The following is a 144,179-nucleotide window of genomic DNA, read 5'->3' on the forward strand; positions in this document are numbered from 1 at the left end:
TTATACTTATCAATTTTTATGTATTATGGCTATACTATTCCTTTGTTAGTTTTTTACTGCAAGTAACTTATCTCAGTTTTAGTCTGTATTTTTACTTACTGTCTTTAGATTAACAGGAATTCTTAATTCTAATGTAACCTTATTAATCAAACTACTTTGTCAGCATTTTTTTCTTGTATCTAATTTATGCAATCTTTCCTACTCAATGTTGTGAGTAGTTTATGGTTTCTTAAAGTTTTCCTTTCACATTTGTCTTTAATCTATTGGAAATTAATTTTTATAAATAGTATAAGGCAGAAGTTAAATTTTAGTTTTTCCATATGGTCTTATCATCACTGGTCTCAGAATTATCTTTTTTAAGGGCTCAACCTTTTCTCAGGGAGTTATAATCTATTCTGGTCATTAGTCTCATTTTTCATATGTATGGATTTGTTTCTGACCTTTCTCATTAGTCAGTGTGTCTATCTTATGCCAATAGCACATTGTCTTAAATATTACAGCTTTACAGTAAACATTACTATTTTGTGGTGGCATCGTGCCATCTTTTTATCCTTCTTCATCAAGCTTTGACTATCCTTTGTTCTTCTACTTAAACTTAGAATCAACTTATAAAACACTATTTCAACTTAGATTTAAATTAAATAAACCCAAAAGTCAATTGAATTAGTGACATTTTTGAAACATTAAGCATTTCTACTCAAAAAAGTGGTTGTCACATAGCATTACTGGTGTCAATTGTGCTGGTTTTTCATAAAATTGTTGACTTTAGATTATGTTTAGTGAAGTGGAATTGATTTCGATATTTAAAAAATTATACCAAACATTCAAAAAAGAAATATCAGTTCTACACAAACTCTTCCACACAAAAGATACACTTCTTGATTCATTTTAGGAAGTCAGAGTTACCCTTTTAACAAAATGAGACAAAGACATTATAAGAAAACATAACCATAGGCTAATATTTTTCATGAACATAGATACAAAAATCCCTAACAAAAATTAAAATCAACAATTAAAAAAATATGACACCAAGATTGAGTGGGATTTATCTAGATATGGTAAGGCTGGTTTAATATTCAAAGCCAATGCAATCAGTATCTCAGTCTAAAGAAAATCCACATGATATGTTTATTTAGAAGAAGATTTGACAAAATTCAACATCAATTCATGATAAAACTCTTCATAAACTAGAAAAAATGGTTACTTTTTCTCAACCCAATAAGGGGATATAAAAAAATAATACTTAATTGTGAAAGACTGAATTCTTCCCCTTAAGATTGGGAAATAGGAATGTATACACACTCTAAACATCACTAGTAGTCCAACATCATCATAATGGTCCTAACGACTCAGTAAGACAAGTAAGTAAGTAAAAGTAAGTGATTAAAAGTGTGTAAAGTTAGTATAAAAAAGCCAAAAAAGTAAATAAGCAAATAAATAAATACCATACAAAATGGAGTGAAAGAGAGAAAACCCTCTATTCAGAGAAGATATGATTGTCTATGAAAACTCTACAAAGTTTACAAAAAAAATATTACAACTAAAAAGTGAGTTTAGCAAGGTCACAGAATACAAGGTCAGCATACAAAAATCAGATGTATTGGTATGTAATGAATAATTTGATATTGAACTGAAACCTAGAAAAAAGTTTAATGATTGGTCCCTCATTAATTTAGTAAACTTAATTTATTTTTTCCCATTCAGTATGTCATTAAAACATCTGGACAGGATTTGACTTGGATTTTTGAAGCCCTTCAAAGGAAATAATATTTTCATTGGGTTGGATTCACTCATGGCTCAACATCTTTCACATCTCTGATAATGGGATAAAAACTCAGCACTTACTGACAAGAACTGTTATTTGCAACAATAGATCTGCATCACGGTGTGTCATCACCCCAAAATATAAACTTAATAAATTATAAAGAAGAGATAGAAATTGAAAGATTGCCTGTGAAAGGTGTCAGTTGAAAAGACCTTTAGATCTTTTGGAACCCAACATGTCACTATGCATTTCATTAAAAATGTCTTTATGAATTGCTTACAGGATGAACCTATTACTAGAAAATAACTTGCAAGTAAGGCATGGATGTGGTCTGGATATGGTCAGTTTTGTTTACTTTTAATTTAAATGATAATTTTTTCAAACCACTGACTTTAAACGTGGTGGGTTCCTATCTCTTTAATACAGATTTTTCAGCCTATGTCTTACAAGGTGCATTGTACAGTATGGCATTGCTATGTTCATAAGCTGCCAAGGTGTTTACCCCAAGGTGCCTTGATGATAGATACACCATTATATGTGTCTCCACTAGAGCTAGAAGGCATTCAAAATTTTTTCTTGACCACATGTCCTCAAGGGCCTCAAAAGAGGAAATAATTATTTTCAGGCCACCACAATGACCTAAGTAAAAACATCTGGTATTTCTACACCCTCTATTCTAGTAGAAAGTTAGCCACACTAAAAGCTACCCTCTTGCTGGTTAAATAATTATTTTAGGGGGCCTTTATATATTCCATAATGCTATGATTTTATTTCTTCAAATATGTCCCTCTATATTATTTTATTAATTTGTTCATTCATTCTTCAAATATGTGAGAACTTAGTATGTGTCAGATACTGAACCAAGATACATAAGTAATTGTTCAGGGAGCAAAGTGAAACAAGATTCCATAGAATTAGTTCTAAGAACTGGTCAAACCCCCCAAAATGAACTCTTCAAATCAGGGCAATGAATATAGTTCCCTATAATTACAAATACGGTTACCTTTGTATTCTGCTGTCTGGGAGAGAATCTATCTAAAAGATAGCTGTCACATGGCCAAAGACTATAGCTGTTCTGTGACTTTGAATTCCATGGCCAATTTTATTTCCTACTACTTTGTTTCAGAGAAGAATGACAAATTAAATATATAAAACATTTAAACTATGAAATGCTGCCCGAAAGATGAAAGGATATGTAACCTCCTGCTGCTCTGTCAAAATAACTTTAAAATGCACTGGAGTTGCCCTAACTGGTTTGGCTCGGTGGATGGAGTGTCGGCCTGCGGACTCAAGGGTCCCAGGTTTGATTCGGGTCAAGGGCATGTACCTTGGTTGCGGGCGCATCCCCAGTGGGGGGTGTGCAGGAGGCAGCTGATCCGTGTTTCTCTCTCATCGATGTTTCTAACTCTCTGTCCCTCTCCCTTCCTCTCTGTAAAAAATCAATAAAATATATTAAAAAAAATGCACTGGAACTGGAAGAAAGTAAGAATGACCTTGAAGCTTTGCTGTCAGATTATTTTCACACTGTGGAAGGGTAGCAGCAGCTCAGTAACAGGGCCAGGATGAATTCAGTAAGTGAAGTCTAAGAGCTTTATGTCAGCAATGGTTAGTATTCACGTCCTTGAATTCTGTGTACCCAAAGAAAAACAAGGTCAAAAAGCCCAGAACCATTCTGTGGGAAGCTTGGATAGTTCAAAACCAGTTTATTGCTTTGGTGGCTAATTCTTTGTAAGCAAAATCTCATGTTTTTCCAGCCACAGTAGACACATCATTCTTCAGAGGAGTACCCTTTCTGTATTATAATATTAATAATGAGGAGTGAATAGTTACCACAAATGTGGAGAGGACAAAACTCAAAACAAACATATTCCTTTTATATGAAGGATGCTGTTGGAAAAGGAATCTTTATGAAATCGGAGACAAGACTTAGTGCACATAAGAGGCATCTATTACTTTTTACAAGGTTGTTTTTAACTCACAATTTAAGTTTGGGGGTCTAGTTAGCAGAGCGCATTATTAAAACCTACAAGTTGGTAGTCTCAATTCAGACAAAATCAATATAAAGATATGTAAGTCTTGATAGGATTTTTCAGATTAAGTATTTGAATGATCTAGCAGATTTAAGGGGAAAAATATCACCTTGATATTATTTCTTTGGTGAAGGCTCTTATGTGGCTGCCAGGGATGTATTTAAACAACCAGAAGTCTTGTAATAGCTATGGGAACACATTCCTGTTGAGTTAATTGCATCTTCAGTAAAAAACCTATTTGAATCAGCTTGAGTTATGCCATAGCTCTCCCTTAACACAAGAGCAATTCTGAATTTCTTAAAACATAGAATACGAGGTCACTATATTAAATTGTAAGGTTTCATTGATCATGGGAAGAAACTTTAGAATGTAAAAGGTATCTTACTAAAGAGTATCTAAGCCTGGCCAGTGTGGCTCAGTGGTTGAACGTGGACCTATGACCCAAGAGATCATGGTTTGATTCCCCATCAGGGCAGATGCCTGTGTTGTGGGCTTGATCCCCAGTAGGGGATGTGCAGGAGGCAGCCTATCAATGATTCTCTCTCATCATTGATGTTTCTCTCTCTCCCTCCCTCTTCCTCTCTGAAATTAATAAAAAAATATATTTTTAAAAAAGAGTATCTAAGCTCTAAGTAATTTTGGATTTCTTTTACCTCATGCCAGAGAGTATGCCAGGGAAGTTTTATTTGCATGTAAAGGGTGATATGATCATGCCTGAATAAATAAAACTATTAGACTTAGTGTCAGCATGATTCCATTGACTTGGTTCTTTTTTTTTTGTTTTTCAATGTGGCAATTATATCTCAAGCATCCTGGATTGTGAGATCCTTGAGGAATGAACCATGTCTCATTCATATTTATACTCTCAGCACCTTATCACATACCTGGTGATAATGGAATTCAAATATATTAAATAGAAGTAAGAAATAATTGTGCATAGGAAAACCAGGAATGAAAATATTTCCAAAATAAGCATGTTAAAAGCTAAGCATTAGTGGTAGCATTACAGTAGCATTAGTGTTGGTAGGAAGAGAATCAAAAATAGTTTTCAAATGTGATAAAGGATTTAGAAGCCAGAGGAGTACAGCTGAGGAGAGTTGTTTATCAATCACTAAAAATGTTCACGAGTTCTCAGTTAACAGCTCTGTGACATTCTAGAATGTGTTTGGCTGTTTGGACTTTAGGTCAAATGAACTTTCTGTCACTCAAATGCTGTCACATTCACAAGCAAGGTCATAGTCAGGACAGTCCACACCTCAGTTTATTGCTACTGTGTACCAGGCACTGTCCTAGGCCCTGAGGATCGAGCTCACTAAGACAGCGAAGGTCCCTGTGGTCATGTCATGTTCTAGTTGCTAACGTTAGACTGAGACCTGATTCATGTTTAGTTTTGTTTCACCTGCATCAGTCTCATCGCCATTCCTTCTCTTTCCAGCCAGACCAATAATGCCACGAAAATAGAAGATTGTCATATACTCTTTCCACGGCATTAACCCTTGCTAGGAACAAATGTCTAAAGAGCAAAACAAAACAGTTCTCAATTTGCTGTTCCAAGTCTTGTGACTCCTCTTTTGTGTCACTTGGATAGATCATTTTCATGAAATTGAAATGGATTACTTAGGCATATTCCTAAGTAGGAATGGTTAGAGAAACTCGTAAGAGAGGAGTGGTTAATAATCAGACAAATGTACTTTGTGTCAAGTCTGCTGTAGGTGCTCAATTGACACCTGCCCCTAAATAGTGGGTTGTCTTTCTTATTGGTCATAGGTAGGCTGGACTGTATTAACCTCTTATCACTTTTCACTAGTGAATAGAATTGATCCAGTGAAATTACAAAATCTTCCATCTAATTATTCTACAAGCTATTGAGATGCAGCTAAATTCTTTCTTTTCCTGGAGTTTATAGGTCCAAGTTTTGATGCAATATCTTGTAGTTGAGAGATTTTAAAATTCATTTTACAGGTTACTTCTCAATGGTAAGAGAATTATTCACTACAAACATAAGAACGAAAACACAAAATTATTTGATAACCACCAAAGCTATTTGGTAACTTGAAACAAAATAGTCATAAAATTCCTTCACAGGGTTGAAAAACACCAGCATAATAAAATAATGAAAAATCCAAGTAATTAAATTACTCTGATGGAAATTATAATAATATGTAACATGCAGAGAATTAGGTTTTGCCCAGCCAATAGGATTTCTTTCTTATGCGAGTGTGTGTGTGTATAAGTTGTGTATAAACTACTGTAATTTACAGACACACATACCAGTATAAAGGATGATCAAACCATGAAGTAACAAAATGCTTTTTCTAAAAAGATGTATTGACATAATTAATATAAAAAAGCACATAGAATATTGTTTCTTCATCAACATCTATATCCATATTACCAAATAGTAAATAAAATAATTAACTAATTCTGTATCTAGCTTTAATTGATAGTATTCAATAATTTGGGGTGAAATACAACACATTAAACACTTTAAAGACCTGAGTTCTGTTTCAGGATGCTGGAATCAGACTAAAAAGATTACTTCACTAGATTAAACATAAGGGAGATATCAAGTGGACTAGTATTTTGAAAAGAGAGTATGAGGGTGGTCAATTTGAAGAAGTCATCAATGCCCCACATCAGCACCTCACATTAGGTACTTGGAGCAAAGGAGAGCTTTGCCCCTCATCTCTGTTTCTTTTTCCCCCTTTACTCATGGGGTAATCCACTGTGTTTTCAAAATATCTATGTTATTCCCCCTGGAAGAAGCTCTTGGCAGTGAGGGTGAATCTTGGCGTTCCTGGAACAGAATTAAAACCCTACTTACAACTCATTTCATGGAATGACTAGTGTCTTAGAGAGGGCAACACCAATAATTACTCAGAGTAATAGAATGGCAATGAAGTACCAAGAGGTTTTGCAGCCTCCCTTATACCCTAGGGGAAGCATTTGAATGTCAGGAATAGGAGGATGGAAATGAAACACATTTCTGCCTCTGGTGTGCAGCACTGATTTTTCTTTTATGCTCAGGAAAATGCTTAGAGGATAAAGTTGAAAAAAAATATATACACACAACACTTTCAAAATGGAATATTTTCTAATATTAAACTCTATGGGTGCAGATGCATAATAATGTCTAAAATGTGGAAATGATATACTATTTCAAGGGGAAGCAAATGAAAACCAAACCAATACGTAAAGGGCTAAGAATCACTCACACTCTGCGTTTTATGGAGGGAAGGGCTAGCCCAGAAAAAGCACTGTGGCCTCAGAGGGGAAGTTTTGTTTGCCTGTAGAGGGTGATATGATCATGCCTGAATAAATAAAACTATTAGACTTAGTGTCAGCATGATTCCATTGACTTGGTTCTTTTATTTATTTTTCTAGAAGTTGCTATTTTTTACTACTTTCATTAAAATGGTTAATTAAACACATTTCCTTCTTTATTTAAAGTGCATATATTAAGTACGGCAGAAAAACACAAATGGGATTAATTCAAATAGTAAACATATATTTATGAAAATAGTATTCCTAAAATATATATATAAAATTTGTAGTGGAAAGAGCATAACTGTTCCCAAATGTTACAAGTGTAAAGAACAAACAGGAGATTCTAATGACTGAACCATTAAGTTTATTTAAAAATACGTCTTTAATTAAAAAAAAAAGGTATGGGTTATTTTGACTCTGTGGATAGTGTTAAACATATGAAGATTATTTGAAAAATGTAAATTCAAAATAATGGCTTTTTACATGCTTTTTATGTGTCCAGAGTAATGAGGAAAAGTGATGAGGTAGAATATGATTGTGTAAAAATAGGAAGGAGGAAGTAATTGCAAGGGTCTACCACAGTAGTTTAGTGTCAGTATTGGAAAAATAAGTTTTGATTTCTAGAATCTAAGGAAATCATGAACCCATAACCTGGTCAGCAGGCCAACGGTCTAACCACTGAGAAAACCGGCCAGGGCTAGTTTTCAAAATTCTTGGTACTCTAAGAAAAATAGTAGGCTTTTGCTGTAACACTGCAAGTTAATAGAATTCACATAATGCTGTTTGAGTATTCGTTTATTTATTAATTTAAGAAACAGTATTGAGGACAGACCTTAAGCCAAAAATTACCTATACACTTATGAAATGCTCATCTTTATTAATAATTAAGAAAGTGAAGATTAAAAATAACTACCACTTAATCCATCAAGCTGCTAAAAATATTTAAATTCTGAAAAGACAGAATATTGGTGAGGGTTGTAATGGGCTCACCATGGGAGGGGAATTATTACCATCACTGTGGAAACCATTTCACACCACCTTGTAAAGTAGTACATGCACACAATCTAGAAATCCTATTCCTAAGTGTGTGTGCATACTGGAAGATGTATTTATAGCAGCAGATACCAGAAAAAAAAAAATAAAGAAACAAGACTTGTAGATCCCTTAACACTAGGATAAATAAATAAGCAGGGATAGTTTTATGAAACTACTAGAGGCCCAGTGCACAAAATTTGTGCACTCAGCAGGGGATCCCTCAGCCTGGCCAGCCTGCACCCTCTCACAGTCCAGGAGTCCTCAGGGATGTCTGACTGCTGGCTTAGGCCCACTCCCCACAACTTGCTGGCTGGCCTGAGCAGGGAGCAGGCCTAAGCCATCAGTTGGACATCCTTAGCGCTGCTGCAGAGATGGGAGAGGCTCGCACCACCGCTGCTGTGCTCACCAGCCATGAGCCCAGCTTTTGGCTGAGTGGCACTCCTTCTGTGGGAGCGCACTGACCACCAGGGGGCAGCTCCTGCGTTGAGTGTCTGCCCTCTGGTGGTCAGTGCGCATCATAGCTACTAGTTGTTCTGCTGTTTGGTCAATTTGCATATTAGCCTTTTATTATATAGCATATGACAATGAATATAAATGAACTGCAACTGATTTATCAACATGGATGAGTCTCAAACTCAAACTTGGGGAAAAAGTAAGAGGAAGTACATAGAATTTGAGTTAATTTATATAAGTAAGCTAAATTAAACAGATTGTTAGGAATACATTCCTAGATGATATAACTGCTGTGGGAAATGAGGTACTGCCTGTCTCCACATTCTTTTCCTGAGACTCCTGCTCCTCCTTTTTTTTTTTTTTTTAAATGTCTTTTTTGTTGTTGTTAATCCTCACCAGAGGAAAATTTTCCATTGATTTTTAGAGAAAGTAGAAGGGAAGGGGAGAGACAGAGGGAGAGAAACATCGATGTGAGAGAGACACAATGATTGGTTGCCTCTCACATTTGCCCTGGGGCAGGGGATTGAGCCTTTAATCCAGGTACATGCCCTTGACCGGTATTGAACCCAGGACCCTTCAGTCCAAGGGCTGACGCTCTATCCACTGAGCCAAACCAGCTAGGGCCTGCTCCTCCTTTTTTGATAGTACTGTTCGTTCTGCTCTTTGCCTTCTTTCTCCTCATCTAATAATTACCTTTTAGATCTTATCCTGTTTTTCATAGCCAAATTAAAGTACCTTTTGTCCATGATCGTCTTCCAGAATTTATGCAGCCTTTTCTGTAAGATGACTTATGTTTTATATCACATTATACTTTTGTACAAGATTATCTACTTGTCTATGATTCCTTTTATATTGCTACCATCTCTAAGATGGAGATCACCAGGTCTTAATTTTAAGTAATAAATGTATATAATTTTCAACACAGAATTGTGCAACAATAGAAATATTTCAAAACCCATGTTTTCAAATTGCTCTCACCACAAAATGAATATATATTTTTTAAAAGCTTTATTTTCAAGCTCATTGATTGAACATTACTTTGAAGAAATATAGTGTTTATTTTTCAAAAAAGAACTACATGTAGCTTACCATGTCAGTTGGATTGTACAATTACCATTTTTGAACCTTGTAATGCAGCTTTAGCTTGCTCCAGGAGTACAAGTGCCAGTTCTACTATTTCCTCGCTGTTTGCTTATGTTTCTATTAGTAATGTTACTGTTATTCTGAATATTTATAGAAACCCTTTCAAACCACTTGTCCTTCTTGTTAGGGTTAGTTTAATTAAAACTAGATAATATAACCTGTAAATCCACTTGGTTGGCCACATGTGAATTACACTCAATTCATGAAAGCAACTAGCTCTTGTGGGCCTCACTGTAGACCCTACTCTTCCCTCAGGTTCTCAGCTACATGCATGCTCATCAGCCTTGGACAAAAGGACTAGGAGAGGTCAGCAGTGTCTGTGTTTGTTTAGATATTAGGAATGCTTCACATATATAACAAAGTTTCTCATGCAGAACACAGAGAATTTTGTGGTTTGCCCATTCCACCTTTGATTTTTATGAATTAATCTAGTGATTGTCCACAAGGAGGGGGAGAATCACAAAACAAACAAACAAAAAAACACCCCAAAACTTCTTCACAATCAATAGAAACATGTCCCTTCCTCTCCACTACCCCTGGTTGAGGACGACCACAGCACTAGATCCCAGTGGTCTTTTACTTTGATGGAAAGAAAAAAGAAGATTCCAACTGAATGAGTATAAATGTGAGGACAATTGTCCAGAATTTAGTCTATAAACAACAGTCATTTCCCAACAGGATATTCTTTTTCTTCAACTCAATTTCTCCTTCCCCGACTTTGTACATCATAGATTTTAAATAAAACTGTAAAATTATATTTAGGCTATAATTTGAACACAGGGGAAGAAATATTCACATGAAAAGAGAGTGAGGGTAGAACAACAGAAAAATGAAAGCAATAGGCTGTGGAATTATGAATTTCATTTTTTCTGAACTTTTCTTGTTACTACTTTGAAGCGAGGCTGCCTGAGGTCTCATCCCTTCTATTATTTAATTTCTCAGGGCCTCTGTTTTATCATCTCCAAAATGAGTGGGTTGACCTAGTTGATATCTAAGGTCCCTCTCAATGTGAACACTGGATAAGGTCTACGTGTCTGAAAAATTTAGGGGGCAAATCAGCTTTTCATTATAAAGAAATATTAGGTTTTCTTCTCAGAGTTCAGTTGATTTTTCATTTATTGAACTTTCCCCATAAACCAAGAGCTTTGCTGGAAGCCTTACTGGTATTGTTCAAATCTTTATAACAATCTTTAAGAAAAGAATTTTAGTCCCTATGTTATCATAAGTAAACTACCATTAAATTCAGCTAATAAATGGCAGAGCCAGGGTTTGAATGCAGGTATGAGGGACCTCCAAGTCCACATCCTCTCCAATATACTGAGATTGTGAGGCTAGTGCTTTAATAGGCCTGTGAAATAGAGTATGAAAAAAGTGTATTGTGTTGCTTTACCTTGGGTTTTGGTGGGGAATGGGGCAAAACTGAGGCTAGAAATTATAATGATTTTCTTCATTGTCGAGTATGCTTTTATATTACTGGAAGGAATGGAAAATTTTTCTTTCTCAAACTTGTCTGGTAAATTTGGGGTTAGGCTCCCCTGCATAACAAGTAACGTAAAATCTTTTCTACAGGTGTGACTTTTTTATTTTCCTAAATCTTAAAAAAAACCCTATTGTATATGTGTGTGTACATGAACACATATATTTATTCTTGAATATGTGATTCTACATAGGTGGCAACAAATCTGTTGTATATTTCATGCTCAATTAAAAAGAAATTTTATAAGATTTCCATGTATTATGGAAAGATCAGCATCTGTCCCCCATTTAATTAGGTCCATCCTGATTATGTTAAATGTGTTCTGGCTGCTGTTAAGAAAATTCTCTAAATATACATGAAGGGAAACCTGGTTAAAAATGATTTGTCAGCACGAAACAGGAGAGTTATAAACAAAGACACTCTGAGAGTCGCTTAAACCTGAATGCTTAGACTGGTTAAACAGTTCTCCTTCCCCTTCTTCTCTCATGACTAATTCACACTAAAATGCAAATGCAACTTGGAACCAATCTTTGTGGAGGCTTCAGGAGTTGGGTTAATTTTTCCTTCCTATTACTTTCACTTTGGAACACCTTTGGGCTTCTGGGATCTGGCTGAAGCCAGGAAGGGAAATGCCAAAATACTACGGAGAAAGCATATTCTTGGGGTAATGTAGGCCTGACTCGAGGAAGCCAACCCTTGCTATCAATTTTATGTTAAAAAAAACTCAGTCTGTAAGATTTCCAGTGGGTTGAACAGATATAAGAGTTGCAGATAATAAAAAACCAAAACAGGAGGGCATTGTCGGAGGCTTCATGGGGAAGAGGGAGAGAGTTTAAGCTTTGGATCCTGAAATTGGGGTTCTATCCTTTGTTTTGCTATTAATTTTGTGATTTTTTTTAAGCTTTTTCTCGGAATTTTCCTGTTTAAAAATGCACCGCAGTAAGATCTCCACAAGCCCAATGAGTAGGGTTATCCAGGCATTCGAAGGCTGTGCAAATTCTTTTTTTCATTCAAGTATTTATTCACTCAACAAATATTGGCTGCCAACTACATGTCAGGAGCTAGTCTACTAAGTTCTGGGGATGTAACAGTGTAGAAAAAATATCTATTCTTATGGACCTTAAATTTCAGTGGTGATAAATCAATATATAATGTTAGATATTATTATGTCAAGCCAAATAGTAAGGAAAGACCTTTCTGAAAAGTGACTTTTAAGCAGAGGACTTCTGGAAGTGGGTGGGTGATGCTCTGGGGAAAGAGTCCCACATAGTAGAACCAGTCAGGACAGAAGTGCCGAGGGGCCCTCACGCTTGTGTGTTGGATAAGCAGTGAAAGCCAAGAGCTGGAGGAGACTGAGCATGGAAGGCAATAGTAAGAGATGTTCTCACAGTATTAGCAAGAAAGAGATTCAGTGTCCAAGTCTGGGGTGCATGCTTATACTACAATATGGATGAAATAGTAACCAGCACATTCATTGAAATGGCTGCTGGTCTGTCATGATTTAGAAGTACAACTAAGCTCTGCTCTTTAAGTTTAGGGTTCCAGAGTCTTTCCCTCACCAAATTTGTCAGGACAGTTGGCAGGGATGTAATTAAAAAGGAGGGAACCTGAATATACCAGCAGAGGCAGAGAGCTTGTTTAAACAAGAGAAGGCGACAGTTGGAAAAAATGATTTCCCCTGATGAGGCTATGCACATTGAACAGTCCAATCAAAGCCCCCAAATGATGCTCCCAACGCCCCTCCCCTTCTCTTGCCTTCCTTTCCCTCTCCTCTTCCTTCCAAAGGTTACATGTGCTATCATTTCATTACATAACATTTTGGAAAATAGCAAAAATATGGAAATAGAGAACAGATTAGTTGTTGGTGATAAGCAGGGGATGGGGATGGGGATAGGACGGAAGTGGTTGTGGCTATGAAAGGACAATACATAGATGCTTGTGACAAGGCCAGTGTTCCCTATGTTGACTCTATTAATCCCAATACCCTGGTTCGGATATTGTACTATAGTTTTGCAAGATGTTACCATCGGAGGAAATTAGGGGAAGATATACAGGATCTCACTGTTTATTTATTTTCACAACTGCATGTGGATCATGAGCATCTCAAAATAAAAGTTTAATTTACAAGTTTAGAAAGGAATAACCATGGTGGTGCTAGAGGACAACTTGAGACAACTGAGCTTCCTCACTCACACTGCACTTCCCCTGGGTCTTTCTGTTAAGGCAACCTTGGCAATGAATATTCCATGGCATCTGTATCCCTTCGTGGAGTAAAGCACATTTATTCCACGGTGCAATAAAGTGACATGATTAATAGTTTAAATTCATTGGTATTCTAGACAAGCAAGCTCTGATGTAGCCAGTTGAGAGCAGAAAAACCACCCAAATAAGCCAAAATGATTTTTATAGGAACAAGACGAAGTGATCGGAAAACTCATATACAATTAGAATGGGGCCAGGAAGAGTCTTGGAACATTTTTTGGTGGAAGAAGGAATTACGTAGATTGTTCTCTTTTTTCTCTCTCTCTGCCAAGAGACAGCAGTACACGAGATTTTCCATTTTAACAAATCTTCTCTAATACTTAGTGCCACCAGGATTTCCGACTTTTCTTATTTTGATGGTCTCTTATTGGTTTATTTCCTTAGAGACTGGCAGGAGTTCTGTGTACTAATCTTTCTTAGTGATGTGTGCTGCAAATATCATTTCCCAATCTGAACTTTACATGAAATAGCTTCTGCACGTAAGATTTTGGCTTTCTGAAAATTTTGTTAAAAGTTGGTCCAAAGTATCTGGCATTCTAAACCTTTCATCATTAAAACTGTGTTGTGGCTTTAAGAATAGGTAAAAGTTTCAACAGAGGAAGTTAAGTAATCAAGTAATAGACCCACACACATATTTGGATTTGAGTTATGAGTACAACGTCTGTAGGTGTCAGTTTGCCTGGGACTATTCCTGCTCATGCCTATTGTCTGAGTGTGATTATTAGTAACTAGAGGCCCGATGCATGAAATCCGTGCAAGAGTAGGCCCCCCCCCCCCGCTGCTGGCACCGGCTTCCCTCTGGCACTGGCTTCCCTCCGGCACCGGCTTCCCTACGGCACCCGGGACCTGAGCTTCGCTTGCAGCCCCAGCTTTGTCTGGAAGGACATCTGATCTAATTAGCATATTATGCTTTTATTATTATAGATGCCCCTTTCAATTTCAAATGCTTATTGATTTGGATGAAAAAATAAATACAATCGTTCTATATACATGATAGAGGGGGACCTAGAAGTAAAGAGGGATGCCATTGGCTACCCTAGAAGTAAAAAGAATCCAATTTTATCCATGTCCTACACTGTAACAAAAATCAATTTCACAGGAGTTGAACATGTAAATATGAAAGAAATCTTTAGGACTTTTAGAAATAATTATAAGAGAAAATCTTTACATTATGATGGGGAACAATGTATTTAAAATTACAAGAAAACACAAACCATATTAATTTTTTTTCGTTTGGAGACTCTTTGAAGAGCATTTGACAATATTTGGGAAAGTTCAAAGATGCTCATCTCTAGTTACACCATGAAGAGGCCTTTGACCTTGTACACAAAGGGATTATACAAGACATTCATTGCATCTGTAGTTATGTAAATTTAGAAACAGCCTCTATGTGCATCCGTGTGAGGATGGATAAATAAATTGTGCCATTTTCATAAAAGAGAATGCCACACCCTCTTATTCCCACTGCTAAGTATGGAGATGAAAGTTGACCAGTGAAGAAGGCTGATGGAAATTTTGATTCTTTGGGAATATGGTGTTGGAGGAGAGCTTTACAGGTACTCTGAACCACTGGAAAAATGAACAGGTAGGCCCTATAGCAAATTAAGCCTGCATCATTGCTGGAGGCAAATATGACAAAACTGAAGCTGTCTTACTTGGTCACTTCATGAGAAGTCAGGATTCTTCAGAAAAGACAATACTTCTGGGAAAAATAGACGGCAGCAGGAAAATACCAAATATGAGATGGACCTACTCCATTTAAAAAAAGCCGAGCAGGACTGTGAGAACACAATGGTATGGACTTCACTCATTTAGAGGGTCGCCAGGAGTCAAAGCTGACTCAATGGCACATAGCACACACACCAAATAAAACTTGCACAAAACCATGGAGGCAGATCTTGGCCTTTTTCTCTCTCCAAATTGACTAGGTGACCTGTTTTCCTGCATTTTATCAGTGAGGCTGCTGAAGACAAATGCACTTTTCAACGTGATTATTTTTGTGAAAGTGAAAAAAGAGGAACACTACACACTTTCATATTTTAAGATTCACTAGCATACTCAGAATTTAAAAAAAACTATCTGCTTATCGTATATTGTATTTTAGCTACCTTGTGATATCTTAAATACAATGAAGAATGAGGTCTTTGAAAAAAAATCTAGGATACATTTTAGAACTTATAACATTCCCCAAATGTTATCCTAGGTTAAACTCCTGCATAGTAATAAAAAAAAAAAAAACTATACTAGTTCATAGAATATAGAGCCTCCATTAAAAAAATTGTGCATATAGTGTGAATTAAATATGTATACTTTTAAGTTGTCTTGTGTGAAACTATTAGTTGTACATGTTGATTACACTAAGACTTAGGTTTTTAAAAGATATATTTTTATTGATTTCAGAGAGGGAGAGAGAGATAGAAACATCAATGATGAGAGAATCCTTGGTTGGCTGCCTCCTGCATGCCCCACACAGGGAATTGAATCCACAACCTGGACATGTGCCCTGAATGGGAATTGAACTGTGACCTCCTGGTTCTTAGGTCAATGCTCAACCACTGAGCCACACCAGCCAGACCTAAGACTTGTTTTACCTAAGTTTATTTTTACATCAAAGCTTTATAATCCCTATCTCTATTTCTGACTGGGTTATTGAAATATTTCCTCTGATCTATTTCACTAACATTTACCCTTGCCTCATGGATGTCTGGGCACCTATCTCCATGGCCTTGAAGAGTGTTTCTGTTTTTCATCTTTGGTTTCAGTACTGGCTACACTGTCACAGTGTTAAAAGTGGATATCAAGAGGGTAAAGGGACATCTGCCCTGAAACAAATCATTTTCTTCCTTAAATTGGCAATTTTATGTTGATGTGGAGGAACCATCCAAAGTCTAAGATTCCGGGATCTGGTCAGGACCAGTATCTAAGGGGAAGGGGAGTGGTATTATTGTGCTTTGGTCTTTCCCAATGTTGCCTTTTTTATTCAGAGCTGAACATGTGTCCCATAAGTCCCATTTCTTTTCTTTTTGTCTCTTCTCATGTGTCACAGTTGGCAAAGTAGTTCATGGGAGGGTGTTAGGCAGAGATGGTGGTGATGAGGTTTTTAGGAAACCAATTAAGGACCTATTTCCCCTCTATTCCTATTTTAATGAGAACTTGGATTTTATTGTTGATACTATGAGTTGTCCCCTTGAGACTTATTTGAATAATTTCCTAAAAACTGTGTTTCCTGGAATAATCATGCTGTATTTCTGTGCTCATCAGAATATAAACTGGCAAATACCACATGCCAAATTACTATACGGGTGCCCTTTGACTTGTGAGAAGTGCTGTACCTCATTTTGTGACTGGCTGTTGCTATGTGGTAATTGTTAGGGAAACATCTGCTTACTGTCACATACTTTAGTATCCCATCTCATTGCGTGACATTTTGTTCTGTGACATTTAGTTCCCACTTGGGACTTGGAATTGGAAACCTAAAATTAAGTTCCATTTCCAACATAATAATAGGGAATTGTCCTGGATATTGATGCTTGAAGTTCCCAGTAATGGAATTTCAACAGAGCACTTTGGGGGAAAAAAATAACAGCAAATTATTATCAGTGATTTTCTTTATAAAATAAAAATACTTAGGTCCCAGAAACTGTTTGGAGGAACTACTTTGGGAGTTTCTTAGTTTTGAGAATATTATTCTTTAGTTTTTGGACTCATGGGAAATTGAAATGAACTCTCTTCCAGCAAAGTTTGCATACCTACCCATCTCTCATTTACCATTCAGACTGACTTTTTTTTTTCCTCCTTAAGGAAACATTTAGGAATGTTCCTTTTGAAATGTCTGAGTATACTCTTCTAACTTTTAGGTGATCCACAACCGAACTGTCTGCACAGGTTCTCTCTGTTCATTCCTTCATAAAATAAAAAGAGAATGATTTTAGACAATTGTTATGGTGCCTCTGCCTCGTTTTGGCACTTGGCTTAGTGCCCGTTGCCTTTGGTTCATATCCTGGAACTAGACTGGTGAACCCATTCTCACTCTCCCGTGCTGTTGGCACTCTCCAAGCTGGTCCTAAGCATTTCCCTCATCAGTCTGTTCCAGGAAGTATTGTGTGTCCTAAGCTTCTCCATGGACTTATTAAACTCACATGCTGTTTAAGCAAAAACTGGGGCAACCATCATTCAGAAGAAGGGGTAGCTGGTTTGCTATGGTTCTGCCAAATTGTCTCCACCCTGAAAACAAGCAAACAGCACATACGAAGTGTCTTAGATCTAGTTCCAGAGGAAACAGGCCGTGATAGAGAATTGCGTTGGGGAAGTTTACGGGAGCGAGCTCCTGGGACACCTGTGAGGGGTGGCAGAAGCAGGGTTAAGCAGGGGGAGAAAAGTGGATCTGAGATGAAGTCACAACAAATATCTCAGCTGATCCCACAGGGGATGACCCCACTGGATTATCCCATTTGTGCAAAGGGGCAAGGCTTTTATACCTGACACTGAGCTGTCATTGGATGTGGATTCCATAGCAGGAGAGAATGGGGCGGGCAACTTGCCTTCAACACCTGGGGAATGAGTGCCTGGGTTCTGAGAAAGTGATCCGGGCCATGGTCCACCCATTTCTAGGCAGTATTCTAAAAGCTGAATTGCTTTCTTGGAAGCAAAGATGTAGACACATTTCCCCCCATTTTTCAATATGTTTGTAAAAGGATTAAGGACTCAATAGAAGAGGGCCACACAGTGCAGAATGTGCAAGCTATCTTTGCCCATTTGTCATGCCCTCTATTTCCTGTGGGTTGGACAGTTACCACATCCACGTTTTATGAAAAATGAGGCTTTGTATTAGTTGGTAAAAAAAAAAAAAGCTGAATAAATGGACAAACCACTGCTATACTGAGACATACACAACTTTGCCAGGAATGCTCATGCTCATAGTGTGTGTCCCTCACTTTCAAGGAGCTATTGTACACACCAGCCCACAGACACTGCCGCCTCCATATCTGCAGCAAGAAAGCAGTGTCCATGCTGCGGTGCTTTTCACATGATCTCTGCCTCCCTTGCCTGATGCCTCAGAAAGCTCTCCCATCTCCCGGAAGAAGGGGGACACGGGGGGAGGAGGAGGTTCAGAAACCAACTCCCTCCTCTTGAGTTGACCCAAAGCCCAGAACCCACAGTGCTGAGCAGTATGAATTTATATGCAGTGATGCTCTAGTCAATGGTCAGAGAAAGTTTTTTGGAGAAGAAAGAAATAATACATAAATTAAACCTGAAATCTGTATAATAAAGTCATCTTGAGTAAATGTAGGGATATTGAAGGTGACTCAGTCATTATTTTATCACATTAAGACCTTTTAAATATTCACAATTGATCAAAAAGAGGGAAGAAATGAGTTATTATACAAAACAGTTAAAAAACTTGATAGCATTCAATCTTTACTTCTGCCCAAGTGTTAGGCATATTCAAAGTTTTTGGTCATTCATTTTAATTTTAAATGAGGTAACTTTTCCAAAAGTTTATACTGCTAGACATGGCAGAGCCAGCATTAAAAATGATCTCTCTGGTAGAAAAATATATTCATCTAGAGGCCCGGTGCACGAAATCCATGAATGGGTAGGGTCCCTAGGCCTGGTCGGTGATCAGGGCTGATTGGGGCCTTCTGGCTGTCAGCCGGGGCCTTCCTTCCAGCTGCCAGCCAGGGCCTCCCTTCCCTGGCTGCTGGTTGCTGGCTGGGGCCTTCCTTCATTCTGCACCACCCCCTGGTGGTTAGTGCACATCATAGCGAGTGATCGGTCTCCTGGTCGAATTCTTGTGGGGACAATTTGCATATTAGGCTTATATATATATATAGATTCTTTCAAGAAAAGTATCCATAAAGAGAAATGTGTCATTAAAATAAAATACTGTTGTTATCTGTAGAGTTACATTTCTGAAAAATTGAAAAATATTGGGCTATGCATGCTGTAGTTCTATTTTTTTTGGTAGAGTGCGAAGAGTGATTCTGGGATTAGGAGACCTGCATTCATTACCTGGCAAAGAGCTCTGGGAAAGAAAATGGACCTCAATTTTATCATTCATAAAATTAGGATATAAAATTAGAATGATAGAGATCAACATTTTAGATAATTTAATGCATTTGACATGAGACAAATCTTAAACAAGGTTTCTGGTGACAGAACTATGTTATGTCCCAGAACCAACCTGAGATATGTTGAAGGCTGAATGCTTCTGTGGTTACATACAGCATTGATTTAGCAGGGGGTTCCCCCAGAGGAATGTTGTTTTGTTGAAGTCCTGCTGACTCCTTGCTTATTTTATTTTTTATTGATTTCAGAGAGGAAGAGAGAGGGAGAGTTAGAAATATCAATGATGAGAGACTCATTGATCAGCTGCCTCCTGCATGCCCCCTACTGGGGATTCAGCCCACAATCCGATCATTTGGCTGGATCTAGAATTGAACTGTGACTTCCTGGTTCATGGGAGGAAGCTCAACCATTGAGCCATCCCAGCTTGGCAACTCCTTGATTGTTTAACTATCTGGTGTAGAAAAGAAGATGGAAGCTGATATGGTAACAAATGGGGAATCCTGGATCTTATTTGCTTTACTGGTAAATGACCAGAGAAGGAATAAACAAAGTAAGACAGAATGTTTGGCAAATATGTCTGTTTACAAAAGAATTGTATAATAAAAAAAATGGATTTACTAAAGTTTTGGGAGAAGGGGATCCTTATTCACCTGTCTTGTGGTTTTACACGGTAGGATCATAGGAATTCAGTAATGTATTTGGGTTCAAAAGTTGATTCTGCAATTATACTGGGAAATGAAGACTAAAAGATGGGAGTTATATTATAAATCCACGTGAGTCCAGTTACCTCTCTCTCGTGTAAACTGCCATGAATGTGGGGACTGCAACCCACAACAGGCCCTATGTTTGAATATTGTATTTAATTTTTTTCCCAATAGTAGGAATGAATAACTTAAATGATCAGAAACCATGAATTTTATCACTATGGAATATTTATATATATGGAGAGAAACATGATAAAAAAAACATAGCCAGAAGACTGTAACAATAATTCTAGGTATCCAATATTAATTAATTGCCTCCAACAGTCTCTGCCTACATTACTGTGGAGTCTTTTATTCATTTGAAGTAGCTTAATTAGGTATTGGTCTAAATAAAATCTATCTTTTCCTTGTGCGTTTAACGAGGAAATAACTTTCACATAGCTAGTTAATATCACCTGGAGTTAAAAGTGAGGCGAAAGAGAAACTGTTGCAGTTGAAATATGCTGATTTGACTATTTCTTAGGAGATATTGGAGGATGGAATGCAGAATTCTCCTGGGGAAGATAAGGAGGATTGGTTGCCAATACTGACTTAAAAATACTATTTAAAAAAACACACATACTAGTTTCTTTTTTCCTTCTTGAAACTAAAAAGTACACTATTTAGCTTCTTTTTAGCTTCTAGTGTTGTAAAACCACACTTTATATCCAATATTCAATTTATCAGGAAAACAAATAAGATATTGTTTCCTTGTATGTGATGCCATTTTTCAGTGTGTTTCTCTTTTGTTTTTTTCTTAGTAGGAAAGATCCTCCCAGACATATTTTCTTGTATCATTTATTTTTACATGGCTTAAATACCATTGATGTCAGAGCATATTGATCACTTCACTGAAAAAAATAGGCTATTGAAAAGTCTAGTGTTTAAACGCCAGATGTTAAAATATTTTTAATGTTGAATTGAATTGATAAATGACCCCTAACCCGAATGCTTCCTCTAACCGTAAGAAGCAGTCTTTTTTGATTGCTAGCACCTCATAAAACATGGATTTTCATTTACTCTCCTTGGAAGGCCTCTGAGAATATTTGCATTGTCAGCAGCTAAAATTGACCACAGAAATGATAACGAACTAATTTAGAAAATTGTGCGATCATTTAGGCACTGAAGACGTGTGCAAGGTAATTAAAACCAAACTTCAGGACGGTGAGTTTGACTGCAGTTGGCGATTCTGCAGCTGGGGTCACCGCTGGAGTTGTACGAAGGCATATGTTCAATTACAGTTGTAATGAGGAACATGGGATGGATTGATTCTTCATTTGCTGTGCTCATCTCCAGAGGATGCAATGGCCTATATTAAAACAGGAACATAGAATCTTTTGTGGAGGATAATAAAATATGCAAGATAATCCACACCACGTGAATAGATGGTTGGCATATGGCTTTTCTCTTTGGGTCTAGAACTGTTGTCCTTAGCTGCTGTCAAGGAAAAGACAAATGGAAATGTTCACTATTAGCCACTTAGGAATGAGATCAATGCCTCTGATCTCCTTAGTTTGCTCATGATTATTCCATGTTAACAAATACATATTGTTCACAAAGGTGTTCTTAGTGGATATGCACTTATAAGGGCATCTTTGTGTTTTGTTATTTTCTAAATCAGCAAAGGAAAAGAAAAATGCACATTATGAAGTTTTTTGTTGTCTCATCCATTGTACACAAGACATATAGTAAGAGATATAAAGGAGGCTTTTTCACTTTATTTCTTTTTTATTTTACAATGAAAAAAGCAAACGGCATTTCATTTTTAGATTTTATTCTACATGTTGATATACTTGAAAATACTAGTACATACTCTTGGATAAACTTAAAGAAAGACTTATTACGTCATGTTGTGATATAGGCTAATATTTGGTAGGAGGACCACCTTTTGATTTCATGAAAACTTGCGTTCATCTCAATGATCATTCTCTAAAGTTTGCAGAATTACACTGAGCCTGGCTATAGTCAGGGCTCTACTCTTGACTTTAAAACAAAACAAAATAAGATAAGACAAATACAATCGTTCCCTTTTAAAAAATGCAATATAGAATAAGATCTTGAAATCTCTGATTTGAATAAATAGGTGAAGGCTAATTAGAATTAGTGAAAAAATGCGCGATTAGAAGATGCATGTTTAAGTCAGTAGTCTCATTTAAATAGATGTAGCTAAGAACCATTTTTGCTTTTGCCCTGCCCATCACTGCCCTTTGGTGCACTGCTTTTCCTTAGTTCCTGTCGTGTGGGGTGCAAAATCCATACCTCGGCAACTCTGGTCATGTGACTGAAACTTGGTCCATCACAATGCCCACATCCCTTGTCATACAGATGACTCTAGAGCAGTTGTTCTCAACCTGTGGGTTGCGACCCCTTTGGCAGTCGAATGACCCTTTCACAGTGGTCGCCTAAGATCATCCTGCATATCAGATATTTACATTACAATTCATAACAGTAGCAACTTTACAGTTATGAAGTAGCAACAAAAATAATTTTATGGTTGGGTCACAACATGAGGAACTGTATTTAAAAAGCTAGAAGGTTGAGAACCACTGCTCTAGAGGTTGGTTATGTTATTTAGACTTGGCCGATACAAGTTATACCTAGGCTGTTTCCATTGTAATATCTTGAGAAGAAGGTCTTGGGTTTTGGAGTTGGAAGTAAATTGGATGCAAGGAATAGCTGAGAACATAAAGCCAGTCAGAGATCAGAGGACATGAGAGCCACAGGGAGCCGATCGTAGCTGCTTCCTGTCCAGTGCTGGTGGGACACAGAGCTTCCCTTTCTTTCCAGTATTCCTCCCAAACATCCCTCTTTTTTCTTACTGCTTAGTTTAAGTTGCAAAAGTCCTATCTAGTGAAACAGACAGGAATTCTTAATGAATGTGATATTTGCATGTAATTAGGCTACTTCTACTGGGTATCTTCCCTTAAATATGTCATGGCTTCCTACAGGCATCTTTATTTACAAAACATTTGGACTTCATTGACAAAGAAAAGATGAAATTTACTTTTGTGAATAGACCTAAACCCTGAATTAACAACATCAAAATTATTAGATCTGTGCAGCATGAATGTTTATCCATTCAAATAGTGTCTGTAACCTTGCTTGGGCCCGGGATCCAAGTCATTATGTTGAATTCTTTTCTCTCTCTACTTTTCAAATCAAGTTCATGGGCCTATTCTATGCCCTTGAAATCAAATTTTGCAGCCTCTTGGCTTTTCTCCAAAAGTCTCATTGTTTCACAAGCCATCCTTATTTTCAATTCATCCTTCCCGGTCCACTGTGTAAATAGGTGGACCTGCGTACTCAGGAGAAGTCGAACGCATTTGGTTGTTATTAGAGGAAGGATAGCTGACTCACACATGTAAAACATTAAAGAAATCTTACAAATGTTTGAGTGATGTTTTTTCTGTTGTTGTTGTTGTTGGAGGCTGTGGGGCATTTAACCGCTTCCTGCCAGGCACACTCAGGCTTCTCTCTGCATTACCAGGTATCGTTTTAGGCTAATAAAATAAACAAGGACACTATTTTAATTTTCTTTTCCCAGCATTTTTATTAGTTTACTTAAATGAAACATGCTATACACTGTGCAGCCTTTCGGAAGGTGGGAGGAGGGGGGATTCTATATTGTCACAAGGAGTCTCCCCAGGGCCAGCACTCCGATGGACACGCATTTGTGGCTGATGTACCTTGACATTGTGGTGAGGTGTGAAGGGGAGCACGATTCCCATAGAGGCAGAGCTCCTGAAATAATGATGCTTTTTAAAATATATACAATATTCAGGGCTGGAACTGCTTTTCCTTCAGTAGCACAATCCAGCTGCAAAGGGGGCCAGTATTCTGTCTCCATATCGAGCAAACATGCCATTTTTAAATGCAGGAGAGTCTCATTTCTCCTTATCTGACTTTCTGTGCTCGTGTGTGTGTGTGTGTGTGTGTGTGTGTGTGTGTGTGTATTTTGGGGGGAGAGGTAAGGGAGATGTTTTCTATTTTTGGCTTCTGCCAGCTTTGATACATTTTGCTGGAAGCTGTTTTAGTGTTTTGAGTACTATAATGATGACTGCTTACACGGTCTCCTTGGTAATCTAAACGGCTGTGTGAAACACGAATCCAGTTTGTGCCCTATTTGCTCTGACCGTGGTCATCTAATACTGTATTTGTCTCATCAAACGTTTAATTTGGGTTGTGGGTGGTCCATCTTCATATGTCAGGTGCAATTATTATTTTAAAATAAAAGAACCAAGATAATCTAGTTCTGATAGGAATGCATTACACTGCAGCTTGCAGACTCAGTTACCAATTGAATGTTAACATATAGATTCCAACCACAAAGATTAAACATTTTTTTAGTATCTCATTTGTTAAAAAGCAAGTTGGAAGGCAGGTACCATGAAAGTCAATGTTAGCCATAAGCCTATTCACTGTCTCAAATGCATTTCTTTTGAAATACCAACTTTTTTAAAAAAAATGAGAAAAAATGAGATCTTTTATAGGATTACTTTATGGGAAAGTTTCTTAATAAAGCTAATTGTTAAATAACAGATTAACTGGAAGTGCTGGTTAAACATTGACACAATTAAGGTATAAGAAAAAGTCACAAAACACCAGCCTTTCTAGAAGTTAAACTTTAGTAAAGAGACACATTTAGTGAGTCTTTTTCTTGTACCAAAATACCGTGTCCAAACAATAAAGTAAACAGGCCTTTTTAAAACAAGAACTATGAAGGTAAAATTGCAGCATCAATATACTTTTATATATATATCACTTGAAATAGTTAGAACAAATAGTCTTTTTCTACATTTTTAAAATCACTACAGACACTGCAAATAAGGCTTAAGTATTTATTTAGTGGAGTACAATGTGTGTTGACCGGTACACTCTTACATCCTGTTTTCTATACCTGCTCTAACAGAATGAATTTCGATATGGTTACATTATGGAACCTTCCAAAGCTCTTTGAATTTACAGAAAAGATGTTTTATTTGGTTTTGTAGAGACTAGATCATACAGCTTGAACAGGTTGTTCAGCATATGGTTACACATATACCAGGATATCTTTGCTCAGATTAAGGCCCTGGGAGAGTTGCACTTCGTACCAAATTCCTCGAGAGTTCCTTTGAGGGAGATGCACAAGGGGGACTTATAAAGGGTACTTACATACGAAGACAGCCTCGTCATCACCTACCACTGCTACAGGTGGCAGACAATCGTTAGTAAAAAATGAGGCTAGGCTACTAAGATGTATTTAACAACCAATTTTCCTTCTTTTATATATTCCTGGAGACCCATGGATGTATTGGAAGGGAAACATTTTAGCCTTCTGGTCTGTTTCTTAGGAAAGAAAGCCTTAGCAGTGATACATGTTTTTAAATGATGGCAGACATCTGTCACTCAAGCCATGCCCCCAGCACTGTCGTGTGGGAGGTTGACAGTTCTCATTGCAGAAGTGCAGACTAAGTCAACGGGTCGCCCCTGGGCACTCACAATGTCATCTCCTACTCTTGAAGTGTTTGCCAAGTTCTGAAATCACTTTGTCGTGAACATGCCTGTGGTGTGCTGAAGAAAAAGCAAAGGCCAGTCAGAGGGCAGCTGCTGAGGACACTCTTTAAAACCCCAAAAGATATTTAACATCCTATTAAATAAATAACTTAGAAGGAAATAGAAAGGGATGAAGGCAGAATGCACAAGCATACCATGCTATTTGCTTTGTTAGAACAGTTTTACACTAACATGTGTACATCTTTTAATCCTATCCAATGCTCCACGATGCCACGCCCAAAGCTCCTTTGGTTGTGCACAGAACATGACCCAAGTGCTTTCCAGTAAATGCTTGCGTGTCTTACTGCTCATTGAATCACTCGGCTGGAATGAGCAACGAAAGTCTTTGACATGAGTTCATATTCCATAAATAACTTTTCTGAAGATCATTCGACAGATTGTTCCATGTCCTTTAAGTTCTATCTCAGAGGTTAAAAAAACAAATAAAAACAAACATAAACAAAAACTTAACCAAGAAACCCAGCCACAATGTTGTTCATATAGGAGTAACTTCTATTCCGTTTGCTCCACCTCTATCTGGATTATAAGGCATGACACAGAACTAATGAAAGGAACATCATACATCAGCAGTGTGTACAAAAGTCTTTAAAGACTTTCTTTCTTTCAAGCAAGCAGATGCCTGCCATGCGTCTTTGCCTTTTGAGCTACTGTTTTCGTGAAGAATACCCACTATTCCTGGCCAAAGAGCCTTTGGTTCCACTGCACCCACAAGCCCTGGCTGCTTCTATGAGTGCACCACCATTGGGAGGAAATGAGCGGAGGTGTTTTTCCTTCGAGTTTTCTGTCCTCTCCTGGGAGCTCCTTTTCCATTCAAGGCCACGTACATCTGTCTCCCATTGTGCTGCCAGTTGAAGGATGCATAGGTGTTGTATCCATTTTCCTCTATCCTCTCCTTCAGCTTACAGTCATTGTTAAATTCTTTCTGCAAAGTAAAAACCAAAATCTTTTATTCTTATGTTAATGATACTTGGTTCCATTGGGCTGGAGCCAGCTGTAGAATTCTAGTTCTAGGGTTTGTGTGCTGTTGACATTTGTATGCAAGGTGTGCACTTAATAACACAAATTCAACAGCAGAGGGTAAAACTAATAACTCATAACTAAAAGCAGATTCTATGTGTGAAGACAGGTTATTTACTTTAATTGATCATCATAGACTCATACTGAGGCCCTTTTACAAAGCTGGCATGCCTTGAATATGATGTGGTTTAAGTACCTAGAATGATGATCATGAAATAAACATTCCACTAACAATATTTGTGATGAGTCAATGATCAAAAATAGTGTTATCCCCTCCACCCCCCAGAGTAATGACTAGGGTGCCTCATGGGTAAAATTGAATTATAAGAAAAAGGTAGGTTTTTCAAGTGTTTAAACTTTACCTATAAATCCACGATAAACACACCGACATTGATGAGAAAGCAGATTAATATTTCTAGATAACCATGCGGCTGGGAGAGAAATGAGTGTTTTTCTCTCTTCTAAACACCAGATTTCTCACTTCTGTAAAATTATTTACAATTGTCCATAATTTGGAATTTTGATAGGTTTTATTCTGAGATCTAGGAATGATGGAAAAGTAGGAGGGGGAAGGCCTTTCTTTGTGAATTACCATATCAGAGAAATTATAAATATGGTGACTAGCACTGGCAATGTTGTATAACCCTGAAGACTTTGATCTTGGGAAATTCCACTCTATAGCTATAGTGCTTTGGCTTTGTTTCAAGTGACCATGTGTTTTTAGGGGGATCTTTTGGGACAAGGATTGATGTCTTATTCATTCCATAAATCCAGGATCTCACTCTGGAGTTAATAATGAAGGGGAGGTGCCTCACTAATTTCTAGACTCTGGCTTCAAAAATGTCCTTCTTTCCTTATACCCAAACTAACACAGTCAAGAAGTTAAAACTTGGGACTTTTGCTCTTCTAGTTCTAACATTCTCCATCCAAACCAATGGCATTGTAGGCATCTCTCAGTTGACGGGTCTACTGGTCAGTTCAGATAGTTTCTCTCACCTCAGTACTTTTTGAAATTTCTACTTAATTTATAATTCTTGAACATGCGTATATTTAAATATCCAGGTTTATGTGGGCTAGATTGTAATTGTGAACATTAGCAGAATCAACATAAACAGGTATAGTTTATGTTGATGTGATTAGTTTAAGCTTTGTTACCTGGAATTAATTTATCCTATGTGAGTCTCTTCTATAAAGTAATATTTAAATGTGGTTTTCAAAGCAGATACGACCTTTTACATGAATAATTACATTCATTTCATTAAATAGGGTTCAGTTTAGACACTGGGAGGATAGAGAAAATTTTAGATAATTTTATATTTGAAACAGAGTTGTATAGAAAAGTGGTTATTCCCCCCCCCCCCGAAAAAATTTATACAACAATGCTTCTTAAAGTGAGGTACACCTGTTGCAGACCCCTCATCTCAGGCTTTTTAAAAATATTTAGACCATAGCTCACATGCTGTATCAGAGTCTCCACAGGAGGCCCTAGGAATCTATTGTTTATAGCATTTAGGTAAATCGTAAGTGTTAACGTGTTTTGTTTTGTTTTTTAATCTAGGCTAGAGCAAGATCTCAAAGTAGAGTCTTAGTTTAGAAAAAGGTTTTGAATTTCTTTAGGATACCAGGTACATTTCTTTGGTCCTTACATCAGGCCCTTTGAAGGCTTCTTCTGTTTAAATTCAGTTTTATAATTTATTTTCTTAATTCTGTCAATCAAGAGAAAACTAATAACACAATAGATGCATTGTTCAAAAAATGAATAATGAAAACATAAGAGGTATACATTTTCCCACAAGGAAATGGAGGAAACGATGCAAAAGAATAGAATATGGAGCTGTATTAATCAATGATTCTGGATGCCTAACTGATATTTTTAAGAAAGCTTATAAAATAAAATAAAATTGAAGACCGGAAATTATAAGGGTTGTCTCCTGACATACAGAATTATATTAGGTGTGTGCTCACGAATTTTGATGGCATACCCTTTAGATGCAAAGTTCCCAGACCTGTCCATCCTGAACAGGACATCCAATTTGAGGAGATTTTTTCATTTAATTTAAACAAATCATCATTTTTCACTCTTCCTAATGATAATGCCAAATCACAAGATGATGCACTATGGTTAGAGAATGGGTTTCTCTTTGAAACTGGCTGGAAGTGGAGAGCCTAGATTGTAATGAGCTGAGCTCACTGGAGAGGTAGTTAGGTTTACGCATTACACAGCTCAGTGGACGGCATGGTTCTAAGTGCTGAGGAAATAGTGGAGAACAAAGCAGATTCTGACCTCTTAAAGTTCACAATCTACTAGGAGAAGACAGTCAACAAAAAAACACATTAATGTGCCTGGCTGGTGTGGCTCAGTGGTTGAGCATTGACCTATGAACCAAGAGGTCATGGCTCAATTCCCAGTCAGGCCACATGCCTGGGTTGCGGGCTCAATCCCAGTGTGGGGCATGTAGGAGGCAGCCAATCAATGATTCTCTCTCATCAACTGGTATTTCTCTCTTTCTCTCCCTCTCCCTTTCTCTCTGAAATCAATAAAAATATATTAAAAGTACATTAATGAGAGAAATATATGATAAGAGCCATTGCAGGTCACTAAAAAGGGTGCTGTGATAGAAAGCACGGGACACCTATTTCAGATAGAGATAGAATGAATGAATTCATAGACCTCAGAGCTCAGAAAGAAACATAGGCACAGCACATGAGCTGTGTCGGGATAGAAAAAAATGTGGGGCAATGAGAGACAAAGTATTTAATACTTCTATGACATAGTTAATTTGAGAGTTACTCACTTCTCCTTGATGTCACCTTTTTAAAGAAGTATACTTTATCAATTAAAAATTATTTCAATCTTTTATTGCAATTACAGTATTTTACATTTTCTCCCTCAATCTAAACTCGTATTAGCTGGCTTTACTTTAAAGCATTGGTTTTGTCTGAGTGTGTATATCAGTAGCTCTTTAAAGAATATACATACACTTGGTCCTCTCACCCAGTAAACCTGGTAATAGATTTAGGAGAGACCTGGGCATATTCATTGAAAAGAAAAAGAAAAAATGCCTCAAAGATGAGTATGTTGTGAACCTCTAAATAGAGTCACTTTCTAAAATACTCTATTACTCTTCTAGGCTCATTAGTAGAGCAACATATATTGGAAATTTTCAACTAAAATTTCTCTGACTCCCCCCACCCCAGCCAAAGGTACCGACCCAATGTATGTCTGACTCTCCAGTTATAAGTGGACCTGATAGGAATGAAATACAAGGCTGTTCTATACCCAGACCAGTTATGGAATCAAGTTCCAATGATTCTCAAATTGTGGTTCCCAAACCAGTAGCAGCAGGAACACCCAGGACCTTGTTAGAAGGGCAAATTCTTAGATCCTACCTAGATGGACTAAATCAGAAAATCTGGGAGTGTGTTTTCATAAGCCCAGTGATTTGAACACATGCTCAAGTTTGAGAGCTACTGGCACTCCCATCCTGATGTTCATCAACAAAAGAAGTTTATGTACACATTTTAAAGTGATATTTCCTGATTCTGGCTATGGAACACGGGGATGTATGTAACCAAAGCACCGGCTGGATACCAGCTCCTTAATGGAGTTAATCACTATTGTCTGGGTAGATAAAATTCTGGAGTTGACTGCATGGCACACAAAACGATACATTTTTTGATATGTCTCCCAATTTCAGATTTTAACAGAATACAAAACACCCAAGTCTCTGTTTCATCTTCAGCTCTAACACAGACACATTATATGGTTTTCTACTCAAGATTTTTGTTTTCAGTGATCCTTTCTAAGTTGTCTGCAGTGCCCATGCCAGTTTGACCAGATGCTTCCGTGAGAGTCTGACTGGTGAGCAATCCAGAACATTGACTGACGGACGCCAGCATCAGCCTGTGTGGTAGGCTAATGGGTGAACAACAGAGATTATAGAGTTGGAAGAGCTACCCTGCCAGCCCTTGAAACTGTGCTGAGCAGCCCACTGTGGCTCTATTTACTAGCAATGGAACGATAACAAAGCTATTCAATGTCTTCGGGAAACAGTCCAAAACTGTGGTAGTAATTTACTGCAGTGAATTTTGAAAATGAAAGCAGAATACTTACTGAGCCATAGAGTTTCCCCCTCTTGTTCATGGCTAAATAATAGTTGCTGTTAATGGCTTTGACTGCAACAACTCCGATTTCAACTGAAGTTATCTTCAGGATACCTGAAACATACAATTACAAAAGGCTACACTTAAAGGAGTCACATACATTCAGTTGAGAGGAAGAAAAATGAGAAGAAATGACTGAGTTTATTTTTGATGGTTCTAAAACAAAAATATTTTTTTTAAAACTTGGAAATAAAATGCCAGCTTCTTTCAATGTGCCTGAAAACCCAGAAGCTGTATAAAAACAGGTAGTAGTTCTTTAAAAGAATTCCCCTGTATTTTACTCTGAGAATATGGGGAAATATTGTTTCAATTAAAATGCTTCCTTTGCTAACTCTGCATTTTCAACCCCATAAATATTGAAACAACTCTACTCATCTTAGCCTAGATTTCACAGAAACTTATCAGAGCGCACATCTGTATTATGGTATTAAATTAAATCTGTAGCATATGTCAGTAATATGTCAGATTGGCCTCAATCTGTAAAAACAGTGGTAAACTATTTCTTCTTTGTAGGACACGTAGATAAACTAAATCTTTTGCCTACATTTAACTGATAAATTGATTTTCGGCAAATGTGTTGACATTTTGAGGTACAGAGTGACTAATCCCACACCCACATTATCTTTAACATAGCAGGATTACTACTCTGGTTTGGGAGGAAATCCATCAGCACTTTTAAAAGTTTTCTTTATTTTTCTGGAAAGAATGGAAAATTTAAGTTTTCAGTTGTTGTTTTTTTGTTGTTTGTTTTTGTTTTGTCTTGTTTTGTTTTCTGGAAAGAATGAAAAACTAAGGGAATTAGTAACTGATAGACAAGAGACCTTATCCCCTAATACACAAGTTTTGATTGGTGCATCTAGAGATACTTTTCTCTGAAAAGTTTCTAAGTAATGAGAGAAAAGGCATTTGATATTCTACTCAAAATGCCCACCTATTTTAGGTTAAGTAGGCCTTGGGTACTCACTACTTACTTCTTATTTTATGACTCTTGGGAAAGCTTTCTCAGGGTAGGAAGCTGCACTGTGATGATCAAACGCCTCTGGACCCAGAGTGACTGGGTCTGAATCCCAGCTTCACATTTACTGGTCAATGACTGTAGCAGACGTCACTGAACTGCCTGGCATCTCAATTTCATTTGTAAAATGGGCAACATAAGAGCAACTCCCTCATATTCTTGTTGTGAGGATTAAATCAGAGATACATATTAAATAATTAAAACTTGCTTAGAGCTTAGTGACTTCTTAATTATTATTAGAGTGAAGTTTTCCTCTAAGAGTTCCAGATTTTGGAATTTCTTCCTGAACAGAATCCACAAATTCCTACGGGCTTAGCCCATACAATCTGGACGTTGATCATATGTTATTATTCATCACATATTACCTGGCGTAAGAAACACCATCCTGAATGTCATTGACAAACTGTATTTATACTCTTCCCAATGGGAAAGAGAGTGGCTTGTTTTCAAGACATGGATGGCTCCCTTTCTTTCACACGTTGATGAGCCATGTGGAGGTCAATAGACAACACTTGCATTCCCCCAGGCAAAGTTGGCATAACCAGAAAGACTTGTGCCAGAACTACATGCCAGGGACCATTCTGTCCACGTATCCTGAAGGAAGCCTCCGGCCTGACACAGCATTCTCTCATTAATAGAGTAAGATCAATTTTTATTGACAAACTCAAACTAAGGAAAGATGATGAAAGGTGAAGGAGACTTTTAACATCTATTTTCTTTACACTGGTAGTTGCCTTCAAGGTATGAACTCCCACACACACATTCATTTACATATTGTAAGACATACTTTTCTGCAGTTTATTTCTTTAGTTCTCATAACAATCCTATAAGGAGGTATTGCTATTTTGAGTTGCAGATGAAAAAAATGGAGGATACTGAGGTTATATAACTCACATGTAAGGTCATTCAACAACACAGGCCAGGAATGATGTATCCAACATTTGAACCTTGGCTTTTAGAATATCTTGCTCAGAATCTCTGACTATTTTGCCTCTACATCATATCTCCCCACTCTTTCCTGTTTCAGGAATCCTGTTGGAAAACCATCTGACAAAATGACTCATCAAGATAATAGTGTTTAACAGGAATACCACAGAGGACAATGTCTGATTTTAAGAAAAAGAAATCTAATGGACTTTATGTCATAAGCAGAAGATATGGAGCAAGGCAGATGCTAGGAATCTTGGGCAAAATATTTAGACTGCTATTTACTTTGCCTGTTCAAGAGGCAAGTAAACACTGCCAGTAAATTGCAAGGTGTTCCCTATGTTTGTATGATTTTTTAACTGGAAACTGTTAGAATGAAAAAGAATGAAGGATGATTTTAGCAAAAACTTTTTAAGGTGAATGAGAAGTAGTGGGATTAAACTGTAGTAACAGACTAAGTTGGGAAGAGGAAACGTGCTGTGATATAAATATTACTAAATCCTTGACTGATTATTTCTGAGAGTGTATTGCACATGGTAGAGCATATTTAGCTTGGAAATCTGTGGGTTTCATTCTGCTTTGCACAAAATAGGAACTCAATATTCAAGAAATTCATCAATCAATTCACCTCTTATCCCACTCTATGACTAGTTAAAGCTCGCCTGGAAAGGTCTATATACTTCAAAATAGAAAGAGGGAAGACGTAGGTGATGTAAGATTCATTCAAATTCTGAAAATAATTTTTTGGATACATCATATGTTAGTAAGTCATAATTTGATAATCTTGTGGGTGATGGACAATGACTGCTTTTGTTACAAATATCTTTGAATGTGAGAGTGATTTTCTGAGAAACTCCTCAAGTCCAGAAGACTTCTCTATTTTTCATAAAGAATCTCTCCAGTGTTCTCCGTTCTTTGGTGAGCATGATCAAGTTTGCCAATACAAGTATTTTTGGAAAAGAGCACTAGAATTTTGTTTGACAATTTTTAGAGTAATAACTTATAGCTCTATATGTGTATACCTTGATGTAAACTTAAATGTCAACTGAAGGACAGCTTCCTTGGAGAAATTAAGGGAACAGCATACAGAATCTCTCTGTATTTCTCACAACTGATGTAAATCTACAGTTATTTTAAAATTAAACTTATAAAAAGCACTGTTTTGTCACTAAAAGAAACTAGGACCTGAAAATTATATCATCAATAGAAAGAAACATAAATTATATTTCCCATATATTTAGATATTTTGTAAATTTAGACATTCTTATAGTGAAATTCTGTCATTTATATTAAGTTGTAACCACATCAGTTTTGCTATCTCTCAAAAGATGAATATGACAGGTGGCATTGTGAATCGGTTTAAGGGCTTTTGAACAGTTTCATACATAGGAAGACCTATGAGGAGAAGGGCACCCTTTTGGGAAATGATAAAAAGTCAAGTTATGGCTCTCCTCTTGCAAAGTCTATGTTTTATTGGGAATATAAGACAAATGCAGAGAGAATTCCAATAAAACATATGAAGTGATAGTGAGTACTTAAATGGAAGACAAGGGAGGCAAAGATGAAGGCAATTCATATTGGCTGAGGTTCCAAGGCAGACCAATTATGGGAAATGAGACCTGAACTGAGTAAGAGATAACCGAGGAAAAGGAGAAGACATAAGCAAAACATTATGGTGAACAATATGGTGTTTTCAGAAACAAAATTATAAGTTTTATTTACCAATTAGAGTAAAAGGAATAAGGCAGGAAGTTGTAAGAAGTGAGGTTAGGAAGTTAAGTCAGACTTAAGTTATCAAGAATCTTGTATGGAATTTAGGCAAACAGGAATATTTTACCTAAAAATATATATCTTTTTAAAGAACATATTAGAAAAAGCCAACATTTAGCAAATCCCTTTTAGTAAATAATAGCAATCTGTAAAGTTTATTCTGAATTATATTTGAAATCCTAAATAGTAAAGCTTGATAATCAACATTACAAAGTGATTGTGACATCAATCAGCTCCTATTAATGAGCAAATTATACCTAATGATGCATCATCACTATAGTAATGGGGAGGATTTTGTAAACTGTTCCAAATGGAAATAACCTAATAGTTGTAATTTTCATGTAAGTCATCTTTTCTTTGAAATTGCAGGGCATGCTATGTTTTGATGAATGCTTGAATAATAAATCTAAGGAGGTGGCCATTCACAAGTATCTTTCCTAGCTTATGATTTTCATTTCTAGGAGGGTAACATCTGACCCATTTTCTCCCCAGCAAATCATTGAACCAAGATGATTTGGGTTATTAGAATAAGCAAGCTATTGTACTGAATAGTAACTTTCTCCTTAAATATTTTTTTCATGGACACAACAGGAGAAAGTAAAAGACAAAGAAAACTTTAATAAAATGGATAGATGGGGAAGGTAGATGTAAACAATAAATGCAAAGACCTATTAATCTTTTTTAGATAAACAGAATATGAATAGAAGAAGGAATCCTAAAGATGATTCTGCTAACAGGTATTAAGTACAAATGTGCAGGGTTTGTGTTGGCTCTCACTCTGGAGGGGGAAAAGACAAACAACACAGTCTTTACATTCAAGGAGTTTTAAAGCTGAGTAGGATAATGACACAAAAAACTAAAGTAATTGCAATACAAAATATAATAAGTGTTATATCAGAGGGAAAAATGTGCTGTTATGGCTTTAAGTAGTAAAGAAGTCATCCTAAAAAAGGTGTTGGTGTTTGATGTGAGCCTTTCAGGAGTAGGATTTTAATAGGTGGGGATGTCTAAAGTTGAGGGGGATATTCTGGGCAGAGAAAAGTAAATGAGTAAAAACAGGCACAAGGAGGGAAGAGAGCTCAGCATGTGCATGAACCACAGTTGGCTTTACCACCAACTGCACTTAGTGGGGCCACTCTCCGTAAAAGTGAGGGCTCTACTTTGTTGACTAACAGTGGTGCTTTCCTGGGTGAGGAATCTACTGTTCAAAAAATCAGTTGTGAAACTTGGAAGCATCTCAATAAATGTCAGAACCTCACGAATTCAGAATCAATCACGTCTGTTATTTTTCTCTAAACATTTTAACTCAAAATACATTATGATGCTATATAGTCTGATAGTTTCAGTCAATGTGCTGAAATATATCATGGTTAGTAAAATGTAATACTCAAATCCTAACATCTCTCAATTAAAACAATCTCTCTCTCTCTCTCTCTCTCTCTCTCTCTCTCTCTCTCTCTCTCTCTCTCTCTCTCTCTCTCTCTCCTAAAACGGTTGGTTATATTCTAATATAGAAAAACCCATTGAGCTCCTTGAGCTTGTTGTCTCATTTACACTATATACCTCAGAGATTGTGTGGCCAAACCCAAGAGTACGGGGCTACATGGCTCCCAATGTGATCTTCCTTCAGAATCACTGTGGGTCTTATCACTTTGAACCACAACAATTGCAGTGGTCTTTTGTTACTTATTTAAAAACAGTGCATAGTTCATAATATGTCTTCATATATATTTACTGAATACATAAATGAATCAATGAGAGGTCCTAATGACTGGCTGAGTACAGGAAAACTGGGTATTCATTAAATACAGGTTTTTTTCTCTTGTCACTAGAATCATATTTGTAAAACCTTGAGATGCATTAATATCTCCACATCCAATTAAAATGAAACTGAAAGGAAAAGGAAATGTCAAAATGTTGTATGCGTCAAAGGAAAAGTCAATGAATTACAAAATATAAATATTTAAAATTTATTTCTAGGGAAATTCTTATAATCTGAAATTTCTTTAAAATTTCTAAATAGTAGATGTGTGGCTCTGCAACTATGTATTATTAGAATGGTGAGGAAAAGTTTCTCAAACATGGACCAGAAAGGCCATCTAGGGTGTGAGGTCTCTAGCTAAGGCAACGTTCTCAGTTAAGAAAGCGCCATTTGGCCTAGCCCTAGTGGCTCAGTGGATGAGTGCTGACCTATGAATCAGGAGGTTAAGGTTCAATGCCTGGTCAGGGCACATATCGAGCTGCAGGCTTGATCCCCAATAGGGGGCGTGCAGGAGGTGGCTGATTGATGTCTCTCATCACTGATGTTTCTCTCTCTCTCCCTCTCCCTTCCTCTCTGAAACCAATAAAAATATATTTTAAAAAAGCCCCATTTGGAGTAAATTGATTTTAATGACAGTAGTAGCACAACAATCAAGAACTGACTCAGAGCGGCTCTCATGTGTCGAGTGCTTTCATGTCTCATTTAACAGTCACAAATGATATCAGGTGAATATTATGTTAAAATGTTGGCACTGAGCCTGGGAGAAGCTAAGTGAATTGGTGAACACATAGTCACGACATAGTATAGATTTGGTGTTCGGATCCAAAGCCCGTTCTCTTTCCAGTACATGGCAGGCTTTGTTAAATAAACTTGAAGATAGCAATATGACAAAAGCAATGATAGAGTTTTACTTTTTAAAATACTTTTCTCCTTAGTATAGCAAACACTTGATTTTTAGATTTCAAAAGTATTTTAGAGAAACATATAGTTTTGTCAACACAAAGAAATTAACTTTTATGTAGTTTAATTTTCTAGGTAACTAAAATATTATAGCTCTTAGACTTTAAATTTGAGTTCCAAGTTATTTTTAATAAAGTTCACTCATTTCTTTGTTCATATGTAGAGATGATAATCAAAATTCACTACTTTTCTTTTTTTTTTTAAATATATTTTATTGATTTTTTACAGAGAGGAAGGGAGAGAGATAGAGAGTTAGAAACATCGATGAGAGAGAAACATCGATCAGCTGCCTCCTGCACATCTCCTACTGGGGATATGCCCGCAACCCAGGTGCATGCCCTTGACCAGAATCGAACCTGGGACCTTTCAGTCCGCAGGCCGACGCTCTATCCACTGAGCCAAACCGGTTTCGGCGCACTGCTTTTCTTGATGGCTCAGAGTCATTATCAAAATTAGGTCTGATGTTGTATGCATGCATATAAGCATAACCAATGGACATAAGACACTGGGGGGTAGGGGAGGCCAGGGGAATGTCAAGGGGGGTGGGAAGGAGACATATGTAATACTCTTTGTAATACTTTAAGCAATAAAACAAAATTTTAAAAAAATTAGGTCTGATGACTTTGCTATGAAAGTAGAATGCTCTCAGGAGCTGATAAATTAATACGTAATCTTGTTAGAATTGAGTCAAAATATAGGAAAATTTTGGTAATATTCTTTTCTGAATACAGGACATGAGGTTTTTTGTAGCAACCATAATATTTCTTTTTTTGTAGGTTCTTGGATATATTCTAAGAGTGGACAGCTATGCAAATGTGATGTTAAAGTCCAGGGGAAACATAAAAATATTTAGCTTTATGTCTAGCTGTATTAATTTTATCTTTCATGTCTATGATAAAACAAATGTAATTTTTCTTGTTTTTAAAAATAATAATAGATAATTTGCAAATGATTAAATAGGGTGTAAATTTGCTTCATAAATAATGGTATTGAAAAAACTAAACAACAGTTATTTTTTCAGCTGGTAGTTAATCCATTGACACCCTTGAATTTGTTAAAAACATGATTCCACTCATGGTTCTTGATACTAAAACTCTACTTTAGATTTAGGAAGTCCAATAGATTCTGGGCTTATATGATCATGGCCAGATAAATATATAGTTTTCAATATCTAAATAATTTCCATCATAATAATTTGACACATTTCAAATAACAGATGTTTTCACCTTTCTTTAATGCAACACAGAACTAAATTAAATGTAGCCTCAAAATAATTATGTGAGCTGTTGGACTCCTACCTCCCAAACACACAGCATACAAAGGACCTTCCTGAACGTTGTGCTTAGACACTGGGCCAGACTTTAGCTTGGCTTCCATCTGAACCATCTGTGTCCCTAAAGGTACCCCCACCCTCATGCTGAGCTCTACTTGAGAAAATTAAATGATACCAAACTGCAAATTGTGCATTGTGGCAACCCCCCTTGCCAAACCATAGCCAGTGATCCTCCATTACCTCGTTCTGTAAGTTTTCATTTCCACACAGCCTCTGGTCAGTATCTTTTGTTCCACCCTTTTCAATTCCCCATAACCCTTCTTGGCTCCCTATCTATTCTTCCTTCAATTTTTTAGCCACCTCTTTCTTAGATGGAGTTGAGCTCCGTGAATACTGCAGTCTCTCTCCCTCACTGCAGCAGTCTGAACAAAATCTGCTTTGGCTCTTGAATAAGCATGTGGTGCTGGGTTTGGGTTTGACAAATGTAATTGTCAAGCACAGAGGCAAATTCTAAAACTTTTCTCAATTTGAGCTTAAAAAAGATCATGGAGATTATGGAGTAGAAAACTATCACCGAATACCTGGGTAGCATGTGCCCAGTAAAATATTCCACAAGTGGGGCATGCAAAAAGAAAAACGAGAATGGGAAGGAAAGCATGGCTGAGGGGGAACAGAACTATGGGGTAACAGAACTATGTTTGTCTTAGCTTAAGGACCCCACACACTTTAAACCTGTATAAGATTGCCTATATGCTTGACTCAACAATTTCAAAAACTTCATCTAGATCAGGGGTCCTCAAACTTTTTAAACAGGGGGCCAGTTCGTTGTCCCTCAGACCGTTGGAGGGCCGGACTATAGTTGAAAAAAGAACTATGAACAAATTCCTATGCACACTGCACATATCTTATTTTGAAGTAAAAAAACAAAACGGGAACAAATACAATATTTGTATTTGCATGTGGTCCGCGGGCTGTAGTTTGAGGACCCCTGATCTAGATTTAGCTTAACTGTCTAGGAAGAGTGTCAAAATGTACCTAGGTAATTTTTGTATTGCCTACATATTTCCCTGTTTCATTTTTGCCACTCTGCTGCCCCATGTCTGTTTGTCTCTCCCTCCTCGCCCCCCCCCCCCCCCACACACACACAATGAAGCAGGAAATAACCTCATGCACAGATTTTTAAAGGAAACAGCAAAGCCACATTTTATGTGATAAAATTTATGGGGGAGCTTGGGTGTGAATGAGAGGAAAGTTAAGTGGTCGCTCTAATAAGCAGAACTTGTCTTACATCTCAGCTTTGCTACTTAACTAGCAGTGTCACCTTGGTTAAGTCCCTTATACTCCTCAAGTCTTAGTTCTCACATCTCAGCTCTGCTACTTAACTAGCTGTGTCACCTTGGAAAAGTCCATTATACTCCCAGAGTCTTCGTTTCCTTGGGCTAATTGCCTGTAGCTCACAGGATTGCACAAAATCTCAGCTGTGGATATTGAACAGGTATTTACTGTGCTGAATCAGGAACGCTGGCAAGTTAATCAGTCTTTTATACCAGTGGTTCTCAAACTTGAGCATGTTTTAGAATCATCTGGAAGGTGCCAGAGCATCTGACTTTCCAACAATTTCCCAAGCAGGGATGATTCTGCTGGTCCCAGGACCACACACTGTTCTATAAACTATGACTCAGAGATACAGCAGGCCTTTGATATAAAAAAGTATTGACAGAAACATGTGCAGAGAAGCAGAGCCACAAACAGGAATAGACACAAGTAATTGTAGCAGCTTAACATCAAAGAAAATTTTGTAAAGAATGTGCAAAGAAGTACTGGGTTTTGTCCTGCTTGTTTTTGATAACGTGGGACTTTTAACCTCTGCATAATTGTGATATATGGACTTGGCGTTTGTTTACAAATACACTACACTGTTGTCTATAGTCAGTTTTTCAGACTTGCAATGAGATTTTGATCAGACTCTTTGTTGTCCTCTTCTTAATAAGAGTGTGGAAGTATTGGTGGAAACTTAAGTGCCTTCAACTATTCCTTGAAGTATCTTACAGACATTCCTATAGGACTAATTGTGTTGACACTCCAGGAATTACAGGTCTATAAGGCCCCCTTAATGCTGTTCTCAGGCCAAGAAATTGCTACAAATCAGTAGGGATTCATTTGATCACCTATCCTCCACCCAGAGTTAAAGGCCTATGCTTGCTCTAGAATGGTCTTACCACCTTTAAAAGGAGGATACCAGAGTGGGCTAATCATTAATGTATGTCTGGTCTACCTTATACTATTATAGGCTCTGACTGCCTGTTCAGCATAATGCAATAGAGCTATCTAGTTTCTCTGTTAGCCACAGTTCTTTCAGATACCCTTGACATTCATTTAGAATTGCAGATGGAAAGAGGACCTGTGTTCACAGACTATCCTGATCGCTTCTGTATAAGAAGATACATCTTCCCCAATATGCTAAAGACCAAAATGACCTTTTACAGTCTCACCTGGTACTTCAAGTATAGAATAAATGCAGTGATTAAGTTGGCTTTATTGATATGCACAGTGGCAAATTCTAAAACTTTTCTCAATTTGTAATGTAACCATTGTCATTGATCTAACTTTAAAAGTATTAGAAACTGACAACGCAAGCTATGAACAATATTCCTGTGTTGTCAGTTAATTGTTAAAGTGTGTTAAAGATTAATATCTTAGGGCACTTTTATTGCAAATGAAATGTGACTCTGGGTTCTTCAGTGCTGATCACTAGTCACTGCGCCTTGGAAGGAGATTCTACCATTCTGTATAGGAAGGAAGAGTTTACATTCCAACCACGTGAAAATAAGAGACAGTCACTTGCAATGTTATTGCTGCTGGAAACATCTATAGGGAATTCAAAATGATGCTAGAAAGGTATTATGCAACCAACTCCCTAAATTAGACCTACTGTGATCAGGAGACATATCAATTGTGAAAATTTCCCCCTCCCCCTTAAAAGACTAAGTCATTATAAATTATTTTGAGAAATATTCTATATGCAATCAAAACTTCTAGTCAAGTCTAATGCAGAGCACAGATTTCAAAACCTCAAAATCAACTAAAATTACTAAGTAAGAAAACCTAGCCTAGTTTATTTAGTGAGAAAAGTTCAGATCATGTAAGGCTTGAGATAAAGCTAGGTTTTTAGTAAATTGTAGATTCAGAGATGAGCTTGTCGAAATCTAGAGAGTGTTTGGTACCTCCCTGACTCCTTGCTTAACAGATGACACCTGGGAACCGGGGCAGCGAGGGACTTATCCAAGTACCTCTGGAAGATTACAGCCTGGAGTAAACAGTTAGTGCATGTTTTTCCTAGTCCATCATGAGGCTCCTACAAACATTTACAAACTGTTGGCAACCAGGCGGAGATTTTATATCTACTTAATGTTTCATAGGCTAATTTATCTTTTCATTACACAGAAACAATTCATCCTAGTTGAGCTCAATCACAGCATTTTACTAATTAAGGAAGAAAATTTCAAAAGCCAACATAAAGGGTTCAAGGAATTACTCCATGGTGTCTTTCACTAAATGATCATCACATCAATATAGATAATTACCTTAAAGATATTCCTATAAAATGTCTACCACATTTGCTCAAGCTCTTATGACCTTCTTTAGGGGAACCAAATATAATATAGAATATCTTTTTTCCTCAGTTTAAAGAAAAGAATAAAATGGGTCAGTAGAGCACATCTTGATGTTGGGTTTCTGGCAAGAAAAAAAACCTTACTTGATGCATTAAAGTATTCACAAATTGGCTAAGCATGAACATCCCTCAGTTGTTCAAATACTGAATGTATGTTAAGCCTTAAGGTGCAAGCTCCAGGCTCACTCTGAACATGTATATTGTAAATTTGTCAATCTTTCTACATAGTATGGAATCCTAAATAATAAAAGGCTAATATGCAAATTGACCAAACAGTGGAACGACCAGTCACTATGATGTGCACTGACCACCAGAGGGCAGATGCTCAATGCAGGAGTTGCCCCCTGGTGGTCAGTGTGCTCTCAGAGGGGGAGATTGCTCAGCCAGAAGCCGGGCTCATGGTTGGTGAGTGCAGTGGTGGTGGCGGGAGCCTCTCCTGCCTCCATGGCAGTTGGACATCCCCCAAGGGCTCCTGGACTATGAGAGAACACAGGCCAGGCTGAGGGACACCCCCTAACCAAGTGCATGAATTTTGTGCACTGGGCCTCTAGTAATATATAATCAGCTTCTTAACTCTTTCAAAGATTATTTCCATAGTTACTTAGAGAGTGGGTAATTATTCTACTTGCTAAGAAATATAAATATTATCATGGGTATGTGTATTTTTTATTTAATTGTGCAAAAAACAAGTAACCCAATATATTATGGCATTTTTCTTGCAAATGAAATGTGACTCTGGGTTCTTCCAACTTAACACTGATAAGTGGCCATATACTAGTATAAAACTACATTTCTGTAACTCATGATATTGAAATAAGAAACTCTGCCTTCAGCTGAAAAAGGGAAGTTTAATCAAGACACTCATGAAAATCACGGTCCCCTGAACTGAAGACTGCCCTCCTTTGGCCATACACCAAGGCAGAAGTGATCTTTTATGCTTAAAGTTCATGGAAAGTCCCTGTCATCGCCATAACACACAGCTGGCAAAGAAAACAGACCTCTTAGGTTGACACTGGAAGAAAGAAGCATCACATTCACTTCTAATCACTAGTAAACCACACAGCCAGTATTTTGCAGAGTACATTGGAGGGGAGACTTTCATAGAAATCAATTTAAAGTTTTTTGCTGTCACTTAAACATTATATTTTGAGACAGTACAAAAGCAAATATTAAAACTCAGTATAAGAGTCAAACGTTCTAGCATAGGCAACATGGGAAAAGCAACATAGGGCTAGGAAGAGATTTTCTTAGATACTACTTACCTTAACCACATGTGGGTGAAAGGAAGGTACTATTCCTTCTTTAATGAGAAGCAGCTACAGATTGATATTAGATCCAACATATATCCTTTATTATTCTTTGTAGTTATGCATGGAAAATGGAATGCTATCTGTGTTTTAACTCTCAGTGAACATTTTTGTTGTTTCATTAATTCTTGAGTTGATAAGCTATCTTTAAATAAATTACTAGACAAGAATTCTACCTGACACATTATATCTGCTTTCCCATGGTAGACAAAGCCAGGAATTGTCTCAATATTACATCTTATTTAAAATTTACCAATGCTTAAATTGGTTTAAAATAGTAAGCTCTTGAGAAAGGGCACAAGTGCTTTAAGAGAAAACATCTATCTGATCCAATTTTGAAAGTGAAAACTGATGGATAAGGGAACATTATACGTAGATGATGGTCTCAAATAATCACTTAGTGTTAGGAACAATTTGAAAGCGCTCAGGGACAAATAACTGGAGAACATTTATATTTATTTATATTTATATTTATATTTATATTTATATTTATATTTATATTTATATTTATATATATACTTTAGATAAACGTTATTTCATACTAGTTGTGGTTCAAGTCTTAGAAACCTGTTCTGAATAAAGCATGATGAAGGCTTAGAATTTAAGAGTAGAAAGTAGATTGCAACTACTATGTACTTGAGTTCTCATGAATATAAGATATTTCTGATTACAAGAAAAAGAGAAAAAAGGAGACCGAAAAATAAAAGTTAACAAGGAAGAAACACTGAGAGAAATAAAATTACTGGACTTCTTTGATTTTGCATAACTCGCATTAAAACACACATTCAAACCATGCTAATTACAAATATCTCATTTTAATCAATTCATTTTTTTCAAAAAATTGTTAAAACCTTTAAAATTTTGGGAAAAAAGGAACAAAATTTGAAGAAAAATTATCTTAAACTACTTTGTAGTATATACCTTAGTGGATAAAACTCTAAGTTACTTAAAGTTTGAAGAAATGTTTCCATTGACATCTATTTGTCAAAATCTGAAAGCATTTCTCCCAGAAGAAATAGTCTTGTAATATAATTTAATTAATATAATCAGTTGAAAGAAGAACCTGAAATGACTTGCTCAATTCTGATTAGTTTGTAAAGTATTGTCAAATAATTAAGTTCACCTGAAGTAAAATGACTCATGTATAGTAATTTATGATGATTAAAATTTTGGTGCATCAAAATGGGACAAGGGAAAACAGAAGCTAGAAAGGACCATAAATATTTAAAAATAATTTGTCAAATTGCCATCAAAATAGCAAAAACACCACCCCAAGTCAAATCTCCTTCAGTTACCATTTATCTCTCCCTTACACACAATACAATACACAGATGAAATCTATATAATTTTTATTAACCAATGTTACCCCAATAAATTCAATTAAAAATGGCAAAGACAATTCTTAGTAAAGTGGTTGGCTTTTTAGCAAGTCAGGTTAATAAATTAATGGAAATATCTATAAAGAAGAATGAGCAACAATCAAGAGTTTCACTTAATTGCTAGTTCAAATTTTTCCTCCTCTACTACTGATTCTAGAAGGTCAGAAAAAACTGCAATTGCAATATAATTTAATTAGTACAAACACTGAAGTATTTCAGTGTAGATTATTCTTGGGTAAGATTCAAAGTAAACCCTGTTAATTTGTTTTCATATAAGCATCTTTATGAATAAAGTCCAAATAGATGTCAAATTTAGTATCCCAATATAATTTTAGAAAGGAATATACTTGAAGTTTCCATATTTTACAAAAATAGGCTCAGAAACCAGGACCCATAATACAGCATACAATTCATAGTCACTGTTATTAAACAGGTACAGAAACATGCATATCTGTCTTACACAAACAAATTAGTTAGAAAAACAATTTTAAAAATTAAAACCCTAATAAAACAGAAATAAATAAATATAGAAAGCCCTTAAAATGCTTAAAAAGTTTGATTAAACTATGGCAGACCATGGGAATGGAACTCAGAAATAGGACTCTATTCAGAAAGTTTTACTTATGGACAGGTTACTATGTAGCTGAATTTATTTCTTTATACATTGATATAAGATCTAGCTATATTTCCATGTCAAGGAAAAATGCTTAGTATGCAGATTCTGATTCTTTCAAGTCTGATTTTTGATTATTTGGCAGAAGTGAGAACCATGGTGACGACAGAGAAGAGAATTGGGCTGGAGGTGGGAAGAGACTCAACTTGCCCCTAGTTTATTTAAAGCATGAATCTTCTATTTCTCCATGTGGACCACATTTGTGCTACCAGTACCTAGCCCATAGCAGGTACCCAATATAAAATCATAGGATAATAAAAATTAGTTTATCTGAAAGTAATATGCAAAGTTCCTTTTTCAACTTTGGCAAACTTAGTTTCCTCTGGAGAGAGGAAAGGGAAGCTCATCTCCATTGGCAGATATTCCCTCTGTATCTGAATGTGCCAACTCTATCCAGGATGCTCAGTGGAGTAACATCAGAAGCCAAGGAATACAGAGGAACATACCACTCTCACCCCGCCCCCCCCCGCCCCCACGCGCCCCTGTGCCCCAGTTGGTACTCCATCCTCAGCATGATCTCACCTTATTTTATGTATTCAACTCAAAGTAATGAACATGTACCCTGAAGACCTGTTACCTAATATAACCCTGTGAAAATCACATTATATGGAAGCCACCCAAGGAGCATAGAAAGAGCCACTGTGACTTGCATGTTATAGGAAGAGAAAGGGTACAATGGAGTCCCATGCCTAAATCAGGAACTATTCTGCTCAGCCTTTTCCTATGAAAGTCCACTTGCTTCAACCACAGCAAAATTCAAGGGCAACTTTGGTCCCCTTCCTTACCTAGGCGTGCAGTCATAAGAACCTGTTTTATAAGGTTAAAAAAAAGTCCCCTAACCACAAAGTCTGGTATCTCAGTCCACGGATGTTCTTTGCTGCGGAAACTTTGTCAAGGATGTTGAGGTCATGCGGTCTGTTGCAAATGTCCAAATAGAAACAATTGCTTGTTGACTCTAAACCCTGATGGGTCTTTTCATCTTGAGTGCTTAACAGCTTTGTGACATGGTGGGAGATCCTATCTTTATTCCTGCAGCCAAGAAACAGCCTTGTCATTCCTCTTTGCTTTCTCAGTCAACACTTTGAGTCCGGAGCAGATGACAAAGTCTTTTCTTTATGTCGAGACTTAAAAGCTACTGGGAAGAGTACAGCCATTTCACATTCTGCCTCTTTCATCATCATCAGCTCTTCTTTTTATTGTTTCTCTAACCTGCCAGTTGACAAAAACAGCCGCTAATAATTATGTTTGAGGTACGAGGAGGCTATGTGATCTAATTGCACAGACTTGTGCCACATGTCTTATCCAGTTACACCAACTAGATTTCCAAAGAGAGCTTCAGAGGCATTTTCTTAGCTGTCCTCACACCCAAAACTTCAAGGGCTGTGCACACTATACTGCTCAATGGCTAGACTTGCAAATTGTTTCCACTTTGTTTTCCTTTCACCTTCATTCAACCCCTCCAAAAATTCTGGCATCCCCGTAGAGCAAGAATTGTACTACTCATTGGAATCTGATAGTTTTCTTTTTTCGGTTGCCCTTGCTAGCTAACTACTGTGTAAGGCAAGCACACTGGAAAGGCAGAGATATTCTTGACTTTTAAAATGAAACAATATATTGACACACTAACTCGTTTGGTAGACAAAAGTTTCTGGCAAAGTTATTATAGGCATATATATAATTATATATATATATATTAGAGGCCCAATGCATGAAATTCGTGCAAGGGGCTCGACCCTTGAAGCCCTGGCTTCGTCTGGAAGGTCAACTGGAAGGACATCCGGAAAGTCATTCAGCTGTCTGGGGTAATTAGCATATCACACTTTATATATATATATATATATATATATATATATATATATATATATATTCAGTTATTTCCTTTGCAAGATATTTTCTCAGGTACTGTTCACGTCACGTATTCCTTACCATAACCTGACAATCTCATACATGTTAGTTAATACTTTTAAAAAGTCCAAGAATGAGAAAGTCATATAAGGAAAATTATTCCAAATAGACTCCAATCCAGAATAACTTGCCATATTTGAAGAATTGATATTACTGTTAGCAAATAAGTACACCTCATTGACTTCTACTGATTTTAACCATTCTGTTTTTTGGCGACATGTGTTGAATACAATTTCTTCTCAACTGGCTGATATATTTGGATCAGAGGTTCTTGACATCATTGCCTTCTCCATCAATACCTTCACTTTAAACCAGCACTCATATCCACATGACACTTAAATAAAGATATCAGAAAATGGGCATGTGCTGTTTCCGAAATATTTGCTTTGACATTTAGGGTTCAGACCTTCTAAGTATTTCTGGCAAAATCACCAGCTAGTCTCCAACGAAAAACAGCTGTTTTAGGTGGCAAAATCTCATGAAGCACCCAGCCCTTAAGAATGGGTAATTGGCAAGAATATCTTGTTCCAATGCATCTTTAGTCTCTACTGAATCTGAACAGACAACTGAATTTGCACCATATTCTTCTTCTTAAGATAGGTAGCCTGGCTTCCTAAAGACACATGGTGTCTCAGAGCCTTCGTGTCCCTGGGGGAATCTGCCCTTACAAGGCTTGTCTAGGATAAGCCACATTAATGGCAGGGTCCTCTTGTCATTCTAAAGCTGTCCTTTTAGTAGTATATTTATGAGATCACCCTCATGAGCTAAATATTTTGCATGCATTTTTGCTACTTCAATATACATATCTGATACTTATTCAGAAACGAAATTCTTTCATCCTTTAGTGAGTAGCTTTTCAGCATTCTGAAAAGTATTGAATTTTCAAAAGAAAGTTGGCTCAAAGAACATGATAAACAAAGTGCAAGGACACAGTGGTAGTTGATACTTTTCTTTCTCGACATATGGCTTATGTTACAACCAAGCAGGTCCCAGCTTTTATCTCTGGGAGCTGTGAGGTTGACTGCGTATGGGGTCTCATTGCCTAATTAACCCTTACTTAAAGTTCTACCAGGTAAGTCTAACATGGATAGGAAGTTGGTTTCTGTTAGCTGTTCCACCTTTCACCCTGCCACACATCTGGGAAATATTCAGTTTAAAATCAGGTCCAAGCCTTTTGGCATTAACTACCTCAAAACATTAAGATATCACCAGCAATTTGCCTCTGCTTCAGAAAATTAAAAGCATATTTGAGATATAAACATGAGTATGCCACTAATATTACTGGCAATAATTGAGAACTGTTCTTTTATTATAATGGGGGGGGGGAAGGATGTTATCAGATGAAATAGGTAGAGTAAGTCCAAATGGTAATATTACTCTTTCAAAATAGCTGCATATACATTTTTATGTGAATGCTAAAAATTAAAGTTTATTAAATGCTACTGTTTTTACTTATGGTTGTTGTATTGTTGTTATGGTAGAGAAAACATATACCCTATATAAATAGTATATAATCCAGTCTATCCTTTGGGAAAATAATTTAAATTGCTTAAATTATAGATTATGATTACTAGCTCAATTCATCAGACATCATCATGGATTTTGCTTTTTTTTGCTAAGATTATTGTCTATTTAGTTTAACATAGAAAAAAATACATAGATCTTTTACTTCAGACTCTAATTCAATCTCAGCAACTGTCTTTTGCATTTATATGCTTCATAATTAAAAGTGAGCTTGTGAGCTTGTGAGTAAGTCACTATAAACAGTTAAGGCTGGTAAAATTATGACAATTGGTTATGACATCATCTATACACTGCAGCTATAAGTAAGTGGTGAGATGGGAGAATGGGAAGTGACTCTGATGAATGTATTTGGGAGTTAGGTTTAAATTTCTTTGTCAAGGTAGAAATTAAGCAAGATTAGCTATTCCTTAAAACAATACACATTTATTTTATGAGCATCTTTGTTGCTGGGGTCACTCCACAAAGAATTGTCTTCACTACATTTTTCATCTTGGAGCTTTACTCAATGACTGGGACTTGGTCTAAGAAACTACTTACATTATATCCATCAGCATCCAAATGCTTGCCTACTGATTTTATATAAGTTTAATGTTTATTAAATAATTGCATTGGTAAGTAAGAGAAAGAAAAAAAGGAAGAGGAAATTGAAAATATGGCTATTTGTGCCTTAGTTGGAGATTTAGCAATTTTTCCCATGTGATTTTCATGTTCAGTTCAGTGTTTTCTAAAAAAACCATTGACATTTAAAACATTCTTTAAAAGGTCATTTTGAAGACATGTGAGCAAGTTGTATTGATGGTGTTGCATGTGCAATTAGGGTTCCTTTCTCTGAAAAGCCTCCCTAGTTTCTTAGATGAATGAGGATCGACCAGCTCAGTTTTCATCACCTTCCGTGTCTTTGGATCTGTGACCCAATGTTGTTGATCCCATTTTGCATGCAAAAAACAAAAGGAATTGAGAATTAAAAGCAGTCAATAGCCAAGCTATTGTAATGCACAAATCAAAGACCACCAAGAGCACAAATCATGCTAAAAGGAATGTGAAACTGTGCCATGGATGCTATGGTTACTCAATACTTAGTGATTGGTTGATAGTTACATGTGCATACTTTTGGACTCAAGCTAAAGACTTCTAGGCTGTGTTCTAAGGGTAGTGCAGCTGAATAGAAATGACTGAAAAAAGAAAATGGCAAATGCCTCTGTTTCTATCCCCTGTCTCTTAATAAACAACATCTAATAGTATTAAACCCACCAGGCATGTAAAGCACAAGTATGAACCCCCTTTTATCAAGGAGTACTACAGAGATATGGTTAGCATCTTATTAACTAACATCTCTTTTTACTCTTGGTAGGGAATCCAGCTCCGGCTTGGCAAATTGTGAGCTGTATGAATTTGGAAGAGCCAGTTAACCTCTCAGAATCTCCTTCCTCATTTGTAAAATAAGGAGGTTGCCCCAGAGGTGATTATCAAAGTCTTTTCCCACTTTACAATTCTCTGATCTATGAACAAGAGCCAACATTACAATTTAGGATTTGGCACCTGCTTTTATACTATGCTGGTGCCATGGAACGGCTTTTTTCATTAATCTCACATGTTGCCTTTCTCTGTGTAACCTGGTTTGACTTTGTTGTTTTCCCTTTAAAGGAACTCAGCATGCTATCCCTTTGGCATCTGCGGGTGGCTCCTAAAAGAACTTTTTATCATTCTTGAAATAGATGGCGATGCCTAGTGATGCACATGTCCCACTGCCCTCTAGTGGGTGAACCCATTTCTTCCCTAGATATGGTTAAGATAGAGCTTCTCAGGCTTCATACAATCACCCCAGATGGGGGTCTCAGCTTCTGAATTGCAAATTCCCGAGTGGTTTCAATGCTGCTAGTCTTGGGACCACACTTGGAAAAGCAAGAGTTGAAGTAATGTGTTCTTTGGTACATATTTGGTTCAAGTAAGAAAGGAAACATTCAGCATGTGCTAAGCAATGTTTCTAGTTAGTAGACGATGAGGAAGAAATAGGAGGAGAAGGAAGGGCAGGAGGACAGGAAGGAGGAGGAATAGAAAGAAAAAGAGGAGGAGGAGGAAATCAATCCAACAGATTAAAAGGGTTCATGAGGCAAAGCCACATTGTCATGATCACTGCCAACTCTACAAAGTGTCTAAGTCTAGGCCTACTATGACATTATATGCATTTGGGCTTATATAGTGTCCTTATTATATTTTATTAAAATTTAATTAACAGAGAGACCTATAAAAAATTAGAACTAGTTGAACCTAAGTCAGGATTAAAATCACTCTAGACAGAAAATATTCACCTTATTTGTATAATTTATTATAGAAATAAGCTGTGTTGATGGAACAATGAGTACATTTGGGCAGATGCACTGAACTCTTGCATAATTGGATTTTAGCAGTGTGCTTTGTGTTTAGCAGGGAAAACACACACAACCTAACCGAGGAATACAAAAGTAATGTTTGTCATGAGTGCATTTCACAGAGAGGAAGAAAGGAAATGAATATATAAACATGATACAGTGTAGGGGATTAACAATAGTTCTAGTTTATGGGGTATCACTGTGCTAAGTACATGGTGGTTATTACCTTGATGGCCCCATTATGTACATCAGGAAGGTGAAACTGAAAGAGCTCAGAGTCATGGTCCAAACTCTTACATGACATGCTACATGTGCAGGCTCTTCGTCACCAGATTATGTTGCATGTCATTGTTTTTCAAAATGTTAACTCTAGTTGACTAACAGGCCAATGGGGTGCTTTCTCTCTGTGGGATTTGATTTTCATGTTGTTAACAGCTGCCCGTTTACTAGAGTGGAAGAAGATGATGCAAAGGCTGCCAGTTGGAATAAGAAATGATGTGTGTCTGGGTGCTACTATCTCTGCATTTGTATTCTATGTGTGGGGAGTATGACCGTAGGAAGAAGGAGGAGCACGTGGGAGAGAAGGCAGAGCTTTCTGTGTTTTAGGTCTGGTTTCCTTCACCAGAGCTTTCCTTCTCTTACATTAACTCCACTGGGCCCCGTTCTCTTCCTTTCCAGAAACAAATGGTCACAAGCTGAGAAAGGGGGTTCTTAGACCTCCTGCTCCCACACCTGGGAATGGCCGCCCCTTCTTTACAGTAGTGGTACGTGCTATTCCCAATTTGTCTTCCCAGTGTTCTGCTTTATTGAGTAGCGGTTGTCTTTGTGATGCGCCGAATTATTGTTCCGTGTGAGGGTAAAAATGCTCTATTTCTATGTCCTTACCTTTAGGTTTTCCACCTTCATAACTTTTTAACCTATTATCCCTGTGCCCTAGGGTGAGAATCCATTTGAAAAATATTGCTTCTTCGAGTCCTTTCTTTAAGTGTTTGGAATATTTCTAGGCCTCGTCCAGAAAGATTTATTAAAACCCAATACCAATGTAAGGTTTCTTCAAATTCACTAAAAAGAAATGCCTGCCACCTTGTCATCCCTGCTAAGAGGAATATGGTCACTTCACCCCCACAAAAAACACACCTACATATAAAAAGGCCCTGGAAACTTACCAACAAGAGTGGCTTTGGAGGTCTTATTGAAGACTTTAAATAATTTAGAGATACAGAATGGGTGAACACAATGGCTAAATGAATTTACCTTGCTTTATACAACTGGTGGTTTGCCTACGTTTTTCCAATTCTGGCTTGTAATATTGGTTCCACTAGCCCTAGAAAAATGATGCTATACAAGTAGCTTCTATGAGATAGCCATGAGGAGAACAAGAGAGCTGGTGCCTGAAATTGCTCATCCTGCTGGACAATGAATACACTGTCCTAAACAAACCTAGGAAGGCTCCGCGGAAAATGATCATAAATACTGGGGGTGAGGGAACCCACAACTGAGCTTAAGAAAAATCTTTACAGCCCAGAAAAACTTTCTCTGTCTCTCTTTCTTAATCCTTCTCACTTGAACATTTCCTCCTATTGATGCTCTAGGATTTTTAAAGCTATAATGTTGGTTTAATTTGATCTCTCATCTAGTGCCCAATTCAAACTTTAACTGCAACATAAAGTGTGGTGGATAACAGTATACATAAATTAAAATTCTGAATAGTTTGTCATCAGTTATAAGGACTTAACCTTGCAGGTGGGAGTCCTTGGAGCACAAAATAACCGTGATCATTTACAACAGTGGTCCCTCACCCAGAGACACTCATGGATCTTAATGAGGAGAAGAAATGTCCTGCCCACCCTCCCTTAAGCAAGTGCTATTAGATTGGAGGAGTCTCCAGATTTCTTTCTCTTTTTTTTATTGGAGTATTTCATCAAATCAACAATCAACTGCAAGTGGATGAAAACATTACCCATAGGAAATAACACCAAAATATAATCAGAAGTAAAACTACAGGGAAATAACCTAGTCTCAGGGTATGAGAAATCAAAATACAAGGACCTACTCTCAAAGTGAAAATCTAGGTTTGAATATAAAAATAATGTTTTTATATCAAAATAGATAATAGATAAACATAAAGAAAATATTTTTAAAAGAGAACATTTTATACTACAAATTTGAAAAGATAACTAACCCCAATCCATTAAGAGTTCAAATAAATCAATGAAAAAAGAAAAAACTAAAACAACAGAAAATTGGGCAAAGGAGAAAAATACAATTCAAGAGAAGACACACAAGTTTTAATTATACAAAGTATTTAACCCTTTAATTCAAGCACGTCAAACTCGCGGCCGGTGGGCCGTATGCCTTGGCCGCGATTTTGACCTGTTTGCTTTAATTAATAAAGGAAATCCAAATGAAAATAGAAAAACATTTTGCTTCTCAAATTAGGTAAGATGAAAAGAACCAATAAAAACCAATGTTGGAATGGGTTTGGTAAATTGCTGATAGACTTGTAAATTGTAACATTTTTATTTTTTTAAATATATTTTATTGATTTTTTTACAGAGAGGAAGGAAGAGGGATAGAGAGTTAGAAACATTGATGAGAGAGAAACATCGATCAGCTGCCTCCTGCACACCCCCTACTGGGGATGTGCCCGCAACCAAGGTACATGCCCTTGACTGGAATCGAACCTGGGACCCCTCAGTCTGCAGGCCGATGCTCAATCCACTGAGCCAAACCAGTTAGGACTATTGTAACATTTTTAAAGTAAGCAACTTGCTTGAATAGCCTTAAGAACTTTTATATCCTTTAACCCAGTGATTTCACTTTTAGAAACATACGCCAAAGAAATAGAGATGCCAAAAACAAATTTATGCATTAAAAAGCATGTAGAAACCATTATATATAATACTGACAAATTGAAAGTAATCTCAATGTTCAACTGAAAGTATGTTTTAAGTAAATAATTACTGAACATATAATTATTGAATATATAATCATTATATTTCCACTAGCAATCATAGAAAATGTTAGAAAAATGTTCAAAATAACATTATTTAATGTTTTGAGGAATTGCTAATAATGTAAGCTTTAAATATGATACTGGATCATATGATATAGTATATATCAGAAAGGAGAAAGGTAATCTAAAATAACTGATTATTTCTGAGTGATGGCTTTCTTGGTAGATTTTTTTCTTTTTCTTTATAAACTTCTATATTTTCTACAATGAGTATTTAGAACTTTTTTTTCTGAATACAAAACTGATTTTGAGAAAAGATGACTTAATAACCAGAGTTGAGGGAAAATGGAAATTATGAAGGTCTGCGTAGATCTCCGAGTTCCTTCAGTCCCAGGAGCTCCCTGGGGCTATTTGGAGGTGATAAACGCCACGTCTCCACAGGAAGAAGGGGCACAGATACCATTCAGATTGACAAAAGCATCTGTCCAGGGCGTTTAGCTTCCTAAGGCTTTGATGTGTTTAAAAGATCAGCAAAGCCTTCCCCTGGCCTTCCCTCACTGCAGTACAAGTTCAAAGAAGCATTTATTTTGAAGAGGCTAAATTGTAACAAAAGCCTCTCCCCAGCTTTGGAGTATAATGGGAAGTTTATCCATAACTTGACTTATCAGAAATGCCCGAACAGCTGAGTTAAAGCGCTCTTTAATTTCATTAGCCATTTGTGACTGATGTGCTCTGTTTCAAGTATCAAAGACTGCAGAGACATTTTGTTGTTTTTCAGCGAGAAATGTAAGAAGATGACAGAGAGAATTAATGTAGAAAAGCAAACTATATTTAGATTTGAGATTACCTAGCCAGCTACTTAATAATGAATTCAAAGCATGTGACGAATGTCCGAATGTGGATATATGTTCATGGAAAGTCAAATCCGAGACTCTAATTTCTTGTTCATTTAGGACCCAGTATATTTAATTTTTAAAGGCCCCTTTCCTTTGGTTATTTTCTTTTCTAAAAGTGATAAAAGCAAACAATGAATATGATTTAAAGAGGGTATTTTCTAAAAATTTCCAAAATATCTAGTCTGTCTCTAAAAACAGAGATTGAAATCCAAGCACATAGAATATGTTGAAAACGTATTCATTTTTATTTGAAGCCTGTACATCTTCGATTCTAAATGTTGTGAAGTGATGAATAGAATAGTTAAATCATTTTAGAATTTAACAATACAAGTAAGTATAAATTAATTCACCCCTCAACATTGTTACACATATTAAAATTTAATTGGTGTTTAATTTTTTTTTTCTTGTTTCTGCCACTTTAATATCTGTGGGACTCTAGGACTTCGAAGACTTGACTTTTCTTTTTTTAAATTTTGTTTTATTGCTTAAAGTATTACAAAGAGTATTACATATGTCTCCTCTTTTTTCCCCCCTTGACCTTCCCCCGGCCTCCCCTGCCCCCCAGTGTCTTGTGTCCACTGGTTATACGTATATGCATGCATACAAGTCCTTCGGTTGATCTCTTCTCCCCCCTACCCCCCCACCCCAGCCTCCCTGGCCTTCCCACTGTAGTGTGACAGTCTGTTCAATGCTGCTCTGCCTCTGTATCTATTTTTGTTCATCAGTTTATAATGGTCTTTATTATCCATAAATGAGTGAGATCATGTGGTATTTTTCTTTCATTGACTGGCTTATTTCACTTTTAAATATACAAATAATAATACTGAAAGAAACGTGGGACCAAGGAAAATAAAACACAAAGTAAAAATAATTCATATAAGGCCTCCTAGAAGAGAAATTATCCTTCTTTATACAAATGGGCTATATTCCTTCCTAACAGGAGAATTTTCCATTCTGTGTATTTGCTAATGATCTAAAATGCAGTGATAACCTCCTATCAACACTCTAGATGTGAAACAGCAACCTATTAGGCCCATGCTGAGAAATTGCCACTTATTTATTTTTTCCACTTTGAAATTCTTTGAATGGTGCTCTCTTATCTTAAAGGTTTCCCCTGGCCATTTGACCCCTATCTTTAACATCTTGCTTTCTGCTCTTTGCTCTTCATCTCCTCACCTTCTCCCTTTTGACTGAATCCCACCTCCCCCTCACACCCCCTTCCAGTCTCCTGGTTATCTTGAACAAAGGACTACACTGCAGGCCATCTGCCCCATTCTTTTCATTTTCCTATCAACGCCCATCTCTTGCCTCTGAGGACCTAGGTCTCCATTCTTACACACCTCTTTAAAAAAGATGCTACCTTGTTCATTTCCTGTAACTTTTTAAGTTTCTCCATTATTTGGTTAATAGGACAGAACATGGTAAGGAATCAAAATTTGTGGGAGTGAAGAATTTTGGAATGCAGTCATATCTTTTCCTCACTCACCAACTGTCACTGCTGGGGAGTGAGCATGAATTTTCCCACTTCACACATATCTACCACTTTGGACAGGGAAGGGAGGAGTGGCAATAAAAAAGAGACGGGTATACACAACATGACAGTAGCAGATGAGACCAAAACAGTGGGAGCAGGGCCAAAGCAGGAGTGAGGAAGGTGGGATGAGAGTGACTGGAAGAACAGGAATGACATTCCTTGGGTTGGCTTCTTTCCCAATCCCTTCAAGAATTGCCTGAGAGTTACCAACTTGAATAAGAGTCATAAACCTTTGAAATCTAGCCGTGTACCCATAAAGTGCCCACCTGGTTAGCTTCCTGATGCCCCCCTTTAACTCTAAAAGAAACACTCAGTAGTGACCCAATATCAAAATATTATGAGATGTAATAAATGTTTGAAAGTTTAAGAACATGGCCTCTTAAGGCATTAAGACAAGTGTTACTCCCAGGAAAGTTAAATGTTTCTTTATCATGATGGCTACAGGCATTATCTTTTGTCAATGAGATAATTTTACTTTTCATTATTCTGGCAATATTGATAAATAATTGCTGGCCTGTAGCTCTTACTTTATGAGCGAAGAGTGTCAACAGATGGGAACTTCTGAAAGAAAAAGCCTTTTGAGAATTTAGGCTCCAATAGAATAGCTGTTTTTGATACACTGCTAGTCATCTTTCTAGGATTTAGAATATATCACTTTGGGTAAATTCAGAAAGACAGAGAAAAGAGAATCAGGATTTTATGCGTTCTCCTTTACCAGCTCCCCTCACTGTGTCTCCCCCGCGCCCAAATGTGGAAGTAAAAGATACAATCAGCCAAGGAAGGAAAAAAAATCAATTTTCCTATATAAATCCTAGAAATTGACATGAGACACATCCCAAATTAAGCATGGATTTATATGATCATCTAAAAAATGCTGTCCATCTAATGAAAGCAAAATTTGTTCTAAAAAAATTTTCCCTTATTCTTATTTTTAGCACCTCCGGAGTCTGTCTGATCACTAGGTTCCAGAGCAAAAGTTTGCACATGAGGTCTTGGTGAAATAAATGGCAATTCATGTGTGTCAACCTAAGAAATATTATACTACATGTTTTTATAATAGAAATTGCTTTTCTATTTATATTCTGCAGATTCATTTAACATGTCTTCTTGGAAATTTGATACATGTAATGAATAGTGGGCTACATAAAGTGGGTTAGATTTAGCTTTGAAGGAATTATTAGAAAGAACCAAGAATTTAAAATAAAACTCCATATTATATTAGGTCATGGATCTGATTTGCTCAGTACAGTGAAAGACCAACATAGTATGGTTCATTATTTTACATATTTAGATAGATGATAGATAGATGATAGATAGATAGATGATAGATAAAAAAGGCCTGGGCTATTCCCACACTCACCACCCCATCTTTAGAAAATAAGTACATAAAGCTTAGAGTTTACAAGTAGGTGAATTACTTTGAAACTCAGGACATTCGGCCAAAAAAAAAAAATAAACAAAAAATCTGTAAATGTCTACATCACTGGCCACCCCTGTCATTAGAAAAATCCTCTTGGGAGAGACTTCACACCATTATTTGAAGACCTAAATCAATTAGGGAACTACCAGAGTTGCTCAACAATGCTATTTTAGGGCCTAAATGTAAGAATAGAGAAACATTCCTGAAAATAACCTAAAGCGACAGGGGAGAAATCATGGGACAGTGGATTGATCATAGAATTTGAAATCAGATAGACCCGAACCCAGGTCTGCCTTTTATTATGTTGGGTGATAGCAAACAACCCTATTTCATAAGGGTTATATAAGGAATAATTTATTTTATGCCTGGGAAGTATTCAACAAATAAGAGCTATTCTACTTTCTATACTCTAACTAATCTAGTATTTCTATAGCACTTGGTGATGATGGAGGCAGAGCTGGGAAGGCAGCATTGTCCTTCTAGTATACGTTTTAAAAACTAGGTCTATACCCTTAATAATGCCACTGTGCCTTTAATATGTGTATTCATATTATGTGTATTCATATATTGAATACACATGTATTCAATCCTATTTGGAAGTTAGTGAATTTATATTTTCAGTCTGTGCCACCTGTCTCTGTATATGCCTTAATTATTTGTCTCCTGTATAAAATTATATTATTTTAGTCTCAAATTTGATCTTCATAAGCATCACAGACAAAGCCAGGCTGCTTGTCAAGTACTGCATGTGCATCATTTACTGCAGGACACAGGCAAGCAGCAGCCACACTCTGGCATCTAGACCTTACTCTTCATTCAGCCCCAGAGAGTCACTGGACACTGTGTCAGGCACATTCTCTGAAGGAGCAAAACATTTATGAAAAGTTAATAAAGGTTAGATATAGATGTCACAAATCTAGCTATAATATACGTTGCTAAATAAATAGTATGAACGACAAGTTCAATAGGCGTTCAAGGCAAAATGATTTGGGATTAGGAAAGTTACAAAAGGTTTTATGGAAAAAGCAGAATACACTATTCAAAGCACTTACTGACTGCTGGCTTTAGGTCAGGCACCTAGTAAAACGCAGGCGGGAGGAGGGAGCCGAGGGACCTTCACAGTAAAGGAGATGAAGACACTGTGAAATGCGTTATAATCTTGCCCGTAGTGAAGTTCATCTATATTTTTAAAAGGCCAATTGCATACTTTGAGATATGTTAATGATTTAGATCAGGGACTGTTTCTCCTTAGAGGAGGAAGGCTGCAAACCTAAAGATGTCACTTTTTACTCTGTGAGCAAGCAGACAGGTCAGGGCAAGGCTGTGATTAAGGAACCAGAGCGGTGGACAGATCTGGATGCAATAACAGGGACCAGCAGACAAGCCAAGAGGACACGATTTCTATCGGAAATCTTGGCAGGGAGCAAACAAAGGAACACCCATGGAGAACATGAGACAGGTGAAGTGGAGAACACGGGGAAAGAATCAGTTCCAAGACTGAGGCAGGTTTCCCCTCCCAGCCCCGCTCCCTCAGTGCAGTCCATTGTCAGGGTCTAGTTCTGAGGCTTACCCACGCTTTACCCCTGCATGGGGATAAATTAATGAAAGATGCACTCTTAGCTAAGTAGCATTTGGAGTAGTTGTACTTCTCACTACGCTGCTATAAAACTGCAAGATGTATTTGAAAAATTTAAAAAGATTAAGTGGATGTTTTTTGCTTTCCAAATTTAAAACAAACAAAATAGTCCCGGATGTAAAGGGAATATAGTCAATAATACTGTAATAACTATGTGTGGTGCCAGGTGGGTACTGAAAATATCAGGGGGAACAGATTGTAAAGTGTATGATTGTCTAACCACTACACATACACCTGAAACCAATACAAAATAACATTGAATGTAAACTGTAATTGAAAAAATTTTTAAATAAAAAAACAGTAAAAATGTGAGATTTAAGCTGTTATAATTTGAGCAAATGTTAAATATGGTTTTTCTTAGCCAAGTTTAGGGTTTTACTTACTTTTTACTAACTCCCTGACCCACTTCTACTTCTAGTTACAAATATTTTATATTTTCAATACTTAGAATTGAGGGAGTACAAGTTTTCCTTCAAGATAATTTTCTGTTTCCTTCAAGAAACATTTGCTAATAATAACAGTAAGTTTCAACATTGTTCTGATTTTATGGTATGCACTGGGTCAGTGGTTTCTAGGGGTCAGTAAAGGAAAGGAAGTTTTTGGACTTTCAAAGGATTCCATTTGAAAAATAACATTTTGAATTTGGATGAAAGTACTTGTATACTCCTACTAACTTCCCTCATCCAGCTACGGTAGTGCAGACAATTATCTGTCGGCTTCCTTCTTTGCCTGTTGTGTATGGACCTCCAATCTGTGGCCTTGGATGCCTGAAGGATTTCAGGTGTTGTGATCAATGGTTACATTACACACTGGCTATAACCCAGGATGCATCATATCTCATGCACATATATTACTTTTCAAATACATGTGGATTTTTAAAATGATAAAATGATACTTTTTTATTGTTTTATTGCTTAAAGTATTACAAAGGGTATTACATATGTGTCCTTTTTTTTTTCCCCCGCCCTTGACAATCCCCTGGCCTCCCCTACCTCCCAGTGTCTTATGTCCATTGGTTATGCTTATATGCATGCATACAAGTCCTTTAGTTGATCTCTTACCCCCCTCCCTCCTGACCCCCAACCCTCCCTGGCCTTCCCGCTGCAGTTTGACAATCAGTTTGAGGCAGCTCGGCCTCTGTATCTATTATTGTTCATAAGTTTATAATGGTCTCTATTATCCATGAATGAGTGAGATCATGTGGTATTTTTCCTTCATTGACTGGCTTATTTCACTTAGCATTCACACTAGTATTTTTTTCTCATATGTAAGTATAACAATTCCATGTGTGAGTCTGCAAACTATCTTAACTTTAAACATGGTCTTCAAATGCCAAAAGGTTGGGAATTACTGTTTTATATATATATATATATATATATATATATATAGTTTAATTGAAAAATAAGGAATGATAGACTGAAGAAATGAGAATGATTGAAGCTACACTGGGGAAAAATAAGTAAAATAACACTGAAGATTGTATTGTCCGAAAGCCTATAAGAGAGCCCAGCAAATAGTAGGTACTCAATAAATATTTTGGGGAAAAATGGCAAATGAATAAATGGGTGAGTTCATCCTTTCTGCTTCTTGCTGAAGTGAGGCTAGTGTCATAATATCTCTGGTTGAGACCATTAATCACCGTGTCCTCTCTAGACTCCCTTCAGAAGCTTGAAGGAATGCTCGCTATGATGATTCGCCCATGACCTTCCTCCACCTGTTGAGGATCACTCCTTTGTCTTCCGGGTTTCTTTTTGTACACCTTTTCCACCATATTCTTATTTTGATTGCTACATGAATATATTGTACTTGGTTTCAGGGACTGTGAATTACCTTGTACAGAGCAAAAGATCTAGCTGTACCACCTAGTAAGTGTTCCATCAATAATTTTTTAAAAATATATTTTTATTGATTTCAGAGAGGAATGGAGAGGGAGAGAGAGACATAGAAACATCAATAATGAAAGAGATTCATTGATCAGCTGCCTCCTGCATGCCCCTACTGGGGATTGAGCCCACAACCTGGTCATGTGCCCTGACCAGGAATCAAACCATGACCTACTGGTTCATAGGTCGATGCTCAACTACTGAGCCATACCGGCGGGGCCATCAATAATTTTTAATCAAACCTGGCTTGCATCCTTATCGCAGGGCTCCATTGTACCAGAATGGGACCTTGGGCTCTGGCTCAAGGCTTTTACTGTTCCTATAGAAAAACAATTTTCTTTTTTTTCCCCTCCATTTTTCTTATATGGAACAATTATTTTTAGTGTCTGTGTAAGATGGTTTTATTTATGTTGGGGCCATGATATATTTTTATTGAATTAAATATAGGAGTTTTCCATACAACCTTTCTGCAGTTGTCATTTTTCTTAAGACTGTCATAATTTGCTCTAAAATGCAAACAGAACCTGTCTGAGTGAAAATATTTTACAAATGTGAGGATGGTTAACAGAAGATTCCAAGGATTCTACCGCCTTCTAGCTGTATCATGGATGAAGTGGTTGATAGGGCATTGCTAGACTGCAGTATTTCTTTGAGGAAGTGTCCTATTTTGAAGAGTTGTGCATTTAAAGGTGGGCCAGCAGTGAATTATTAAAGATGTAATTTTCTTTTATGAAACCAAGAGTAGGGTGGCAATAGTAGGATGAAATATGCTGTAAGTATTAAACAAAGCTAACAGTAATAAAATGTACCAATGGAATAGTCCTGCCAAAACTGTAGAAGAACTAGGAACAGTGAAAAGGATTCTGTCTTGGTCTGGTCGGGCTACTATATCAAATACCAATGATGAGGTGGCTTATAAGCAGCAGAAATGTATTGCTCATAGTTCTGGAGGCTGGAAGTTTGGGGTCATGGTCGGGTGAGAACCCTCTTCTGAATCACAGACTTCTCCTTGTGTCCTCACCTGTGGAAGGGGCCAGGGAGCTCTGTGGAGTCACTTTTATAAGGGCACTAATCCCTTTCATGAGGGTGCCAGCCTCATGATCTAGTCACCTTCCATAGGTCCCACCTTCTAATACCATTACCTTTGGGTGTCAGGATTTCAACATGTGAATTTGGAGGGGACCCAAATATTTAGATCATAGCAGGTACTTAACATGGGATCTAGATTTTATAACCACCTGACAGTAATGATGCATTTTGTGTGTGCCCTATCCTCTGCGTTGTAAAGAACATTCAACACAAATTTCTGTCACTGCTATCTGAGATACAGTAGAACTTGCCATTCTTCCCATTATCTCTGGAGGTTTTGAGGAATCTGCCTCCTGCATGCCCCTCAGATTTAGTGAATATAAATACAGAATGTTCAATTAAATTTGAATGTCAAATAAACAATGAATAGCTTTTATTTTTGGTGTATAAATATGCCATGCCATATTTTGGACACATGTATACTAAAAATCATTTGTTATTCATCTCAAATCCATGTTTATCTTGGAGTCCTGTATTTTATCTGGCAACCTTATTTGGGGAGGATTCTGGGAGGTAGTGAGTTATGCATCTCTTCATCACCTCTGGATATAAATTCTTGCTTGCACCAAACCCTCCATCTTATATGTTCACTAAAATATGTCTCACTTTTCATTAATCTGCTCTTCTTGAGGAAAATACTGGTTGCATTGTGAAATAGGGCTTCTTTTCTGTAATGTCTATATATATATATTAGAGGCCTGGTGCACGAAATTTGTGCAGGGGTGTGTGTGTGTCCCTTAGCTCAGCCTGCACCCTTTCCAATCTTGGACCCCTTGAGGGATGTCTGACTGCCTGTTTAGGCCTGATCCCAGCCTAAATGGGCAGTCAGACATCCCTCTCACAATTTAGGACTGCTGGCTCCCAACCGCTCACCTGCCTGCCTGATTGCCCCTAACCTCTTCTGCCTGCCAGCCTGATCGATGCCAAACTGCCCCCCTGTCGGCCTGATTGCCCTTGACTGCCCACCCCTGCCATCCTGGTCACCCCTAACTGCTCTCCCCTGCAGGCCCGGTTGCCCCTAACTGTCCTCCCCTGAAGGCCTGGTCCCTCCCAACTGCCCTCCCCCGCTAGCCTGGTCACCCCTAACTGCCCTCCTCTGCGGCCTGGTCGCCCCTAACTGCCCTCCCCTGCAGTCCTGGTCCCCTCCAACTGTCCTCCCCTGCAGGCCTGGTTGCCCCAAACTGCCCTCCTCTGCTGGCCTGGTCACCCTAACTGCTCTCCCCTGCCGGCTTGGTCGCCCCTAACTGCCCTCCCCTGCAGTCCTGGTCCCCCCCAACTGTCCTCCCCTGCAGGCCTAATCACCCACAACTGCCCTACCCTGCTGGCCATCTTGTGTCCACATGGGGCAGCCATCTTGTGTGTTGGAGTGATAGTCAATTTGCATATTACTGCCTTATTATCTAGGATATATCTACACTAATAAAAGAGAAACATGCAAATTAACCATCACTCCATCACCCTGCCACTCCGCTAGACCCACCAGCCAATCAGAGTGACTATGCAAATTAACCCAACAAAGATGGCAGTTAATTTGCATACACAGGGATGGAGTGAAGACTGAAGACAACTGAAGATGGCGGCGGCCATGGAGATGGAGCGAGCAGGAGGCTTGGGTTGCTCCCAGCGATGGAGGAAGCCAAGCTTCCAGCCCACCCTGGGCTCTGCTCAAGGAAAGGCTGGGGGCCTGGGCTCTGCTCAAGGAGGGGCTGGGGGCCTGGGCTCCACTCAAGGAGTGGCTGGGGGCCTGGGTTGCAGGGGAAACCCAGGCTCCCTGTGCTCTGCTGGAGGAGCTGGAAAAAAAAAAAAAGGAGGGACTGGAAGCAGCTGGAGCAGAGAAGCTAAGCCTCACTGCTGCGGCCGGACCAAAGGCCTGGGTCCTGGGTGCCGGAGGAAAACCGGTGCCGGCAGCCAGGTGTAGGAAGTCCTATTGTGCGAATCTTCGTACAACGGGCCACTAGTGTGTGTGTGTGTGTGTGTGTGTGTGTGTGTGTGTATGTATATAATCACTGTTATCATTGGTGAAGTAATTTATTTCTCTTGCTGGAATACAATCTCTTTATTTTGAAATTTAGACTTGGCCTTGATGTATATGTCATATCAGTTTGACTCATACTTGGTTTTGAAATGGTTTAACATTCTAATTTTTCTCTGGTTACATATCTTTAGAATAAACTGAAAAGCTGATTGGAAATGTGTCAATAATTAAAAAATGTTAATGGGTTTTGACCTAAAAAGTTAGCTTTTGAAGGTAGTAAAGTTGAGTGGTTAAGAACATAGTGTTTGCAATCGTACAGACCTGGGTTCAAATCCTAGTTTTGCCACCTACTAGCTATGGGAAAATGAAAGTCTCATTTGCTTATCTGAAGGTCTGAGATAGCAAGAATATTACGCTAATAAAACTATTTTGAATATTTTAACTCTTGATATGCATACATTCCCTAAATATATATAATAAACATCTATTATACGTAAATTCTTAAGTAAACCATAACATGGCTATAGGTTATACCTTGTAGGAGTCTTTAACTAATATTTATAAATATTTTTAACAATATAAAAAAGTGCCCATGACAAAAAGAAAACTATAACAAGAATACATGTACTGTGTACAGTATGACACCCACTAGGTAACTGCAAATTACATAATCATAGGTACAGAGAAAGGAATGAAACAAAAGTGACCAAAATAGAACAGTGGTCACTTCTAGGTAGTGGAATTATGAGTAGTTATTATATTAATGCCTCTTTACCTTACATATTTCTAACAGTGGATATGCAATACTAAAAGAAAAGTAAATGTTTGCATGTGCAAACATATATGTATATGCATAATACACGTATGTAACACATAAGTGACTATACATAGGTGCTCTTAAATAATATATATTTGGATTTTACATATATTTTATACATAATTTAAGAAATATATTTAGTTTAAAATGATCCATAAGAATTCTTCAAAATGACAGGACAATATTTTTATTCTATCCTTAGTTTATTATGTAAAAATAAATCAGTATCTGGGTTTAATCAGTATCTAGGTTAAGAGCTTGGGGAATCACTATGGCCATTCTTGGTTTTGCTTCATGCTTCAGTTGTGTTTTTAGAAGAATGTTGATTCTAGAAACTCCCATACTGAGAAAACTTGTTTATATTTGCATCATTAGGTAGTTTAGAAAATAATTCCTAATGATAATTGTTGTTTGTATATTATTGCCCCTGCCTAAGAATTTTAAAAGTAATTAAAATACATAAACATCCATTTGTTAAAAATTAACAGGTTAGATTGCTTTCTCTGACATTGTTAAATTAGTAAAAATAAGCTAATACATTTTAGACTATGCTGAAATTTGAATTCTCTTTGGGTTTTAAAACCTCTTATTATCTAAAGAGAGAGAGAGGGAGGGAGGGAGGGGGAGAGAGAGAGAGAGAGAGAGAGAGATCAATGGGTTGCCTCTCTCATGGGCCCAGACCTGAGATCGAACCTGCCACCTGGACATGTGCCCTGACTGGGAATTGAACCCACTACCTTTTGGTGCATGGGATAATGCTCCAACCAACCCAACCACACTTGCCAGGGCTTAAAATCTATTTATTTTTTAATTTAATTATACAATTAATTAGTATACAATTAATATTAGTTTCAGGTGTACAGTATAGTAATTTGACATTTTTATACCTTACAATGTGATCAAACCCACTATTTTAGTAATCATTTGCTACTGTGTAAATTTTTCACATTATCACTATATTCCCCTTTCCCTTTTCACCTCATCCCTTCTGGTAACCATCCCTTTGGTCTCTGTTTCTATGAGTTTGTCTTGTTTGTTTGTTTTAGATTCTACATATAATTGAAACCAGATGATGTTTGTCTTTCTCTGTCTGATTTATTTCACTTAGCATAATACCCTTAAGGTCCATCCATGTTGTTGCAAATGCAAGATTTCATTCTTTTTATTGCTGTGAAATATTTCATATATATATGAAATATTTCATATATATATATATATATATATATATAATCTTCTTTATCCATTCATCTATTGATGGACATATATACAGATGGCCAACAGACACATGAAAATATGCTTAACATCACTAATCATCAGGGAAATGAAAATCAAAACCACAATGAGATATCACCTCACACCAGTCAGAATGACTATTATAAAAAAAAAAGGTCAACAAATAGTAAATGTTGGCGAGGATGTGGGGAAAATGGAACCCGTGTGTACAGCTGGTGGGACTGAAAACTGACACCGCCACTATGGAAAACAATAAGGAGATTCCTCAAAAAAAAATAAAATAAAATAAAAATATATACCATATAATCCAGCAATTCCACTCCTGGGTATTTATCCAAAGAACAAGAAAACACTAATTCAAAAAGATATGCATCCCCATGGTCACTGCAGCATTATTTACAACAGCCAAAGTATGGAAGCAACCTAGGTGTCCGCTATTATATTCTTGGTGCTTAGAGGCTATGCTTGCTCTAATACAGGACATGCACTTTGATGTATCCCATTTGATATGGTCTGATTTGTTTTTAAAGTTAAGTGGTTTTCCAAATATTTAGAGACAGAAAGAGCTCTGAGGTTTTGAGAAATATAAGTAAAACAGTTAGATCTTCACACATAACTGCATGTGCTTGAGCAGGGAGACATGCATAATGTGTGCTTTCCTTCTGAAAGCCAGAAGTACGAGATGTCCAGGCCATGTCATTGTTGGAATCTTATCTTCTCAAGGAAGAAAGGAAGGAGGGAGGGAGGGGAGGAGGGAGGGAGGAAGGAAGGAAAGCTTCCAGGTTACCAATGACTCAGTTTCTATATTAACATTTCCATGGATATTTCGCTACTACTGCATTGAACCATGCAAATTCCACTCGATTATAGATAAGATTTAAAGTGTGAATTTTCCAATAACTAAGTGCTATGTTTTAATTTGAATTCGATGGTAAATTCAGAAACTAGTGGGTGTTTGTAGAATAGATCAATTATTCTATTGTTAGTGATTGCATCTCAAGCTAAGACAGGCCAACCATTAACTAGAATTTTAATCCATGAAAGAGAAGTACATCTGGGGATGCAATGGCCTGGGCCGGTGACTGTCATTCAGCACTGGCCACAGGAGGACTGATGAACAAAGATAACACCAGGCCTAACAGATTCTCCCCAGCAGCAGGGTGAGGGCTTGAGGGCCTTTTCTGAAACCTTCCATGCACAAGTGCAGAGCGCACTGAATCTACTGTCGGAACTCAAAGGTTCTGTAAAGAGCTGCTTGTATACACAATGCAAAACCTGCCACAGAGGGAACTCGGGCCTGACCCTTTGTGCCCGCCCCCCCCCCCCCCCCCAAAGCAACACCAGTGCAGAGGTGGCATGGCCCTACTTGGGCCAGGGGACAAACCAGGCTCTTGTATTTTGGGAATAAAATCTCAACCCAGCATTTCAGAAACTCTGCTTGACTCAGTCTAAAGCCAAGGTATTTTAAGTCCCACCCCTGTGTTAATTGAGATTACTAGGAGTACATGATTCAGACATTATGTTGGGAAACTTCTAGGTTCTGTAATTACGGGAACCAGGGCAAGTTGATCTCTCTGTGACTCTTCTCATCAGTTAAATAGGCATGTTAATAGTACTTAACGAGTATTTTCATGAATTTTAAGTGAGTTAATGTGTAGTATGTGCTCAATAAATGCTCATAGAGTTGTTTTGTTACTATTAAAAAATAAACTTTCAAGCTTCTTAATAGTATGTCCTATATTTGTCATAAGAATGGATAAGAGATACTTTCTTAGCAAAAATGTTTTGAAACTAAAATTGCCTTAATATGACATAGTGCAATATGTCGGTAGAATGAAATCATATAGCTTCAGTGTCCTCATCTTTCTTATGGAGATAATACTACTCATTTCATAGAGATCTTATGATGATTATGAATTAAATTATGCTATTTACTGCTTGTCTGGTCTGTACTGACTTTTTGTTAATATTAGTTTCCATGTCTGCAACTCATCCTCCCTCTTCAGTAGCCACAAAAGAATCCAATGTCAAGAACCATTTTTATTGACCAGATGAGCCTTCTGTTTTTGTCAGTTTTTCTTTGTTTTCTTGTTGAGAACTATATGCTTCATTCTGTGTGTTTTATTGTTTCTACAGTTCAGTAAGCTTAGAGATAAATGCTATGCTTAGTAGCAAACTGTAGCATAGTTTCTAATAAAAATTATTGTAATTAAGCCCTTATTACATAATCCCTATTATTATTTCCTTATTTTAGTGGTTTCGTTTTGCATTTGTATTTTATTTCAAATTGTCTCAAATGCTTTAGTAGTTTTGTAGAAATAAGGAAAAGAAATTCAGAAGCTATTATCCACATATCACAATGAGTTTCTTAGATATCTTCTAAATTGAAAGATACTGTTCGTAAAATTGAATGTATCTGAAATTTTTTTTCAGCAAAGAAAGCTGGGAAATCACGACATTTTTACAGTCCCTTCCTAGCTTTATGATTAAGTGAGCCGTCTACTAAGTCATCATTGCAAAGAAGAGCTCAGTAATTTTTCATGAAGAAGAGGCTCTACTTTATTTGCTAGAATGCAACTTAGCTTGAAAGAGCACTTCTAATCTATCCAGCTGGATCAGATGGTTCTATTTCTGAAATAAAATGAAATTACAACAAATATACTTATTTCATAAATATTTTGCAGATGTTTTCTTCTATTTTTGTCTCTCATACTGACAGCAATAGAACTAGGTGATAAAGCAAAGCATAAAGTAAGATGGTGAATGACAAGCTATAATTCTCTGGAATTCTGTTCCTACTTTAGGTGAATTAGAGTAGGTTGGTTCTACCTTACCTTTTGAAAGTTATAGAGTTCCCTTTTCTTAGGAAAATACAAAGAAATAGACCACTTAACAAAGAACATAACAGATAAGGACACATTTGTAATACCTTAACTAATAAAGAATTTTTTAAAAAAGAACATAACAGATTCTTAAATTGAATCTCTAGTAACATTTAAATCTCCCTTTCAAGTAAAACTCTTAAAGATAAATTAAAGAATGGGTGACAAGTTAAATGTCTATGTTCTCAGTTATTTCTAAAATATTTTTGCCTGGTATATATGTTGCCTTAACATTATAATTATTAGCATTCCTCAGATCAGCTAAGTAGGAGTTACATTTTTAACTAGAAGTGCTGATTAAATATAAATATAATCCCTATTATATTATATTTAATGTATCTTTCCCTACCTCACATTAAAGGGCAAATTACATTGGATTTTTAAAGTCAGATAATCAATTTACTCTTAAATCTAATTGCATCTGAGGACCTTAAGAGCCCTCGAATACTGTTTATTGTCATGGGGGAGCCATAAACATTGCCTATTGGATATATCTAATATTTCCATCCTGTTAAGAAGGTGTCTAAACAGACCCCCAGCTCCATATAAATGTTAAAATCTCTGAGAGTGGTAGTATGTTCTGTGGCAGCCCCAGGTCCTGTATAGGACTTTGTTCCATTAGAAAAGTTATAATGCAGCTCCCGTTTTAATACTAAATCTGCGACGGATCAAACCCAAGGGCTACTGGTTCAGCTACTGGCCGCTCTGAATCACACTATCTCCTCTCCAAAACACATGTAACATATTAACAATCTGATAATTAGTGCACATTCCTTCCTGCTCCTTAAAACCTCATTCCCAGATGTGGCTTCGGTCGGATCTTGGTTTTATTAGCTTTCATGATTCACTACCGTTGTAATACCAGTTCCCTTTCCCATTCATTAGGCTTTCTATCTGGCCAGGCAGAGTGGATGTAAACCTAGGTCTTAAAAAGGCAGGAATTTCATCTTCCTTGCATGTAGCCAGTCTCCGAGTTATGTGTCCAGATAGTGCAGCACTATGGCCTCGATGGCTTGATAAGGAAAACAGGACTTACAAGCACATGTAGTTCACTTGCACATAGGGTTGAAAAAATGGGTGGGAAAGAGAATGATTGAATCAGGAAGCATAGCCATTGTCGCCTGGACTCGGATGTATATGGCCCCAACCTAATGTTACAGATAATCTTCCAAAAGGGGCTATTTATGGAAAAGTCAAAGTATTTTCCCTTTCTACTTGGGATAATAATGTCTTGTTGTAGACATGATGAAAGTTTGAACAGAATGAGAAAACCATGTGTAAGGATCTTTTTTTTTTTTAAATATATTTTATTGACTTCTTACAGAGAGGAAGGAAGAGGGATAGAGAGTTAGAAACATCGATGAGAGAGAAACATCGATCAGCTGCCTCCTGCACACTCCCTACTGGGTATGTGCCCGCAACCCAGGTACATGCCCTTGACCGGAATCGAACCTGGGACCCTTCAGTCTGCAGGCCGACGCTCTATCCACTGAGCCAAACCAGTTAGGGCCATGTGTAAGGATCTTATATGAATAGACATCAGGGGGAGAGGAAGCTTGTTGAGAACTCGAAAGTGTGGTTAAAACCTGCTCTCCATACTTACAATCTACCTGGAAAACGGTACCATTTACTGAGGAAGTAGAGGACTAACAAGCATCTCTGATTGCTGAACCAAAACAAAGCGTGACTAATCAGGTGTCTGTGTACAAAGGTATCATGAAAACAAGGAGAATCCAGTGGCCCATATTTTTCTGAAATATTTGAGCAACACTAAAGTAATAACAGTAACTACAACTTAACATAAAAGACTTCTTATTTATGACTCCGCATGGATATTTTGGGAGTAGGGTGCATTTATATTTAAAGCATCATGATTCAGTTTTTCTAATCTGCATTTTGTAAGTAGAATAAATTGAGATAAATTATCTTAAGTGGTACTTTGGGCCAACTATTCAAAACACATCATCCCCTTTCCCAAGAGGCTTGAACCACTAATGCTTTAACAAGGGAATGCTGATCATACAACTCTCAGTGTCAGGAAAGGGTGGGAGGTGAAGTTGTTACAATTTCCCCTAGGAAATCAATGATGGGAATCTAAGGATTGAATTTCAGTTCCTTCCTAAACTTTCACCAGCTCCATTCCAGCTCAGAGTCCCTAGGTCAGCCAATAGGGACAATAAAGAATATTCTTTGCCAACTTAGTTTTAACAAATTTGAGAATCAAAATCAATTAGATGATGACCATTAGCAATTCAGTTGAGATTGGCCAACTTTTTTTCCACTGAAAGGGAGTGGTTCCCAAGGGCAATATCTGGAAAAGGAATCTCCCCTCTAATATCAACAAAAAGTTGGGTACGTTTCAGTTTATCGAAAAGTCAACTCTCTTTGTCCTCTTTGGGGAAGAGAATTAGACCCAAATTCAACTTAGATTTAAGTCTAAAATAGCTAATTTTATTAGCTGATCTACCTAACACTTTATTACACAATGCATTCAATGTTGTAAACATGATTTTTGGCAATCTCTTACTTTAGTTCAGGAACTGAGTTGGAAAACACTGGACAACATTTGGATAATGGCAATCTCATCTTGTCTCTTTGGAGAGTAATAATGTAAACAAAACGAGCTCTTTACTGGCAGCCAAATGCAGCGGAGTTTGTGTCTGTTCCTTCTCTAATATCTATGTCCCAGGGATATTTTTCTCAAGGCAGACGTGTTCCATGTCTTTATTCAGTGTAAGAATCTTATGTGGTACTATCAACTGTTTCTCAGTCAAACTCTTCTTGTGAAAAGCATTTCTCAAGAAAATCATTAATTTCTCTGCTATTTCTAAAAGCAGTTCTAAAATTCTCTGATGCCTTAATGGAGGGAGTGTCCATGGAAAGGTGTCCGAGATGGTTTTAGTTGTTAGGAGGGCAAGAGAGCCTTATCAGACTGATGCAATATCACTCAACTGCTACTCTGAAGAAGCAAGAATGAGGTGAGAGAGAAAAGAATTACACACTTCAGACTAACCAGGTGACCTTATAACCCTTTCCCCGCAATATACTTGACTTTCAGAAATCTAATGTTTCACTTCTTCCTGCTCCAACTGCCAAAACGTTTAGAAAAATAAATTGTTACAAAAAAATATGCATGAGTAGGTGAGGGATGCCATTTAGATCACTAACACTACCTGTAATTTCCTAAGATTTTATTGAAAAACATTCTAAGTAGTTATATAAATGTCTAACTACTATGATATACACCTGAAACTAATATAATATTGAATGTCAACTGCGATTGAAAAATTTAAAAAAAATAAAGAAAAAAAAATCATTCCAATGCAATTTGGAAACATGATGAGTTATTTTGGCGTGGCACCAACAAAACTCCAGTTGAAGAAACTGGATGTTAGACCTGAAAGGGGCCAAAGAGGTAATTTACCTCAACATCTTCATTTTACAGCTGAGGGAACCTGAACCCAAAAGATCGAGTAATCGCACCATCATATAGCTTGCCAGTGCTGGGGTAGGGCAGAAACTTAGACCCTCTTGTAATATGTGTGTGTTCCTTTTCTCATTAGTTTAGTTTGGGGTATAAAATTTGATGTGTATGTAAATGACTAACAGTGAACTTGGTATCAGAGAAAAAAGGATGCAATTGAGAATCTCCAGTTGAAATTTTGTTGAACACTCACCAGGAGACACGTATGAAGTCCTTTAACCACCTAACAGCTCTATGGATGAGATGCTACTAGTATCTATTTTACTGAGAAATCAAAAGCACCAGAGGTTCAGTAACCTGCCTGAGGCCTCTCTTACCCTGTTAAATGGCAAGTCGTTTCAGGATTTAATGATAAAGATGACAATGTGGGGCAACATGCTCCTGTTTTCTTAACTTGTTGGTGAATATAGGTTTGTCTTTATGGCTAACTGCAGTGCCTTTTCACTTACAGGATTATCAGGCCCCTCAAGCTTTCTAATCATTCTGCCATGGAAGTACTGAGGAAGCCAGTAGGAATTGTACATTTCCCTTTCCTTCAGAACTTATATATCCACTAAATTATATGATGACACGAGAGAGCCCTTGTGAGGGAAAGCGGAGCTGGTGTATTTCAGAGGCAGAACGACTTCAAAGTCAGGAGACTTCACAGAAGGCAAAGGTGTTCCCAGGTCAGCTTAGACCAGGGATGGGCCAACTTTTTGACTCGAGGGCCACAATGGATTCTTAAACTGGACCGGAGGGCTGGAACAAAAGCATGGATGGAGTGTTTGTGTGAACTAATATAAATTCAAAGTAAACATCATTACATAAAAGGGTACGGTCTTTTTTTTTTTTTTTAGTTTTATTCATTTCAAACGGGCCGTATCGGGCCCGCGGGCCGTAGTTTGCCCACGGCTGGCTTAGACTATTGGGCCCCCAGTGTGTGTTTCCATCCTTCTTTTGTTTGAGACTGAAAGGGTATTTCAGATCAGAGTATTGTGACTTTTTGAGAATCAGGAGGCTTCTACATGGCAGAAACTTCAAGGGATGTGGCACCCCATACACAAGGGAGACGATCTTGAACCTGTGCTTGTTGGGTAACTTCTGTATAAAGCTTCTGCAGGTTAGAATGATTCCCAGCATGACACATGTCCTCTCAAGTTCTGAGTAAACCCTGGGAATGCAGGAGACTGCTGTCCTGGAGCACATAAACTTAAAATAAGAACTGTTCTGTTTGGTAAAGAATCTATATTCAATATTTTCATTTTCTTGGCTCTTAATTATTCGGCTTACTAAGCAGATGTTTGACGACGCACATGTTCAGCAAACGGAAGGGCTGAGTCAGAAGCTCTAAAAAACAAAAGGACTGTATAGAGCACAGGCAGCTAGCTGCTTTCTCGCTCTCCTAGTAAAGGGCTCCCTCCCCCAGACTGTTTATGTAGTGTGCACAGAGTGTCAACAGATGTGGATCGGACTGGAAACCTTCAGATGTGATTAACCTCAGTAGCCTCATAATGCAGTCCCACCTATGTTCCACAGCCCAGCCTGCACCCCAGAAGAATCTCACAGCTAACTCACCCCAGGATTGCAACATTTCATGATGAATCTGTGATTAAAGCCAGACATATAGACATAAGGAACCATGTGTTGCATATTATCTCCACACATCAGTGTGAATGGTACATGCTCTACCCATGACAACACTAAAAGTGAGTACATTGTATCTTAAATTGATATATCTATTTTGAAAGCCAAGAAAGAAAAAAAATGGAAATCATAGAATTAATAGGATTAGCCAACCAAAATAGAAGATTGCAGAATGATATTCTCCAAGAGAGACGCTCTTATTTTGTGGTGCAATATAGACAGCTCCAAACCTCCAAACTTCAGGGTGCACGATGGATCAAGCCTTTCAGCAGTCCATTATGTGCAGCCTTATACCCCAATGAAAGCCTCCTAACAAGTTGCAAAGTCTTGTAAAGTTGGGGTACCACCGTGCACTTCCCTTGAACCATCCATAGTGCCTTACAGTGTGCTTATATCGAGTTTATGTTCTAGTAAAGTTTTGAGGGTTTTCTTGCTGCTATTAGGAAGGTCCTGAACCTACACATTTTTACATTTGGGATTTTTCAAGGAAAATGATACCGACACACATTGGAAAGATAGTATTGCAAAAATTACACGTGTATTCAAAAGCACTAACATGGTTCTGGATCTCCTAAGGCACATAATCCTTAATTATTCTACCTACCATTTGTCTGTACAGATTTCCAGGGAAATAAAAAAACCTTCCAAGTTATTGGGGAGGAGGGAAGTTGGAATTATTTAAATGTCTTTTGGGCCAATTCTACAGACTGAATCAGAGGGGAGAGTGTCAATAGGGATCAATACAACAGCATTGGCATATGGCCCCTTAGAGCCCAAGGTAGCTTGAATGGCTAGATAATGGCAGTCTAATTTGGCTGGACTAGAAAACCTGAGTCCATCTTGAAAATATGTGATTGATATTTAGTCCTGTGATTGTTCAGCAAATTACCTCTTCTTGAACTGAATCACCTTCTTGAAATATCTGTATCCTTTTATGAATGCTGGAAGTTGCTCTTTCAGATCATTTCAATCCTCACAGTCCTGAAAACCACAAAAAGTTTTGCAGCTACCAGTGTTCATGCAATGTTTGGGTTCACAATGACATACTGTAACTTCATGAGATGTCATTTCTCAAGACACATTTGGAGAATTTTGAAGTCTAAATGCTATAATTTATTATTCCACTATCTATATATATAAAAGCCTAAGTGACTGAATGACTGAACAACTGGTTGACCGGTCGCTATGATGTGCATTGACCACCAGGGGACAGATGCCCAACGCATAGGATTGGGCTCCCTCCTGTCTGGATCGGGCCTGCGGGGAATCGGGCTGAAACCGGCTATCCGACATCCCCTCAAGGGTCCTGGATTGTGAGAGGGTGCAGGCCAGGCTGAGGGACCCCACCGGTGCACAGGCCTCTAGTAAAACGATATTATCTTAACCACATAATTGTCTTTAACCACAGATTTCATTTTATTGTTTAAAACATACTCTTATCAAGAAAAGTAGTTTTGAAATGTAAGACATTTAATGTGTTAGTTGAACTTTCTGACTCAGCTTAACATTTGAGATTTTCTGATGGCTTTTGATATGCCCCCTTAGCTTTCCCTGCTATTCGCCACTCTCCCTTCTCAGAGGCAATCATTCATTCTGCCACACTCATTCGGTCCTTGATCCCTGACCATACTGGCCATATTTCTAGTCCATGGCTACTACCTTGAATTCCATGCAATCCTAGCCACTTCTCTAATTTGCATAATTCCTTCAAAGAGCATCTCTTGAGGGTCTACCTCCATACCTGCCTCTGTATTGATTTTGTAGTCAATAGTTAGGAATTTTTATAGATCCATATCATTATACTATCAACTTTTCTCCTAAGTGAGATTGCAAATCTTTTAAGCTTGGGGCTGGAACCTTACACCTCTTTATGCCATGCCTACAGGTACTTAAATAAATGTTTGCAACACATTATAATCATTATCACTACCACTAAAAGTAGCAAGACACCATTCCCTCCCCAATTGGCTGATTTCAAAGATATTAAGGGCATGGCTTTATCTAGAAAATATTCTGTCTTAATTATATTTTAAGATTTGAATCTTCTCAGGAGGCCTGCTGCTGATGAAAACATGGATGAATTCCTATTTTTTCTAACTTAGACTTCTAATATTTTTCTGAATAAATATCCTAGTTATCTCACTGACCCAATATAAAACTCAAACCAAAGTGCCCTGAAATGTCTATGTTAAAAGGTACTCCATGTACTTATAAGCGATAATAAAAATTTTAAGTGGAAAGAGTCGCCCTGCAACTCTTCGTCAAGATTATCCTTCAGTGTTGAAATCTTGACTGGAATGATGACAATCACAGCGTTTGCTGGTTCAGCTAAAAAGGCTTCTGCTGTCCACAGAAGCTCCCTGGGTCATTTTAGCTTGTACTTTATTGCTTTCTGTGTTCAAAAAATTTTTATGTTGGGGAAATAACAGCTGAGATTTTTCAGACACTCATGAGAGACTTCTATTTTAATGCTGAGGCATTTGAAGGCCACTCAAGAGGTCCACCCATCCCTCTCCTCCCCGAGGGCAATGTCATAGATTTGAGAATTCTGACAGTCTTCAAGAACTACTGGGTGCATGGAGATGACCCACAGTGTTAATTAGCAGAGCAAAGCTGGGCGCATCATTCTCAAAACCCAATGGAGAGTAGAGTTCCACTCCAGATGAATGATCATCAAATAAGAATTTGGAAGGGGTCAGAGCATCTGGAATTATCTCTCCAGATAATAGCTCCATTTAGGAGCTGAGCCAAGGAGGAGAGAGAAGCCTGTCTTGCAGGATCTGGCAAGACTTAGGAACCTTGGGCTTCTACAGATTCTTTGTGCCTCGCAAACTCATTATTACGTTGCACTTAATAAATCTGCATTTGATATTTTCTGTAAGTTTACTTGAAATTGTTCACTGATTTTGGTTTGTCTGCTCAGCAGTTTTGTAGTTTCCATTTCTTAAGTACCTGGACATCATTTTTCATTCCTTTTATCTGCATTTGCAAACAAGTCTCTCCCTCTCTCTCTCTCAGAAACACACACACACACACACACACACACACACACACACACACACACACACGAAGTCACCCCCTACCACTCTCACAGTTGCTCCCTTTACTAGAAAGGCGATCTGTTTTTGTTTTGTCCAAAATCTTGTGACTTTTGCCTTCTGTTTCCATACTCTCTAAAACCGCTTACTCTACCTGATGACGCATATAGAAGAGGGACAACATTCTGTAATGATTCGATTCAGGAAGACCTAGCTTGGCATCATGACTCTGCTACTCACCATCTTTATAAACTTTGACAAAATATTCCTTAATTCTTCTTAAAAATGGAAAAAAATATCACCTGCTGCATAATATTTTTGACAGAATTAACCAAATCCTATGTAAAGCTTTTGTAGCACAGCATTGAACACAGCAGCTATTTTTCTATTTCCTTGAATTTGACAGCATGAACATATTCACAGTAGCTGGTCTTTTAAGCATTTTGTCATTTCTCTATCCTATGTAGACATATCATGGAGAATCAATGGGTGCTACATGCTAGGGCAGTGATTTTCAACCTTTTTATCTCATGGCACACAGACTAATTACTAAAATTCTGTGGCACATCAAAAAATATAATTTTTGCTGATATGACAAAAAATTGGGATAATTTTGATTGCTTTACAAAAAATAGTAATAATAGTAATTACCTGCCCCTTTAGCTCCAAAGTGACTTTTAAAAAAATCAGGTGCCTATTCTTATATATAAGGATTTCAGATGCAACCTTATTATGTCATGTTACCAATAAGATACAATTTTATTATATGGTCTATATATTTATGGTTAAAGAAGGCCATTCACACCAGATGGCTACTGCGTTGGCTGTCATCATTTTTTAAAAAATTTAACAATCTAAGGGAAAAGAGGTCAGTGCCCTTAATAATAGTCAGGTATTGCATGTTTTAAAAATTCTTTAGCATAGGTTGAATATCACTGTGCTGGAGAATTAATACTAAGTAAAGTATCTTTTGCTTACCCAAATAATTATAAGGACTTGCTTCAGTCTGATCTGCCCTTAGATGTGTTACTCTCCCTCTATCCACAATGTCCCTAGTCTCTCAGAGATATTCTATATATTCTGTTCTCCTCTGCTGAAGTCTTTCCCTGGAGAAACCTGAAGTGACATTAGTCATCTCTGAGTGTGCCTGCCCCAAACTCTTCCCTCTTCCCCCACTGCTCTGCTTTGCTATTCTATATGATCATGTGCATAGGTGTCTAGCTCTAGTTATAGACTATGAGTTCCATGTGTGAGACAGCAGTGACTAATATTGCTGTCCCCCAAATATTTCAGAGGGTCTGCTATGTAGTGGGTTCTCAATAAATATCTGTTAAATAATGAACACATTTCTGAATAAGTATGCTCTCTAACTTTTTCAGTCTTCTACAATAATATCAACTTTCCTGGAGCTCATTCTAGGGAAAAACAACTGATGAATATAATTTACCCAAAATTACATGTTATAAAAGTTTTGTTTCACTTGCTCGGATCTCTAAATGTCCATTGTTTCATGCACTATTAATAATTTTCAATGTGAAATGCAAAAGATAATGGCCTTTCAAGTGAAAACGTGTATTAATATAACTGATGAATCTCAATTAAGCATAATTTTCTTTTAATTTCTAATTGTGAATGTCATCAGGAAACTCAGATAAATAGAAGTAATAAGATGGGTACTTAATCTTTCATAAGGAAATAAATTACTACTTGCAGTGACCCAGCAAGATTCAGCCATTAGGTATTTGTGAAATCAATAGCAATTTTGAAAAATACAGATTGGAAGGCATTTCTAATAAAACTTGACTGCTATAAATTATCCTATGAGAATTTGAACTGATCAAGTTCCCCGCAAATTATATACCCAACAATTACCAAAAAAGTTAAGTGATAGAAAAGTGAAAATAGAATGTGAAGGATTTATCCACTTTAAATGTGACTTTCTAATAAGGTCATTGATGTTATCTTTCTTCATTGATTAATGAGACCCTCTTTGTAATATGAAGATAGTAATTTGGGGCAAGCTGGTATTTGTTCTATATCATTAGGACACTTATTATTAACCTAGATCCTAGAAGGTAGAGTGTTAATGTCTACATGTCCACTTGAAATCACTCATAATCTTGTAAACAGATTGGTCTACTGGTAATCTTAATTCTTTTTGTTCTCATAAATTATCTTCTTGTTTTCCACAGATATATTTTTTCTTCTTGATTTGTCTCTCCAGCTCTTTCATATGCTGACAACTATACAAGTTAAGACAGCCTGGGCTCAGAAGGTTATGAGGCAACAAATTAGCAAATGGTAATAAGGACAACTTCCTAATATTTGAATTACATTGTAGAATTCACTATATTAGTATATTTCAGAAGCTCACAGTTTCAAATACTGAAAAAAGAAAGACTACAGGCTCAGACTATGACTATAGACTTGGCCTTAGGTGGCTAAGAGACTTCCAAACTCATTTAAGTTACATTTTCTGCACTTGTAATTTAAACTTGAAATTAAAATCCAATTAACGTTTCTTATTGTGATACTTCCTACATTTAGGGAATTTCATAATACCTAACTAACTTAATATACTTATTCTCCAGATATGATCAGATCATCAATCTGATAGTCCATGGCCTGTGACAATAAATTGGTTGTTGTTGTCACAACTGGGAGAGGGGTGTTATTGGCATCTAGTGGCATCTAGACCAGAGATACTACTAAACATTCCACAATTCTCAGGGCAGTCTCCCACAAGAAAGAATTATCTTGTCCCAAAATGTCAGTAATTCTGTGGCTAAGAAACCCTGATCTAGGAGCAATGTAGTAATGCAGCAGAATATTATTAATTAGAAATCAGAGGAAAGGATTCTAGTTTAAGTACAATATCATTAGTGCTTTCACATATGTAATGAAGATATTACAACCTACCCTGCCTAATTGAAAGAGCTGCTGTAAAATCGAACAAGATCATGTATGTAAAACTATCCTGTAAACCAAATAAAATATCCAAATGAATTCCATCATAATATGAATCCTTTTGATTCAAGGAAATTAAGGTAGAACTATAGCAATATAATCTCTGTGGATGGTTTTCTGTAGATGGTTTTAATGTGGAAAATATAAAGTTGTAGGATACAAAATCAACCTACAAGATCAGTTGTGTTTCTATATATTAACAGCCATCTGAAAAAGAAAACAATCCTATTAATAGCGTCAAAACAAATAAAATGCTTAGAATAAATTTAATGAAGAAGATGTACACTGAAGTCTATACAACATTAATGAAATAAGACAGAAATAAGTGAAAAATGTAAAGATTTTAAGTAGGTTATTTGGGCTCATTTTTCATGAGAATAATCTAATACAAAATGAGCTAAAATTAGATAACCAAAGGATTAAGTAAAAAAAAAAAATTAAATATTCTTATATCTGGATATTATATTCGAACACTAGAATTGATTATTGAGTACTATAGATTCTCCAATTATGATCATTATTGTCTATTACCAGTGTGGGTGTGAGATATTACAAGGGACAAAGAATGTGGTTTGTGGGGAAAGAGTGGAGGTGATTTAAGTGACCTTGGAAAGCCCCTTCCATACCTACAACCTCCACACAGATTTTATGCCCCAAGATTAGCTGTCAACAGGCTCTGGCAGGTTGTCTTGTAGGGTTGCAGATCTTGCCACATTCGGGAGCTCTTCAATCAGTCATCTCATTGTGGTTTCTTTATGGCCCTGTCTTGATGATCAGTTCAGTTTTCAAATAATTTGCCAAGGGAAAATCTTTCTTCTTGTTCTTGTCTTCCTTTCTTCATAAATCCTGCTTCTCTAATGCTTCTTAAAAATACATTTAGAAGGAAACTCAAAACCCCCTTCTTGCTCCATAAAATTTCTACTGCTCTAAGCCATGTCTAACATACATATCCAGTATGCTTGCAATGAAAAATCCCCTCCCCTCCCAAAATGTCCTAACTCTCAGATTTTCACTCTCATGCCACTAAGCCTTGATTCAGACATATGTTCACAGGAAAAGTCTGTTTCATCCTAGGAAGTTTTCATCTTAGGCCTAGGTTCCTTCCTCTGTTACTAAGGTATTTGGTAGGAAGAGCTACCTCACTACCCGTGGCAGTGAGCTTCAGCAGGGAGAACCAAAAGCAGACAAAGCTGTTGCAAAGGAAAACTACACAAGGTTAGAAGGGGAAAACTCACTACAAACAGAATTAGCCCAACTTGTGTGTATTGGGCAAATAAGTTGGGGAATATTTGACTCTTCAAAATACAAAAATAAATGTCAACATGAGAAATGTTAAAAATAATTCACTTGGGAATAATTTATCACAATTGGACAATTTCTGGGTGCATAGAATAAAGAATTATTTTTTCTTAAGCCTATTGATATTATATCAATAATCTTTGATTTGATCCTTTTGAAACATGCTGTTATGATCATATGTCCACATTTTAGCCAATCCACTCACTGTAGAAGTTCACCCTCATACCTCTCTATCAATTACTTCCTATTTTGTATTATTTTTTCTCTTCCCCTAATGTAAGCCAATTAGAATAATGAGGGCAAAAGGTTATATATATATATACACATACACACACACACACACACACACACACACACACACATACATACATACATCTGGCCCCTCCATTTAACATCCTGTTTTATCTTTTATGCTTTGTTGGAAATAATGGTGAAAGGTGGGCAGGGATACCTCCTTGTTTATATTTTCAAAGTAAATAAAAAAGCCTACATTTTGTACATATGTGACATCTGAAATAGCTCAGACATGCAACATTAAGGAAATCATTGTTTCTTAGCTTCATGTTTAATTGTCAGAGCAGGACAGGAGGTGAAGAAAGAAGGCAGGACTTGCATGGGCTGACACTGTTTAAGGGACTGGGCCGGAGCAGGTATGGCTTTCATTATATGTAAGTGAATTAGTCTGTTTTCTTTAAACAGGAGAGATTAACAAGCCACCATGGGCCTGCTGTGGGATTCTGACACTTTTAGTGGCTTGTGACATATGATTTGTGAGTATCAATTTGCCTTCAAAAGTATAAAGCAAATCTACTATTAGCATGAGGTATGCCAAAAGTTGATTCTAGGTTAGTTTGGTTGAAATTCATTAGGAAAGACATTTGCTAAGATGAGATACATCTTTCATTTGATTAGATATTTTGGATCATTTTTAGGTTCTTCTTTGGGCTTAAAAATGGCTACATGTAGATGTGGGAGTTTACTATGAATGACTTTAATACTTCAGGTCTTGAATTTAGGTACTACGGGGGCATTAAATAAAAAAGATCAGCAATTCTAAGTAAACTCTTTTAAAACTTTGCTTTCTTGGTGAAAGAGTATGTCTTTGGTCAGTTTGGTATCCCGAACTGGAAGAAAACAGAATAAATATTTTCTCCTCATGTGTGATTAGATCAAAAGTATCATCTTTGATATTAAATAAATGACAGTTTTAAGCTGAAAAATACTGATGTGAAACTTTATTTTAAAATATGTCCAGTTTTTCATTCTTTAAAGATGTTACTACTGGAAAAGCACATATATTTTTATCTATTTGTTTGTTGTTTGTTGTTGTTTTGTCATTGGGAGTATCAAGACAAAAGTGATCAGGAGACAGATTTTTATAGCTTCAAATGCAAATTTGTAAAGGGCAAGAAGTGATCATCTTTGGTCTTTATGTAGGAAAAGTTGAGTGAAGAAAGCATAGAATACTACATAAGGCTCCTCCAGCTATAACATTCAATTTGCTGATGTACCATAGTGCCCAGTTTGCCTCTGACTAAAGGATTTCAAATTAGACCTGTTGTATATTTTACCTTCCTGAAGGGCACAGTGTTATAGTGATTGGGTGCATGGGCACGTGAAGCCACTTGGTTCTAATCCTAGCTCTGCCACTTAGTAATGGAAGACTTCAGTTAAGTTACTCTATCTCTTAGTGGCTTCAGATGTTCCCGTCTATAAACTGGAATGACACTAGTATTCACACCCTAAGGTTGTTTGAAGATTAAATGAGTACACGTGTGAAGTGTTTAGAACTAACTAAGCATGCAATACCATTAGCTGTTATTAGGATTTTATCCCATTCTAAAAATGACACTGAAACAGTATCTGAAACCATGGAGCTAGATATCAATAGTTGAGTCTCTTCACCCAGTTTAAATCAATCATTCAATTGCCTAAAACAAACCATGTTATATTGTTTTTAAAAATAAAATAAACTTTACTTGTTTATTCAATGGATTCTGTCAATATCCAAAATGATAAACAATGGCACACAAAGAACCCATATGCTGGTTAAAACTGAACTGCCTCAAAACATGTTTCATGATCAACTGAGAAAAACAAGGATCTGTTATGTAGTTAATCTAAAAGATTGTAGGAATATTACTAAATGTTTCAATATGAAATTAGAGTGGATTTAATAATATAATTTTCCAAGTTCTAATTTTTCTTCTTCTAGTATCAGTTCTACTGCATTACAGAATGTCACTGTTACTGGTTGAAAACTTTGTTAATTCAGTTAAAGGGCCAGTCTCTAAATAAGGACATGGAATGGTAGGAGAGTCTAGAACAGCATTCTTTTATTCTGTAATCATTGTCACCAAAAGGAAAAATAATATGACAATTGATGGATGGCATTTTTCTGGTGAACAAAATCAGTAGTGTTCAATTTCAGGTTTCTTAATAGTTGAAATAATTTGATGTATTCTTTGGAGCACAAAGCATTAGGGCAAAATGCCTCTGGCCAAACGCCTTGTATAGCACAACAGGATATAACAAATAATTTCAAACCCCGTGAAGTCTTCTTGGATTGTGAAATACCCTATCACTCCACATTAGGTTGGCCAGTACACTAACCATGTCAGACTAATAAATTGCAGGCAATGGCAGTGCTTACATACTGCTAAGCTCAGCTGAACAGAGTCTGATTAATCTTATTAAATGACTTTGAAGCCTTCTGTACAAAGAAGAAATACATGTATAAAACACACAGGGAAAAAAAGATGCACCAGAGAGTGTGCTAAGTGTTTTCAATCTTTATTAACATTTCCTGATCCATATTCCCTCTGACTTTGTAGGAGACATTCCCTGAGTTACATGGGCGGAGGTGTCCTTTGTAGGCATAAGAAATGTCACTGCCTGGCCGGCGTGGCTCAGTGGTTGACCATCAACCTATAAACCAGAAGGTCACAGTTCAATTCTTGGTCAGGGCACATGCAGGCTCCATCCCCTGTGTGGGACATGCAGGAGGCAGCTGATCAATGATTCTCTCTCATCACTGATGTTTCTATCTCTTTCTCTCCTTCGCCCTTCCTCTCTGAAATCAATATATATGAGTGTGTGTGTGTGTGTGTGTGTGTGTGTGTAAACAAAAAAGTAAGGGAATGTCACTGACACCAGAAGGGGCCTCTAATTTGCATATCCATGGTACACCGCAGGTGGACATGGTCACAGCTTTACTGTAAGGCTGGTCCCACTACCTGACAAAAGGGTCATTTACAGGAACTGAAACAAAAAATAATTTCCACAACTGAAAGCAAGAATTCCTCACACTAAAGAGGAATGTCTCTCAATAACAGATAGGACATTAAAGAACTGCTTGAGTTCAAAAGACTGTTCCCAAGGAAACTCGAGAATCTCATCAATATTCCCTTTTCCGCGTTTGCAGCTTTGGAAACCATGCCACAGACTCGAGTGCTCACTTGGAAGGCCAGGTTCCTGCCAACACTCTTGGGATTAGAGGCGTTTATACACAAATGCCTGTGGCTTTAAAAAAAAAAAAAGTAGGGAGGAGCCCTAAGTCTCTACAAGTTTGTTTACACCATTGTCATTCAGCGCAGCATCCCAGCCCTTCCTCGTAAACAGCAGTGGAAGTGCACTGGACATGGTGACCAACGGCCAGCTTTCGGGGGGACCCCCTCTTCCAGCCCCTCTCCCCAGATTTAGCATATTTACAATAGTGACTTGAAGACTGACCTAATCTCAGATGTATTGGAAAACCTCCCACCAACCAAGTAGTATTTAAATATTAGCATATGTTTTAACTTTCAAAATGACTTCCTCTTTATAAAATATCTGGCAGTTTCTCCTTTGCCAGAATATGTGAAAAATGGCAAATCTGCAAACATGGACTGTAAGAAAGTCATTCTGCCAAATTCTTCAGAGTATCTGGAGCTCAAAACACCTTTGGCCTTTCATCCCCTCACATCCACACTTAGCTTAGTGACAGCCTTAATTTTATTATTTCTTAGAAGTTTGTTGAGATTAAGAAATGCTTAGAGTGGTTATTAAAGTTCAGATTTCTGTGCATGCACCTCTTACCCACCCTGGGCAGTATTTCTGAATAGGACTCTTATTTGTATTTTGGGCAAACACCCTAGTTATTCTGATCATGGGGTCCATAGGCCCAAATTTGAGAAATACCTCACATTGGGTGTTATCAGCTCTTTCAAATCTGGCCTCTTTCTCCATTTGCTTCAAGCCCCTTACCTACCTTCCTTCCTTCCTTCCTTCCTTCCTTCCTTCCTTCCTTCCTTCCTTCCTTCCTTCCTCCCTCCCTCCCTCCCTCCCTCCCTCCCTCCCTCCCTTTCTTTCTTTCTTTTTCAAAAAATATATTTTATTGATTTTTTTGCAGAGAGGAAGGGAGAGGGACAGAGAGTCAGAAACATCGATGAGAGAGAAACATCCATTCAGCTGCCTCCTGCACACCTCCCACTGGGGATGTGCCCGCAACTAAGGTACATGCCCTTGACCGGAATTGAATCCAGGACCCTTCAGTCCGCAGGCCGACCTTTTATCCACTGAGCCAAACCGGTCAGGGCAAGCCCCTTTTCTAAGTACTTGTTAGAGGAAGCTTATTTTTATTAAGAGAAATGGGTAGGGGCTGGATCTCAAATAGAATGTCTTGGTAGCCATTCTATTGCTAGGAAAGTTTCAAAAGCCTCCTGTAGATTTGCATGGACCTAAGCTATTTGCCTGGTCTCAGAGCACAGAAGTAGAAATCTTTGCATGACACCAGGGCTGGTGATTGATCCGTAGCTCTAGCTTGCTCACTGTGCTCCACCTAATCCCAGGTCAACCTTTTAACCTCATCCCTTGCAGCAAAGCACTATTCCTGATCTCACCCACTTTCCCAGTATCACCACCATTACCTCTCTTCTCAAATTACCATGCCCGGCATTCTGTTAACAATGAATGTTAAAGAGAAAGAGTGACCTCGTAGCACTAAATGAGGAGATGCTACTGCCAGCCTCAGCTTGGACAGTGCCCCTTTACTAAGACAATGCAAAACATTCACCTACTGTCTACAACTTCATAGCCCTGTTGGTGCGAGAAACTAATTTTCTGTAAGAGGAAATGCCAGTTTTAGAATCATGCTTTTTTCCCCCAGGGTTTAAAATTCAAGTGATATAAATAGCCATGATAATAAATTTTGAGAGAGTTGCACTATTATGGAAACATTTTTAGATGCGAGAAGCTGAACCGTAGGATGCTATGTGAATTTTATCCATAGTGAAAGGGGATAGATGATACAGGGTTTCAAGGAAAGCAACAAATGCCCACCACCTTCAATATATTTAAACACTGAAATACTTCAGAGAGGGCACTCACATTTTAGTTGTACTATTACCCACTTATTAAATTGAGCTTCTATCACCCTTAACTATAGAGAATCCTCTTTAGGTTGGAAAAGGTTCTTATGGGTTTAGCATGCAACTTCACGGGAATGGCTCTTGGACCAATGAGGAGAAAGAGAACAACTCCCCCTAATCCAGATTGAATTTATGACCCAATGAAAAAACAGACCACCTATCTAGCCAGGTTCTGCATAAACAAAGTCATTGCTTTGTTCTTGTAGTGCCCAGCAGTCAAGGCACTATGTGCAAATGCACAATGCTTTCAAACAATGTTTTACAGGTAGTCATTTAAACTTAAAATGTAGACCAAACTAAAATGTGAAGTTCTATTATGAGCCTGATACTCTGCTAGATATCTCGACATAAATTATTCTAATCTTCATTCATCAGATGAAGACTCAGAAGCACAGAGAGCTCTCAATCACACAATTCATAAGAGGTGGGTAAAGTGTTTGAACTTTATCCCTGCTTCATGCTTTCTTTTTTTTTTTTTTTTTTCATGCTTTCTATATAAGATACTGTTTTGGCAGATTATCCTTAATTTGGACCACATAAAGCTGTCATGCATTATGGTATTAGTTTCCTATGGCTGCTGTAACAAATGACCCCAAAGTTGGTGGATTAAAACAACAGAAATTTATTCTTTCATGTCCTAGAAGACAGAAGTCCACTGGACTGAAATAAAGATGTCAGGGTCTGAGGGGAGAAATCAGTCCTTGCCTCTTGGAACACATTCCTTGACTCGGGAGTCTTCTTCTGTCCTCAAAACCAACAATATAACATCTTCAAATCCATCTCTTTGCATCCATCATCAAATTACCCTCTGTTTCCTGTGTGTATGTCTAGACTTCCACTACTTCTATCTTATAAAGACATTTGTGGTGGTATTTGGGGCTCATTTGTATAATCTAGGATACTCTCTTTATCTCAAAATCTTTAATTTAATCCCAAATGGAAAACTTAACTACATAATGTTTTATATGCATAAATTTACTATAGAACACTCACAGGTTCCAGGGTTTAGACCTGATATCTTTGGATATCTATTATTCATCATATTATGGTCTGCCTTCTGGACCCCCAAATTCACATCCATCCCATATTAAAATACACTCACCCCATCCCAAAAAGTTACCACACATTACAGCATGCACTCCAGTCCAAAATCTCATTTAAATAGCATCAGTTCAAAAATCCCAAATCTCATCATCTAAATAATCTACATCAGGTATGGGTGAGACTCTGGCTAAGAATCATCTGGAGGTAAAACTTTTCTGTTCTGGATCTGTAAAACTATAAAATAAGGTAACTGTTATAAAACACAATGGTAGGATAGGCATACTACAATAATCACAGACATTCCCATCACAAAAAAGGGGAAAATGGAAGGAAGAAAAGCCTCACCCGTCTCAACAAATTTCAAAATCCAGCAGGACAAATTCAATTATGTTTCAAGGCCTGGTAACGGCCTGATGTGGTCCTATTCTCTGCCTCTGCACTTGCGGTTCTGCCCTCTGGGCCCAAGGCTCTGCAGTCACCATGATCCTTCCTTTTGCTTGAAAGCTCCATGTGTCTGCAGCTGAAGAGTTTTACCAGCCTATTTGCTGTCTATAGAATTTTGGGAGTCTGGCATCTTTCTTTCATTTTGTCCTAACTCTGCCTTTTTCAGTCTGAGCCATCAGTGTTTCTACTGATATAACATTCTAAAGAAGCTTGTGGATCTCCTGTGTATATCACAGGCCTTCATGTCAGTAGACAAGAGGGTCCTCCTGAGATCTTTCTTGGATAATCTCTATTCCTAGCCTTTGTTGAGATGGCAGGGGGAACCCATCTGTCACATGCCTAATCTCTGCAGCACTAGCATAAGGCCATGCAGCCACATCCCTGGCCTTTTCTTTAGAGCTCTTTCCTAACAGTAATTCTCCTACTGTGCCTCTTTGGTAATCTGGATAGCCTGAGAATTTCCCAAATGATCCGGTGCTGGTTCTATTTTGTTTAACACTTCTTTCTCCACTTTACCTCTTTCCTCTCAAGTTTTACTCTAAGCAACTAGAAGAAATTAGGCTTCATCATCCATCAAATCTCATCAGCTAAATTTCCAAGTTCATCACTTCCAAGTTCTGTTTTCCACACAACCATAAGACACAGTTCAGCTGCATGTCTGCCACACTGTGACAGGGATTGCCTTTCTTCTAGTTTCCAATAACATGCTCTCTATTCCCTCTCATCAGAAGCATGTTTAATATTCACATTTCTGCCAACATTCTGTTTATGGTGCTGTATGTATTCTCTAAGAGGACATAGGCTTTCTCTCCTGTGCTCTTCCCTTCCTTCCGAGCCCTCAGCAGAGTGCCTTCAATGTCCTTGTTCCTACCGGAAGTCTGGTGAAGGCAATCTAGGCCTTTTCTATCATGTGCCTCAAAATTCTTCCAGCCTCTGCCCATTGTCCAATTCCAAAGCCACTTCCACATTTTTAGGTATTTGTTACAGCAGCACCCCACTTTGAGTATCACAGTCTATATTAGTTCCCTTTGGCTGCTGTTACAAATTACCACAAAGTTGGTATCTTAAAGTAACAGAAATTTATTCTCTCACAGAAGCCCAATATCAGTTTCACTGGATCCAAATCAAGGAGATAATAGGGCCAAGTTCCTTCCATTGTTTCTCTTCTCTGCCAGCTTCTAGAGCCCCATTCCATGGCTCATGGCTCCTGCATCTGTCTTAAAAGCCACAGCACTGCATCTATAAATCTCTCTTGCTCTGCTTCCCTCATCAAATCCCTGTCTGCCTTCTTTGTTTAGTTAGTCTTTCTCTGTATCTTATATAACAAGAACAAGTGATAGCATTCAGGGCCTACCTGGATAACTCAGTATAACCTCCTCATCTCAAGACCCTGAATTTGATCACATCTAGAAAAAATGGATCATATAAAGTAACATTTACAGGCTCCAGGGATTAGGACCTGATATCAGCATACTATATTCATTATCTCCTAGTAGGTGTACTCCTGGAATCTTGTCCTTAATCTAGAAAATGAGTATATTGAACTCATTTCCTAGATTAAGTCTGTGAGGGTAGGATAAAGACCTGCCTAGGATTGCACAGCAAATGTTTCAACACAGCGAACACTGAACCATATCCCTTTACTCCCACTCTTTGCAGCTCATTATTCTTCTTCTCTAAACGAATTACCAAGAATCGCTCATTTCTTAATTGTTACCAAATTACCCCGGAACCCAAATATAACTCTGAAACCATAAATAACTATCTCACAGCCAGCATCAATTTTAAAAAGGAGTCAGGTCCTCATTTATCTCCATGAACAGAGCCAATAGTAACCTTAGGCAAGTTAAAGAAACATGGGAAGCAATCCATTTCAAGGATTACACAATATTTCCATTCACCAGAGTGTATGAAATGAAGCACTTCACGTTCACTTGAGTAATGATGGCCCTAACTCATTTTCTAAGTTCTCAGAATTGTGGAACTTAGAACTGAATGGAGGTTGTAAGACATACTTAACTTCAGTCCTACTTTTTCAGGTAGGTAGTGTATTTAATCACACTTTCCAGACCAGGTGAAAAAACTGAAGGTAGTCTAGATGACCTGTGTCAAGGACATGCACTTATAAAGAACAACGTACTGGATAAATACATAGAGAGGAGGCATTATATGCCAGACACTGTATTGAAGGCTTGTATGCAAAGATCAAGGTGGTAAATCCAGTCTTCACCCTTAACAAGCTTTCTGCGTGTAAGGAAACTGCACTGGGAAATTAATCAAATGTGAGAATGTTAACATATTAGATGCAGGTGTCGGGGAGCACAGGTCTTGTGGGACAGTATGAGCGGTCAGGAAGGCTTTCTAGAGATGACATCTAAGTGACACCTGAAAGGAAGGAGTACTGGGGACGATGAGGGCAGGAACATCACTCCAGCCAGATCTAGTCGTGTGGCAAAGGCCACACACGAAGGAGAGGCACGTCCTGGAGCTAAAATCAACTCAGTGTGTCTGTAATGGGGAGTGTCATAGACATGAGGCAGCAGGGGGTCGGTAGGGAACAAATCATATGGGCCTTACATCACAGGCAAAAAAATGTAGCTGTTATTCCGAAGACTTTGGGAAGACATTCAAGTATTTAATAGGAAACCAGCCTGTGTAGATTTGTGCAGACTTTATGCAGACCAGACTGGCTGAGACTAGGGTGAATCTGTAATGGGATATTTTGAGAGGGAATAGGGGGCTGTTAATAATATGCTAGAACAAGAGGTGACACTGAGACTGTCCCAGGCACACCAGGACAGAGGGTATGCCAGCTAAGGCTGCCCTGGGTGGGAATCCTGACCCACTCACGCTGACTATAGGTATATACCTGCAGTTGGCACCAGAACTGGTACACTCAATTTTATCATCCACATACAGTATGGTGGTAACAATGATTATTTTACCCATTTCACATATTTTTTTTCAGACAACCAACTGATGAAAACATTAAAGTGCTTTATAAACTATAAAATAGAGTAAGGCGCTAGAACATCAATTTTCTGTCTAAATGTTTTGTTTAGCCCTTGACTTAGACATCTTTTCAGCAAATGGTATAATTACAAATAACACAGTAGTCATGGCCTAAATCAGTAAACAGAGTGAACACGTCTGTGCTCTTAACATGTGCCAGGCCCCACATGGGACTCTACATTTATAGTCTCATGTGCAAATTTACAACCCGCCCCCTTACAAGAGTGATTGAGTGGGGGAGGTAATATTGTCCTCATTTAACAGGTGCCGAGACCAGGGCTCAGGGAAGAGTTTGTCCAAAGCCACACAGTGTTAGAATCCAGCTTCTACATCGAGAAGTTTGTCTCCAAAGCTCTAGGTGTGAACAGGGGACGCAGTTGCATAGCAGGCTGTCTGTATCCTGCTCCTACTCTTTTAAAAACGTAAGTCCTTAAGTCTACTCTTTTGCAAGATGAAGAGCTGTAGTGGACTGCGTTTCTTTTTCTACTCACCTAAACCAAGTAAATCTGAGACACTTTAGAACAAGAATGACAAGAAAAAGTACACATTGGGAGCAGGTAACGGAAGCCTCTGTAGTTCCCTTTGGGAACCGGCTGTGCAGGGCCAGACCTCTCCCCAGTGAGGTGTGTGTGTGTGTGTGTGTGTGTGTGTGTGTGTGTGTGTGTGTGTAACTTCTGCAGTAGGAACTCTTTTACATTTTAAATGTATGACCATTTAGCAAATCAGGGATGCTAAAGATGATAGTATATCAGAGCTATTTTTCCAGCTTCACATATACAATGAGTTTTTTGTCATTATTGTTGTTTGCCAAAGTACAATTTGTACTTTGTAAATATATTGCCAAAGTACAATATATTTAGGTTACATCAATTGTCTTGCATTTCATATCCTTTTCAAATATTCCTCTGCTTTCTCTTTTTATTTTTTTATTCTTTACTTCAAACAGCAAAATAAATAAACAAGGCTGATTTTAAGTGCTAACCGTGTTCATGTAATATTTTAGCCCCCCCCCCCCAAATCAAGTTGTCAAACCTACAGTTTTTTACATGTACTTTGCTTACAGTGTACTTTGCTTTTTACTTTGTAAGCTACCCCCCGGGTTGGGAAATTCTGCTCCATCCGGTGGCCTGCCTGCTGTTTCCTGAAAACGTCACTGAAGCTTCTGTGCTTTCTGAAAGGCTATTCTGTCTCCTCCCTTCTTATCAGAGTCTATGTCTCGCTGAAGCCCCTTATCCTCAGCGTGACCCTCCTCCCGTCGTCTCCCCTCCCTCCCTGCAGGCTGCTGTCTTCTGCTCTGCTTCTCTGGCCTTTAGTGTAAATGCCTCTATCATCTCCCAGCTCCCTGGGAAGTTCTCCTGTCTCCATCTCTGGTTTGCAAACTCTTGGAGGGCCTGGGCTGAAAGGAGAAATAAGACACTTAACTGCCTCATTTACTGATAGCGGAGCAACTGTGATAATCCTGCTTCAAAACCATATTGTAACTTGAAATATTAGATTTCTTCTGCAATATTTTAAAATGGAATCACTTTTCCTTTTATGCAGTAATCCGTCGTCTCACAACCTCCACAGTTACCTGCTTTGCGCTTATTTTTGTTGTTCCTTTCTTTTGTTCTCTTTTATCGCTGTGTCCTTGAACACATTTGTATCTTCTTTATTTCCAGCTCTTCACTCTCTCCTCAGGTGACTTTCAATATTCAAACATCTTCTACCAGCCTCTTAATGAACCAGACTTCTCTTTCCTCAGAACTTCAGAATGTTATAAAAACTGCAATTCCAAATCTTCAATAACTTCAGAAGCTCTAATAGTTCTCTTTCTAAAAAATGCCAGGTGTGGGCCTCATTCCTGCCACTTTCTTCAATCCCAATATGTGTAATCCCCGCTTCAAGTCATGCAGTTGCTTTTCTGGTGCTTTCCTTTAGTAGTTACTTTTTTTTATAGCAGCCGCTTCATGGGGGCTTATTATGCGCCGGGCACCATTAAGCTATTACACGCATTAACTCGACTCCTTCAAACTTTCCCCCAAGCCCCAGGCTCAGTCTGCCTCTTCTGTACCTTTGGGGGCGACATCAAACTTGCCCCATGCAGTTCCCACCTCCCATCTCCCCCTTCCAAAGGTTTCTCTGGCCGTGTGGTTTGGAGCAGTTCCCAATTGTTTTCTTAGGGAACCCTACCTGTTTCTCCATAGCATTTATCCCCAATTCCCATCATGCATCTTTTTGTGTACTTGCTGATTTTTGACACTGTAGGAAAGCTCTGGGGGGCAAAGGCAGCATTGCTTTCAGCACTGCATGTAAGTGTCACAGTATCTGGCACGAAGCAGGCACTCAGTACATTTCTGTTGAATGAATGAATGGCCTTACTCAATCTTTTCCACGTAGGAAAGAGGTAGGTACCATGAATATCCTTGTCTTACCAATGACACTTTGCCCACATACTACACAATCGTCTGGCAGTTTGGAGCCTCAGATGCACCCACTTTTGTGTCTTCAAAGCTCCCTTTCAACCCAGGTCCAGTCTTGTGATCCCTTTTGATGAAAGTCCACACTGCAGCTCCTCCACCCGCCCACCTCTGGCAGGCGCTGGGACTTCACTGTCCTTACTCCGAAATCCCGCGCCTGGGATTACTCCAGCGGGATTCCTTTTAGGTCACAGGTTCTCATTTCAGTTCATTTAACAGCCACTCACACGCCAGGCCTTGGGTTATATTTCCCTCACACCTTTCTTGTCATGTCAGCCCCGGTGCAGTGCTACTCATTAGCTTGAGTTCTTTCCTGGGAGTTCAAAACCCTTGTCTTCATCACTCCCACCCAGCCTCTCCTCCTCCTCCACAGACTATGCTCCGGGCCTCTTCTGCTCTGCCGCTGGCTCCCAACATTCTAATAACATGCCCTTCCCCATCTCTCTTGCTTCAGCTCTAAAGCACTTCAGTAGATTTGTCCATCAAGTTTTTACACTGTAATCTGACTAACATCCCTAGCACTTTTTTCCCATATTTGTGGAATCTTATCCTTCCACAGAGGTATCCCCAAAGGCCCTAAAAACCTGATTTACTACAATGGCAATGGCTATTACTAATAACGTTGTAAACAAATTTCACTAGAGATCATAAATAGTATGTAACTTAACATCCATGTGTTACCATCTTCTCCATGTTTCAGAATACTATTTTTTCTTTGAATAATTCTATCAATAAACCAAAACTATTGATAGCTATCGATAGCTTTATATAATTTGAAACCAAGGGTAGAAAGAAGCTTGGCTTTTAATTATTATCACAGTAACAACCAATGTAACATATGTAAATAGTCAGCTACTACATATAATACAAGTAATTCAGCAGTGCCAGGAGTTCTTCCTTGAAAGATGTGAACACAGGTAGGTGATTAACTCAAATTCTAACTGCTGTTGGTGTCTTGATACCTTTCTAATAAAGATATGTACATTTCTGTATTGGGTCAGCCCCGAGTGTCCATGCATGTATCTTTTCAACTTTTCTCCTTTTAGCAGGGTTATACAGAGAAGCTTTATAATCTACATGAGATTCTGGAAGTTGGAAAGACCTCTAAATTAGCATTCATCTTCTGTGAAATACATGATGACTAAAATAGAAGAGGAGTAACTTTCTGATTTCCTAAACCATCTTCACTTTCTCTCTCTTATAGGAGTCTAGGCAAAGGCAAAAAGATAAGGGCATTGACCAAGTAGCCGGCAAGTGTTGCCTGTACTAAAACAACTTGAAAGAAAGTGGACCTGCAGGGAGAGTTATTGGGAAGGAAATAGTTAACCTGGAGGAAAAATGCAGAGTGATGACTTAGTAACCAGCCAGCCAGCATCCATTCTCAGAAGGTGCTTGCTGTGGGCTGTGGACTTCACTGGATGGCAATGCTGGTTGTAAGACATTGGCTGGTGTGCTGGGAGAAGGGAGAAGTCACGGAGATTCAAAATGAACAGAAGCTCCTGTTCAAGTCTATTGAACTTACATTGCTGAAGACTGTTAGGCTTGAATATTAACTATGTTGGACGCTACACATCCAAACACGGCTAGGCCACTGGCTCTCACTGTAACATGGGATGCTAAGCAATGATAATGATAACTTTTCCTGGCCTCAATGGGTTTAGACGCCAGAGAAAATAGGGGTGGGGGGAGAAAAGGCGAAGAAAAAGAATGGAGTGGTGAAGGGGCGATAAAGCGTCAGGAATTCAGGATGTCTTGGAGGCAGGGTTGTCACAGATGGTCGATATTTCAGAAGTAAAACTGCCTCAAGACAGAAGTATCAGTCAGAAGTTGATGGGTCTTGAATATGTCAAGTTATCCTCAAACAAAGCATTGCCTCAAAAAAGTTTAAGGGTAGCCCTGTCTGGTGTGGCTCAGTTGGTTAGAGCTTTGTCCTGTGCACGGAAGCATCACGGGTTTGATTCCCTGTCAGCACACATACCCAGGTTGTGGGTTCATCTCTGGGGCTCGTATGGGAGGCAACTGATGGATGTTTCTCACATTGATGTTTCTCTCTCTCTTCTCTCTCTCTCTCTCTCTCTCTCTCTCTCTCTCTCCTCTCTCTCTCTCTCTCTCTCTCTCTCTCTCTCTCTCTCTCTCTCTCTCTCTCTCTCTCTCATCAATGAAAACATATCCTTGGGTGAGGATTAAAAATAAATAAATAAAAACACATTAAAAATGTTAAGGACGAACTAATATGGATGTTTTTCAGTGAAGCATGTAAACTCAAGGTCCTTGAGTGAAAATAATGATTATAGAAAATACCGTTTTAAAAATGTTCTTAATTTTGTTGGGTTAACTATTACTATTTAGATCTAAGTTGCAGTTAAACCAGACTGTTCATAATTAAGTAGTTTAATTGTTAGGTTTTTTTTGTTGTTGTTGAGGATTACTTGAAGTTGGGGATATATGACTTAATACTTTACCTCCTCGATTCTGATGAACTAAATGATTCATTAATATCTCCATGTCATTACTCATTGTAGGAAGCATGCCAGACATTCAAAAATTCCTCATTAATGATAACACACATACTGACAGATTAGATATAGGTGAAGTTGGACAGATTTAGGGTGAAGAATTATTAGGCGAGCTATAAAACGAGGCCATGCTCTAGAGCTGGCACTATGGATCTATCAGATGGTAATTGGATGCACGTGTGAGCAGCAGTAAAAAGTCACTGTCCAGTTGTCCACCTTACATGGGAATCTACTTTGTGTGTCGTCTTTGATTTATTGTTCCAATTAGAACACAATGTTCAAAGAAAGAACACAACTGACCTGATTTAAAAGCCAGGGAGCCTTGAAGACCATTATTTTGTGGGTAACCTGGCTCCCTTTTAAATATCTTGAAACTTTCTATTTGTGTAAAATCCGTACTAATTAAATACTTGGTTTGAAACGGATTCTGTAAAGCATCAACATTTTGTATTCATTAATTCAGTAACAGAGTGTTGGAGGTGGCTTCCTAAGATGTAGTTATATTTTCTTTCATGAATATTAAAGGCACATTTCTAGGTCATTCCTTGTTATACTGACTGACAGACAGGGGAAAAAGTAACAGGCAGTGAAAAAAAAGAGTGCCAATTATGAAAAGTAAACAGTTTTAATCTGCAAGCCCAAGTAACAAACACTATTGGTCAAAAGGCAAACGCAAACAACCTTAAATCATTGCAATATACCATGAAAATGATGGTACTTCTGCAGAAAGGACTTGAGACAAAATGAGGCTCATTACTTTTTCTAGACAAATAAAGCTGTATTCAAATTATATAAACATGAATCTCATGCACCATCGTACTGGAAAATTAAAAGAGAACTTTAATTTCTGGGCGGGGAATGCTAATATTTTACTGACTTACATTAAGCAAACATCAACTATTAATGCTGACAAATGTTGGAGAAGTAATACTAAAAACGTCATCTGAATTACTCTTCATTACAAAGTTCACAGAATTAATGTTAAGAGAGATTAAAATCACTTTGAACTAATACACATGCATTAATCTTCCTTCTGAAGCATAATAAAGAAATATCATTTGTACTACAATTTTGGATAAGCATATAGATGTTTAAGGCTTAGGAAAGATATAGATAGTCATAGGCAGCTCATAAATGTGAGGAACATTAGCTCCATTTCAAATGAGCTGTCAACTTTTTCCCCAACATTTTGGCTTGTGGAAAGTCGGACTTTTGGATAACAAATGAGGTTTGCCTCTGAACATTAAGGTAATTGTGCAGGAATTTAAAGTGCTCATTCATGTTCTACTGTAAGTTCATTAAACACTAAAAAGAATGATCTGGAATAAGACTCTTTGCTCTAAACTGGGTAGTAAAGATGTATAAGAAATACACATACAATGGGCTTCCTTTGTTCTATAAGACATGATTCTGTTAAATTCTGTGCTTAAACATCATTTTGAAAAACCTGTTGGAAGGAGTGGTCCATACATTTGGGTAATAGATTATGCCAGACCTAGGAATTGGTGTCTCTGAATTCTCATCCTCCAACTCTGGCATGTGATTTCTGCTGTCTTCTTGTGTTTGCTTTTTTTTTTTTTTTTTTCCTGGTAGATGGTTATAAATCAGGTTTATGAAGAGGAAACTCTCTGTAATTGTGTATTTTTAATGGATTTATGATAAAGCCATCAAAGTGGAGGGTCCATATGGTAGGAATGCAGTAAAGGTAACAGGACCAGTGTCACGTAAACATTAAATACAGTGCCTTCCACCTTCATAAATCCTGGGTGCTGTGATTAAATGCTCCTGGTTATAAATCATGCAGCCAAACTCTAGAAACAACCACATCTTAAATAAGACACTGGTGGAAGCCTTAAGCTGAATACTGGCTTTCTTCCCAGGAAACTGTTGTATTATTTTTAGGAGATAATATTTGAGTCCCTATTTTCCTCAACAATTATCTTCTCACTTTATTGAACTTCCTATAATAAGCTCCCATCTTGATTAAAAAGTAATTATACAAGCCTTTAATCCTAGACAGTAATCTTTCATTTTTATGTGGTAAAGTGACTTTTTGATTTGCACACTCATTTAAAAGCTTTTTCTATCTACCTATTATCTATCTATCTATCATCTATCTATCTAATCATCTATTTATCTGTCTATCTATCTTCAGGACTCTTAAGATTTCCTCCCTTTAGAGCAGTGGTTCTCAACCTTCCTAATGCTATGACCCTTTAATACAGTTCCTCATGTTGTGGTGACCCCCAACCATAACGAAAATTATTTTCGTTGCTACTTCATAACTGTAATTTTGCTACTGTTATGAATCATAATGTAAATATCTGATATGCAGGATGTATTTTCATTGTTACAAATTGAACATAATTAAAGCATAGTGATTAATCACAAAAACAATATGTAATTATATATGTGTTTTCCGATGGTCTTAGGCGACCCCTGTGAAAGGGTCGTTCGACCCCTAAAGGGTCACGACCCACAGGTTGGCGACCCACAGGTTGAGAACCGCTGCTTTAGGGTCATATACCCAACGTTTCTGCAACAGCCCAATTTTATACTGGTATTTACAATCAAATTATTTTATTACACATGGAAGCAATTAAACATTTGGCCCTCAGCTGTAAACAATTACTACATACAATGACATTCATGGAGTTTTCTTAAGTAGTCATGTATTTCTAATGCCCTCTGTTGAAATGAGTGAGATTGATGTATGTGTATTTTGTGTACCCAGAAGCAATTATATTCCCAAACATAGTATCAAAAAAGGCATTTCACCTGGAGGATGCCCTAACAGAGCCTGATACCAGGGAGCCACCTGCAGTGATGCCTTTGATATAGTTCATTTCGGTTCCACCATCATTTTACTACCGTTCCTATTTCACTCTGGAGAACTGTAGGTATTCATAGCAATTACGTTTTTGGGTAATTTGTTTTTTAGGGTCTGGGGTGTCTAATTCTAATATGTTGTTATCAGTGTTTTTAGTAGCAGAGAGGTAGAAAAAACAAGGAGGGATATAACCCAATAGACTTGAATCCCAGCTCTGCCAATTTCAAGTTGACGACCTTGGGTAATTTACTTTTGTTCAGGCTTAGTTTTCATATTCAAAAAATGTGTGTAGTTATATTTAAATCATAGGACGATTATGAGTGTTAAATGAAATATAGACTTAAAGAAATAGGGCACATACTACACAGTCAGTGCATACGGATTTTTCTATTGTATCCCATATTCCTTTTCTGGAAGGGCTCATATTCCATTTTGAGAATATCCATCATTCACTGTCTCATATCTAGGGTTCATTTTCTTTACACTAGACTCCCCTTTTCTGCAAGTGACAACCATGGGAGCAGGCCACAGCTGTTTTATTTATGTCCAGAAATAAGTCCACCAGTCCCAGTTGCAAGGGTACCTAACAGCTGTATCCAGCCTTTCCAGGAGGCCAGAACTGGAGCCGAGTGGTAATGTTTCAAGGGCAAAGCTCTAGATGTAAAGACTGATAAAACAAACCTAAATGAGCCTGAGCATGTCTAGTGACAGATACACCACAGCTATTCTAAATTATTCAAGCTTTCTCAGACTTCTAACAGGAGAAACATAATTCATCTCTGCTCTCCTTCATTCTGCTATCCTAAGTGGCCAAAAAGAAAAGAAAATATCCCCCCCCCCCAAATTATAATTATCACCCAAATTGAGAAGAATTTCTTTAGCACATGTAATATTTTTAGAACCATCTAATTTCTGGGATCCAGCTTTGGAGGTAGAAGCTAAAATTGATTTTGCAATGCTTAAGGGTGATTCCCTTACTTCCCTTTTGTTAGCATTTTGCTGGCAACAAGCCAGTAAAACGGTTGTTTAATTATCCAGGACATCACAAACATGTAACCTCTTAGATAAGCTGTTACTGTATTTTAGCAGCCTTAACATTAGGGTCAAAAGTAACAAAGAAAATTAAGCTTCAAATAAGCAAACCTCAAAAGAACAGCTTTGTGTGTTGAGAATAATTAATAACTTGCTTAGGAAAATGTTACTGAAATGTGGTTTTTGGACAAGGAACTGACACTCTTCAGAGGTTAGATACCCTAATATTTAACAGGCTACCATTTGCTGGGCTGGCTGGCTGGTTACCCTGTAGGCATTGCAAAAGTTTGTTCACATATAATTATGCAACATTTAGACAATATCTTAATGATACCATGTAGTTCAGCTGAATCAGTCCAGCTGGGATTTGTAGCAGCATTCTGATTACCTGGCCACATGTGAAATTAAGGCTTTCCCAACCTCTACTTTTCACGTGCTATGCTTTCATACAGATGTTCTTGGAAAGCCTAAATTATTTATGGCTTTATTTAACAGAGTAAGACCCGCCCCCCCCTTTCATTTTCAACCACTGATTAAGACTGCATTATGACATAGGATACTTTAATTTTCACAAGGGCTATGAGTATACTTTATCATTTGGAAGAGATATTAATATATTTGGACAGTTAGAATAAAACATTTCCACACTCGTTTCTATGCAATGAAGTTGTATACTTTTCTCTTTGTAGATAATTCTTTACTATAAAAATATAATTCAACCTGTACTCTGGAAATCATTTTACTAAACCATTAATCACACAGTGATCATTATTTCAGAAAATAGTCATTTAAGTTGCATAACTAAGCTAGTGTGGGTTGGTCCTTGCATCACATCATAAAGGCACTTAAAATATAGCAATAGCAAAATCAAGTTAGTGTCAGAAGAAGAAGGAGGAGGAGGAGGAGGAGGAGGAGGAGGAGGAGGAGGAGGAGGAGGAGGGGGAGGAGGAGGAGGAGGAGGAGGAGAAAGTTTGCTCAAGGGTAGCAGTCTAAAATTGTCTGATATTTCTTTGAGTTATCTTCCTGAAGTAAAAATATGAAGAGGAATTTCAGGCCATGAATATTATTTATTTTAACTTCTCAGCTCACTCCTCAGTAATTGTTTGGACCACTTCTTCCCCCTGGTCCTACCTAGATGACAGCACAACTGTTGTTTTAGAAGTCAACAAAGGAATTAAATTTTCATCAACTAAAACATGTATATATAGTTTCTAGTTAATTCAGGTAACAATTGAAAAAAAAAATCTATCATAAGTGACATTCCACCTGCTTTCTATAAATCAGAATGAAAAAATATATAGGCAATGGGCTTTTAGCATCTTTAGTATTAAACATAAAATGGAACACTTAAGAATCCTTCTACAAATATCATTACTTGTAAACATATTGCTAATTTTAGTAAATGGAAGCAGCAGCTGAGGAGGAATAGAAGTTAATGTTGAATGTATGTGAGTCCCCAAACAAGAAAACTAAGTCTTCATTCTTGTCCATCTTTGTTTAAAAAGAAAATGCTAAGTTCTGGTTAACTATCTTTCCCCATTCCTACCAGATACTTTCTGGGCCAAGGAATCTTGAAATGTATGACCCATGAATTTAAGTTAGCTGGCAAATAATGTTTCAAATTCCCAAACAACTGACACAAAAAGGTCCCTTTAAAAAGGTGACTTGAGAGTACCATTGAGATAATGCTAAATGGTCATTAAAGATGTTCAAATGTCTTTGTCTACTATCTTCAGTGTGCCATTACATAGCCTAAGGATCCTTTCAAAAGGCCATCAATAGAGGATGAATAAGTCTCACCACTTGAAAGTAACTAGGAAAGGAAGCCAACAGAGTAATCTGCTTTGCTGGACTGATTCAAGAAGAGACACAATATCCACTCTCCTCTTCTCCTTCTCCCGCCCCCTCCCAGCCCACACCCCTGCAAGGAAGAAAGAACAAGAGCTAAGGGAGGAAAGAAAGAAAGGGGGGAAAGGGAAAGAAGTCCAGACATCCAGGGCATAGGGTGCGCGAAGGAGAAAAACCGCATCCTAGCTAGGGGATAAACGACAGCCATGGAAACGGACTTATGACTTTTACTTTGAAAATAGAAGGATGACAATGGAATTTGTGTGAGGTCTGTGCGAATCCAGCCCCAGATGTTCGCAACGCTGTAGTAGTCGGGCTCTGCAATATGAGAGGTTTCAGAAGAAACAGTACAACAGGACACCACAAAGCAGCGCATATGCTATTGACAACGCAGACATGAGCATCATGTTACCCGGAGAGAAGGCAGGCCCGGGACTAATAGCGGTAGTGCCGGAAAAGCCAACTTCATGGACTGCAATCACTCAAGGCAACATGGGCGACACCCCCGCTCCCCCCACCCCCCCACCCCCACCCCCCAAAAAAAATCAAAGCCAGAAAAATGCTACCGCTCCTATCTAGAGAGATGGTGGGGTAACGGGATGGGGGTAGGAGCAAGGGGAATGGACTTTCCTTTCTTAAATAAAGTTTCCATAAAACCCGGATAATTGACAGCAGCTAATTCTTTTCAGCTTGAGGAAACTGTCCCAAAACTCTTCATAAGATTGCCAGCGAAAAGAAACACAGTGTTTACTTGAGCCATTTCCAGCAGGGAGGGGAAGGGGACCTTGGGGTGAGGTAGGGCAGGGCGATGGAGACAGAGAGGGGCATCGGTGCGCAGCAACAACTCCGGGGTGTCCACCTGGTGACGAGCCCAGAGACAGGGCGTGTAGGGTGACCAGGCGTAGGGGTGTGTGTGGAGGGACCCCGCGGGGAGGGGTGAGGCAGCACAATGTATACACGGGGCGGGGGGGGGGGTGTGATTTAGTGTGAAAGTATCCCACTTAATCATTTTACAGGGGTTGGGGACGTAAATATTTAGCTGGCCACATCTGGAACAGATTTCCCCCCGCGGGTGGGGGTGGGTGACGGAGGGAGACAGCGCGCCTGGTTACTTACTGTAGGGGCAGTTCTCCTTCTTGGTCCCGCTGACCTTCCCGTTCTTCTCGATCTTGAGAAAGTACTTGGTGAAGGAGAAGAGCTTTCTCCAGCGGACATCGCCTTGGAGGTGGTTGTAGCTCCGCACATGCCTCCCCGCACTGGGAGGAGAGGAGAAGGAGGAGGACGAGGAGGAGGAGGAGGAGGAGGAAGAGGAGGAGAAGGAGGAGGACGAAGAAGACGAGTTGGTGGCCTCTGGTGGCACCATGTCCTGCCCAAGGGCTTGGCAGGTGGCGGGGACGGAAGACACCAGGAAGAGCAGCAAGAAGCAGCAGCAGCAGCGGCCGGGCAGGTGGGGCGAGGCGGAGGCACCATGTGTCAGTTCCCATTTCCACATTGTACTGGAACTCGCGGCGCTGGGAAGGGGCTTATCAGAAGGAACATGCTGGAAGGGTGAGACCCGGTGCGAGGCAGGGAGACAGCTGGAGGTGGCGGCCGCCGCTTAGCTGCCTCCTCCGGGAGCGGATCTGGCCAGAACTGAATGCACCACCATCCATAACTCCTCGCAAGGGCCGCCGCCTCTCCTCGCCCCCGTCCCGGTCCCCTCGGGCTCCGCCGCCGCCGTGCGCCCCTGCCGTCCCCGGGGGAAGGGTGGCCGTGGGTGGCCGCAGTAGCGCGGGTGCTCTTGGTCCCCAGCGACCTTCACTCCCCCAGGAGTTACTTTGTTCTCCTCTTCACTCCTTGCTTCACCATGTTAGATGGAAAAAAAACCAGTCTAAAAAAACCAGATGACAGCCGGTGAACAAAACCCACGGGGCCGGGGGAGGCTGGGGAGAGCCTGCGCGCCCGGGGACGCGCCCTCGGGCCCCTGTCCGCGGAGCCCAGCCCCTAGACGGCAGCACCGCGCGCGCCTCCGGGTGTCAGCGCTGGGGGCCGGCGCCCGCTCGCCTCGCCGCCGGTGCTTCTCCCTCTCGCTTTCTCTTTTTGGCGGCGCCGGTGGATGGGAAGCCCGCAGAAAGTCGCTTCTTGTTCGGGGGGACGGCGGTGGTGTTTTGTTGAGCCCCGTGGCCCTCCCCCCTCCTCTGCAGAGCCGGCTTGTAAACAGGTTGAAGCCGAGTCGAAATGTCAGGGATTCTGAGCCAGAGGGGGGCTCTGCCTCTGCTGGTCAAACCTCATTTGCAGGGTGGAGAGGCAGGGGGAGGGGGTCAAGCGGCGGTGGGACATCTGAAACCCCGGGCTGCTGGGAACGCCAGCGAGAGGGCGGAGGGAGGGGGCCGAGAGTGGGGAGCCGGCCGCGAGGGGCAGGGAGCAGCTGCCTCCGCGGGCTGGGGGTCTGGGGGGCGGCGGGTCCTCTCCCCGCGCCCCGGCCGTGCAGCCTCCGCCCGCTGCGCCTCCAGCTCCGGCGAATTGCAGCGAAGGCGCCCCTGCGCTCCCTGCGCGGGCCACCAGCCCGGCCGTGTCCTCCCTCGGGCTTTCCCAATGTTGCTGCCTCCCAGCCTGAACCAGTCCCCTCCGGGGAGCCCCTTTCTCACTTGTTTTCCAGCCTAGGGTTTTTTTTTCTCCCTTTTGGCAGCGAAGTACTTGAGAGCCACCTGGAGCCTGGTGCTTGGCTGACTTTTTCCCTCCCCCTCTGGCTCCCAGGAGGAGGGAGGGCTGGGGGAGAAAGAAGATGCTGAGGACAAACCCTCCGGACCAGCAGCGGGTTGTAAACAGGTCGGTCGCAGCGAGCAGGGGAAAGGGAGACCTAATGAGCTTCCTGTCCTCCTCTCTGCCAGCGTCCAAGGAGGTCTCCGCGTTAATGAAGCTCTGATTTCTCCCTTCCGTTGGCGAAGTAAAGAGTTCACACGTTGGCCCTCTCCGCCTTTTAAGCTCAGGGAGATTTATCGTCACCCTTCAAAGCCTCCTCTCTGGGCGCAAATGAAATCGGGGACCCCAGTGACGGACCTGTAATTGCTGAATCCCGCTTACACTTCAAAGCAAACGCACTTTATGGAGATGGCGCAGGTTTAACCACACAAGTTGGCCACGACTCCGCTGTGCTCTTTTCCATGCAATTTCCTCCGCACTTTGCCATAAAGGGGCGTTTTCTTGTCTCTATCTTCAAGTTTAAAGGGCTCTGTTTTACAATGTAACTGCACGACCACTCTCTGTCTTTCTCACACCCACCGCCCCACAACTCCCTCATCGCTAACAGAAACTTGCACGAAACCCAGGGAAACGTCCTAACCAAGTCCTCAGTGGGCAAGTCTTTGGATAAGAATTCAGAGTCACAAAAAGAAAGACTGTGATCCTCTGTCCCAGTCAGTAAGAGACAGTTCCTATGGGATCACAGCTTTAAGGATTACTTTAAAGATTACTTCCAGTATGCCTGGAAGGAGTGGCTAACGACGTATTGGTAGCATATATTCCTATTCTGTAAAGCAGTTGAACATTTGTATCAGGTTGAAACATGAAATTGCCAATTTTTTATGGGTTTTCACCCCCCCCCCTAAACTGGCAACTTCATATGGTCCCACCTAATATTTACACTGCTATTCTTGGAAGAAGAGTAACTTCAAGCTGAACTTGAGAGTTTGACCTCTACTACTATGATTTAGAGGGAACTAGTCAGAAGAGCTTGTGTTTGTACAAATGAGCCTGAATCCCTGTAAGGTGGAGTTGGCCTCAGTCTTCATTGTGAATAGAAGATGCAGAGAAGTTAAAAATCTTGCTTCTGAGATGGGCATCGGGAATGATTGCCAGTTACGTTGTTTAGCGACCTGAAAAGTGACTTTACACGCATGCCCTTATATTTCCCTGCACACTCGGAGCCTTTGAAAGAGCACCACTGAATGCCAGAATCAAAGATGCTAATTGCATTATTTATAGCCCATTGCAATGCACAGTCAGAAGATTTTGACAATATGGTGAGCACCACACTTTAATTTTTAAAATTTAATATAATTAGCTCTGATTTCAGTAGCTTTTAATTGAGGGGTTAGGCAAATAAAGAGCATACGTCAAACAAATCTTGTTCTTTCAGGACAGCACGGATATTTAAAAATGAACTCAGTGCTAATTTCAATTCTCTAGTTCACAGTTTTGTACTTGAGCTGACAAATGCCTGAGAGAAAGGGTGGTGTTTCGAAGGGACTGGAGTCTCAGCCCAATTGTTCCGCAGAATCCAAATGTTTGAATTGACAACTAACTAAAACTTCATGTTTTCTAAAAAATGATGTTTGATGAAACCATACAATAAAAATTCTGTCGTGATAAGTTAAAAAACACAAGAAGTTATTATTCTGAGGTTTCTCTACACTGGGCATCAACATTATTTATGCCACTTGAGATCTCTTTTTTTATTTTATTTATTTACAAGAAACACCCCACCCCCACCCCAAAGGGAGTCCCTCTCTCTCCTCCCCTCTCTCTCTTCCCCTACCAATTTCTGCACCAGTGGAAGAAGCTATTCAGATCTTTAAAGTAGAGCTTTCCTTATTTTATTCTGTTTGAAATGGGGAAACACACGCCCTCAAAACTTCCATATTAAAAGCTGTTTCCAGCAGGTGCGCTATTTAAAACTTCTAGAGCCCTTTCTCCGCCTTTCTGTGCAGCGCGATGACAGGAAGGGCATTTACAAAACAGCCCAAAGGAAAAGCTGACATAGCTTTTTAGATTATATCTCATTCTTCTTTTTCTTTTCTGTACAGCCTTTCTTTCCTAGCGCAGCCGAATCCCTAAATACTCCGCTGCCGGCATTGTTAGGTCACCTCTTGGGTTAGCTAGAGAAAGCCTGAGAAAAGTCCAGCAGGAGAGATGCTCTATTTAACGGAATTCAATCTCTCCCAATAGATTTGAATCACTAACATAAATGTATGAATGTAGATTATATCTCTGTAATGAGGCCTGAATCATTCTCAGTTACTTCAAAGGGCTGAAACCCTACCTTCCTTTTTTCGCAGCAATAATCAGCTCTTAATGGGTTCCTTTATTAATTGTTTCTCTGCAGCGATTGAAAAGGACAGTACAAGCTTCAGATGAGAGTGGGACCTACTCATGCTAAAAGGCTGTTTTTCTCTTTTTTTCCCCAACCTCTGGAAGGCCTGCTTGATTTCTATGCCCTAAACAGATTCGGTAATATTAGGCTACATCTTGATGTGGGGGGCAACTAGATGTGGCCTTTTGTTCAGTGCGATTCCTTGAGAAATGACTGAGGCTTTTAAAAGTGAGGCCACGGCACCAGCCATTGAAGAGTCTTAAAATGTGGCTGTGGAACCTCAGACAAGCCATTTGCATTGCTCCTTGCAGACCCTGCGGTAGCGACTCTGTTGGAGCCGTTTATGTTTTAAGTCTGTATGTCCTGGATCCTTTCTGCTCCCGGGCGCTATCTGTGGCTCAGTGACAGACGCATGTCCAGTTATGTGTGATGCTATTGGCAGTGTCAGTAAACTGCTTCAAATAATAACCAAGTCAGGTCAAAAGCCGGCCAGGCTGCTCTACGACGTAGACATGTGCAGGCCTCATTGGTGAAACATGCAGTGCAGCCCTTACAGGGATGTGAGTGAGTGGGCAGCCCAGGATCCCTCTGGGATGTGGAAGATGCCAGTTTTAAGGCATCTCTGGGGCTTGTGGTCTTCCCAGGATGCAACTGGAGATGATGCTTAGAGCTAGTGACATTGGGGGTAAATAAAATAGTGATAGCTTATTATTTTTTTAGTTAGGCATTTCTGGTGAAAGGACGAGAGGTCTTACCTCACAGAAAGTAAGTAGTGCAATATTTCACAGCCATGGGAGTATTAGAAAGAACTAAATTCATCTCATTCATTTTAGAGATGAATGAAGTGAACTGATGCCCTCATCAGTCAGTGTTAGAACGAGTCTAGAGCTCGGGTGCTGGGCTCTAGGCTGTTGTCCTGAATTTTTTAAGCACCTGTTTTGCTGTTCTATTTCCTCTCTCCACCCTGCCTGCTCCTCTTCTCATTATCACTGACCACTCATCACCTCAACATATCTTAGATGCTGGGGTAGAAGTGATAGAAAGCTTAGAAGGTTTTACTTATAGAGAAAAAAAAATATATCTTTGCTGCAATAAATTAACAGAGAAAAGTAATACAACAATTTAGTATTGAATTATTAAGTATTAGCTGATTAGCTAAATACATAGTGACGCATATTTGGCAGAGACACATATTTTATCAAAGTTTGTGAAATGGAAACAATTAGAAAGCAAGACAGAGCACACATTTTCAGAATATTCAAGGATTTTTTTTCTATATAATGTTAATTTGTAAGTTCTCCTCCAGAAAATGTATGGCATCTTCTAGAAAAGTAGATTTATAATTTGATTCTACTTTTTGTATTTGCCTATTAAATTTCCATAAGGTAGGATGATATTTCAAAGAACAGATATGGGCTTATATGTTATTTTGCAAATTTTAAAATTATCCACTCATCACTGATGGGCACTTGGGCTGTTTCTGCATCTTAGCTATTATAAATAACTCTGCTATGGACATAGGGGTGCATACATTTTTTCTGATTGGTATTTCGGGTTTCTTAGGATATATTCTCAGAAGTAGGATTACTGGGTAAATGGCAGTTCCATTTTTAATGTTTTGAGGAGACTCCATACTATTGTCCACAGTGGCTGCACCAGTCTGCATTCCCACCAGCAGTGTACTAGGGCTAAGCTAAATTTTGTATTTCCTAGCCTTCAGACAGACTTAATGGTCTTTTTCAGAAGGCCATGATGGTGACAAAGATCATTGAATGGAAAAAAGAACTCTGTGTAAGAATGTTTAAATCATATACTAAATCACCAAAAATTCCTGGAAACTGAACTCTGCGTCTTGGCACCAAACACAAACATATTTCCACCAAGCTGCTGTTCGTCTCCTCCCAGCGGATGGTAAACAGAACCTTCTGACAAAGCTGAGAAGTTTCCGAAGAGTTCTCTTTGTTTTCTGTGCTCTCTGCAGGGCACAGCCCTCTGGGTTCCTTAGTCCTGTGTTCTAGATCAAAATGTTTAACATCCTGATATCAGTCGCAATATTTATGTGTGTGATTTACTTGGCAGGCCATAATTTTTTCTTTAAACTTGCAGTGTCTTACAGCAACAGGCATTGAGAGTGTGTTCCTTTCTTTGTCCATTCACTTAATTGATTTGTATTCAACTAATGTTTATTGACACCTGGGATGTGCCAGGTAGGCATCGTGCATGGTGCATAATTTTACCAATAAATATGACAGAGCAACGTACCTTATAATGAGCATGAATGAATGAATTGAATGAATGTTTATTCAATCATTCATCATTATTAATGAGGAACTTAACAGGACTATCTGAGGACTCAGAAAGCACATGGAGAGATGTGGGAGGAGAAAGGAGAGACCCTGAGACTTCTTTCTGGTTTTCCTAGTCTGTCCAAAAGGAGCTGAAGGAAACTGCAACTTCTGTCCTCTGGCTTCCTGATGGTCCAAGACCGGGTCTTTCTGTTTTGTGTCCCTGGCACAATCCCTCTCCTTTCCAGTCTGGACATTCGTGCTGGCCCTTTCTACTAACCCAACCAGCCTTTCTCTTCTTTCATTTGGCTCTCAGAGTACTGGATGCATCTTTTATGCTTTCCAGCTTATTAATTTAATCAGTTCCCAGTGAGTTCCCTAATCCATCTGCTGTCCTATGTGCCTCTTATTAAAACATACATGTGATCAAATATAATTTGACCTGATACACATTGTCCCATTTGACAAATTGTGCCTCTGTTAGATAGACTTTGGCAAAGAAGATTTATTGACTTTGTGTTACTGTTAACAGAAATATGATCGTGTTGGGAGAAGGCAGTATTTGTGGTGCTGGTTTTTCTTGGATTGGTCCCCAGATCCACTTTCCGCCCTTCCCTGCTCTGCTCTGTGCTGCCATCTCTGCATCACCAGTGTCCCCTGGGCAGATGACTTGCAGTTGTGTTGGTCCGTGGGAAAATGGGAGCTTCAGGAGATCAGAGCGCAGGAGGAGAGAGAACTCTGGGTATTTCTTCCTCCTCTTTGCTTTAGCGTCCCTATTCTGCTAGTGGCTGTCCCTCTCCTGATCAACACTTCCCACTGGAGTCCCTGCAATAATGTTCTTCCCCTTGCCCCTTAAGCTCAAGGGGAGGTAACAGTTACTCTCTCTGGCTGGTCAGCTGTCATCATCTCTCCCTTACTCGTTCCTTTCACCTGCCCGCACCTCTGTAACTGGTGATTTTGTTTTAACCTCTTCACCTGAATCAATCGGGGTACATTCTGTGTCTTAGGACACCGACTACCATACACACCTCCCGCAGTAAGTAACCAGTGCATATTAATACGGGCTTTGTGCATATGCAAGCTGACAGGGGGAGTATAATTTCATACAACGTGCTTGCGAAGCATGGAGTGCTTGCTCGATGTGCTATGTCCTTTGAGCTGTACAAAAGGTAATGATACATGGCACCTGTCTTCGAAAACATGTAATCTAGTATTGAGTTTTGATTGATTCTTGATTATTTTTGTATTTAGTGAATTATTTTGAGGTCCAAAATCAAAGCAAAGTATTTTGATTGCTAAATATTCAATGAAATACTTTTACCTAAATAACTTTCAGAAAAGAAGTTAGGAAGTCAAAATTATGTTCATAACTGACACATTTGTAGAAAGCTGTATTAAAAACTCTGTAATAAAATTAGCTTTCCCCTTTCCACTGTACTATGGAAACTTTAAATGTTTCCTAATATAAATTTTTACTAATCTTTAAAATCAGTAATTTTTTGTGAGTAAATTTGTTATATCAACCTTTGTTTATAGTTTAGTTTAAAAAGGAGGAGGGAAGTTAATAGTATTATTTCCTGACCTACTTTGTTTTTATCTAAAGAGAATTCTTTATAAATGGAGATGCAGACAGACTTGAATTTTACAGTAAGGCGTACTAGCTGGGTATAGTACCAAAACGGCTAAGATGAAATACAGATCCAGATCATTTTGTGGGTTGATGGTTGTCCAGACAATTCCACAAAGTTTACAGACAAATAACTTACAGAAATCAATCCAGCCTGGAATTCCTGTAGCTCTTTTATCCTCTCCCTGGTCACCCTAAACAATGATAACATGTTGCAATAGAATTGAACTTCCTTAGTCCTGCTGCCCTTACTTTACAGGTGGAAATTTAAAAGAATAAACTTTTTTAAAAAAAGAAGGGATTGTAAAAAGGCTGGGTGACAGGGCTAGTAGAGATGAGTTACACTGTGTGCAGTCAACCAGGAAATCATGGGAATGTCAGCCTCCACAGACCTGAAGGGTGTCATCTACTTGTAGAAACAACAGCGTCCCTTCTGAGTCTGTGGGACCGGGAGGGAGAAAGAGAACATTTCAGAATATCTAGGGCCGTTAGCAGGTTAGAATCTCAGGGTTTATTTCCACATATGCCTTTGGAAGAGCACGTCCTTGAGGTTGAGAACGTATTCGGCTCTCCCTAAATTAGGAGAGCATCACAGTAAATCACGTGGATTCTCGCCGAGGGATAAGGAGACTGCTCTCAGGATAACAGCTCAAAAACCATTTCACAATTAATTTCTGCTCAGGAATCAATAATGGCTCCTTCATGTCTGTGCCATTCTGGTTTTCATCTTCCTATTTCAGTGATCAGTGGAGGTTTGGATATTTTGGTTTAATATATTTAAATTTTATTGGCAGAGGAAGAAAGGACTTAGAAATATTTCATTGACTAACTTGTGAGGAAGAAATACTGTTTTGCTTTTAACCAAAGTCATGTTAATTTGTGGGCAAATAAGGGCACATTCTTCCTACTTTATAACACAAGACAGCAATGTTTTCTGGATTTGTTTATTTACCTGATTTTGTTTTTACTGTTTTATTTATATTTCCTAAAAATAGACATATATATGAGAAACATTTAAATTTGAAACTTAATTGTGGGAAACCACCTTACTCCTTTCATTCCTGTCATTACACACAGATACACACAAATGCATGCACACACACCTTCAAGCATCTCTTGTTAGACATCTAGTCTCACTTTGAATTATTGAAAAGTAAAGCCTGTCAGATCATTTGCTGAAAAATATTTTCAATTGACTGAAAAATTTTTTTTAACTATAAATAAAGTATTGAGAAGATGGGCAATAGTTAGAAGTTGACCAATTTTCACTATTTTTTCCACTTTTATTAAGAAAAAATTGCCATTCATCACTCTATAAGTTTAAGGTCTGTAGCATGATGGTTTGACTTACATATTTTTGAAATGGTTACCATAATAGGTTTAGTTAACATCCATTATCTTACATAGATACAGTAAAAAGAAAAAAAATTGTTTTTATGAGACCTCATGTTCTGCTCTCTTAACAACATTCCTCTGCCTCATCTAGCAGTGTTAATGTGTTAACTGTGTTAACATCATATATATTATACCCCCAGTACTCATATTTCTTATAACCCTAAGTTTGTATCTTTTCACAAACTTCCTCCAAATACATATACAGCTTTTGCACTAGTTCAATATTTACTTGCAACAGATTTATATTATTGATATGAATTAGTGCTAGATGCTGTCTAGTTTAGAAGTCAACTTATAGATACAGAAATAACTCTAGTAAAAAATTACTTTGTAGAGCAGGAAGCATAGTCCATTGTCACGGGAAGGCAACTATGAATATCTGACCTACCCAAGAAATGTAAGTGTTACAAGAATAGATGTGTGAGTCCTTTGTCATCAACAGACAAGGTAGGGGAGTAGTGACTTTAGATTTAAGTGGTGAAGTCCAGGGAAGTGAAGTAACCTGACCACATAGCAGAGCTAGGACTTACTCTCATCCTCTGACACGATGCTGTGGCTAGAGCAGTGCTGAGTACTTAGAACTTCAGCAAAGCCAGCTGGCAGAGTCTGAGGGTGTCTGTGCTGGAAGGATCTAAGGGCTAAAGACAGTGGTACGCTTCAGCGATATATTTTTATAGTTTTCTCTTCCAGGTGCATGATTTAATTATTTCTTCTGGAAAGTTCTGGGTTTTGAATGTATACTTAGATGAAAGCATGTCCTCGGCTTCTTCATTCCTTTCCGAACTGCAGACATTTGTTCTGAAAAATTGTCTTCTGCTTGATTATGGATACGGGGAAGGGGAAGGGAGCCTTCCCAACTTGCGGGGGGTGGGGAGGGGGGCGCGGGGGGGAGGAGGGGGGTGCTGTGCTCTATGTCATTACTCCTCTCCTGCTTTCCCTAGGGGTGGAGACCTGAGTCCCGAGCTCCTTTTGTCCCAAAATGAAAAATAATTTGCTTATTTTGCTTAGAAACCGAAGGCTGGATGGCTGCACATAGGTTCTACATAATTAGTGAGGGAAAACCTTTTCAAGCGACTTGAAGGTGTTCCCAGGAAGCCTCTGGCACTTTCTTGGGTGAGGATTCTTCACACAGGATCCCAGTCTGCCCACTACAGACCTGAGGCATGAGGCCAAATCACTTAAAAAACAAAAACAAAATCCCTACTCATTGCTTAAGAGTTAGCATTCAGGTAACCAGCTGCTGTCATCTTCAGCCCTGTTTCTGCATGTTGAGTTCGTTAGTTGAGTTTCTGTTAATGCACTTTTAAATCAGGTAAAGATTTAAATGAGAACAAGCACAGCGAGCCCAAGGACGGCCTCTTCCATTATCAAAGACCAAAATAAAATTGTCTGGAGGTTTTAAAAAAATTATAGCCAGCATGGTCAGGAGGAAAAATTGACTGGTGTATCTTTGGGTAAATACGCAGGGAAATGAGATATAGACAGCTAGAAAGTCACATATCTAATAAAGATAGGAACTCAGATTCTCTGAAAAATAAAGCAACATCCAGATTTAGCAATATAAAGTGTAATTAGATTGGGTACTTAGGAACGTTTTATTGATAAACACTACCCTTTTAGGCCTACTGAAAACACACGGCCGTATCCACGAGACAGCGGATGAATGTTTTAGGAAGAAATTAATCACGGTATAAAGTGCTGGGAGCCAGTTTCATTTACATCATGTTTTTGGTTTTAAAAATACTTGTTTCTGTCATTTGGAGGGAACCCTTTTTTCCTGTTTGAATTCTCTTTATTGCCAAGTGCATTTTCCAAAGCCTCCACGGAGTGACTGCCAGGGAACATGGGAAGTTTGTGGCCCACTCCATGCTGGTGGAGGGGAAGGGGAAGCTCTACCTTCCAACTTCCACGAGGAAAGGGTAGAAGCTGGAGGTACCTACAGTTGGGAGGGGATGAGGGGAAGGTAAGATATTTTGTTACACACGCTGCTTCCAAATAGGACCCAGGGACGCTGGGCAAGGAGAGCCGCTCCACTGGCAGGAAAATGGAGGGACGCTATTCAGGCCCCTGTCTTTCATCACAGCAGCTGCAAGACTCACGGCCTGGACCCAAACACTCTCCTCCTTGGTGGAGAGAAGCCGAGGCACTGTTCTCAATCCTGGGTGTGAGTTTCCTGCAGAAAGGGCTGCAAGTTTGGGGCGGAGCTTGGCAGAGAGAATGGTGGCCCCCTTGGGCACAGATGGTACTTAACGCTGAAAGCCTGGTCTTACCACCTTAATTATTTTATGGAGTAATTGTGGAATCATGGAACTGAAAGGTCCGTCTCATACTGAACTCTCTTCTCACTGAACCAAACATAATATACCATTGTCTTTGCCAGCGATTGGTTTTAGGACGGACATGTGACACCGTTCTGGCCTAGGCAATGCCTCTAGCAACCTGCTGATAAACTGAAGGCAGCTATTGTCATGTGTAGGTGTGGTCACTGGAACTGTGGTAGAGCTCCTGTTTACAGAGGGAGGATCAAACTACAGTGAGCAGCCAGGTGGGATGGCTAAAACTTCGATGAAAATCCACTGGCTTTCTGAGCTGAAACACCAAAACACAGAGTGATGACCTTGACCACTGGAAGGTGAGGAGCAATGCTATAAATTGAAGAGCTGGAGAATGGGAGACCCAAATTCTCCATATAAGCTTTAGCTCTTAAAATTAGAAATGACCTGCTCTTGGGCCCAGGAATTCCACTTTTCAGTATTTATGCTATAAAATAAGTCAGTGGCATATAAGGACATAGGTACCCAATTTTTATAGTGTAGCATTATTTATACTTGACAAGAAAAAAAAAATCATCTTTAATGTTCACCATTCATAGGGAAATCATTTAATACATTTTGGGTTTTCCATATTATTGAATATTTCCTCTTATTTGAAAATGGTTTAAATGTTTATAAATTTATCATTTATCTGGAAGGATGGCTGTGTAACATATTTTTAAGTGGGCAAAGAAAGATAAAAAGTACTGTGTATACTGTTACCATTTTAATAAACAAAAGCAAACCATGCATGTCATATCTATCTATCTATCTATCTATCTATCTATCTATCTATCTATCTATCTATCTCTATCTCTATCTCTATCTCTATCTATCTATCTCTATCTATATAAAAGCCAAGCGACCGGAACGACTGGAATGACCAGAATGTCCGGAATGACTGGTTGCTATGATGTGCACTGTGGCTGGCCACAATTGGGGGTCGGGCCGGCCAGCCAACTTCCCATGGCCCCTCCCTCGGCCATGCAAAAATTCATGCACTGGGCCTCTAGTGTTTATATAAATGTGGGTAAGGATGTTAAGAATAAATAACTTTAATGTTGGTGACTTGAGGGAGTAGAAATAGAGGAGAATTAGTGGGAGATTACAATTTTGTTTTCTATCTTGTACTGCTTCAGTTGTGATAAAGAAATATTGCTTTTTCCATATAAAATATCTTACCTAATAATAGACAAACATGTAAATTAATGGTCCCTCTGCTACACTCACCAGCCAATCAGGAGAGTATGCAAATTAACCCAACAAAGATGGCGGTTAATTTGCATACATAGGGGTGAAGCGGTGGAGTGAAGACTGAAGGCAAGACTGTAGGCTCCGTCTGGAGCCACGAAGACTGAAGGCTCCGTCGGAGCTGTGAAGGCCTGGGTCCCGGGTGCCAAAAGAAAACTGGTGCCGGCAACCAGGGGAAGGGAAGGCCTATTTCACAAATCTCTTCATGCAACGGGCCTCTAGTTTAATCATATTATAATGTAAAAATATTTTAATTAAATAAAGTTTACATACACATAAACTAAAATCACCTGTCATGCCACCACCGTTATCAGTTTCTGTCAGAGTCCCTCAGATGCTCCTGGCTCTTCACTGGGTCCTGACCTGAGGTTTGTTGCTCTTTTGATTCCAATAGCCTGTACCCATGACTATTCAAAGGTGGGGCTACATTCACTTGCCCGTGAAGAGAGCTAGAAGTGCCTGGTGTTTGTTCAGGGTGACCCTTAGCTAGTGTTGGTCTGGGGCAGTGCAGGGCTGTGAAGGTAGCTGTCTTGCCCTGGGAAGGTCTAATCCAAGGTATAGCTTGTGCTCCAGAGATACCTACCACTCTCCTCCCCTCAAGATCAATTTATCCAGATTTCTGGAGGAGGGGCCTGGGCACGTGTAGCTATTTGTTCTCACTCATGCAGTGACTATAATGTGCAGCCAGTCTTGAGAACCACACATCTAGACTAAAAGTTGTGCCATGGCAGACATTGCACTGAAGCCAGACTCTTAACCTGTCTTGCTGGGTTAATTCTGTGTTTATTTAAAAAATAATTTTAATTTGAATGTTTTAGAACAGGAATTGATTTTGCAGTTCACTGCAGGTCCTTCTCCTTTCTGTTACCTGACTCCTGGCTGCTTTGCAAATGAACATTACCTTCCGTGTCTCTGATGGCTTTTGACTTTATGATTCCTGAATTCTAAACCATAAAGTATTACCATCAAATATATATTATGAATCGAGGTGGAGGGATGGAGAATAAGGTTGTGAAGATTGGGAGTGCATGTGACAGTAGCAGTTCTTTCAAATCTCAAAAAACAGTGAACATAGATGTATTTTGATGGGGAAAATCATAGAGTCTCAGGTTAATAGAAGAATCAAATAAAAAATGAAGATACTTAAACTAGTTATGATACTTAAGAATTAAATTAGCTTTTAGTCACAATATATTTCACTAAATGCTCCAGTAACAATGTTCAGAAAACTTTGGTAATTGTTTGATTTGGGCAATGATGTCATTGACATTTTATTGCTGAAGTGTTGTTTTTTTTTAATAGTAGCTCTTGACTTTAAGTATCTACTTTTGTTGGGATAATAGAACTATAAAAGAAGTACAATCCATCTCTAGTTTCAGTCCATGAACTTTAAAAGAAGTAATTCCAGAAAAAGATTTTTTTAAAAATCAAGTTCTTTGTGCATAATCCAGACTGCATTAGACAATCATCACAGATGTTTTCTAGGCTTATGTTGGTCAGCAATAAAATTTATTATAGATAGCTGGTATGTGACCTATTTTTGAGCTCTTCTTTTCATCTCATGAGCAATCTATTGTTATTGTCATTATGCTGTTTTTCATGGAAGACTGCTTCTATGAGGCAGAACAGTATTATGCCTTTCCCAATTATATATATCAGTTGAAATGTGCTAAAATATAAGGAATTGCAAGATAATTTAAAGTAACTATTTAGCATACTTAAATGGCTGTCTTAAAGATTTTGGTTTTCTGATGATGATGGAGAAAGTGCTGAATGTCCCAAAACAGAATTGTGTCAGCTATTCGTTTACATAAGTTAAATCTGATGGAATTGTATTGCAATAAAGAATGTATTACTTCTATTATCTAATTGAAATACATTTTCATTAGAAATGTGTGGTTTTAAATCACTCTTAATGTTTAAAATGACTTAGAGGTGACATTGATAAAATGGCTTAAAGAAAAAGTTGTAAAATCTGGGTAGTTACAAATGTCACAGCTTCTTCATTAGACAAGTATTTGACATTTTGGTAATAAAATTTATCCAAAATCCTTTAAAAATTCAAAGCTGAGTTAATTTGCAGAATTAGCCTAACATTGTTCACAGAAGTGTGAGTCATATGTAATTTCCCTGAGTCAGGTTGAAACTTGTCATTAATAACATTTACCCACAGCATACTGCCTTGTATCGATAAAGCAACAAACAATATTTTAATGATAGTTAATAGTGGATATAGTTAGTGACTTGTCCATTATTTTTGATGCTATGAGAAGAGTTTCTCAAATTTTAGAAATCTATTTTGACACCAAGTTCAAAAATTCCCCCTTCTATAATGCATTACATCTATTGGTTATTTCCCATTTTAATCCATGGGAAAGAGCCAAATAGAATATTCCCTTTTTGGGAAAACTTAAATTGTCCTGGAATTCGGTGGGCACAGAGCAGCCAAGCCTAATCAATGGCCAGACCTTTGGTCTGGTTTGCTAATTGTATCAAATAAAAGTTGTGGCTATAATACTTGATATGAGCTTCCTTCCTAGATTTAATGTTGGCAGAAATCCTATCTGTTGTATTTCACTTCAAACTAGAAGAACATGGGAATTCATGGACAATTCATTTGATGCCTCTGTTCAGAAGTCGATATAGAATGAGCCTTCACAATTCTGAAGCATCTTACTTGGTTCTTCATTCAACTGAAAATTGTTTGCTCTTATAATCAGTGCCTTCCTTCCATGCTTGAATATCTCATAAGCATTCCCATCAAGTTCTGGATCTTCACTATTGCGTTGGCCCTGACAGCTGTAATAACCTTTTCAAAACAAAGGAAATAAATAATTCATAAACTGGAAAATAGGCCCCTGAATAATTGAGTTAATAACTTATATTTGAATAGATATTAGGAATCAACAGAGCACATTTCATTTTAAGTTCTCATTATGGTACATAGATGTTAATGTCTATTACATGACTCAGAGAGTTAAGTCACAGTTATTTAAATTTAGGAGTACAACCTTTCCAAGAAAAGATGTTTCCCCCCTACTAAGATTCTTCTGAAAGTTTGGCTCTAAAACTACTTGGGTATTTGTCTATTTAGTCATGATGCATATTTATTAACAAAATCTATGAATCTTTAGTAAGATTAAAATGGATAATTGAACCATCATGATATGGTATCCTCTAACAGTATTTAAAATGTATGCAATATGTTTGGGATTAAGAAGAAGATTAAAAAATGCAGTTATATAGTCTATTTTCCTTTAAGCTGCAAATTATTTTAAAAGTGTATAAATAAAAACCAACCATTAAAATTCAAATTAATACATCTTTTAATCACATTGCACATTGTTACTAATTGGCTCAAAGAACTTCATTTACATAATGTAACTCTACATCAGTTGTCCCTTTTCATCAAGTGGAATACTTCCAAAAGAAAAAAAAAAGTCATTTGAAGAGCAAAAAACTCTAATGTCATTCAATAGAGGGTATTTGAAAGAGTACCACAGGCAATTTTCTACCATTCCGTCATTCCTCACCAAAGATCAAAACTTTCCAAGAGCAAGGTGTTCCCAATTATAAGATGATGTGCTGGGATATAAAGAAATAAGGTTGGTATATACTTCTTCATTTCTAGAATTTGCCTTAAATCTTTATTATCTTATTACTTTTATTATTATTTTCAAGCTCTAATAAACAATCATATTACTAATTTATTGAGCTAGGATGAATGAGAAGAATCTCATGACTGATCATCAGAATGTCCTTTAAAGCTTATCTGAAAATATAATGTCTGTTTTCTTCCATAAAATTTTCATTCACTTTTCTGGGAGTCAGGTAGAGAACATCTGTATTTTTTAAATTCTGCACAGCCAAAGTTGAGAGTTGCGGGATTAGAGTATCTGGGGTGTGGATAATTTTAAAAAGGGAAGATGTAGTGTTAGATATTTTTATAAAAATGAAATTTTGTTAGCATTGAAAAATATTTTTTAGAGTCAATTACATATGTTTACATATTCATTGCAAGAGATAATACTATGTGAAACAGATTAAAGGGTAAGTGAATTAAGTGAAGTTGACCCATTGAGAGTGACTCCCGTTCCTGGACTTCAGGAGGAAGCAGGGAGGGGATTGAACACTGGAACATGATTGGAACATGATCTCATCAGAAAGCTGTGTTGCTCTATCAAGAGGGCCAAATAAAAGTAGTCTGACATCTTTAGTCACTATGCCAGGTAAATCAGGAAGGCAATTTTGGCAACACAGGGGAACGAGATTTTAACAACTTCTTACAACAACCACAGGTTCCTGTGGCAGAGTTTTAACTTATTTACATTTATTAATATAACTGTTGTAAGAAAGCTTGAGAGCTAGTGTACATACAGAAAGAACATTAGCTTAGTATACAAGATATTTCAAACCATGACGTATACTGAACATGTAACTTGGGTCTGCTAATCTGGGTCTATTCAAACAATAGATGATAGGAAGTTCTGTGAAATAGCCAACATAGTACAAAACATGCTATTCTGTGTTAAACAGGTCTGTAAAAGACAGTTTGTTGGATCATTTTCCATTGATGTAATCTGATGAAAAGCAGCTGAGACAATGACATCACAATAGACTGTTTTAATACAAGAGGAAAGTTGGGGGGACCAGACAGGCAGAGTTAAACTGTGATAGTCAATGTTCAGGGGAGGGCGCTAAAGAAGCGAATTGGTGCCAGGTAGGTAAACAATCAAGCGTAGATGGGAGACATTGCTTTTCCAGGAGACTTTTAGGCTAGACTCCTCCAGAAGGGATGACATTTCTGTTAAAACTAGCGGAGTTTATTCAGACCAAGATGCAGCTTCTAATCAGACTATAAAGACAAAAGAATTTAGAATTCTGAAATGCTAACTGGAAAAATGTCTAAATGTTATTGCTGCTGGTGCTGCTGCTAATGGATAATAACATTTACTGTGTGCTGAGTGCTATTACCTATATTAAGCCCTTTATCAGGATTAATTTGCTTAGTCTTCATATAACACTGTGGGATAGGTTTGCTATTTTCTCCATTTTACGGATAAAGAAACGGACATTATTTCACTGTTCATTCAATAAATACTAAGAAGGTATGAGAGAACAGAAAAACATAGTAATTAACAATTGAGAAGTTAATTAACAAAAATAGAAAAGAGGCTGACACTCATATTTATGTCTCATCTTGACATAAATTTTGATTAACTCAATGAATAATTGGGTATCTACTATAGACCAGGATTCATGCTAAACTCCAGCTACATAAAAAGTGGATAATTCAGATATGGTTCCTAATATTTCTAGAAGTTATGCTATTATTAGAGACACATAATTTCACAAATAATTAATATTGTTTCACATTTGTTAATTGCTAAATTGAGATTTGAAGGATCTTAAGAGTCACCAGCCTAGGATATCAAATATTTTACTTAATATTTAGGAAATTATCAGTTATATAGTTCCCATAGTCAGTGAATGAAATAGTTCTATTTGAGGTTTTGGCACTGTGAATCAATATTTTACTTTTAATGTAATAATCTTTTACGACTCCACAATGAAACCCAAAGTGTAAGACCATGCTTGCAACCATAGCAACAACTCATCCCTAATGACCTCTAAGTAGAGAAGGACAAAGTACAGGAAACGTTTAAAAGCTGTTTTAGGGTTTATCCCAAAACACACCCATGTACACTCACGATAGTATACATCATAACATCTCTTAGGGTCTGGCAAGGTTTAAACAAACCCTGTGTTTTTAAAGAGGTTTGCCTTCATCCCCTTTAATTCTTTTTAAGTTTTGTTTATTTTTAAGACATGTATTTAATACATATCTTTTAATTTATATCCATCAACAATCTTGGAAGAAAATTCATTTCTTCCTTTAATATTTTACATACATTTGCCCTTGGGTTTTTTTTCCCCCTAAGTGTAGACTTGCTGGATAAAATATAAGATGCTCAATTAAATTTGAATTTCAGATAAAATATAATTTATCTTTATTACTATAAGAAGTTCCTTTTTATTTGTTAAATTTGGCAAACTTAAAAGAGCTTTCATGAGCTATCTTTCCACTACTGCTTGTCAATTCATTCACTTTTTACTCATGTATTCAAATAACATTTACCAAGTACCAATTATATGCCAAGTATTACACTAGGCACGTTGGAGTATATCTGTTAACAAATAGAGCTTCTGCTCTCATAAGGCACATATTCTTATGAAAGGAAAGACAAAGGGGAGAATTCGTAATACTGAACACTTTGAGAAGTTAGGGGATATGGATCATTTCTAAAATATTCTCATTTTCCCACACGGAACAAAATATCTCTGATTACAAAACCTACTTGGAATATACTATAGTTGATGGCCCTGTTACAATTTGTAATTCATTTTATCACTAATAAACTTGAAACATCTATTTTTACATTTTATCAAACAATTCATTAACCAGTTGTTTATTTTATTTTTCAGATAATTGATGCCTGAAAAAAGTAGAATAAACTCTTCTATAAACCAATTGGGTTTTATGTGAAGGAATTACTCTGCTTTTCCTCACTCAATTTTGTCATTACTGTTAAATACAGATGAAATGAGTGATGTCTCTTGAAATATTCAAGCATATGCTAGTTGATGTCCTGAATGAAGTTACAGAGATTAGAGCAGGTGGCTGGAATGGCCTATAAGCTTCCTTTCAATCATGAGTTTTTGTAATACATAGAGAGAGACTCTTTTGTAGAAAAAACATCCATGCACAGAATTCCCTTGGACTCAACACCAACAAATGTTGTCAGGATAGCATTAGATTAATTGCATGTTCCTTTTTAGCTTAAGTCAACATTTTCTAGCTGCTTATTCTTATCTTTGAATGAAAAATGAACATAAAAATCTAATAAAACAAAACTGAACATTAAACAGTACTCTAGCATAAATCATCTTAATTAATCCTCAAAACTTTGTGACATAGATACTGTTATTACCTCCATTTTACAGAGGTAGAAGCTGAGATTTTAGAAGGTAAGCAGTTTCCCTAAATTCAAGGATTGAACAGCAGAGGTTCAATTCCGTGATTGCTATGAATCTCAGGACCTCTCATCTCTCCCAGTGAGTCTCCCTCTTTAAAGGTCAGATTTTTCAAATGTTTTCCCTATACAGCTTAAATACTACACATATGTAGTTAAATACATAGATAGAAATCAGATGATATGTGTGACCATTGAACTGAAGTCTAGCATACATTTATTTCAGATGAAAATTTGGGACATCTGAAGCAAAATTGGCAGAGTGTCTCAGATTCATATAGTTTATACTCATTAAATTTCGCATGCTAGAATGTTCTCTGATCACACATATATACACACTAGAGGCCCATTGCAGGAAGATTCCTGCAAGAATAGGGCTTTCTGCGGCCAGAGCAAAGCAGAGAAGGGAGCGAAATCCGCCGGCCTGCTTGCTTCCTTCCCGCCTCCGCCACCCTGCTTGCTTCTCGGCAGCTTTGCTTCCTTCTGCAGCACTTGGCTTCCTTCTACATTGTCTTCAGTCTTCGTTCTGTGCCTCCATATGCAAATTAACCACCATCTTTGTTGGGTTAATTTGCATACTCATTTGATTGGCTGGTGGGTTTAGCAGAGTGACACCAATTTGCATGTTTCTCCTTTATTAGTGTAGATAAGTGCATGTCTGGGAATCCCTTACATAAAGTGACCAGAGAAGTGCCAGGTGTATCCAAGACTCAGTGGCTTTATTCCACATGGTGTGTTCTACCCATCCTTTCTCAAGTGCTCGGCCTCGCTTGTACACTTGCCTCACACTACTCGGGAGCACACCTCTACTAGTCTGGAAAATACTTGCTTTGCGTGAGCAAGAGGACTTCCTGGAAAAGAGCTCTAAAGTGGGAATTTGGCAGACTGGGTTCCAGCCCAGGATTTATCTGTCTATTGTCACATTTCTTCATCCTTCTGGACCTCAGGTGATCATCTGTAAAGGGAGGAGTACCCTATGAACCAGGTAACCCAGCCCTTCCTGCCAATCAGTGATTTAATTTCATACTTATCAACTCTACCTGCATGTTCTCTAAATCCTGCTGGAATACCTCTACAGACATTCCATTCTACTTAATGTGTGAGAAAAGTTTTCCCTTATTTGAATCTAAATCTTTCTCTATGTGGTTTCCAAATTTGGTCCTATTTTTATCCTTTTGAGTATCCTAGATCCAGGGTACTCATTGTCTCATAAAAAAAAATAATAAAAATAAAGAGAGAGAGAGAGGAAGGGAGAGGGAGAGAGAGATAAAAACATCAATGTCGAGAGAGAAACATTGATCATCTGCCTCCTGCACACCCACACTGGAGATCTAGCCCACAACCTGGGCATGTGCCCTGACCGGGAATGGAATTTGTGTCCTCCTGGTTCATAGGTCAACACTCAACCACGAAGCTACGCCAGCCAGGCTCATTATCTCATTTTTGAAGAGGACTAATCTGTCTCTTGTCCCTTTTACTTTTCTAAAATGTCATTTCCAGCCTCAGAGCTTGAGATATTTTAGCATTCCTTATGAAATGAGTATGACTCTTTTGTTCTCTTGGCCACTTGTCCCTGGTTTGGGTTACTTAGCAATGGTTTTGGATTTGAGCCATCTTCTTTTTAGGCCATGACCCAAAACACCTTACCAATATATCATGCTAATTCAGAAATTTGGCTTCCTTCCTGAAGTCCATGTTGCATGTCTGATTTTCTGCCATATTTCCTGTACTCATTTTCAGGGATTCTATGGCCTTTCTAACCCAACCGTGGCACATGGGCCAGCAGCATTAGCATCACCTAGGAGCTTGTTGGAAATGCAGAGTGTCAGGCCCCCATGCCAGGCCAACTGAATCAGAGTGGGCATCTTAAAAAAACCATTCAGGCCTGGCTGATGTGGCTCAGTGGTTGAGCATCAGCCTATGAACCAGGAGGTCACATGTCCAGGTGGCAGGCTTGATCCCCAGTGCGGGGGGTGCAGAAGGCAGCTGATCAATGATTCTCTCTCATCATTGATGTTTATATCTTTCTCTCCCTCTCCTGTCCTCTTTGAAATCAATAAAAATATACTTAAAAAAAACCCACATTCAGGTGCCTTATAAATACATTGAATTAGAGAGTTACTGACAGGGCAGGATCACTTCCATCAAAGGTCTTCTCATTTCTACCCCTCTGACCAAATCTTCCTTAACAAAGCTGATTGACATCTGGTAGGAAAATGGTTACTTCCAGGTGAATAAAGAATTTATCAGATAGAGTACTTTTAGCTACATATTAACAAGAGCATATTAACATTTATGTAGGGATTACTGTGTTCATAAAACAACCCTTTAAATGTAACATCTTCTTTAATCTTCCTGATATCACAGTGATATAGATGGCATTATTATAATACCCAATTAAGGATGAGGAGTTTGAGGCCAATATTGAGATGCATCTTTTGCCCAATATCACAAAGCCCGGCAGAGCTAGGTTTCAAATGAAGCCTATGAGCTGATAAAATCTGTGCTTTACACGATCATGTCAAGCTGTTTTCCCCAGACAGAATTCGACTTTTAACAGATTGCCCGGAAGTGGAAAATTTCCCACGCAGCTATATTTGTCTTCCTTTCCAGATTCATGCCTTCTGACTCTTACAAGCTGCTGCCTCTGCCACCTGTTCATGTTCCTGCCCACGCCCGCTTTTTGTGCACTAAACATCCCCTCTGAAGGTAACCCAAACACCTCCTTGCTTTCTGTCTATTGTTTTAATTGTGAATTGCTTGTCACAAACTTTTCCATAACATACTAGCTCACCCTTAATCCTTCCTGCTTCTGGCCACTCCTATTTTTTTTGCCTTACCTTGATCTTTAACTCTGCTATTCAATGCTGTTTTCCATTCAAATAAAATCCAGGTTTTTCTTCCAATCACAAGTCCCTTAATTCCTCAGGTAAATACTGTTCCTAATACGATGAGCCCAGTTCTTCTACCTTGTGGCCATCACTAAGCACATTTTCAAAATCCTGTAGTTCAAAGAGTGGGAACAAGATCTTCTTTCAGTAACTAGATTGTAGAAAACACTCTCTACCATTTTCGCCTTGTTCTTGCTCTCTTCTTGTGCCTTCACTGATTTTTTTTTCATGCATTCAAATCACTTGAGTTAGTTCCACACAAGCTTCCATCTTCATGACACGTAGAGCTCATCTAAATCTTCTTCTTCCAAGATTTTACTAGAACAGAGTGTAACGTTTTATTGCTATAATCATGGTTTCAAACAGAAAATCTCGATTTACTATTTGGAATTTAACTCCAAAAGTTGTTGATACTCTGGGCTTTGAATACACAGTAGAATTCTTGACCCTCTTTTTAGTCATTTTATTCTTTTGTTTGTACCAATTGCATAATTTGTTTTATTGTAATGGTGAATGTCCTTCAATATAACCAGTTTTATAGTGTTATCTAATAACGTTCTCCCTCCCCATAGACTTGATTTTAAAGTTAGTATAAATCTGGAGGACTTCTAGATGATTCAGTTTAATATACTCTATAGCCAGGTGTTCATTAGTCTCTCAGAATAATTCCTGGTGTAGTGACCAGATCCTGTTCTGTACCTCTATTTATTTAACTAACCATTCTTTTTTCAATCTTTTTTCTATCTACAAAATCACATGTCTTCTAAAATGGGAGCATGGATAAGACCATGTTATCAATAAACCCTTTACTTTCCTGCTTAGAGCTCTGATTCTATTCATTTCATGTATCCCTATTCAACATTAGAAGTAAGTTAAGGTGAGCCAGAGAATTCATTCACTTATTGCTCATCTTCAAACTACATTTAATGACCGATCTTTGTTCCAGATACAATATTAGTTAGCAAATTGATAAGTCCCCATGGACTGTACACTGAGATAATGGCATTAGTTTTAAGAAGAGAAAATAGCTACTGCTCGTCCATGTAAGTTACATAAATGTCTATCTCCATTCCCCTATTTCTTCTTTGTAGATCCACTAATTTATTCCCATTTCCTAATGCTAGAAGACCCTTCTATCTTTTAAAAAAATATGGCATATTGCTTTCTTTCCAGAAATTATACATCTCTTCCCCAAAGAGTCCCTGTCATGGATCAAATTTCTTTCTTCTACCCCTCTTCCTTTTGTAATATTATTTGATTGGACTTGATCTAATTGGATTGCCCTATGGCCACTCAAGACATCTTCTCTTTCCACTTCTTCTTTCTGTTATCCAGGAAATAACTTTCTGTTTTAATCAATGTAGCAAAGGATAAGAATATTCCAACTTTTATCTTTTAATTTCATTAATTTAATTTATTGTTGCCTTGCAGATACCAACATACATTTTTATTAGAGAAAGAAGACTAGAAGAGTCTTTATACCAAATTACCTCTCTCCTCCATCCCTAGAAAAGCTATATGAACAAATGAGTGGCATGTGGATGTCTTTTAAGTGGTTCTAGTGCCTTCTCACCTTCTGAACTTCCTGTGTGAATTTAACCCATAGTTACCAGTAGTATGATAGCTTTTATTTTATTTTTTTAAAATATGTTTTTATTGATTTCAGAGAAGAAGGGAAAGGGGAAGAGAGATAGAAGCATCAGTGATGAGAGAGAATCATTGGTTGGCTGTCTTCTGCATGCTCTGCACTGGAGCAACCAGGGCACATGCCCCGACCAGGAATGGAACTGTGACCTCCTGGTTCATAGGCTGACACTCAACCACTGAGCCACGCCAGCTGAGCTGGTAGCTATTAAATTAAGTACAGTCAGCAAATAGAGTCAATAAAACTCTTGTTTTATTCTTCCTATTTGCTAGTACCTGTTGCTATGAGCTCTTAGATGACACCTAACATTCCTTCTAGCTATTGAGTGTATAGTGTATGGTGCTTGTTTATGAACCACGTAAGCTGCTCTGTGTTTGCAAATTATATATTCCCAACTTAGAACTGATACTTGAAAGAGAATTTCACATGGTATAGAAGGTACCATGGGGGCATGTTAAAATCAACCAATGCTTCCTGAGAGACCAGTTTACTTTAATATTTTGTTTCAAAGGAGGGAAATAATCTCCTATAAAACATAAAATAAGATTACCAATGTATTAAATAAACTAAAAAATGTTAATGCATTTCTAGCGGGCATTGATTCTTCTCCTTCTTTTATAATGGCCTTTGTGTTATGTAAGCTGTGAATTCCTTTTAAGTTATGTGCTATGCACACAGCTTGAGGAGAGAGGATCACCCCAGAATTTCTGCATCAGCTAAGATGCACCTTATGTCCAGTGGGACATTGATTCTTCTCCTTCTTTTATAATGTCCTTTATGCTATGTAAGCTGTGAATTCCTTTTAAGTTATGTGCTATGCACACAGTTTGAGGATAGACGATTGCCCCAGAATTTCTGCATCCGCTAAGATGCACTTTGTGCTGTTCCCAAGAGGGTAAGATGATGCACAAACCAGCTCCTGCAGGATACATTCAGTTCATAAGGCTTTATATCCATAACCCCCCTCAGAAAGCCCTTTTCTTATATGAGAGGAAACGGAAATTACAAAATACCTACATTTAAATAAAATTAAGAATGTAACACAAACTGAAGTTTGCAAAATAACTTTATTTTTCATCAGTTGTGGTTTCAAAAAACTGGACTGAATTTAGAGTTCTCTGAATCTTTTATAACTTAATTTAAAATCTTTTCTCTACTTTAAATTAAGTAAATATCTTATGACGTGCAAGGAGTAGTTGAGAATGGAAAATTCTGAAGTATACACATTATGGTTTCTCAAAACTGGAAGTGCTTTAAAATTGGCCTAATGGGGACCTACATGTTGGAGGCGTGTTTCATTTAGTCAGAAATGTCATTTGAAAATGAAGGCAAAAGTTCAATGGTTCACAATATGTGTTTTGTGCTTTACAAAATAAGTCCTACTGTTCCTTGCTAGTATGTAAATAAGTCCAGGCTCAAAGTGTCCCATCTCCTGTATACAGTGTTTCTCCACCTTTTCTATTTTTAAAAAATTTATTTTAAATTATAGTTCACATGTAATATTAGTTTCAGGTGTGCAACATAGTGATTCAACATTTATATCCCTTCTGAGGTGATCATCATGGTAAGTCTGGAGTAATCATCTGTCACTGTACTGAGTTATGGAGCTATTATTGACTATAGGCCCTACACTGTAGATCACATCGCTGAGACTTGTTTTATAGCTGGAAGTTTGTACCTCTTAATCCCCTTCCTATTGGTTTCGAGATGACTTAGAGAAGCACCCTACAATAAACAGTGCTCTTTCCCACAAGAAGACTAAGTCCTGTATAAGCTAATTTACTTGTCCTCGGTTATGTAAAAAGAATATTGTAGGGTGTGTGTGTGTGTATTTGTCTCTGGATTTCAGCTAAATTCCTCAAGTTATGGATAATAAGCATTAGAAATCTCCATATTCTAAGGTGTTTCAAGGAGAATCCAGGCACCACCTCCAGGGCTAGTGAAGCGATGGCTAACAAAGTCCTTCAACTCTACCCCTCAAGATGAATTGCAGGCTAATAAAGAGAAGACTGGAACTTACTAAAGAATAGATTTATGTATTTCATGAGTTTTCAGCCTAGTAGGGAGTGTGGTAGTAATTCCCCTTTTCTCCTCTTGAAGAAAAGGAGAGTGGCTGCTCCCCTGCCACAAGAGAATCCATGATAGTAAACTGTGGGTTTCCTCAGCAGGGAAACATGGGCATCTCAGTCGTAGTTGAATGTTTGCTGAGCATCAGAAGCTTTTAGGCCTTCCTCCTGATATACCAGAGTAGATTGTGATGAGACAGCACTTTGGAGAAATTAACACTTTGAGTTCAATGTAGGGAGAACATATATCCTGGTTCCTGTTTATTTCTGGACTAGAGGCCCAGTGCACAAAAATTTGTGCACTCGGGGGGGGGGGGGAGTCTCAGCCCGGTCTGTGCCTTCTCGCTGTCAGGGACCCCTCGGGGGATGTCCACCTGCTGGCTTAGGCCCGCTCCCTAGGAGATTGGGCCTAAGCTGGCAGTCAGACATCCCTCTGGCAGCCCGGGAGCCCTCGGGGGATGTCCACTTGCCAGCGGGGAGCAGGCCTAAGCTGCAGTTGGGCATCCTTAGTGCTGCTGAGGAGGCGGGAGAGTCTCCCATCACCACTGCTGTGGTGGCAGCTGGCAGCCTGGCTTGTGACTGAGCAGAGCTCCCCCTGTGGGAGCGCACTGACCACCAGGAGACAGCTCCTGCATTGAGCATCTGCCCCCTGGTGGTCAGTGTGTGTCATAGTGACCAGTCATTCCCAGTTCTTCTGCTGTTAGGATCAATTTGCATATTACCCTTTTATTATATAGGATAGAGGCCTGGTGCACGGGTGGGGGCCGGCTGGTTTGCCCTGAAGGGTGTCCCGGATCAGGGTGGGGGTTCTGCTGGGGTTCCTGGCCAGCCTGGGTGAGGGGCTGATGGCTGTTTGCAGGCTGGTCACCCCCTTCAGGGTGGGTGTCCCACTGGGGTTCCTGGCCAGCCTGGGTGAGGGGCTGATGGCTGTTTGCAGGCTGGTCACCCCCTTCAGGGTGGGTGTCCCACTGGGGTGGCTGGCCAGCCTGAGTGAGGGGCTGATGGCTGTTTGCAGGCTGGTCAAGCCCCCCAGTGGGGACCCTCACCCCATGGGGGTGTGGCCAGCCTGGGTGACGGCTGAGGGCTGTTTGCAGGCTGGCCACAGCCCCTTCGGAGGAGGTTCCTGCTGGGGGGCCTGGCCAGCCTGGGTGAGGGGCTGATGGCCGTTTGCAGGCTAGCCACAGCCCCTTCAGTGTGGGTGGTTTCCTGCTAAGGTGCCTGGTTAGCCTGGGTGAGGGGCTAATGGCTGTTTGCAGGCCGGTCACAGCCCCTTCAGGGTGAATGGTGGGGGGTCCCGCTAAGGTGCCTGGCCAGCCTGGGTGAGGGGCTGATGGCTGTTTTCAGGCTGGCCACGGCCACGGGCTGGAAGCAGGTATCTGGGATTTATTTAACATCTATAATTGAAACTTTGTAGCCTTAAGCAGAGCCCAGGCCGGGTTGCCCCTGGCAACCGAGGCTCCCAGCCCCTCCTTGAGTGGAGGCCAGGCTGGCTGGAAGCAGATATCTGGGGTTATTTATCTTCTATGATTGAAACTTTGTACCCTGAGCGGAGCTCAGGGCCGGCCAGGGCAGGCAGGAAGCTTGGCTTCCTCCATCGCCGGGGGCAATGCAAGCCTCCTGCTCGTTCCAGTTCCGTGGCCCCAGCCATCTTTGTGATGGACTGACGGTGTGAGGAGTGATGGTTAATTTGCATATTACTCTTTTATTAGATAGGATAACTTTAGGTGTGTGAATTAGCTTAAAAAAACAAAAACAAAACACCGTCTAATAACAAGGTAGAAGAGATGGCAACAGAAAAGCAGTGTGCCTTCCATGATTTGCCATGAAAATTGCCTATGACTCCAAGGCCAAGTAGACATCACAGATTCCAAGGACCAAGTAGATGTTGTGAACAGATATTAGGGGCTAGTAGATATAATTAAAGGTAGCCATGTTGGAGCCATCTTGAAAATATTTCACCCAACAGCATGACGTGACATGGTGTTACCTCAATCAACAGTTGGAGGTTGTGCAATGTTACCTGGAACTGAAGTTCAATGGGGTAAAGGTTCAAAGGCAGTTTTCTTCATTGAAAACATTCTTTTTCCTACCTGTGGGAGGATCATACTTCCTGCCCCAGCTTTTCCATGTGACTCTCTTTGCTAATGGAATTTGAGCAGAAGTGGTGTGTTATGTTTCTCAATTAAAACTTTGAGTTATCTTGTGTTCCTTCTGTAATGGCAGCAACAGGTCCCAGATTAGGGCTGTCTCTTCCTTATGAGTTCCTGAATGAAGATGCTGGGAGAAACTCTGAGGCTAATCAGCAGAGGGCATGCAATGTACTAGTAAAGTAGATATAAACCACTACGTTATGGGATTGCTTGTTGCCATTGCACAACCTAGCAAAATATGACAGATATGGTAACCCACACAGGGCATCAGTGGGTGAATAATATGAACATTTTCTGTGCAGGCCTCTAAGGAAACCATAAGTATATGCCACAAAAAAGAACATGAATTTGGGTGCTTGCCTATAAGAGTCACCTACAACTACCTATGAAGAAGATAAACATATAAAACTTTTCATTCTTTTTCCCTTCTACTTCATGGAAAAAAAATCTAGATATCTAGAGGCAGAAGAATGGGTCAGAAACAAAGAAGGAAACATTTGGAAGAAGTAAAAAAGCAAAGATCATACCTGGCTGCTCTCCTCGGCAGCATGGTTCAGGCCTGAACTTGGCAGGCAGGAGGTACTTTTATTTGGATGTGAGATGAGAATTCACATTTAAAGTGGATGGGACTACATTTTGTAATAGAAAAATGAGTCTCAGTGACCAAAATGAGACTCCTTGTATAACATACAAACCTAGGAAGCCAAGGGGTCTCATCAAAATATCACTAATCAATGTGGAATGAAGCTCTAGGCAGAGGCTGGGAAAATTATTAATTGTTCCCCACAGTTTATTACTCAATAAATGTTATAGTTATGCAGTTTGGCAGTGACAGATTTGGAACCAGAATTCAGGAACCCTAAGTCCAATTCCTATACTACTTTGAACATCTATTTTTTAAAGGATATTGCCTGTGGGAATTATATTAATCAAATAACACAGACAGATTCAGTGATGTATTATTTGACAGGCCATAATGTGAAGCACTATCATGGGCAAGATTGCAGCACATCTGTCTTAGAACTGATACCCCGGATCTAAGAACTGGTATGCATTATTACTTTAAGGAGCCAAAGTGTACAATCACCGGCAGAGAGGTCTCGATAGAAATTGCCAACAGCTTTTACTTAAAATTGTGTTTACAATTAGTTCCTTACCTGAATCTAAAAAGGATTTCACGTATTTTCCTTAGTACTAACCTTTTCAGGCACACCAATCTTTATAGACTTGCTACTGTATGTGTAGTACCCTTCCAGATGCAGGGGATACAAATATTCCTGTCCTGAAAGAAATACTAAGAATAAACAAGTTCATATTTAAGATTACAAGCCACAGAGAAACAGAAAATAGCATCAAACTTTAGATCTCCCAATAAAGTGGATCTTTGAACTCTCGCACATAAAATTGTAATAATGCCTTCACCTATTTATACTCCACAGTGAGTGTTTTGAAGTTATTTTGGTTGGTATGAACCAATGAAAACATACTCTGCAAACCTCTGATCACTGCTTATTATAGCTAATATGATTTTAGATTAGTGGAATATATGATAGGGAGCTTACAGTTTTAGGTAAAATAAATAATTTGTGGTGCATTGGTGTCCTTTGTGTGATCCAAGGATAGAGTACATTTATTCTTAAAGTTTGTTGTGATTGGACTTTATTACTAGAATAGAAAGACTACTTTACCGGAAGGCAGACAATCTGGGTTCCAATCTTTCTCCATCCACCAAAAAGCTGCATGAGCTTGGACAAGTTACTTACACTATTTAGGCCTTAGCCATCTAACCTAAAAATGAGGATTTTAACTAGATAACCAGTGTTTTCCTTTCTGACTTAAAATTCCAGTATCTACTGAACAATGAGTGGAATATTAAAATTCAATGCAATCAGTTGAGATATTCCATGCAGAAAAATTTGGCAAGTGGAATTATGGTTATATTGAAATTCTTTCTAAGAAAAAAATATCATTACCTATGTCCAGAATTGTGTCTATTAACTGTTACACTTATACTTTCTAAAGCAAATATTTGCTAAACAAATAATAAATGCAATGCTGTATCTCACTCTTTTTCCATTTGATAATATTTCTTCATAATATTTGATAATATTCCTATGGTAATGCACTTCTAGCCAAGAACATTGTGCGGTTATTGAATCTCACTTTAAACTTCAACTATTGCCCTCTGCTGAGAAGTACATTTTGATATCAGGATTTAAAATAAAGTTCTGATAAAACCATTTTACTTTATTCCTTTGTCTAATGATTTTCTGCATTGAATGTTATAAAAAGTTTATGAATCCTGGCCAATAGGCCCTTAAAAAAATGTTTATAACAAGTTATTTTCCTTGCTTGTAAATGAATTTTAACTTTGAATAAATTATATAATCTGATGAAAATAAAATAACAAAGCATTTAACATTTTAACTATTAAAGTTGAATAACTAAAAATGGAAGCATAGAGCCAGGCCGGCATGGCTCAATGGTTGAGTGTTGACCTACCAATCAGGAAGTCACGGTTTGATTCCCGGTCAGGGCACATGCCCCCGTTTCAGACTTGATCCCTAGTGTGGGGTGTGCAGGAGGCAGTTGATCCTCTCTCATCATTGATATTTCTATCTCTCTATTCCTCTCCCTTCCTCTCTGAAATCAATAAAAATATATTTAAAAATTTAAAAAAAATGAATGCATAGACTAGAGTATCTATCTACATACCTGGATGAGAAGAGAAAGTATCTTAATGAGTAGAGGGTTGAAGAAATTCTGGGCTCATTTATCTATTCAGAATGTTTGCTTAGCTTTCACTGTGCCAGATAAACATGTCAGAATGTCTTTCCTTTAAGAATTCAGTGTATGGGGAATGAGTGCACGGGCAGGGAGAGTCGATGAAGCTTGAACAGTACCCTGGTAAACACCACAACAGGGCAGGGGAGAAATATCCAAGGGAACGAGGACAACAGAAATCTAACTCTGCTTGAAGTAATTCACAGAGAATGAGACATAGACATGCCATAATGGATAGCTTGAAATTACCCAGTAAATGATGATGGAAACGCATCAGGCAGAAGGTAACTAAACACAAAAACACATAAGAGCATGTTACAATGGAAGAAATGAAATGTAGTAAATGGGAAAGCAATAATAAACAGAAATAAAGGGGTAAATGCAGCCAAGATCAGATTAGGTTCTATATAGTATTATGATAAGACATTTGTGTTCGATACCATAGACCAGTGATCAGCAAACTGCGGCTCGCGAGCCACATGCGGCTCTTTGGCCCCTTGAGTGTGGCTCTTCCACAAAATACCGACTTCTGCGCATGGGCCACGAAGTTTCAATCGTACTGTACGTGCGCGCCCGCATGTGGTATTTTGTGGAAGAGCCACACTCAAGGGGCCAAAGAACTGCATGTGGCTCGCGAGCTGCGGTTTGCTGACCACGGCCATAGACAATGGGCATCATTCAACAACTTGAAGATCTAGAGTATAGAAATATTATATGATTATTGTATTAGTTTTCCAGAGCTGCCCTTACAAATGACCATGCACTGGATGGGATTAACAACAGAAATTTATTGTCTCACAGTTCCAGAGGCTAGAAATCTGAGATGGGGCTGTTGGCAGAGCTGTTCCTTCTGAGGGCTGTGAAGGACAAGCTGTTCCATGTCTCCCCCTAGTTTCTGGGATTTGCTAGCCATTGTTGGCATGCGTAGGCTGTGGATGTGTCATTGCCACCACTGCCTTCCTGTTTGTGTGGTGTTCTGATTGTGTGCACTTCTGATCATTCATATATTCTGTTTTCTAACCATCCAACATAGGCATTTAAGACGTTTTTGTGCTCAGTCACTGAAAGCAACTGCTCTTTAAAGTAGACTTGTTGGAGGAATAGATCTAATATTTCTTTGTAAAGTAAGCGGAATAGAGAAGCCATAGTAGAATTTGGTAATATGGGGATAAAGTATTTATGAATTTCTACATTAAGGAAACATTTTGGGGGGATATATGACTGATTTACAACATTCCCAAGCTCAATGACTGCTCCTGTAAATCTTTTTTTTTAATCCTCACCCGAGGATATTTTTCCATTCATTTTACAGAGAGTGGAAGAGAGAGGGGGAAACGGAGAGAAATATTGATGCGAGAAAAACACATCAATTGTCCTGCACAAGCCCAGACCAGAGCCCGGGCTGGGGAGGGGTCTACAACGGAGGTACGTGCCCTTGACCAGAATGGAGCCTGGGACCTTTCAGTCTGCAGACCAATGCTCTATCCACTGAGTAAACTGGCTAGGGCTAAATCTTTTACACGTTGCTGAGAAGACATCAGTACCAAGAAAAGATCAGGGACAAAGGAAAAGTAACTGGTTAGAAGTGGAAGTTTCTCACACAAAGGTTTATAACAAAAGAGAGGAAACCAGGGAGAGATGGACTATTACCTTTTCATTATTTTTTTGGTAAGAACACCTTTTCCTTCAATTTGGGACTTACTGAAAAAGTGATTACAAACAAACACAGGCTTATACGTCCCTCCACAGCCTTACACTCATTCTTCATGCTTGTACACAAGCGTACCGACAGATAAACTCTTACAGAACCAGGAGTGTTCATATACATGCTGAACTTCTTATATGTTAAATTAAACACAAAAGAGAATGCTTATGTAGCTTAATGCATGGGAGAAGATAGAACAGAGGCCACAAGGCTAAGAACTTGGAGATTTGACTTGGGGAGAAGGTAAAAGATTCAATTTTCCACTCAATGAAACAACTAAAGTATTGATATGGTCACATTGGGGTGTGAGGAACAAAGAATCTTAAACGTCTTCCTTCCTCTTGAAGCAGTGATGATGATGACGTCTTCTCAGTCTTCTCACTCGGTTCCACCATCTGCCATTGAGGGATTGGGCTGAGCAGCAGACACTGCAGGGTGGCTGGCTTAATGCCCATTACAAGCCAATTATTTCTCACTGCCTCTGCTTTATAATTTGTAATAAATGTAACTTTATTTCCTGATCTTCCTTGCAGCTAACAGTGAGCTTATAATGTAGTTCAGACTAATAAAAGATAAGTGGACATCTGCTGGGGTGGCCTCTTCCCTTGGGGCACTGATGCTATTATGAGACTGCCCTTATGGGACTACTGTACTGACCTGGCACTTCCAATCCCTGGACTTCTTACCCTAGCATAAGATTAAACTCAGCAACAAGGCTCTGAAGTCCAGTCTGTCACTCATCTCTAAATACAACTCCTAACTGACATAGGATGATAGGAGAAGCACAACATGGAAGAGAAAAGAGAAGAGAGACACAATGTGTGGAAAGCTAAGAAGGGTCCTCTGGAGTGACATGCATGCAGAAATAGAAATAATCACTCACTTCAAACACAAGCATCGGGTGAGCATACAAAGAGCAAGTTCATAATTTGAATTTATATTATATCAGGGCAGAAACATAGAGGAATTTATAATAATATGTAACATTTTATCCAAAATTTTGGGGGCTAGCTGTCTTTCAGATATAGGGTTGGTTGTTTTTTTTTAGTTTACAAAGGTAATATTTTTTAATCTATTGAATTTAATATTGCATCCTTATGTAGGGTCTGAATCAAATACATTAATTTTTCTTCATAGTAATGTAAATTGAGTTGCACTAAGAAAGATTACAAGCCTGGCTGGTGTGGCTCAGTGGTTGAGCATTAACAGATGAACCAAGAGGCCAGGGGTTCAATTCCTGGTCAGGGCACATGCCCAGGTTGTGGGCTTGGTCCCCAGTTTGGGGCATGCAGGAAGTAGCCAATCAATGATTTCCTCTCATCATTGATGTTTCCATCTCTCTCTTCCTCTCTGAAATCAATAAAAATATATATACTAAAAAAAGATTACAAAATTATATAAGAAAGATTATAAATGGTCTCATAAAAGTTAAGTACAGTGCTTGCAAATTAGTCATGAGAGGCAATTTTGCTTCAGAGTTCTTTGGAGTTTAGGTGTGTGGACAAGGTACTCTTAAACTGTTGTAGTTAAACTTGTGTAGCATTTAAGTGTATCAGGTACCTACATACACTCATTTTTAAAATTCCCACAGCAATGTTATGAGAGGGATGCTATAATTGTTCCCATTTTACAGATAGAAAAACTGAGTTGAAGAGAAGTCATATAATTTAGCCAGAGTCATCCAGCCAGTGACTGTGTTGCGATCTGAACACTCATGGTACAGCATCAAACTCTGATTTAACCAGCATGCTGTACTGTTCCCCTAGATAAAAATACAAACATATACAGAAAAAAGCTAAACCATGAAACAGGCAGGTTAGAATCTATTTTCTTTTTTTTTTAATATTTTCTCTAAATAATATATGGTCAACTTCCACATATAATCTAATCAATTATATTGTAATACCTCAAAAATTGAATTTGTAGTTGGGCAAATGTTTATAAAGAATCTTCAGTTCTAGAAATAAAATAAGTATAGAAAGGAGGGAAAAGGAGAGGGACACAGAAAGAAAAAGAAGAAGGAAGGAAGGAAGGAAGGAAGGAAGGAAGGAAGGAAGGAAGGAAAAAAGGAAAGGAGGAAGTAAAGAAAGAGGAAAGAAATAAAAGACAGAAAGAACGCATAATTCATGCATCAAACTTGAGATGTGAATATTCAGAAGCAAAATGTATATATTCAACCAATATATATAACAATCAAATTTTGCAAGTAAGATTTTAAATTGGGGAATATAGAGTAGTAATCAGCTTAAGTAAAACTAATAAAACACAGCCTTTGGGAAGATGGGGTTTACACCAAGATTTAAGTGATGAGGATAGAGTAGCAGAGTACAGGCTTGTAGGAAAGCATAGAAGTGGCAAGGAGGGCCTCCAGCTCTCCTCCCCCTCTCCTCCCTCTCTCCTCCCGCTCTCCTCCCCCTCTCCTCCCCCTTGACTGGAATCTAACCTGGGACCCTTCAGTCTGAAGGCTGGTACTCTATCCACTTAGCCAAACCAGCTAGGGCTGTTCTCCTTTCTTCTTTTTCTCTAGAAGAAGGAAAGGAGAAAGGCAGAGGGTTTTGAATCTGTACCAAAAGGAGGGAAAAAGAACTCTATTTGGACACAGAGCAGTCCACGTAAGACCCCAGAGGCTTGAAATAGTGTACAAGTTGGGGAATTATGATGTGTTCCAAGGATGGAAGTATTGGTTTTGGGCGAAGATCTAAATTATTGTGATAGGGCTAAGTTCACTCTTACACCTTTTTTTTTTTTCCTGGTAGATTCAACTGAGACCAGTGTTTGAGGTTAAAGCACTCATATTGGCCTCTTGTTGATCACTGAGAGAGAAAGAAATCTAGGGGGCCCCTGTAGTTAAATTGTGAAATCCCTATATGAGGAGAGAGAAAAGGAGAATATGTCATTTTTTTCCATGTCTCTAATATTCAGAAATATTCACCCGAGAAAATTGGGGAGAAGAGACAGGGAATAAGGTTATGTGTGCCTAGCTCCTGATAAACCTTCTCAAACTCTGAAAGGATAACAGGATAACTCCCTGTGGACTAAAAGGCATCTCTGGTCAGCCTCAGTCTTGAAGAAAGTCTTGGCTTAATAGTCCTTTTCCAGAGAGCAGGTTGCCTAATTTAGTGAAGAAGTCGCACCATGTGTATGTTTTCCATCCCATTCCTCTGACGTCATCCTCTTAGATTTCTTCTCTGCAAAGCCAATTTAACAGTTGTATCTCAGACTCAGGCTCAAAAACCTCTCGGATGAGTTATCTCACCTGTATACTACTCTCACCTCATCCTAGCATAACCACCTGTACATGTTTATCTAGATTAAAAGATGGTGAGAATATTGGGAGAGAGATGGGTATATTGACTACTTATTATCTCATCCTAATCTCTAATTTATTATTGCAGTTCTTCCAGAACACTAGTATTTTGCTGTGCTTTTCTCTGAAGTTTTCCCTGCCCCTTTACTTCACCATTGACTGCACCCACCCTACAGGGATTGTAATGTGTTAAAAGCACAGTGTAACTAATAGAAATAAAGAGTGCAATGCCCCCTCCCCTAAGGTACTCCTTCTAGATGGAGTCTCTCACGGATGGTCAAAGACAAACAACGGGGTAGATGGATGGTAGAGGGTTCAGTGGGAATGGGTAGCAATTAGAGAAACAAAACCTTAAAGAATGGTTCTTTCTCTTGTTCTTTTCCCTTTTACTTTTTGGAATGACCCACCTGTTGCAACTCCAGTGTGACTGGTTGAATGAGAAGGAACTGGGATCTTCTCTCACATGTAAGAATGAGCTTCCCTTCTGAAATGCTAATCTACTAAGACTTTATGAAACACTGACGGTGGGGTGGGAGGGAGAAGACTGCTTAGACCTGCCAGTAGGGGAGGGAAATCATGTTGAAAGGAAGGAGAGGGAGGAGAGGGGGGAGAGGGAGGAGAGGTATCCCCCTTTCCCGTCTCACAAACCTGATAGAAGTTGAGAACATTATTATGCAAGAAAAACAGATGTAGAATCAATAAAAGAAAAAATATCCTGCAGCCTGAGTTGTCCAGCATCATTAGATAAGGAAGAAATTAATTCCTGAGATATTTAGAATAGCATATTTAGATATTTAGCATACTATGATGCTTCATATATTTTTTAAATTGAAAAAGCAGAAAAAGGTATAGGAATCCTAAGAATGGGTAGACATCTATAGAAAATCTTTGTTTTAATCCTCAAGATTTCAAAACTTAAAGAGAATTTCACAAGCATGTTTCAGCAGATGTAGAGATTGACAGTGAAAAGGCGGGGAGACCCATCAGGAGAAATTATCTTAAAGGTATAAGAATTTAGAAGGGCTTCCCTAGCACTGGGATGAGAAGGCTTCTTTTATTCAGAGTTGCCATGTAAAGAACAATAGGTTTCGCTGATTAAAATTTTTAAGCATGAAAAAGATGCTGACACAATTTTTTCTCATTATTTTAGTTTTTAAGTCTCAAAACCAAGCCACTATAACTCAAAGCCAGCTTAAGTTTTCAAATTAACATTTGCTACCAATTAGTTCATAATGAGTATTTGTCTGAAATGTTTAATGGCCATAAAAAAGCTTTTAAAATTGAAAAACTTTTATGTTGGGGACTTATGTTACCCTGCCTAACTTATTAGTGCTGCAAGTTTGATCACCCAAAGAGTTCATAAGGTTTTAAGCAGGAGACTTGGCTCTCAAACAGGCTGGTGGAGCTCCTGCCCCTCTTTAACGTCTAGCATAGGAAATATTTCAAACAAAGGGGAGATCTCAATTGCTTGTTTTGTACTTAAACCTCACACTAATCCTATTGCCCTCAAAGAAAGTCTGTATGTGGATTGGGTGGGCTGCCCATTCACAGAGCTACTGAGAAAAGGAAATGCACCTTTATTTCATCTTTAAGTCCAGTTTTCTTAACATTTGGGGTTTTTTGTTTTGTTTTGATTTGATTTTTTGGTCTAATTAGTACCTCAAAGAATCCTTTCTGATTTTACTAGGAATGCTTTTAAGGTTTCACTATTAAATGCAATCTTTAAGTGTTTCTGTTCTTAGTTGATTAAGATTTTTTTCAGTTATTTTTAAAATCCTAAATGAGTAATCTTATTGAATGCTATATAACAAACATTAACAAGGTCATAGGATTTTTCCATTTTAATCCATTCATGTGGTATCTTAGAATAATGGATTTTCTAATTAAGAATCACCCATGCATTATTTGGGAAACCCACTTGGTCATGATTTTTTATTCACATTTTTGAATTCTATTTGCTATTTTATTTAGGATTTTTGCATTTAAGTATAGTTGGTATTTAATTCTTCTTTGAATATCATCTCAAAAATAAATTGAATGGCCTTTCTTATTTTTCTTATCTAAGAATTCAAAATTATTGGCATGAAGTAGGTTGTAGAATTCCCTCATATTTTTTAATCATGTCTTTAAATGTAGTTATGTTCTTTTTCCTTTGTAATATTTATTTTCTCTTTTCCTTTATTTCCACTCTTATTTTTATGCTACTATTTAAATGGAATTTACTGAGTTTTTCTCTTCTAGCCACTTGCATTTAATGCTGGATCATTATTTTTCTCTTTTCCCCTAATGTATTTATTTAAGGCTACAAATGTCCTTTTAAAATAATTGTTTAGATGCATCCCATGAGTTTTATTTTGTACCATTTCCAGTATTTTACATCTCTAGATAGTTGACAATATCTTTCTTAATTACTTTTGTTGGGAGAGAAAGAAATTTTCCTCTGTTCTCCTAGGTTCTTCCAGCAGGTCTAATAATTACATCAACATGAGACAGATTAGCAAGACAAAAGAACTACATACATACATATAGGAACCCCACATACATGAGAGAATCAGAGACCCCATATACAGAGAAGTTCAGAGAGAGGAGGTTAAGATGAAGTATAGATGTCATTCTGAGCTAAGGATGAAGTAAGGCACCTTGGGGCTTTGGAAGGGAAGGCCATGTGCAGGATGATAAGAGCACACGCTCAATAATAAGAAATTTGCACTCCCTATCGATAGGTCAGGAAAAGTCATTCCAGTGGTAACGCTTATTATGGGCAAGGCCCCAATTGAAATTCTTAAGGGAGAGGTCCAAGTTTCTCTTGGACTTCCAGGATCTCCATTGCCTTCAGCTCAAAATACCCCCATGCGGAAGCGGCACATCATGGGGAGGCCTGTTCTGAACTGCTTCACTTATCAACCCATATTCATTTAGGATGTTTTTAAGGGAAATATAGTAAGCTTTTTCTTTTAGCTGTATTTTATATATTAACATATGACCTGCGTGATAGTGTATCTCTGGTTTTGTTAAAGCCTCCTTTTATTCTGGCATTTTATCAGTTTTTAAAAAATTTAATTTTGGGAAAAATTATTTATTTTTAAGATACAAAATCCCACATACAATTATTAGATTGATATATAAATATATTATTCAATTCTTCTTTGTACTTATTTGTTGCTTTTTAACTTATAACTTTCTGAGAAAGATTTAGGGAGATTATTTTTCAAATTATTCTTATAATGCTATTTACTTAATGTATTTATTTTTTACAAATTTTATTGTTTAATTATACTTTATATTCAGTATTATTTTATACTAGAGGCCCAGTGCACAAAAATTGGTGCACTCGGGGCAGAGGTCCCTCAGCCCGGCCTGTGCCCTCTCACAGTCTGGGACCCCTTGGGGGATGACCACCTGCTGGCTTAGGCCTGCTCCCCAGGGGATTGGCAGTCAGACATCCCTCTGGCAGCCTGGGAGCCCTGGGGGGATGTCCACTTGCCAGCGGGGAGCAGGCCTAAGCTGCAGTCGGACATCCTTAGTGCTGCTGAGGAGTCAGTAGAGGTTCCCACCACCACCACTGTACTGGCAGCCATCAACCTGGCTTGTGGCTGAGCAGAGCTCCCCCTGTGGGAGCGCACTGACCACAGGGGGCAGCTACTGCATTGAGCTTCTGCCCCCTGGTGGTCAGTGTGTGTCATAGTGACCAGTCATTCCCAGTCGTTCTGCTGTTAAGGTCAGTTTGCATATTACCCTTTTATTATATAGGATAGAGGCCTGGTGCATGGGTGGGGGCCGGCTGGTTCGCCCTGAAGGGTGTCCTGGATC

The 144,179-nt window shown here is 38.4% G+C and overlaps 1 protein-coding gene across 2 annotated transcripts; it reads right to left on the minus strand.

Moving 5' to 3' along the window:
* Positions 1 to 22,001: 22,001 nt before the first annotated feature.
* On the minus strand, positions 22,002 to 105,369 carry FGF10 (fibroblast growth factor 10). 2 transcript variants are annotated; one of them, XR_004967658.1, is made up of 4 exons: positions 103,963 to 105,369; positions 30,932 to 31,035; positions 25,935 to 26,722; positions 22,002 to 23,744 (listed from the first exon to the last, which is right to left on the minus strand). XR_004967658.1 is itself a non-coding variant. In XM_036310167.1 (3 exons), the coding sequence occupies exons 1-3, from the start codon at positions 104,336 to 104,338 to the stop codon at positions 26,525 to 26,527; spliced, it is 678 nt and encodes a 225-aa protein (XP_036166060.1). In that variant the 5' UTR covers positions 104,339 to 105,369; the 3' UTR covers positions 22,002 to 26,524. The 2 variants fall into 2 exon arrangements, 1 of the variants encoding a protein (XP_036166060.1); XM_036310167.1 differs by having other exon boundaries at positions 22,002 to 26,722.
* Between the last annotated feature and the right edge of the window lie 38,810 nt (positions 105,370 to 144,179).

Source organism: Myotis myotis, unplaced genomic scaffold (assembly GCF_014108235.1).
Source record: "Myotis myotis isolate mMyoMyo1 unplaced genomic scaffold, mMyoMyo1.p scaffold_m19_p_5, whole genome shotgun sequence".
Classification (NCBI taxonomy): domain Eukaryota; kingdom Metazoa; phylum Chordata; class Mammalia; order Chiroptera; family Vespertilionidae; genus Myotis; species Myotis myotis.

Excerpts from the sequence above, each read along its gene's own strand:
- FGF10 (XM_036310167.1), bottom strand. The coding sequence starts at position 104,338 with ATGTGGAAATGGGAACTGACACATGGTGCCTCCGCCTCGCCCCACCTG. Across the intron at positions 31,036-103,962 it reads GAAGGAGAACTGCCCCTACA|GTATCCTGAAGATAACTTCA; the intron begins GTAAGTAACCAG and ends TGTATGTTTCAG. Across the intron at positions 26,723-30,931 it reads GGGGGAAACTCTATGGCTCA|AAAGAATTTAACAATGACTG; the intron begins GTAAGTATTCTG and ends TTTACTTTGCAG.